Consider the following 121,896-nt stretch of genomic DNA (forward strand, 5'->3'; position numbering starts at 1 on the left):
ATCCAACACAATCGGAAAATTAATAACACAATAGGGTGAGGGTGATCAGTTAGTAGCGGAACGTACCTTGTACTGCTGTTTAGATGAATCTCTCGAATCATGCAGATCGTCACTAAAGCTGCCACCCTCGTCGTCGTCCTCGTTCTCCGGCAGAATAAAGCGTCGCTTCGATCCACTGCACGCCGGGAACAATAAGTAAAAACCGCGTATGACGCGCGATCAATTTCGCACAGTTAAAATTAAAATGCCCGCCTGTGACTGCCCCCAATTTCGTACCTGTTTTCCAGCATTTCCGAAAACGTTTTCGACTTTTTACGGCCACGGCACACCTCCTCCTGCTCGATCTTCTTCGCCTCGGTGATCTTGTCGATAATGTGCTCCACCCGTTTCCTGCGCGACGACTTCCAATTGTCCAGATTGCACTGCCATTCCTCCGCATCCTCGACCTCCCGGTGCGCCTTCACCTCCACCTGCGCCTTGCGCTCGGTCGACGGTTTGGCCTTGCTCGGATCGTACAGCTTGGCCGGTTTGATCTGCACGAACTGAAGCGGATCGTAGGCCGGTTTGGGCGGTGCAGCGCGCGTCACCCGGCTCTTCTTGATGAATTCATCCGTTTCGATGTGAATATTGTTGCTGTTTGTGGTGGAGGCTGTGGTGATGGTGCCGGTGCCGGTGCCGTTGCTGTTGTTCGATGATGCTGCCGCCATCTGCGAATAGATTGCGCCACACGCCGGACGTAATCCGGATGGACAAAATTAGATACGGGCTTTTCTGTTTTGCTTCTCCTTCTGCCTCTACTACTGCTGCCTTGTTCTCTCGTTTATTTCCGGTCGAATTTTTAAACACCGTGTTCCGTGTTCTGATGTTGTTTCAGACTGCTGTTAACGCTGCACCGTCCATATGTTCGCTAAAACCCCGACCATCTAAATGTTTGAAGTTGGATAAGCGGGTGACTTAAGCCCACATGCCCGCGCGCACGCTACGCAGCCAAGGTCTTGCGTAACGCGGACTGAAAGACTCGCTAAATGCGTTTGTCCGTATAAAGGTGACGAGATTGAGGCGCTTTTTTTCCTACTGGTTCGCTTGCTTTTTCCACTATCCCTTCAATGGGTAGCGAGCGGCGTAACTTTCGCCTACGTTTGCACGTCGACCGAGCAAGAGCACTCCCAGTAGGGCACGGACAAGTGAAAAACAATTTGCTTGTTCGCCGTGGTGCCGTTCGCTATCGAGCTGATTGGCCCATCAAACGTTGTTCTGTGCTGTTGTAGTTGCCGATACAACTATCAAGATCGTCACACTGCTCTTGCCAGGAACTGATACGGAGTCCGAAAGGGTGGGAGGCTCTATTTTCCACCCCAAAACACAAAGCACCGAGCGGTTAGAATCGTCGGAATTGGAACAAATGGGAAATGTGTACATCATTCGCTCATTAGTCAATTGCAATCGCGGCTTTTACAACGCTGTTTACCGACGTCGGGTAATGGGAATGGGAATTTTACGCCCAATCGGTCATACTCCAAACAACACTGGACACAACCGACCGAGTGTCACTTGAGATCAAGCGCCACACACACACACACACATTAAGAAAGCCCCCTTTAACGTTTGTTTAGCTTTTCATTTTATGTTTCGTTACTGTTGCTTCGTCTTGTTCGACTTTTCCTAATGTTGCCACAGCAACTAGCGAGGGAAGCTAAATGAGTCGAGAACGTTGGGAAGGTTGGCTCGTACAATGGAGGGCAGAAGTACCGTTAGTCTAAGCAACAGCAGCAACAGCAGTAGCGCAATCTCTAAACACTCTCTTCTATGCGCTGAAGAACGATACGTAACGGGCGCGCGTATTCGTACATAAACAACACTACATTCCCAACTGTGCACTTCACGGCTCTGGCATGCTTATGCTGCTCACCGGGATTCACCACTGGCTCGGGTCAGTGACGGGAAGCGAAACTGTTCACTACGCGGTGACACGACGGCGATTCGATTGTCGCGCACGCGGTCGTCAGCGGATGCGTGCGCGCGCGCGCTCCCGTGGGATAGGCGCGGATCTATTGTGTAAAGGGGAGACGACCAGCGATCGTTTCTTCTCGAACTGTCTGCCTGTCCATCTGCCCGCTGAGCCGTTCGACCGCGGAGTCTCGGGTTTCCTTCTTTGCTTCGTCGGCCGACGAGAGTGACAACAACGGCGCAACGCCAACCAGCCAGCCAGCCAGCCAGCCAGTCCACTAGCCCTCAGCGGTGTTGGTGTGTGCAGGCGCGCGCGCGAGTGAACAAGGCAGCAGCAGACAGGCCCTGAGAGAAAACCTACTTTGATCCCATTCCAATCTCCGTTGCGTTTCCCGCCCTTCCTCCCTCTCCCTCGTGTTCCCCTTTCCACTCCCTCCAGCAATAGCGGGCGCGCACACACACACAACCTGTCGTCGTCTTAGTAGTCGTCGCCGTCGTCGTCGTGCCTCTAATTCATCATGCAACCTACCCTCCATCTATGTCGTTAGGCGTTTCAACCAGGCGGCAGCAGGTGAGAGATGGAACGACTCGGACGAAAGCGCACAAAACACACCCGAACAAGCGAGACGAAAAAACTCCACACAGCTAGCAAAACCAGGGGGGAAAACTAATCCGACTCTAACGTTCGTTTGTCCATCCCCAACTGCATCTACGCTTCCCATCCGCTCGTCACACACCCTTCTACCGCCACTATCTCTCCCTTACAGTGCTTCTGTGTGTGTGTGTGTGTGCGTGTGTTTGTGTGTCGGTCCACCTGTTTCGGTCACTTTGCAAAAATCATATTTACTTGGTCACGGGCTTACTGTAGATTACCGTAGATTATCTCGGCGCGCGTGTCTTGATGGAAAAACATTGCCCCCCACGCTTTTCCTGCTCCCACTTCCACCATCCAACCCATCCCACCAGCCACCAGCCTACTTCAATCAGCTTGTTCGCAAATTTTTGCCTCGCATGCACATCACGGTACAGCAGCGAGTAAAAAGTGCAATAAAATAATACCGACAACAAACATTTTATTTACATTGCGGTTGTCTCCCTTCCCTTTTCTACCACCCGCCTGCTGCCTCTTTCCCATGCCGACACCAACACCAGAAGATGGTAATGAAACCCACGGAACGGAATAAAATTAATATAAAAAATGCTTTCACTGCCCATACAACAATCCCCTGCTCGACCCCGTTCCCGGCCTCTATCTAGCCCAGCACACACCAAGGGTATGCACGCTTCTATGCCTGCCTCACATATGTTATATGTTCGCAGTGAATGCTACTGTTGCTGTCGTTGTTGTTGTGGTTGTTGGGGAAGCGCATGCATTCGGGGGTGGTCTCGCTGCGTTGCATTACCCTAAAAAGCAAACAAACCGTGCACGCTGCTGGTCGCGGTCGCGGGATCCGTGGTGCTGCGGCTGCGACTGCTGCTGCTGCTCCTGGTGCTGGCACGCACGCAGTTAAATCACGGGCAACGTCACAACTTTTCGTTCCTGCAGTTTCAAACCACTACCATGCACACGCACACAAAAAACACACATCGAATGCGTTTCGAACCGCGGTCCGCACACACGAATTCTGGTAACAATGCAGCTGCGTTTTTACCAACGATTTCGCTAATTATTCACACTGCACAAATGACGACACACACAACACCTCCGCTAAGTTTTTTGTACAACTTTTTTTGTTTACGTTCAAAACTGCTGTCAAGCGAAACAAGTTCGATTTGACACAACAGGTGACGCATCGGTCAAGGTAGATGACAGGTTGCTACCTGCTATGGGGGAATTTCGTGTTTCAGCATGTTTGATGGAATGCATCACGGGAAAGCTCCTTTTCTGCTCAATATTTTCGCTTATTTACAGCACTTATAAGTTCTTTCAAAAGTTATTCAATCCACCGTGTGTTGTGCCGTCGTAAACAAAACAGGGCCAGTGCTTGTCAATCGCACGTATCCAAAGGTGTGCCGTGATGATTTTCCAATCGCGATACTGATGAGCACTACAACAGTCCCACCAGCAGAATCGCTGTTGTGGTGTTCCGCAGCTTGTTGTCATGGTAACCAAAACATTTCAAAATTGAGCCGTTAACATGCATCTCGCTTGCATTTAGGCCAGAGCAAAAACCAAACCAAGCATATTAGCACGCGCGTATCGAATTTCAAATATGTTGTTCTTCCTTTTTATTACTCAGTTTTGTTCATACATAATCAATATAATGACTGGCTGTATATTTGTTATCGTTTGCCAACCTGGCCAAACCTGCCTGGTTCTCGCTCGTACTATCGCTTTCTCTGTTACGCTAAGTTTCCACATCTTCTTATACATGTTAACAAATGTTTAGCATCATTGCATTTTTTTAGTAAGGGTTTTGGCATTTTAAAATGTTAATGTTACGATTTTTTAAACATAGACTTTTATCATCTATTCCTTTAGTTTAATGTACGTTTAGCTACTTCTGTTCTGGTTTTGTTTTTTGTTGCTTTTGGCATTACTTCTTGTGCAAATGACTGAGCTTGGTTAAGTTTTTTTGTTTGTTTGTTTGTTTGGTTTTGTTTCGTCTTCCCACAACCCCCCCCCTCTCCCTCGTCTTTCTTCTCCCCTTCGTCCTCCTTCTCATCCTTCTCCTCATCCTCATCGTTTTGTTAACAACTAACAGTGATAAAATTACTTTCTTTTCCTTTGGCTAGTACTGTTTGCTCGTTTGCTTCTTGTGGGAGACTGTTTAGGCTATCAACTACTGTTACTGCAGGACATGTACGGTGCACTGTCCCCGCGCTGTTCGCGTTTTGTCCTCGTCCCTTCGTGTTCCTCTTCTTGGTTCACAAAAATATATTCTCAACCCGACACAACAACAACGAAAAACCGAAAGTTGGCAGTTCATAAGGTTAACACATTCGAGCACTGACTGTTAAACGGTTGGCCTCTTGGAGGCGTTGGAAAACAAGCAGTTGTTTAGTTAACTCACTAGCACCTGATACAAATGCACTTGTCCTGCGGCTACAAGTGGGGGAGCTTCGGGGAGAGGAGAACTCGGTGTACAACGGTGTACGGGCGTACAAAAACATGCTTACAATAGACGCGCTTGAACATGGAAACCATAAAATGATTGTACACACACACACACTCACTTCGCACGCACGCACGCACGCACGCACGCTGCCGCCGGCACTGGAGTGGTGCGCGAATCCTTTGGCTTTGGCATTCAATACAGGCGGAAGAATCGTCTTTCGGCAGAGTGTTTTAAAAGTGTATACTTATCTAACGAATGTAAACAATTACCTGTATTGAACAACACACACGCACACGGAATTGGAGTTTTCTTCGGTTATCTTTCGTCTGCTAGCTCTGCTCCCTGACTACTACTCTCCCCCCCCTCCCCTCTTCCTCATATCAACGATACTTAACGGTAGTAAAGTGTTTGGCTACACTCATCATTAGGCGCAATTTGGAGACCGGTGGGGTGGATGGATACGGTTCCGACCCTATTCAAATTTCCCTCCGATAATTTGTTTGTTTTTTGTTTGTTTTGTTTTAAACTATCAAGTGAGACACATCGGTTGCGTAAGTGGGCATGTAGCGCGGTGGCGGCTTCCCGGCCGCGCTATTGTTCTTCCGGTTCACGATGTACTCCTTGTCCTTGGGCCATGCCCGTTCCGGCGTGCGGGGAAGCGGCGGCAGTATCGGGTAGCGCGTTTTCTCCGTATTCTGGCTCGACACCGACTTGGAAACGGAGTTCAAACCGACATTGTACTGCCGCTGCATGGCCAAGGAAGCACGTAACGTTTTTCGTTTCTGGAAGTTCAAAAAGGAAATTATTATTACAAGTTTGTCGAAAAGGAACGAAACTCGAATTAGATCCCACTTGTACCTCGATTGTCCCGCGCCACTTGTCGGCCGCATGGCGAGCAATCTCCATCTTCTTCTGCTTCTTTATCTGGTGCTTCTTGTAAATCACCTCGATAATAATTAACCCGATGCCGCCAACGATACCCGCACCGACCAGAATGAACACACCGGCCATATTCTTCAGCCCGAGCGTATTGGGCGTTTTCTCGAACTGTTCACACTGCTGAACGTTCCCGTGGAAGATCCATTCCTTGTCGAGCGACTCCATGAACCCGCTCTCGTGGAAGTCTAATATTGCTAATGTTACTGCATCCGTCCAGGGTGACCCTTTCTGGAGTCCCACGCCGTAACCGCTACGGCCGAACAGCTCGCCCGCCGTAACGAGCTCGCAGTCCTTCGATGCTTCGTACTCGAGCCGCGACGAGTCCCAAATAAATGCCATCAATTTACTGGAGAAAGAACGATCGAACGAAAAAAGAATTGTTGATCATCCGAGCACCAACGTGGTCGGAGTGAATTGATCCGCGGATGCACTCACCCATCCTTCACATCCTGTATTGCCTGTTCGGCGGTATCGTAATTGTTGGCCTCCATCGTACGGTACATGTTGGACAGCTCGACCTGCCGCCGAAAGTACATGTCAACCGAGGAACCCTTCACCGTGGCACAGGTAAGGTTTTCCATCGTGTTGCGCAACCGCGCATCGTTGATGCCCGTCAGCTTGGTTTTCGGTCGCTCCAGCACGAGGAAAGCGGCCAGGTTAGCAGTGTACGAGGCGACAATTATCATTGCGAAACCGGCCCACACCATGCCTGGAAAACAAAGGAGAAGGTTGACGACGTGCGCCATCGCTCGAATGTCTCGCCGCGACTTTCCGAACTTACCAAGCACACGCGCCGAGAAGCTTCTGGGTGTGCCTTCCCCGATGCCACTGTTTAGCAGTACGCCCCAAGCGAACCAGATCGCGGAGCTGAGGTTAAGTGCGTCCTCCTCCGTGCCATCGTTGCTCGACAGCTTGAACCGGCCGAACGGAGAGAATCGATCCAACAGGTACAGAACGAGCGCGACCACGTGCACCGACACCATCACCAGTATCCAGAGCGTGTTGCTAAACGGTTGCAGGAAAGATACGAGCGTGCTGGAACGGGACGGTTTCTTCTCCAGGATCGTAATGCCCTGGTATTTGAACGGTTTGGAAAACTCGATAAACTCGGCCCGCTCGGGATTGATCGTCAGCGGCGCCACGATCAGATCGGCCCGTTCGGCCACCAGCTCGCCGATCAGCCCATTCCACTCCTTCTTCACCGTGGTGCCGATGCCGGTGGTATGGTTTTTCAGCTGGTAATGGCCAAACTGACCGTCGGGCGAGAGGGCCAAATCGTACGTGAAATTAATCCGCTGAGCCAGTGCCTTCAACAGATCGATGCAATATCCTTTGCAGCAGTATTCTTGCTCTGTGGGAGCGCGAGAGAAAGAGAGAGAGAGAGAGAGAGGAACCGAACTTGAGGTTAAAAGCTCTAGGTTCCTTAACTTTCGCTAAGCAAACATACCATTTCCGTTAGTGATATTGAAGTGAGGACACACCACCTCATCATCCGCACAGTCAATCTCGTCGTCGAGCAGCTTGCGTGCGTACACGAACGGTTTCTCCTCGATCGTGAGGACCTTCAGGTGCGTGGGAATCATGATACCTTCCGGCTTTTTACCCGTATTGCCTGGCCACGTTATGCTGCTGTCATTTATCTTGAGGCGCATCTTACGCTTGTCCTGCGAAACACAGTTATTATTGAAGCAATTTATAACCTTATAACCTAGAGTCTGAAGCGTCACAGGAGTCCTGATGGGATTTTTTGAGGATCAAAGAAGCGAGTCGGGAAGCAAAATGGAAGGCATAGGTCTGATCGAGTTAATTAGCGCATGCCTGCAGCAAAGCATATTTTTGAGCATAAAGTCTTCCTAACGCCAGCGGCTCTATGTGGAAGAATTAAGAGCGATAATGCTGGATGAGCCGAAAAAAAAACAATATGGCCACCATGAGAGATTAACAGGATCTGTAACTGTTAAACCGGCCGTAAATCTACCCAATACACCCAATCTCGCAATGTCCCCGAGATTTATGGTCCATGGCTCGGATGGATGATAAGTGTGGTATCAAAAATACGTGACACTACACTATCCTGCTACCGGATCCGTACCACTGCGCTGGGCTTCTCTCTTTCAAGGCGGGGGTTGCCTTGGGGGCTTCAGCCATACTCACCGAATCGTAATGGAAGCTTCCCACTTTTACGAACGAATGGTTCTCGTGCACATTGATAACATCGTACTCGGCGTACATGCGGTCCCCGTTATCGTCGAACGCCACCTGTCCCGTTTCGCCCCGAATGTTTCTCGTCTTCAAGTACCCAAACAATCGCTTGCCTGGCGGTGAGGAAGGAGCACAGAGATTTGGATACAGATTATCGCTCAAAACAACAAGGTCCATATACACTGGCACCTACCCGACTCCCAGATGGCTCCGGAATCGTCACAATCTTTTGGCGCTTCGGTGATGGTCTCATTCACCGTCATTTCCTTAATTGCCGAGGCGAGTATATAAATAGCATCCTGGAAAAAAAGAGAAGCGAATTTTATACCTTTTCCCGAACTCCACCCGAAGCCACCTTCACTCTCGTACTCGTATGTGATCCGTTTCGTTTTCTGCATTGTTGAGCTTCAAGCCGATGATACCGGTTGGCGTGTTGTTGGCACTGAGGGCCTGCTCCGTTACGATCCAGATGTGCCCATACTCGGTCATATTGTGGATGGCAGCGTCGCGGAAAATTACATACGCATCCTCCTGGCTGTTGGTGGGAAAATCGTGAAAATGGCCTTTAAGAGGGGGAACTAATCCTTAATCCCTCTCCTAATGCCTTACCTCGCATAAAGTAAATAGACACGCGATTGAGCAGTTTTCATGTCCATCAGGTAGGAGCTAAAGCTATCCAACTTTGGTTCAAATTCGACGATCGATTCCACCGTCGCCCGCACATCGATATCGTCATAGTTTGTCTGCGATGTCGTCTGGAACCGACCCAGCACGGCACGTCCGTCCGTATCGGAGCTGTGTATGATGATAACCTAGTTTCGAAACACACCGAGAAATGAGCTCAAGCCCCCGTTTTCAGCAACGTCATGCCACCGTGCCATAGCGTACCTTAGTGTAGCCGAAGTGGCTCAAAATTTCCAACCAAACGTCCGCCTGGTGGTAATACGGAGGCACCGTACGTAGGAACGACACGTGAATGTTCTTATCGGAGAAGGCGGCCTCACGCGACGAGATCCCGATGACGGGGATTTGGTAGAACCCGCTGGTGTAGCTGACAGCCGCCGGGGACAGATCTCCGGTCGGTTCGTGTGACACCACTACCGCGTAAACCTGGCGCACCATACACACGCACACACGCACACGCACAGACACAAAATAGAAAAAAAGAAGGATTAATTAGATTGCACTAGAAAATAGTGCGGAATGGTCGGGGCGCACCCTCTCGAATGCCTACCCTTCGGGATATCAGGTGTTTACAAACATTGAGCGCTGTTTTGATGGGATTTTTATCGATCCGAATCGTCTTATCGTAGTAGGTGGTACCGCGTGGAACATACTGTTGGTCAAAGTTCAGATGCTGCAAAAAGAGAAAACGGATGCACACAGTGCCAGTGTCCCGTGATAAACAACACCCCATCATCATCATCATCATCATCATCATCACCACAACGAGAGTACAACAATGGACGGTCGCGCGCGCCACACGTTTCGGCGCACTGCGCGCGTCCCCAAGCGCCCCGCCCCGTCCCATCCGTCCCCATGGCACGGAGCAGGGGGGTGTGTGTGTGTATGTGTGTTTGTGTGTGTGTGTGCGAATTGGTTAGGTAACACTTACCGCAATCACGGTAGCGAAGTGGGATTCACTCTCGTTATTGCTCAGCACACCCCCGATGTTGTAGTAGGAAGGGCTTTCGCTGCCGGTGGGTTTCTGGGCCAGCAGGGCCTGCGGTATCATCAGGCACAGCAGCAAACAGCAGGACGCGGGCAGCATTCGTGTTAACTTCATTTTCAGGCGTGTACGACCGAGGAGGGCCCTTTTCACTACTGCATAGCACTTTCCGTCCACTACACGCACGCACGCACGGACGCACGCACTCGCACTCACACTCACACGCCACCGAGGATGTCCTTTCGCGAGAGGTCGTTCGTGGAGCTGCTGCTGCTGCTGCTGCTGCTGCTGCTGCTGCTGCTGCTGCTGGTCCTGGAACACAGTTTTCCCCCGCTAATTCGCTGGCACACTCGGATTCCCTCCCCCCTCCCTGCCCAAGCGGAAAACACTCGCTACCGTCTCACACTGGCACGGGTCTAGCACGCCTAATTCTTGCGCAATTCCTTCACTCCATGCTGCTGTTGCTGTTGCTGCTTCTGATGCTGCTGGTGGTGCTGGATCGGAGCTGGTGAAAATGCTGAATTTTGCCACATTTTTCCACTTGGGGCACCACTTGGGGCACTGACTGGTGAGCGAGAAAAAAAGGCTATTCCGTAGCTGTCAAAACCGTAGGGTGTAAGGATGCCAGTACATGCCCTCCATGCCAAAAAGTAACAAGCGTGTTAGGGCGTTAGGAGATCCCGAGCAGCGACCCGACTGCGCATGACACGGCGGACATCCTAACAAACAGCTGATTGATGAAGGACGCGAATACCAAACGAGAGACTGTCCGAGCTGAGCGAGAGAGCGACCGAGTCCTTCCCTGTTCCGCGAAGCGTGCACGCACGCACACGGCCACCGCGAGCACGAGGACTCGGGAGGATCACGGCGGGCGGCCACTTATTTACATTCGCGACGATGCTATAAAGCGTTTTATTGCCGGAACTGCTGGATTCACGCTTGGGCAGCTTTTATTTAACTCTGCACAGATTATCCGTTAAAAGGGCCCGGCCACGAATGGCAATAATTCTATAATCGAAATCATCGAGCACCCTTGTGCTGCTTGCTTGCCTTCCGTTAACTAGTTGCCAATTAATTAAGCTTACAAAACGGTGATCATATGGTTACTCTGGAAATTATTAATGCTTTCTTCATCTCAAACGCTTGAATATAGCGAGGACTGCCATAAAATTGGACTCTTAATTGAAGATTTGTTCAAACTGTAACTTTTATCCCTGAGACAAGAAAACTGTGAAGATGAGTGGCTGACGTTGAGTGCGTCGTCGATCGAGGATACTCCCAACTTACCTCAGCAGTGAGAAGCAAAAGAAATGTTTGGTTAAACCTCTTTCAGATCATCTTATCCAATCCAAGTAGCCAAGAGGGTGTAGTAACTGATCGCCCACTGTTTCAACTGACTCCCGACAGCCATTACTAAGGTTCTGCCGATGGGCCATCCGGGAAGAGTTATCAGTAGGTTGGTACAACCTTTTAATTTTATGTTCTTTGCCATCCCAAGTTAGAGCCAAGTTTTTTTTTCTAATACCCTACCTAAATGAGTCTTCCAATCGATCGAAATGAAGACATATCTTCAACAACAGTTCAATTGAGCGTTGTTCAAGTGGAAACCGCAGAACACCGTTTTACAGGTGTAGGTGCACTTCATTCCCCCCCCCCCCCGCCTCCTTACTTGCTGTCTCCAAAATGACTGTGAACGCATCTATCAGTAGATTGTCCAGTCCCTGCCCCAAACACCGAACTGCGTCCCAAGCCATCACGCCCCAGGGCCACAGCACCACCTTCAACAACAACGTCAGTGTGAACGACGATAACGTTATCGCCCATCTCGAGAGTCTTTAGTTTATCAGCTTGGCCGAGACATCGCTCGAGACATTTCTTCACGGGCCGATCAGTTCCGTGCGTTCGCTGTGTGGACAATCGGTTGTGTGCATCAAAACAGTTCGGTAGGTTAGCAAGCCACCTGATCCGGGGTCAGGATGCTTAATACGTTCTCCGTGCTTTCGCCCCACCTTAAGTTTAAGTACAAGTTGGTGACGATCGACAATTTGGGCTTCAAGTTCCATTATCGGGCCACATTCATCATCCTGCTCGTGTGCACCCTGCTAGTGACATCCAGGTGAGCGGTGTGGTCGTCGAGTGCGTTGTGCGCTTAGTACCAAGTGTTCCTTCCTTTTCGCCGCAGACAGTACATCGGAGAGCACATCCGGTGTATTACGGGCGGATCCATACCGGAGCATGTCATCAACACGTTCTGCTTCTTCACCACCACGTTCACCGTCATACGACACTATAACGAATCGTTGCTGCAGGATGGAGTGCTTCCGCATCCGGGTGTCGGCCCGATGTACACGGAAGATCCGGTGAAGCATCATGCCTACTACCAGTGGGTTCCGTTCATCCTCTTCCTGCAGGCACTCACGTTCTACGCTCCCCACATGCTGTGGCGTATGAACGAAGGTATGTGTCGCGTTTCGTCACCCACCACCCGAAAACCGCCACGCGCGATGAGTCACACCACACGCTAATTCGCTTCCCTTATCTCGCTTTTGTAGGTGGTCGGTTGAAGAATCTCGTCGACGGTCTGCACATGGCACACCTCACCGAGCATTACACGGCCAAGGCGAACCTTTCGTTCGGTCCAAAGTGCACGCTTCTGTCGCAGGACACCGTGGACGCCAAGCTGCGCACGGTGAAGCGCGAGTTCTCCAACCACTTTATGGTCCAACGGCACTGGGCATCGCGGCACATCTTCTGCGAGGTGCTGAATCTCCTCAACTGCATCCTGCAGATCGGCTTTACCAACATCTTTCTCGGGCGCAAATTCTGGAACCTCGGGCCGAGCTTTATCGAGGAAGATTTTGCCGGCAAAATGGATGTGCTCGATACGGTCTTCCCGAAGGTGACCAAGTGCCACTTCTACAAGTACGGCCCGACGGGATCGATCCAGAAACATGACGCCCTGTGCATTATGGCACTGAATGTGATTAACGAGAAGATTTTCACCTTCCTGTGGTTCTGGTACGTGGTGCTGTTTTGTGTTTCCGTGCTGTCGATTCTATGGCGCATGCTGACACTCGCCCTGCACAACAGGTAGACGAGCAAACGACGGAAATACTCCTATGCTCCTCAACTAAACGCTCGTACTCGATCTCTTTCTCCCCCTTCAGATCGTACAAGTTCACAGCACTGATCCTATCGTTTGCCAGTCCTGGTCGGTTAAATCCACAGGATGTGGAGATCATCACCAAACGGCTAAGGTTTACCGAGTGGCTGTTCCTGTACTATTTGGCCAAGAACATGGATGCACACCTGTTTCGCAAGGTGTTGCGACAGATAACGGATGAGATTAGGCATCCGAACGAGGACGATCACGACCACAGCGACCAACAGGGCATCGATACAGTCGATGGTGACCATGACATGGACGACAGTGACATGGCGATGGTCAAACTGCGATACGAGAATGATCACAAGAAGGCTTAAACTGCCACGAGGGTGGCTTAGCTGTGACAAAAGTATTATATTGATAATTTTTTCTTATTCGAACCTATTTAATAATAAAACGAATCGTTTGATCGCTTGTGATAAGTACAATATGCGGACACACACTTTGGCAATTTAGGGTATAAAGTTGATGACGATTCCATTTCATTTCAAACTAGCTCTTTCACATCCACAGCATCCCCCAAATGGAATTGTTTTTCGCTCTGCCTAATGATGTTTTTAAAACAAACAAACCGCAAATACCTCCTACGGGCATTGTAATACGGCACCCATTGGCCCGCGTGCACTGGGTATCCGGCACCCATTCCAAACTCCAAAATTGCTTTCCTCATCGCCAAATTGCTGTTGGGCGCTCATTTCAAACTGCTGACCCGCACAATGACGGGGACCCGAGACGAGACAATAATAATTACAGCTCCAGCGAACCAACCCTACCCCACATGGGAAATATTCCCATGCCGATGAAATTGCTTAGAACACGACGGCAAAAACTAAACACTTTCCACGCCTTACGTGAAAAGAGTGACGCAAAGAACGATTTGCAGTTCGCGTTTAGTGCCTTCGACACGATGCTTTCGCACCATTTCAAGAAGTGTAACTAGAGCACTTTTTTGGCTGATCTTTTATTAGCTGGCTGACGAGCTCAAGAATTCCTCATCCTTGGAGGCCTCGTACTCGGCGGCGTATCGGGGCTAGGCCATCAACACATTCGTGGCGCTCGTCCTTCCGATTCCCATTCTATGCGAGTGTTAATCACCAGAAATTAAATCCCTTGGCAGTTTATTATTTAACGCCATGTCACGTTCGGTACCACGTTCTACGATGTCATGGAACTTGGCGACTATGATTTCCCAAGAGAATCTTTTTCACGGTGTTTTTGTTGTTGCACTAACGTTGGGAGGAGTCGCATGGAGCTATCGAGCTGCTTCCTGCTTCTTTGTCTCTGGATGTACTATTTATAGAAGGAACGTTTTTCCCGTTCATGCTAAAGCACATGAACATGAAATTAATCATGTTAGCAGATGGTTAAACGTAACAAGAAAAGGTTTTAGAAATCACGAACGAGAAACGAGAGTTCTCTGTTTATGTTACGCTGTTTTAGGAAAGAGAGAGTTCCAGCAAGCATTAAACCCTTTGGGAATTTAATATCTTCGGAGAGACGCACGGTACCAGCATTGGGTGTGAGTGTAAGTTTTATTCTCTTTTTCTATGTTTGAAATTTTTAAATAACATCTCCAATAACATTCGATGAATGAGATGGAAATAAAATCAACTGGCAATGGTTAGGAGATGCCTCTTATCAGCTACACACACAAGTCGTAACTGTCCACACAGCACAGCTGCTGGCAAGTGTTGGCCCGTCCACAACTGTGTTCATGAGTCAGGGGGTTACGAACGCATCGCCATCGCGCGTTTGGTTGGAGTTGATTTCTCCGCCGTTTCGGGCCGAGAGAAACCGCGCAACATCGATCAACAGCGACTCTTTCTCTGCCATACAAAAGAGTGAACCGAAAGACGCGTATACGCGCGTACGGACGACAATCGAAACGCAAATTATCTCATCGCAGCCACCTGAGTGAAGGGAACAGCACCAGCCTTGCGATGTCGTCATTCTAGCTCGGTTGAAGAGATGAGGAGAATGACGAACATGCACAGTGATGGACATTTGTATAAGTATGGGCTTTGCATTCAAATCCCATCCGGACCGTTCCCCCGTAGTGAGGGCTGACTGTCCAAGTTCGTTGTATCATTAAGTCTAGCAAGTCAGAGCATCTAGACTAGACAGCAGATAAGGACAATTTTTAATTGTCAAAATTTTAATTTTTGTAAAAAGAGCCAGATTTGAATCTATGCAAATCATACTTTCTTAAGAGGATTTAGCTTATCGGCTACAGCCAATTTAAAATTCAATTCGATAATGGAAGGCTAAAATAGTCTGAGTTGGAGGAAAGGAGACTGAGTTTCGAATCCCGTCTGGAACAAATACGTTGGACTGCCATTTTAGCTACGAGTTTCATTCAGTCAAGGAAGCAAGAAATGGTAGGCCGAGACTTCTAGAGGTGGTAGATTCAAAGAAGAAGGAGAAACAGCTGATCAGCATATAGTTCATCGTACTCTTTTCTGCCAACTCCAAAAAGAGAATGATCGTCTGTAGAACCCCTCGCTTCTTCAAATTCGGCTGTCCAAGACTGTGGCCAAATTTTGTATGACTTTGGCTGAGTTTGAAACAGTTCTGTTCTCCGTGTATCAGTACCAGCTACCCAAGACACGAAAGATTGTAGGTAAAATCTCATTAGCACCAGGACAGCAGGCTGCAGCGTCTCGCAACACAGCGCTGCCCTAGTATTCAAAAATTAATTAAACTGGTGCCACTATGCGCATCGTAAAAGGATGGCGAACGCTTACCCGAAAACACCTCTAAGCTCCTATACACGCTTACAAACACTCCCAGCACTGTGTCGCTCAGCAACGGTACTATGGCAACATTCACGGCAGCATGAAAGAAAAAGGGACAACGAAGGGACCAACCCAAAAAGGGGAGGAAACGGCACTAGCGGCGTCGGGCGCACCGCGGCCATTATGCTGCTCTCCAGGCACGGCTCGGCAAAGTGGGCTGAGCGATGGGCCTTTTCTCCAGCAGCTGGCAAACGTTGCTCTCCGTCGGAACGAATCACATCTCCGGAGCGAACGCGGCGCGCAGCGAACAGTCGCGTACCAGCAGCTCGACACCGTACCGTGCCGTGGCTATGTTGTGAGGCCAGTGTGTTTTTTTGTTTTGCTTTTTTTTTGTTCGTTGTTTCGATTAATATTTATTTACTTTTACGCGCTCTCGAATGCGCGCGGCTGGAAAGGCTTGTACAGTGGTGGTGTTTGGAATTGTGTGATCGTTGTGATAAGCAATCGACTGCTGATGTGAGTTGCAGTTGTGAGTTGTTTTAAAAGTTACACTACACAGTGAAAACAACAAAGTGAGTGTGCGAATTGCTGGGATAGGTCGTCCCTGCGCGCTCCAGTAAATGTGACGCGTGTGCCCGCCATTAAACGTCCAACAAGTGTCCTCAGATTGTGCCTCCCGTGCCTTGACCGAAGTTTAGTGTAAAAGTTGAGTTTTGCTATCGTGCGCAATCACGTAGCGAATTGTTGCTGCGGCCCAGTTGAACCGAGAAAAAAGCCAGCGGCCAACGCCAACCAGACCAGACCGCTCATTAGCTCGGGGTCAGATAGCGTTCAAAGGGAAAGCAACAGCGGCAACTGCAGCACCATCGGTAACAAACGGCAAGGTGAGTTCGCGGCAGAGTGAGCTTTTCGGCAGCCTGCGAGATTGGCCCCAATTTGGTGTGTATTTTTCCCTTCTTGCAATCAAAACGAATCCCACTGATTGAACGTGGCGCAGCAGCAGCAGCGCTTGTTGCGTCTTCTGTTTTCGGGTTTTGCGGTAATGCGTTGTGCCTCCCAGGCTGCCGTAGGTGCAGGGAATCCACAGAAATCGAATCCATCCACGACAGCAAACAGATGGTACCGGGGCATGGGAAGCGTGTGAGGCAGAAGAGCAGAACCAGACACATCCGCCACCGCATCATTACAGAGACCCTGAGCGGGTCTGAGCTTCGAGCATGGGCGAGATGAGCCCGAACAATGACGTCGGCATTGTCATTGTCGACGACTGTCGGAGCAGGCAGCAGGGCCTGAGGGATTCGTGGGGCGGCCGGCGGGAGGGCTAGCTAGCGACACGAGCTCAAGCTTCATGGTGGGGACATGGTAGTCACGCAGCACATGACGACCACCCTAGCCAGAGCTGCAGTGCAAACAAGTGTCATTTTTATTAACCTTTGCTGAGGAGGCTGGCCATCCCTCCTCTAGCGGCCTCGGCTCGGTCGACGGATGGATCAAATAATGCGCATCGCTGGAACCTCACTCTGGGCCCTCGCCCCGCGCAGTATTCGGTGACACGCTCCCGTTGGGTAAGAAGAGCACCCGAAGCATAGCATGCGGCACAGCCGGCCTTCCAAACACGGTCAGAAGAGTGTACGTGTGCGGTTGGATGTATGTGTGATGTTTTTTGCGCGTTCTTTCGGTAACGCCACGGACGAAAAATATTGCTTATGATGCAATTATATGGAAGCCGAGGCCGTTGCATCAGATTTCCTTCAGAACAAATCTTCGGACAAATTACAGAATTTCTGGAACTGGATTAATAACCGGTGCCTTCTTGAGATTTTTTTTTTTTGAGGCGGAACAACCTCCCCAACTTATCGGCCGGTGCAATCGAGCCAGCCGGCCAACCAATCCTAATCTGTCGCCGTTAGCAATTTAGACGCACAAGGCTGCAACCTCACGACGCCCAGCCCAACGTGGTGCAGCGAGCGAACGATGCCCGAGTGCCGCTTTCGAACCTCCTCTAAATGGGAGTTGGAATTGGTAGAGGCAGCACACAGACACACACACACACACACACACCGAACAAAAAAACGTTCCAGAAGTTGGTCCAAGCAATCTGATGGCCTCGACCTGCGCGCACCAACCCTTCATTCATCTCCAACCATTTCCGAGCCGAGCCGTTTAGCCCTAATGGAATTGGAATGTTTGATTGGAATGAATTGGAATCCACGATCTTCTCGCTCGCACCAACGCGGTACCCGAGGTCGCACTGTCCGCCGCGGCAACTTCTTCTTTGCCTACGCGGTTACCTTCTTCGTGTGTACTACTTTCCCACCCCACCTAGTCTACCAGTTGTGGCCAAACTGCTGCCAGGTTCTGGCGATCGTTCTTTTCGCTCCCAAGATCACGTACCTTCCGCCGAGGGGAAGATCAGTCGTGTAGGCATGCTACAGGCGACCCGGCTTGCTACATTCTTCTGCTCTGTGGACAGAACCAATTAACACATACTACTGCACCTTTTGGCCCGGGGGACACTTGGTCACGCACGCACGCTCTCGTGCCTTGCAGCAGTGTGCGCACTCACTCACGCCCATACCGAAGAAGGCATCTCGAGGCAAGACTTGCCCAGCACTGATACGTGGCGACGTTTGGACGACGACACCGAGACCCGGAGAGTCTTCCAGCGGATAAGCAGAGTTCTGTACAGCGCGTTCTAGGCGTACAGCCGTAAAGATGTTGATTGAATTTTAATTGGGGCCAACACAAAGCAACCGACGGGCTTGGTAAGCACTACCCGACGCCATTTCTTTGCCTTTAGATTGAATTCGGAAAACGGTTTCGCGCCACATGTACGGCATATCAAATTCTCGAATCCGTTTCCGATGATTCGCCAGAGTTCGTCATCACTTTATGACGTTGCCATACCGTACGGCATCCACTGTTTACACAACTGGTGTCGCTTGCTGTTGGGGAGGCCTGCCAATCGTAGACGAAATAAATGCTCATTTTGGCCTATTCCATTCGAACGGCACCGGGACGCAGCAGATAAGGTGCAGGCCGTTCGTTCCGGAGACAGAGTTCGTCTCTGAGTGTCAGACAAACTTCACCGAACCGAGCCCGTCTCATCACACGACCACACCAGGGCAATTGTCCTATATTTAATTTGTTTACTCTAACGTTATAGCCCTCTGCCCCAGCCCACCACACCACCCGGCCAGATGCGATGACAAAACAATTGTTTGCGTTTCAGACGATTGTAACTCTGCCATTGACGTGTCGATGCGCTTGTTAGTAAACCATGTTACCGAAGATGCTGTGTCGTGCTAAATCTAAGCTTTATCAACAACATAAAACGTGCGCTGGGGACGTGATGGCGCAGCAAATTAAAACCATTTGAACGTGTGAGGGCTAGGATGGAGGTACGCCAGGATCGCTGGGACACGATCGCCAACATATCGCTTCGAAGTCCACATGATGGATGAGTGTTTTACAAACAAAGGCAAGAATTCAAGATTTCTATAATGATTACCAGATGGCAAAGGGGCTCGCCAAGATCAGCATCAAATGCTCGAATGTCTACTCCAGTTGTCTAATGTAAATTGTTTAGTCCTCTCCAATGATACCTAAAACACTCACCATACTGAGGCCAAAAGATTCCGAATTTACTAACTTCAGATTCCAGAAACTGCTATACCAACATCATTCTCTCCGACAGGTTCGTAGCTTGTTGTGTTGAAATCTCCAACATTAAGCACGTGTCGGATATGCTTTTGAATTCTCATCTGATTGCTTATTAAACAACACAAGCAGCTAAAGACAACTTCACCTTATCACGCATACGATCGTATAACATTCAGCATCGAGAGTCTTGCTGCTTTCTGCAAATGCATATGCCACTCCGGGTGGCACGAGATCAAGCTATTAGGTCAATTGATTATAAGCACTGCTGCAGCTGTGTAAACACACCTTCTCGCTCCTGGAAGGTTACCTTACCGGGAAGGTTATCAGCGACGTACAGAACGATGCTCGAATTGACGCCTAGCAGCGCCACTAATCGGTCGAGAAAAACAGTACCTAACCTCTACCATGTTTCTTTCATTGCAGCTGTGGAACGTGTGTTGTGGCTAAGATGCACTAGCCTGGGAAGTGGACCGCCTCATCCGCCTCATCATCACACCCTAGGATCATATCGTACCATATCGGCAGGCAGAAAGTTGTAGAATCCGACCATCACCATGTTTAAGCTACTCGGAGGTTTGAAGCAGTACTTCAAGCTACAGGAAATCCAGACGGACAATATAGTGTTCCGGCTGCACAACACCTTCACCACCGCACTGCTGCTCGCGTGCAGCCTAATCATAACCGCCACACAGTATGTCGGCAATCCGATCAGCTGCATCGTTGGCGGCGTTCCGGCCCACGTCGTCAACACGTTCTGCTGGATCTCGAGTACCTTCACCATGCCGGACGCGTTCCGCCGACAGGTTGGGTTGCGCGAGTGAGGCAGGGTACGCGAAACGGAAATGGAATTCTAAACCTTCCTCCCGCTTTTAGGTTGGACGTGAGGTGGCACATCCCGGCATCTCGAACGACTTCGATGACGAAGATGCGAAGAAATACTACACCTACTATCAGTGGGTCTGCTTTGTGCTGTTCTTCCAGGTAAGTCAAGAGCTCGATGCTTCATCCGGGTAAAACAATCATGTAACATTTTGCTCCGTGTGTTGGTGCCGTGTTCGTAGGCCATCGCTTGCTACACTCCAAAGTTCATCTGGGACGCGGTCGAAGGCGGTCTGATGCGGATGATTGTGATGGGGCTCAATCGGGGCGCGTGCAAGGAGCAGGAAAAATGTGTCAAGAAGCAGATACTGCTCGACTACCTGCTGACTCACCTCAAGCGGCACAAGATCTACGCCATTCGGTACTGGATCTGTGAAGCGCTCTGCTTCGTCAACATCGTGGTGCAGCTGTGGCTGATGAACCGCTTCTTCAACGGCGAGTTCATCTCGTACGGTTGGGACGTGCTGCAGTACTCGGACCAGCCGCAGGAGCAGCGAGCCGACCCGATGGTGTTTGTGTTCCCGCGCGTCACCAAGTGTAACTTCTACAAGTATGGTGCGTCCGGATCGATCCAAAAGCACGACGCGATGTGCATCCTCCCGCTGAACATCGTCAACGAGAAGACGTACATCTTTATCTGGTTCTGGTTTATCATCCTTGCCTCCTTTCTGGCTGGACTAATTTTGTACAGGTACGGGGAGTTCATCGGTACATTCACATCCCTTTTCTGTCACCATTCAAAGGCTTTCTCCTTCCTTCCTTCCAGAGCTGTCATCATTTTTGTGCCTTCGGTGCGATCGAAGCTGCTGAACGCACGGAACCGGATGGTGCCTCGGAACGTTGCGAAAACCATTTCGGCCCATCTGGACCTCGGCGACTGGTGGATCGTGTACATGCTGGCGCGCAATCTCGACCCAATCATATTCAAGGACGTTGCGACCGAGCTGGCGAAACGTATCGAGCTGAACGATTCGGACGAAAACGATCAGAACGAAAAGAAGCGAATGCACTAGCACGCACTGTAACTGTGTAACCTCACAGCTCACATTCCCGCTATTGCACAAAAAACTATGCATAATGTAGGGGGGGTTTACCTGGTCAAAACACAAGCGCCCGTACAAGTAACATGATCAGCTTCATCATATTCATAGCCACGAAACGATTCCTTCTTCTTCCTAGGCACTACAACCTCGAGAGGTCTCGGTCTGGGATGGGATTTGAACTGGCAAAATTGTGCAAATGCAAAGTACGCCTGTTTTTTGTCCTGGAAAACCCCTATAACGCTGCCACCCCGTAGAAGGCCCACCAACGGTCCCTCTTTACGACTTCTATTCCATGGAATCTCTATTAGTGGTTCGAAAATCTGTTCCAAGACAATGAATCCAGGTTTCCTAGCGTGCCACACGTGCGGATCGAGTGATTGTTTTTACACGTAAAACGATCGACATTCCACGCTTGTTTTTAGAGAGAGAGAGAGCGGATTTTGTAACAGTTGTAATTGTTTTAATCAAACTCGGATCTATATTTATACAAGAGTTAGCGGTATAAACTAAATAATAAGTATCAACACTCTTCTGCCAACGCTTTTTAAAAGGGATAGTGTTGAGACCTAGAGCTAGAGCAGTGCACACCGCCGATGAGGCAATACTATCCAACAACGTGATCCCCTCCCGCGGTACGGGCACCCTCTCCTCCTGAGTGCTTCCGGGTACTTCCGATGCTTCTGCACGCAGACCGTAGCGCAGACCGAGCGGGTTAGATTATGTTGTAAGGAAAATCGACAATCAATAAAATGCAGGCTACAAGCACAAACGCTCTCGATGCTACGACGAAACCACCAAAAACGTGGTTACTAATTGCGAAGGGATTTTATGTCCGTGCGAAGAGAAGAAGCGAAGAAAGGCGACCAAAAGCCCAGAAACTATAAACCTGCACCCCAAACGGCGCAGGCCATCTTTCCTCCCTCGTTCCTATCATCCAATTCGGCCGCGTGTTAGTAGTTCCACAGGTGCATGGTGAAACGATTGGTTGGGATGGCGATCCTTCCATTTTTTGCTTTGTCTTGTGGAAGCAAACGCTCATTTATCATCCTTGTGGAACGATACAAAAACCACATCGCCACCAACGCTGATGAGACATTGGCCCTGGAAGAGAAAGATGGGTGCGAGAATAAAGTCTCGACAGTCGTCACGCCACGCCACGCCACGCCACAACTCGAACTGAAAATCGTACTGGAACCGTGTAAACACACACAAGCACACGCAACATTCAGCAAAACACAACGTCCGGAACAGAAAGTATGCTCCAAAAGCAAGGAATAAGCTCATCGTCACTCACCTGATTCTTGTGCACATTATCCAGCAGCGTGAGGTCGTTCAGATAGAACGCAATCATTGCATTGCCGCCAAGGGAGGTGACGTGCGCTCGCACGATGGACAGCACCTCGGAGATGAAGCTGTGCACAAAGCCGCATATGCCGCCAGTCTCCCGGATCGAGGTGCACTCCCGGATGAAGAAAAAGTTCAGATTGCCGAGATACTTTTCGATCTTGCCGCCGGGAATGTAGCTGAGCGTCGTAATGTCCACCCCGTAACCATCCTTCAGCGGAATCTGCCGAATGAAGTTTGTGATTCGAAAGATGATCAATCCAAAGCGCCAACTGAACTCGCAAAAAAACCCTATCCTACCATTTTCGCCGATCGATTGATTTTGCTGTGGTACGACGAAGAGGTCATCGATTTTGTGCCCCGAGTTTTGAAACTTTTTACAATCGACGGTACCGGCGTGGTTGCTGCCGATGCCGACGAGGGTGGCCCCGACGTGTCCATCGAATCCTCATCCAAGGAAAACATCATATCGTCATCTGGAAGGGGTAAAGGGACAGCGAGAGAGAGAGAGAGAGGAAGGTTTGAATTGATTCAATTCAACTGGTTTTCGCTCAATCACTCACCATTGCTGCTTCTGATTGGTGCCGAGTGTTCTCGGGTCGCGTTACCATGCACCGACGGCGAAGGGCCCGGTGTTTGATGGGTTTGTGTGCTGCACTTGCGCTTCAACCTGCTCGTACCGTCCCCGAGCCCCAGCGTCATCCCCGACACGACGATCTGTATTTCGTCCGGTTCGGGAAAATCGAGCTTGTAGCGCAGATCGCACAGCACGCACGGTCGCATCGAGCGGAGCTTGTAGTAGATCAGCTTCAGCAGTCCCTGGAAGCGCTTGTTGAGATTTCTGGTCGTATGCTGCAAACTGTACGGCAGCTTGGCACGCCACACCTGCGTGAACATCTGAAACTGGCGTACGTTGTCCAGCACCTCCGTCGAGATGCCGGGCATCGTTTGTAAGTTGACTACATAGAACCCACTGGAAAAAAAAAATGGACAACGAAAAGGACAATTAGACCGTCGCCGCTCATCGCAATTCCCGGCTACAAACACTCACTCTGGTGCAATTTCCGGCTCTTTCTCGAACGTGAGCAAATCCAAATCGAAAATGTCGTCCAGCTCGAGCACGCAGGCCGACTTCTGCATGCACACCAAGTCCAGCTCCTTTCCGCCTCCTTCGCGCTCCTCCCTCGCGCCCGGCCCGATGCCACCCGCGCTCGACTGCAGCTGTTCGGCGTCGGAATCGTACACGCACTGCAGCTGGTACGCGTGAATGTTTTGCTCGACGATGCTCTGCACCATCTTCTGCAGCTCCTGAAGCTTGCGCTCGTCGGGAAACGTGCTGCTGTCGACGATTTGGGGAAGCAACGGTTTCGGAAGGGCGGTAAGATAAACGGCTGTCCCGGTCGCGATCAGCGCGATCGTCTTTTCTCCAATCGTTATGTTGGACCGCAGGCCAAAGATGGCGTTCATTCCCTTGATTTTGAGCTTGTTCACGAGCAGCTTGTGCAGCTCGTACTCCAGAAACGGCAGTGCGTCCGATATTTCCTTCCCGTTCGCCTCACTTTTCAGGTCCCGTTTAAGGCGGCAGGTGTGCGCTTGTATAAGACTGCCGCGCCCCGACACTGGCACACCGTCCGGGATTTCGATGGTCGTAATCAGCACATCCGGCACAATGCCATTCCTGTAAAGTTAAAAATCAAACAACCGCTAATAAGCGAACAGCACACTCTCCGTTGCAACGCTGCTTACTTGCACATTGAACATTTGACCGCGTTTATGCGAAAGTTCACCGAGCCGAGCGAGTACGGCACGTGGCATATCGTACATTTGCTGCTCATGCCGCTCACTCCATCGTAAATGCCGTCGGCTTCTACCGTGTTCGGGGTCTGCTCTCGCGATCCGCTACACTCTCGATCAAAGTCTTGTCTGTCCAGCGATGATGTCATGTGCTCCTTGCCGCCGACTTCTGCTCCACCATCTCCGGAAGCGTTCAGCGACGCGTCAGCCATCCACATGTCGGTACCGAACTGGAGATTTATTACTGCCGCCGTTCCAGTGGCCGAAAGTACGCAAATGTCGTCACTGTAAAGGGTATGGATTAAAGGATAAGCATTTAGCTACCGGTACTCCCTCCCTTCCCCAACAAAGAAGAATACGCACTCGATGGTGGTTTGCTCCACGTAGCCGAGAATAACGTTACATCCTAACGAGCGAGCATGCGATCGAACCTCCGTCCGTATCTCATTCCACCAACTGTCACGGGTTTCGGGCTCGTTCGGGTTCGGCACACGCTCCAACAGCTTTACCGATCGTGCGGTAACTGTAGCGCCTGTTCGGTTTCACACAGAAAGTGCATCATTATTATCGCTCGACGCAAATCCCATCGCCACCATGCACCTCCTGCTTACCTATGTACCGTATAATGCCGGCAGGATATTTAGTCATGGTGAAAAAAGGATACTCCAACATTTCCAGCATGTCATAGTTCATGATCATGATCGACTTGGTATTGCCATTGTTTGCTCCATAGTTCCGCACGATGCCGATGCTCTTATCGAGCGGGCACGAACTTCCTGTAACGAACGTGAGCACATGTTGCTGTAAGACAAAGCGCCTGGCATTGCGTTTTTGCGACACCATACCTTTAGGTGTGATACTAAGATCGGAATCGGACGATCGTCGACATATTGGCACGCAGGCGGAATCTTTCGTCAGCAAAGCATTCACTATCGGTGTACCCAGCTTCGTCGGGCTGTTGCCCGACGCGTGATTGTTTGCTTCCACGCTAATCCCTATCGCCCTTCGGGGCGCATCGCCAAAGTCCGAACTTCCGGAGAGTTTATGTCTGTAAACAGAATCGAAAATGTAACGAACCTGTATCGCAAGCTGGATTATTACTTACTCTTCCACCAGAATCTCCTCGCCAATGTGCTGTGAAAAGGACTCGTTGATTTTTGTCAACGAAACTGCAGTCCCGATGCCACGTGCCACCACGCCGACATCGCCCTCCAGATCGTAACACTGCATGTATCCTATCACTGCGTTGGCGCCCATTTCGATTGCTTTTATTCCGATTTTTCGTTGAACCTTTAATCAAAACACATGAAAATCATCAATCAAGCAGCTGTCTAAAGCAACAAAAACAACCGAATCCCATGCGTACGTACTTGTGCCGATAATTTCATAAATGCTAGCTGCCGTGCTTCGTTCGACGCACGTGGGGTACGAATTTTATCAATCCACTGATACTCGGGATCATCATTTACAACTAGCTCCTCCACGAACCCATGGTACATAGCAATGCTGTAGCCGTACGGTATGTTGGATGCTAGAAGCAACACCTCCGTCAGTACAAGCGCGTCCACGAGAACGGTCCAGCATACTTACAGTGGAAGAACAACACGCCACAAGAACTTTGCCGAAACTTGTTAAAGTCGGTGAACAGATCTACCTTCACGATCACGTGGATTTCCCCGCGCACGCCGTGAATCGTGTCGTACACCGGTAACCAACCGGACGTGATGGACCCTTTGCCTGTCCGCGATTTGCTCGTAGAGCTGTGGTACAACCCGAAAATGAAAAAAAGGAAAGTCAAGTTAACTCTTTGCTCGCGTAAAGCGTAATCGAAGCAATCTTACTGGAGCAGCGGGCTGAGGTTAATGTACACTTTGCCGATTGCATCGTTAGCCGTGTAGGTATCGTAGTCCATCAGCCGGATCTGAAGCGGTTCATCCTGCAGCTCGGCATCTTCCACCTTTTGGCGCAGAACAACCGGAACAAAAGGGAACAATCGAAGCAATCGTGTTGTGAAATTATTCAACCACGCAATCCCGTATCGATTCACCCACCTCAAACGTGTACCATTCCGAGTTCCAGTGCGGATTTAACGTTTTCCTGCAGACATCGGTTTTGTACGTCACGTTTCCGAGCTTGATTTCCACGAAAGCGTCCGTCGTATCGCTGCTACGGTCCATTACGGGCAGATTTCTGCCCGCAAGCACCTTTACCTTCACTTTTCCAGGCATGCTGCACCGCGTTCTAAGCTACTAAGCACGCTAGACTACATTTGTGCAATGTAAAGTGTGTTGGCCAATCGTGCTTTACTCTATTTATCTTTTTTCGGGACCCTTGTATTGTGACAGTTGTCTTTTGTTGTTTTTTTTCCTCTACTGCACGAGCTGCCACTTTGACAGCTGTGTCGACATTCGCGTAACGGCGGGCCTGTGTCGACATAGCGTTTGCGACGTGCTTTGTCGACACGGGCGAAAGCGTTGGATTTGAATTGCGTTGGCAGCACGTGCGCACCCACGGATATTGCCAACGGATGTTTTAGTAGTTAGCATCGTAGGATAATGGTTCTACAGGAGTTAAGCAATCGAAAGTAGTAAAAACATTAAAAGGTTTTTATTTGTCGTCAGCTCGCTTATAAACTGCTTCTTTTTGTTCTATGCTGCAGGTTAAGGTATTATCGCTTCAAGAGAAGTCAGTTAACCCACCATGATTGAATTCGTTCCGAAAAACCGCATGGATCTTCAAAGAAAGAACCAAAAAAATAGCATGTTTCTACATTGTTTCATAAAATATTTCAAATTTATTTTCCGTTCATGTTACACATAACAGCAATTGATTTTTTTTAAGTTTTCAGTTATGGAATGCTTGCCATGGTTTCCTGCTTGCAGTACACCACAATAAGATTGCATAAAACCACCTTCGTTTCGCAGCGCAGCACTAACGGACTGTGTGTGTGTTGTTTTCTAATACTGCTTATATTACATAGTGACCGCACCAGTGTCTGGGAATGGAGAGTTCAGTTCGAATTGTGCAAACTACGAATACGAAACATAAAACCAATCTTTGCATGACTCCCGAGAAGTCATGCCCCGACTGCACGGATAAGATTTCCATGAATTCTCAATAGGCTTATTCAATGTACACGATACTAAACGATCAAACGGAACGGACTGTTCGCTTGTGCGTGTGTCTGGGTCATGCCATGCCAAGGATCTCCAAGGACGCTCGGGATTGGTTAGCTCGGATGCAAGGGGCAGCCCTAGGACACACTCGCGCGGATGGCGTTTAGCGTCTTCTGCCGAACCTCAAGAACACGTGATCCACATCCGTCCGCTTGCCGTTCTGTCCCGGTACCAGCATGTCGTCATCTAGGTAGAGAAAAGCTAAAATTGGTACAGTTCATTATCGCGTGTGTAGTGCCAGGGTCAGGGTAAGAAAGACACTCTCTACCATTACCAGCTGCCTCCTTCCGTATGTACGCGTTCAGCGCTTCCGCGAACTGGTTCGAGTTCTCTAGTGCGGCGCACACCTTCCGGAACTTGGGCGGCAGCTCTTCGATCAGTCTATTCTCACACAATGGCGGCATGGCGGAGCCTGCGACCAAACTGCACACTATCGCGAGCAACAGCACGATACACGTGACTGCTTTTAGTGCCGCAATCTGTTGGCTGAAAGTGTAAACAAACCGTGTGTGGTGGTGCCGGTGATAGATTAGGAGAGGTGTACTTAGGCTGCCGAAAAAAGTGAGCAGTTCGCCAGATGGGCTACGAATCGGAACAGCACCGAATAGGTAAATAGGCGAATCAATTAGTGTAACGGTCACGGTATACTGATAAGCGCTATTTGCATAGGAAGACACGAAAAGGCCTTTAGCTGGTAGTGTATAACACGTTGTGACGTTGAATTAAGGACTTTTAGGCGCATAGACTGCTTTAACTAATCGTTCCATCCATCGTTTTCCTCGATAGAATACCTGGCCATGTTTGATTTCCACCAATTGCTTCCGATAGCAGTTCCGACACTTCACCGAACACTTGGCCACTTGCACAACTGTAGCGTTTCTGCAAACGGTTCTCCGGCACTTTGGAAATGATCCACCAGCAAATGTCCGCCAACTGGAGCGATCCTGTATGGTGACAAATTGCGAACAAACTCTTCCCGTAGTGGTACAACGTTCAGGAATTTATACGATTCCCAGCCACCGGTTACTGTCCGCTGCGACGGCGCAGAAAGCGCGCTCGTCATCATCGGTGTGTGTTTGCTCCATCTGGTCGCGCTGCTGTCGCACTCCCCGGAATGGACTCCTGCCGCCCTATGTCCCTAAGGTATCGCCGGCATGGTAAGGGCTGACCGCCGCTTCTCCAGACGGAAGGAAAATTAAAAAGAAAAAACCCGAGCCGAGCCGGACGGACACAACGGTCTGCCGGACGCGGTTGATTTCATTTTGAAGTGGAATGTTGGATCGTTTACGAGTGATTGTGATTAATTTTTCAAAATTCATCAACCGCGGATGACTTGCTGTGGGGAAGCATTGCCGCGCTCCAGCTTCCATCCAGCTTTAGCAACCAGCAACAACTACTTGTTGACCTTTTGGAGTATGGCAGTAAATTAGATGTAGCAAAGCGGAAAAAAACCCCAACCAGATAATTATTTAACTGACATAAAGAAGTACTATAAGCAATAAGTAAGGGAGAGAAAATAAAGGAGAATTTCACCGAAAGCTCTGAGCGTGTGAGGTTTCGGCTGGAACTCGAATCCTAGTGAGCCTTACTCATTTGCGCCAAAGGTTCAATGGCTACCGTTCACAGCACCGTGGCAGTCACGTGGTACGGGTGCATATTAAAGTGGAAAACAAACCACAAAAAAGGCACACAGAAAGAAAGCAAACCCAAACGCTGGTACGTTTGAACATTTAAATACGCCACATTTACCAGCGCACTTCCACAACGACTTGTACCAAAGACCGATCGTAAATCGGTTCCACGCGAGAACAGCGCTCAGAAGCTTACCGATCGCCGATCGCCCTGACCGATTGAATAAACGCCGTTCTTGGGCGTTCTCGGGGTGTCGGATATCGATTCCCGGTGCTGACCTTTCGCCACCCCGGATCGCCAGTCAATTGCATGCAGGTTGAAACTGTTTAGTTGCGTTTCGACACTGAGCAGTTCCGCTTGTTCGGTGACCGGATGGGTGCAGCGAGGCGCTAGGTGCAAGTGTCGGTGGTGGGACAAACGCAAGGCAAAGGTTATAGTATACATTATTCCCAGCGCGAAAAAGAACGCGCGGAACCTTGGGAAAGTACCGAGCCGTGCTGGGGACGCGCGGTCAGCTCGCTAGATCGTCCGCGCTGGAGGCCTGCCGCAGCGATCCCAAGCTAGAAGGAATAGCAGCACGGACATCAGTCCGCCGTGTGCCGTGTGATCGAACAGAACAGCGTTTGTGAGTCGGGTTGATCGAGGAAGTGGTTCCCAAGTGCTTACGCCAGACATTACGGCTGTCCAAATCGAATCTATCGCGGCAAAGGGAGGTGCGTTTGGTGAAGCGAACTACGAAGTGCATTTAACGGCGTAACGGCGTCATTAGCGCGTGGTGCTCGGTACATCTCGAACCGGAAGGACAAGCATGGATCAACCCGTTCCGTCGAACAGTAGTTGTGTGCCGCCAGTGCCAGTGTGTTCCAGCCAGTCGGAGATGCTGAGCCCGCTTTACATGGAGGCGTACTGCCAGTCCTTGGAGCAGCCGGCATCGTTCTGGGGAGATTTGGCCGAACAGCTCATTGACTGGGATCAGCCGTGGGAGAAAGTGCTGGACGATAGCAACAGCCCCTTCACGAAGTGGTAAATATGAGAATGTGCTTTAGCTCGCTCAAACGGAGGGTTGTGTCGGTGGTCGACCAAGGAACGGAGCTCCTGGATCCTAAAAAAGTGTTTTTCAAAAATGTCACAACCGATTTGGAAGCTCCAGTGGAAGCTCGCCCTCCTTCCGGTTGACTCCATTCATACTCGCAGTCAACGAAACTCCTCCGCGTCGTATGTATATTTAATAGAAATCATAAATCATACCGCATTACTCACCGAGCTTGGTTCGCAAGCGTCTCGTCCGAACGACCGGAACTCTCCTTTGGGAAGCATCGATAATAAACTTTCCGCAAGACTCGCAATCAATATCCATCAGGCATTTGGAGGTGGCGTTGCCATCATGACGCGTGGACTCATAATGCCGTGTTGACAGGAGCCACCACACATACATCGCACACACATACACACACACAGACACGCCACAATATGGTTCAGAATTGCGGATTTTTTCTTTCACATTTTTGCATACGTGCTGAGATGTGCTGCTTGCGTGTGTTTTATGTACGCACATTGTGTCGGATCACCAACAAAAAAAAAGAAGAAGAAGGAATGCTGTCCCCTTTATAACCCCCCCGACAAGACTGGCGACGCTGGCGGTGCTGAGGTTTATCACTCTATATGAAAATGAGGACAATGGTCCAGCTTTCGAGTCCTCGTCCGGGTGGCAAAAATGGCGGGGAGAATATGTTTATGTTTCGTCTTATCTTCTCGGCGAAAGGCAAGCGCCCGGGTTCGTCTCTAGCCCACGCACGGGCGCACGGGAACGGAGCAAGAGGCATGCAATTAGGAAAGCCTTAACGGTGTCTATTGTAATTTTCGCCTTGTGTAGGTACGTCGGCGGAAAGTTGAACGCATGCTATAACGCGATCGACCGCCATGTGTTGGCCGACAAGGGCAGCAAGGTGGCGCTCATCCACGATAGTCCCACGACCAACACGGTGCGCCACGTAACGTACAACGAGCTGTATGACAAGGTAGGCAGGAACGTTTGCTACCCTTTTTACCCTCTTTACCCGGGGCAGAACTTGTGGCCATTTGCCTAATGTACTTAATGCTTTATTGTTTCGGGTAACTCTATTTACACCTAACCCCTTACTAACGAGCTCGAGCTTATCTCAAGGTGTCCCGTTTGGCCGGTGGACTGCGAAGGCTCGGCGTACAGAAGGGCGATCGGGTCGTCATCTATATGCCGCTCATACCGGAAGCTATCATCGCCATGCTGGCCACGGCTCGGCTTGGCGCGGTCCATTCCGTCGTTTTCGGAGGATTCGCGGCGAGCGAGCTCTGCACACGGATAGAGCATGCCGAGCCGAAGGTGATCATTGCGGCGAACTGTGGCGTGGAACCGCACAAGATTATCTACTATCTGGACATTCTGCACGAGGCGGTTGCGATGTCGCGCTGGAAGCCGCTCAAGAACATCATCTACAGACGGTCGAACATACTGATGTCGGACCTGGATGAGACGTGGGACGTAGCCTGGGAGAATGCGCTGGACACGCCGGTCGACTGTGTGCCGGTGGATGCGAACGATCCACTCTACATTCTGTACACATCCGGCACAACAGGTGGGAGTTGGAGTTGGCTGTTGACGCTTTCTCTCCCTTTCTCTCTCTCTCTTTCTCATCTCCTATTACAACGCTCCTTATCTCTCATGCCCAGACAAACCGAAGGGTATCCAGCGACCGATCGGAGGACATCTGGTAACGCTGATGTACACAATGAACACGATCTACGGCATCCAGCAGGACGACGTCTGGTGGAACGCGTCGGACCTCGGTTGGGTCGTCGGCCACTCGTACATCTGCTACGGGCCGCTGCTGTACGGTGCCACCAGCGTCATGTACGAGGGCAAGCCCGACCGAACACCGGATCCCGGCCAGTACTTCCGCATCATCGACCAGCACAAGGTATCGGCCATCTTTTCCGTTCCTACCGCATTCCGCGTCATCAGGCGCGTGGATCCGGAAGTCACCCACGGGCGTAAGTACAGCCTCAAGTCACTGCGCGCCATCTTTATCGCTGGGGAGCATTGCGATCTGGAAACGATGGTAAGTAAACGATCGTAAAGCGCTTCATCATCACCGACGGGGAAAAGGATTAAGGGGCGCAGACGTCCGGGGGACATCCATTAGTCATCATCGTAGTACTGGGAACGCCTTATCGGGCAAATAACCTTATCTTAAGGGTTGAAAGCGAGCGCAACACATCCTGCCGGTACGGTATCGAACAATTCCATTTCGATTTTATCGCCATGACGGTCCGACTCTGAGACACCACACTGGCAACTACTGGCCACTCGCTACCGCTAGTTAAAGCAGCAGTTTGGTGTGTAGTTTTCTGTCGAGTTCTATATGTGTAACTTTTGCATCCGATCCGCATCCCACGCGCCACCACCCCAGCCTGTGTGTGTGTATGATGATGCAGGCGTATGCGTAACGGGCGTTATTTATAGACGCAACATGCTCGAAACTAGCTGCTAGCGAGCTTACCGTACCAGGCAGCTGGCTGGTACAGGCTGAACCAGCGCTGAATAAACAACACCTACGTTACCGCACGACAACGTTGGCCAATGTTTAGTGCTAACTGTACGGAAATAGAGCACGATAGAGGGAACATGTGCGGCGCTCGCTCTGGACTCCGGCACTTTTGTGTCCAGCGATCGCCCGATCCGAAAGCTCGCCCGACCCATAGCCATAGCGACGTAACAAAGCCCAGTAAGAAAACAGCATGCCCATTATTATGATTAGCGACTTTATTGTTATCACAAGCAATTGTTTATTAGTTTTTTCAACAAAACCGGTTTATAAATTGAGATCTAAAGAAAAAATATGATTACCTTCCTCCGCTGACTCATGCGCCTTATCTTAACCACCCGGAAGCGACAGGATGATGATGGTGGTGGTGGTGGTGGATGAGCATTGTGTGTGTGTGTGTGTGTGTCCTTTTGCTGGGATAAGTTGTGTAAGCTGGGCGGTCTACCCCTTACGAACTAAAAGCTAGGCCCGTCCGAGGGTACAATACGGACGCGCGCCCACCGTAGCGTAGCCCTCCCTGCTGTTGCCCCCGCATTAGTTTAGACTTATATCGAAAGTTAGGATACGTTAGATGTAGCAGCACAGAACCAACCTTCTTCCATGGGTGCCTCCCTCCTTTCGCCTTCTGCTCGGTAGAAATGGATGCGCAACATCTTCAAGGTGCCCGTGCTGAACCAGTGGTGGCAAACGGAGACCGGCTCGGCCATCACGGCGACGTGCGTCGGGTTTGCACAGAACCTGCAGACGCCACCCTTCACGACGGGCCTCCCGTTCTGCGGGTACGATATCTACGTGCTGGACAAGAACGGGCACGAGGCGAAGACGAACGAGCTGGGCCGTATCGTGGTGAAGCTGCCGCTTCCACCGGGCAACATGGCGACCCTGTACCGCAGCGATGAGCTGTTCCGCAAGACGTACTTCCAGCGGTTTCCGGTAATGATCCTCCACTTTTGTCAGTTTGTTGAGACTCACCCTCTCTCACTGTTTGCGTGGATCGTTTGCGTTGCTAGGGCTACTACGACACGATGGATGCCGGGTACAAGGACGAGAATGGGTACATCTACGTGACGGCACGCGATGACGACGTGATCAATGTGGCCGGGCATCGCATCTCCACCTCCAGCCTGGAGGACGCCATACTGCGCCATCCGGATGTGGCGGATGCGGCCGTCTTCGGGGTGCCCGAACCGACCAAGGGCCAGATACCGCTTTGTCTGTACGTGACGAAGGCGAACGTCTCAAAACCGGCCGCCAAGATGTCGGTCGAGCTGATCAACATCATCCGGGAGGTGATCGGACCGATCGCCGCCTTCAAACTAGCCGCCCAAGTACAAAGCCTACCACGCACCAGATCGGGTAAGTGTTCGCCGACCGACCAGCTGTATCAGCCCGTCCGCTGTTTAACCATCGGTCCTGGTTATCGGTTTCTTCCCGCGCAGGCAAAACGTTGCGCAAAGCGATGGCAGATCTGGCCGCAAACAAACACATCACCATACCGGCTACGGTCGAGGATCCGACGGTGTTCGTCGACGTCAAGCGTGCGCTGCGCGAGCTGGGTTACGCCATGGCCGCTCCCGATCCGGAGCTGCGACCAACCGTAAGATGAGCTCCCTGAGGAGATGGAGCTGGGAGTAGCATCAAGCAGCATCAAGCAGCAGCAGCACTGACGTATTTTGCACGTTTCGACTCTCCACTCGATTCGAGTTCATTTTCCGTTTTTTTTTTTCCTCCCATTTTCCCGTTTTCGCCGCTCCTCTGTTGTAGTAGAGTTAACGTTATTACTTGCACCTAATAAAACTAGCAAACATGGTAAAAGGCTTAGGAAGAAACCCCGTGAAACCCCCTCCGCATTGCATTCTCGAGCGCGCGCATAATGTCTGAGAGACGGGCAGAGAAACAACCGAACCGGGCCCACCGGCGAAGTCCACCGGTCGCTCGCTGTATTGCTTTCCCCAGGCGAAGTAAAGAGGGGGACGGGGGGGTATTTAATAATACTTGTGCGGAATCCGTATTCCGCCACGGTTACGTTCATGGTTGCTTCACGGCGACGGCGGGGGTTTTGCTTAGTACTCCAGATGCTTTATTTCGTAATCGAGCCCGTTACAATCTTCGGAGAAGTAGTCTAGTATGCTCGGATCCGGCAGATAGGTGTACATGGGCTTGTCCTGCGCACAGTCCAGCATCATCCGGTGGCAGTTGTTGGCCGTCAGCATGCTATCCGTGTCGGACACGAGCAAGCTCTCGAAATCCATTGCATTGTCCTGGTACGAGTCGATCGTATCGCTGGCGGTGGCGGATGGTGTCGACAGCTGGTCTAGCAGGTTCTGGTGATGGGGCTGCTGTTGCTGGTGCTGTTGTTGGTGATGTTGCTGTTGCTGCTGCTGCTGCTGTTGATGTAAATTAAGATGATGATGGTTCTGTTTGTTGGCATGTTTCGACGAAAATGATGTGCTTCCCAGCGCTCGGAAGCAGCTGCTGGGACTGCTGCTGGTGCTGCTACTACTGCTGCTGGTGCTGGTACTTGCGACGGGCTGATCCTGCACGGAAAACCGGACCGATCCGATCGTGGCCGCTCGGCTGCCACTGCCATCGTAGCTGGTGTTGTTGTTGCTGTCACTATGATGCTGATGCTGAAGCTGCTGACTCGCGTGATGCTGCTGTAGATGATGCTGGTGATGGTGCAGGCTGCCGAACGTTAGCGGCTTCCCGTTGGCAGACTGATCCATCAAATCCAGCTGCAGCATCACACTCGCACCATCACCACAGCCAGTGCCCGCAAGATCATTGTTGTTCAAGTACGCATGCTGTTGGTTCGCATGGTCGTGCAGCATACCGTCGTGCATGTGCTGCGATGGTGCCGGATCTGTAAAACCGTTCGATAGCAGTTTACCCCCGTTGGTAGCGTCCTCTCTGCTAGAGAACAACCCGATCGCTTGATGCGGAGCCGTGTGCTGCCGATGCTCGCCCGTGTCGGCCGGATCTGGCTCGTGGTTCGTTATCATCGGGAACGGCCCATCACTGTCCAGCGAGTGCATGTGAAAGTCAACCAAATCGATATCGCCAAAGTCGTTCAGCATCATCGTGTCCTGCTGCATCGACGCATCTTCCGTGTCGTTAACCGTGTCGAAATTGACCGATTTCAGGCTGAGCGAAAGGTCCTGCATGTCTCCGCCGCCAGGTCGGCCATTCCCATTACCGCCAGCCCTGCCAACGATCGTGCCCATAGCGGACCCGGCCATGGGCGCCATACCACCGCCACGTTCTTCGTTTGCATCCGTGCTCATCGTCAGCCCGGATATGGTTGGCTGCACCTGGCCGAGCACCTTGTCCAGCGTAGGCCGATGCGTTGGGCTACGATCGACGATGATATGCTCGCGCATATCATGCCCATAATCAACCGCGGTGGGATTGGCGGCTGTGAGTCCTTCGAGCAGGAAGCTTCCCTCGAGCGCTGGGACACTTGCTTCTGCTGAGACGTGCTCGAGCTCGGTCGTTTGGTCGGCTGTGGACGGCCCAATCGCATCAACGCTGGGCGGATCGCACGGGTCCGCAGTCGATATGGAGAACGGTGAACCGACCAGCATCGGACCAAGCGAGGTCGGGGGCAGTGGCGGCGGTGGTGGCGGCGGTGGAGCAACGCTGACCACCATCGGCTGTGTTGTGTCAGCAGTACCCGGCCCAACGAAGGGATTATTGCACAGCGAGCGGAATTGTTCCAACTCTTCCTGGCTCTTCTTCAGCTGCAGCTGCAATTCCGCTATGCGTTTCTGCTGCTCGGCCAGCAAGCTATCTTCCAGCTCGGCCGACTCCGTGGCTCCTCCTGCTCCTCCTCCGGTGGGAGACCCCAGCGCAAGAGAGCAGTTAGGATCGATCGACTTGATTAACGGCTTCAACCGTTCGATAAGGTTCGACTTCGTCCCGGACACGGCCAGATTGTACTGTTTGCAGTACTTCTTCAGCTGTGACACCTTCAGCTTATTTAATGTTTCCACCGCAAGATCCACCCCGGTGGCTGGTGTAGAGGGCAGCGTGCCGCTGCCACTACCGTTACCCCCGGCGGTGGAGCCTTTGTTTCGGGAAGATCCACCCGTACTGAGCGGAGAATCGATCGGGGTATGATCGCTGCCGGTGATTTCTTCCCCATCCGTGGTGATTTGCGGTTCGCGGCTGGACGGCGAAGAGACGCCCGTCGGTTTTTTGCACATCTCTTCCAGATATTCCAGCAGGTACTGCTGCTGCATGATCAATTGATAGTTGTTGTCGGATCCACCGGACCCGGTACCGCCACAGCCGCCGTGCCCCGCCAAGGACGACGAGGAGGCCGAAGAGCCCTTGTGAGCATTTGGCGGACCCTTGTACTCGTGAAACTTGATCGGCTTTGCCTTGGTGATGCTCTTCGACTTGCTTTTCTTCTTCACCAGCTTCTCTTTGCCGGACGTGAAGGTGGTGCTGTTGCTGCCGAGAAGCTTCATGTCCGTCGGCAGCGTTGTCATGGTAAGATTGGCACTTGGCGTTGGCAGTATTGGTCGGAGCGCGGTGGTTGGCGTGCTGCTGGTGTTACTGGTGCTGTTACTTGCTGCGATGGTGCTCTTATTACCCTTGTTGCCCTGCTCCATCGGGACGGTGGCAATGGTCGTCACGACTGGCGTCGCTATCGCGGCCAGCACCGTCCCATCATTCACGACGATCGGTATCGTTGGCTTTAGGGTAAAAAATTCCGGTTGAGCTACTGGTGCTGCTGCCGCTGTTGCTAGCACTGTTTGAGGTTGTTGTGTTGGAGCGTGCAACGGTTGTAGCTGTATTTGATGCTGCAGCAGTGTGGCGCCAGGCCCCGGCTGGCTTACCAACGCTACCGCCACACTGTGCAACGATTCACCCTCGGAACTTAGCGAATCTTCACCCTCGCCCACCATGCTGGGGGTGGTGGCCACGGATACGTTCGATTCGTCCAGCGTCGACGCATAGTCCACCAGCCCTTCCTTTACCATGCGCTCGATCGGTTCCTCCACGTGCAGGATGTTCTTGCCGATCAGATCGAGCGGTCCCGGTCGGTGCGATATCTTCGAGTTGAGATGATCCACCAGCAGCGCCTTCTCGAGCATTCGGCGCTTTTCCGCCAAGCTCGGGTCCACGTTGCTGTCGCATTGCTCGAGGATATGACGCTGTTCCAGTTCCACGCGATCGGGCCGCTTTTTGATCTTCGCCTTCAGCATATCTCCGGTCTTGGCCCGTTCCAGCTGCCTGCGCTGTTCGTATATTGCCGGGGATGTTTTCAGTGCTGAAAAAGCGGACGATAGCCAAGCATCCGAGACGCGTGGACGATTAGTAAAGCGCTTCAATATCACGAGTCTGACAGAGGAAACTCACATGGCATTATTCCTTGCTGAACGAGCTGGTCGACGGTACGTCGTACCGATAGCTTCACTTTTAGTGCTGTACAGAAACATTTTAAAACAATGCAATTAAAAATGACTGCAGACGATCCGACGATTTCGAGGACAGACAGTTAGCTTACATTCTTTGTTCTTGTCCATGGCGCTTTGCAGTGGACTGCTATCGATGATCGCTTTCGGGGGAGACACTCGGGAGTAGGATGTGCTTGCCTGTGGTGCTGCACCTTCATCTAATACTACGGTATGTTGCTGTAACCGATTTGTCATGTTCGGGTCCATGTCCACCACCTCGTCTGTGCAGGCCGAAAGTAAAACGAAAACGAATTGCTCTGTAGTTTGACCATCAATTGAAAATATCGAGCCTAAATCCCCGTTCCACGGTGCAGCCCCGTTGCGTGCAGCGACCACCTTTACGCATCGCCTTCGCCGGCTCGCGTAAGAAGAAGATGCGTACCCATTTGGCTGGTACTACTGGGTACTTATCACAGCTGCAGTCCAATTCGATGCGTTGCCGATAGAAGCATCATCTTGCGTGCACAATTCTTTTCAATTCTTCTTCACCGATAATGTCTGTCTAGCATGCTCGGGGGCAATGCGTTTATCGCTTCGCCGTGTGTGTCTTAAGGCGAGCTCAACAACCACACCACCGCCATAGTCGCGTATTTCGCGTGGATGGGTAGCGCAGCCACGGGCAAGATTAGTCATATGTTTTTTTATAAGACATTTTCCCGTACGTTCCGTTGCTAGACCGCACCGACCGTAGTTTCAATCGATGCTAGCCCCGCTAAATGCTTCATCCAGCACAGTTTCACACAAATGGTGTACGATTTTGCTCACAAAAAGAACTGCACAACTCGCTGCACCGTATTTACACCGTGTACGCATAATTTGCCATTAAGATTTTTTCTCCCTTCGTTCTTTCCTTCCCTTCTTTGCGCGGTGGGAGCAACCAACATCTTGGCTGCTCGCGAGCCATCGCCCTTGGTGCGGGGCGGACGGATTTTGGCCCCGCCGTGCAGAAACCACACTTACCCGCAAGAAACAAGCGATCCTTGTCCATTTTTGCGCTGGTTGCGACGCGTTTTCTTAACGGAGAACAAATAAATTATATTTTAATAATACCGTAATTCAATGGATAACAAGTAAACACCAAATTTTTTCATGTCGAATACGGTTAGCTCCCCGAGTTGACAGCTCAGTGCGTGCTAGCAATTTCAAGAACGGTGGCTGTATTTTTCGATTTTTCAACACAAAAACTTATCCGCTGATAACTTGTTCAATGAAAAGATTGCACTTCGACGTTTAGGTTGCCACCAGTTTTTGTTAAAATACTATTTTCTCTATGAAACTACTACACACGATCAATTAATTTTCATACGCTAGCTGCGTACCATCGGTTCGATCGAGAGTCGAGTAGGCAACCGGCGCTTGTAAACACATGGCGTGTTTGCAATTGTGTCAAATGTCGACAGATGTTCAATATTCAGCCGCGTCTACACGGTGCTGCTGTATTTTAGATCATCTACATTTCAACCTTTGTTAAATAATAGCAACAAAACCATCCCAAGTGGTAAGTATTTTACAAACAAATTGTACACAAACTATTTTTGGTGCGTACAAAAAGCCCCACCAGCCCGAAAAATGACCCCGTTTGTTTTTTCTTTGCCTTTTCTATTGCAAACATTTTCCACACCTGAGCGCTTGACACTTGGGGTGCCAGTTTTTGACATTCAAATCTTCCAAAACACTTTCGCAGAAATGCGAGCTAGTGGAAGGGAAATTATCGATATGAACTGAAGCGCATCGGAGTTTTCCATCTTCTTGTGACCAGAACGCGATATCGTTTAATCCATCTTCGTTTTAGTTGTGTTTAATACAGGAAGTGAAGCATAAAAGCAACGCCACGGTACGCGTTTACGGTTCCGAGTTTTGGAAAACCCCGTAGCTTCTTTGCACAACATTCTTCCGGACAAGCGGGATCGTCTGCTTGTGTGGTGTACTGTATTCCAAGAAGCGAAAAAAGTCTGTGTGTTCACCGCAAAATTGTTCTGTAATCCTCGTGCTCGCGGATCGGTTGTGCTTCGTGTACCTTTTCGTCAGTAAATCCCCCTGCCCGTTCGAATGTGAATCATCACAGCGCTCCAGTTGAAGAAACAGTAGCTGCAAGAAACCTGTGCAAAACTTGCATCCGTGGATATGCAATCAACCAACACGGTAGTTAGCATAGAGCTGTAGTCTGGCAAATTGGTGCTGTGAGACTGTTTTCTCATAAAAACGTGCGAAACAACGCATTCCAAGAAGCACGTTTATTTTTGCATTTTGTATCAAAGTAAACAAAGTCCAATGTTTCTCCCCGATCGGTACACGGCACGGGTGGGCTGGCTTCGTCCGGGGACCACCCCAGTCCTAGTGTGCAAAATGATCTAATGCGAATGTGTGTCATTCGCGGAACAAAAATTTCACATAGTAGACCTGGCAAAACAAAGCTGGCGAAATTTTTGTTGTTGCCATAATCGAATGGGGTTTAAAAATAACGCCCATTACTAATACCGGATTCTTTTTTTGGTTCACTTTCGTTTAATCTTCTGTCCCTGCTGTCCGCGACACGGGCGGGGGCGGTACAGGTTGTGATGGAAAATAATCGCACCAAGACGTCGGGCAGCAGCCATCGGCTGAATCCGAATGATTTTTACTTCGGCAAAATGCTGGGCGAAGGAAGCTTCAGCTGCGTTTACCTGGCCAAAGAAGTTAGAACATCGAAGAAATATGCAAGTAAGTTCACTGTCGAACGGTGTTCGCGGTTTGCACGTTACCGTCCCTAATGTTCGTACCTCCCATTTGCAGTAAAAGTGTGCGAAAAAAGATTAATATTGCGCGAAAAGAAGCAGGAGTACGTGAAGCGCGAACGGGAGGTGCTTAATCGACTTACCGGGAAGCCCGGATTCCTCGGCCTGTACTGCACATTTCAGGACCGTACCAAGCTGTACTTCGTCATGACCTACGCCTGCAATGGCACACTGCTGACGCTACTTTCACGGCCTTCGTTCACGCTCGAATGCGCCCGGTTTTACGCTGCCGAGATACTGCTCGCACTGGAAACGATGCACAATCTGGGCATCCTGCACCGAGACATCAAGCCGGAAAACATCCTGCTCGACGGTAAAATGCACGTACTGATGGCCGACTTTGGTTCCTCCAAGCTGGACTACAAGGAGGAGGACGAGGAGCTGGTGACGGGTAGCGAGGAAGAAGCGAACGAGGAAAAGAAGGATGAACCGTTATCGCCACCCAGCACCATTTCGCGGAAGCTTGCCCAGCGGGTCCTGGTCGGTATGGTGGACGCGGACGAGGACGATACGGACGATGCCGACGACGGGCCACCGGCGGTCGGTCCAACCCGGCCCAACAAGCGTCGCAGTTTCGTCGGCACGGCGCAGTACGTTTCGCCCGAAATCCTCACCGGAACACCGTCGTCACCGGCGTCGGATCTGTGGTCGTACGGCTGCACGATCTATCAGATGGTGTGCGGTGTGTCGCCGTTCCGCGGTGCGTCCGAGTATCTTATCTTCAAAATGATTCTCAGCTGTCAGGTATCGTACGCGGATAGTTTCGATCCGGTGGCGAAAGACATCGTGGCACGCCTGCTGCAGCTCGAGCAACGCAAACGGCTGGGTGCTTGCAATAATCCACGGTACTGCACGATACGGCAGCACGCGTTCTTCGACGGGATCGATTTTGAGCATCTGCGCCAGCAACCCGCACCGTTGCCATCGACCACGGAATCAGTATTAAACAGTGACACCAGCTCGCTGAACAGTGTCTACTTCCCCGAGGGCATGCAGCCCGGTCTGGACGATCGGCAAATATCGCGCCTGTTCGATTTTAAGCTGGCCGAGCTGAAAGAAAACGAAGACGTGCCGGATGAGGAAGAGACCGACGGGGGAGGAGCGAGCGATGCTAGCACTGGTCGTGGAGAAAGAGGAGGGAGAGGGGGAGGAGGTGGTGGAGAAAAGGGGGACACGGAGACTCATCGTACCGGATCGTGCCGCACCGCAACTACTAACGTCGCCAGCCTAACACGTTCCGGCTTATCCTCGCTAAAGTTCTTCAAATCGGTCGAAGATGTGATGAAGAATGATCCCGGACCGGTTAGCCAATGGCAGCGGTTCGCCGACGGTGAGGAGATCCTTAAGTACGGCTTCATTTACAAACGCAAGGGATTGTTTGCCCGACGGCGTATGCTACTGCTCACGAAGCGACCGCGCCTCATCTACATCGATGCGGTCAATATGGTGAAAAAGGGCGAAATTCCCTGGACGGCCGATCTGTCGGTCGAGGCGAAGAACTTCAAAACCTTCCACGTGATCACGGTAAGCCGTCCGCGGGCACCGATTCGTTTGTTGGTGCCAATGTCTCTGATTTCGGTTCCCTTTCTTCCGCAGCCAAACCGAGTCTACTACCTAGAAGATCCGGAAGGATTTGCCCTCAAGTGGTGCGATACTATTACCGACGTTCATCGAAAAGCTTTCCTAAATAGCGAGAATAATGATAACAATGCCGTCAATCAAGGCGAATGAGATGCGCGTGTGTGTGTGTGTGTGTGTGTGGGAAAGAGATGCATGTGAGTGTGTGCGATTATTGAGCGTGTGAGTGTGTGTGTGTGTGTGTGCGGAACATCTTGTCGCCGGCTACTGCGATCGTGTAAATCATGCGTATAGGAATATAGGATAGGAGTGAAAACCTTATGAGAATGATGACTGTTAGGCAACAACACAGTTGGGCGAGTAATGCCACAATAATAAGCTAGGAATCAAGTAAAATATAGAACCACTTAAATCTGCTTTTTGCTTTTTGCTTTTCGTTCACCGAACGTCAGTGGTCAGAGAGAAAGAAAGTTAAAAGGGGCAACCGAAGCAGCGCATATGGAGCGGTTATCAGCGCGCTAAAATCTGGTCCCTTTGCGCCTTCTTTCGAGTGCAATGCAGCATCAGCTGATATGATGTTGGGCGCATACACGCGAAGCTGCTTCCTACGATATGCGAAAGGAACTCGCCACGATGTCCGGATATTGTTGGTACAACGTTTTATCGCTCCTGCTCTATGGCTGTACAGTGGCACTCATCTAAAATGGGACATTCTAACATTTAACCGATGCTTGAGAACCTCGAAAGATGTCTGATTTCCTTGAGTTAAGTCTGACAAAATGGGACATTCCGAAGAATAAGTTTCCCCGAATATCAAAGCTTGGTTATACGGAGACTTCGTACCCATGACTCAGATCCCATCGGCAAAGATACGTTCGTCAATGGGCCGTCTGCTGGATCAGGTAAAGTCGGACGGAGTATCCTACGTCCTACGTCGTACCGAGTATCCTGGACGAAAAAGAAATTCTTTTTTATCTGAGAAATACCTAAACATGATGTAGATGTCCAACCTTGGATGAGAGTCACTGTACTTACGCTTCGTTCCTGTACTGCCTGTGATAAGCGGTTTCCGCCACCGAGAGCGTAGCCAAGTTCTGAGCTGGAGCGGTACATGTGTTCATGCTGCTGTTCAGTTACTCTAGTTCCGCGTTCAGTTCAGTGTACTGTGGGCACAGACAGGACACGTCTTCGCTCTTGCAATTACAGGCTTTACAAATCAAACTAATATGCCAACGGCATACATCTTCCGGCCAGGTGGTCTTCTGCTGGTCCTTGTGGTGGTGCTTCTTTCTGTGAGTGTACATCAAACGCGTTTGATGTTCTGTATAAGAAAAGTACTTTAAAAAGCCGTGCGAAAGTGAAATCAATTCTGTTCTATAGTACAAACGCAGAAACAGCGTGTAGTGGTACACTATACGACGGGTTTCAAACTCCTGGAGACTCCTCTGAAAGACAAGGTCTCTTCGTAAACGAGACCTCTCATTAGAGGAAGCGCCTTGGAAGAAACCCTCGAATAGCCATTCCAAAGAACAATCCAGCTGAAGAATGCCAGTAGCAGCTTATCTCGCGCCCGAGCTAGTCCACAATATTTTTAGCTTCATGTCATGTGTTTTATCGTACATCCGTTGCCTTAACAACCCCATCCGAACCTTTTCCTTCACTCAAACAAGCTTCCACTTTATACGGGTTCGTCTGTTATACTTTCTTTAGCTGCTCCAGGCTGCACTGGCACGCGACCGATCGTTTGCCCTGCTCGATTGTCCACCAGAGTGTATGTGCGATAGAAGCTCGCCGGAAGTGGGGAATGGATCCAACAAAACTTCGAAACCATCGGCATCGGACGTGAGTGTGAAGCACTTGGACACTGGTGTACGCAAGTTATTTAAAATCTTTCCCTGACCTTACTTTCAAGTACGAAGCTGACGGAGGTGTCCCATCGTTCCATGCGCTGTGCATGGTGGGACAGGGCGCAGGGTTCGAGAAGATTGAGGATATCCTCTCGCTGGATACGACGGTGTTGAAGATAATTTACACCTCCCAAACGGAACAGTACCAACGTAAGTTAGTCGGCCGTGGGGAATGTTAAGCCAGTAACGTTAAGTGAATCGTATTTCAGTGAATGCGTCCAGTCTGGTCCGCTTTCGCCATCTTCGGGAGCTACACGTCCAGTCGGTGCAGGCCCAACTGTTACGCTTTTCACTCGACGCCGAGCTGCCCGTTGCGCAGCTTCACCTAGAATCGCTGGAACTCGTGCGGACTGCGCCACCTACCGTACTCGATCGAACATTGCCATCTCTGACCGAGCTCGGTCTGCAACCTTTGCCGGGGGCGAATGGAAACGATGCCAACGGTTATCAGATCGTTGGCGACGAGGAGGAAGAGATGGTGGTCAACAGTGGCACCGATACGCTCACCGAAACATTCGAGCTGGAGATCGTACCGTACGAGGTGTACAAGCGTGAATTGGCCAGCACCAGCAATGTTTCGTTTTACGGCTGGACCAACCTAACCGCGCTCGCCATTCACGACTGTCAGCTGGAATCGCTGCATCCCGACTTCCTGTACGGACTCGATCGGTTGGTTCGGCTGTCCCTTCAGCACAACAACCTCAAGATATTGCCCCCGTTCGCGTTCTACGGTGCTCCCAACATGCGTTTGTTGTCCCTCGCCCGGAATCGCTTGCTGGAGGTCAGCTACTACTCTCTGGCCGGGTTGCTCGAGCTGCAGGTGCTGGATCTGTCTGCCAACAACATCTCCAAGGTGTCGGAGCTCACGTTCCCACCGTTTCCGAAGCTGGCCAAGCTCGATCTGCGACAGAACCCTATCGAGTACGTGTTCGACAGTTCGTTCGCTATCGCCAACATGACGCGCTCGCTGTTCATCGGCAGCGATGTTGTCGGTCTGCAGGTCGGAACACCCAAACCCTTCCAAGGGTTGGCCCAGATGGAGCTGCTGGAGATCCGCAATCTGCATCTGCCCGCCCTCAACCAGTACCTGTTCCGAGGACTTCGATCCCTGCGCACTCTGCGGCTGCTGCAGGGCAACATCTCGTTCGTCGAGTACGACAGTTTCGCCGAGATGAAGAACCTGACCGAGCTGTACGCGTCCCGCTGCTCGATCGCCGCCATTTCCATGGACGCATTCTTCGGCGTGAAGCGCCTGCAGGTGATCGATCTGTCGTACAACCTACTGGCCGTGCTCCCTGTTGGGCTGTTCGACGAGCAGCTTCAGCTTCTCGAACTGTACCTGCACGGAAACAAGCTCACCCAGCTGCCCACCGACTTCTTCCGGCGTCTCGCCCCGGCCGTACAAATCGTGCGTCTGATAGAGAATCCGTGGGAATGCAGCTGCTCGATGGTACAGTGGCGTCAAGCGGCTACCAACCGACTGAAGGTTTCCTCCTCATCCGGCAACCCACTGGCCGCGTATGTGTACAGCAACAAGCTAACCCCTCGCTGTAGTGACCCTGCCAGGGGCATACAGAACCGCGGCGTGTACTATGTGATCCGCAAGAATCTCCAGTGCAGCGAGGACACTAACCGAAGCGCACAGAAAGCCATTCTGCGCATCAGTGAAATGAATCGCCGCAAGCAACAGACACTCTTGCAGAAACGATACCACGACCAACGACCCGCCCCAACGATTCGAGTGCCCGTCCCCAACGTTAATCCGGTACCAGCGGTGTACCAGCGGCCACAACATTCCCTGCTCTATCAGCAAAAGCGTCAACGGCTGCAACAGAAGCTCCACAGCAAGCTACGGTACGCGCCGATCGCAGCAAACGCCACGCAACGCATCATTAGCAATGAGATCGAGTACTAGTAATAAGTAACCAGGGCGCGCCCGACAGGGTTTCGCCGGAAGAACAAATAAAGTTCGAACCTTTTAGTAGATCCCTATTAAGCTAGCGTTCGATTCTTACCACGGAGAACCGGAATCTGCTGCACGTTCGCGACAACCTTTTCCAGGTGGAGCAGAAATACTACAGGCCTACTGCCATTGCTACAACACTCTTGACTTGACTTATCAGGCGCTACAACCGCTTTGCGGTCTTGGCCTGCTGTAACAATCCTCGATACCGCTCACGGTTTAGCGCCGTCGTCTGCCAATCCGTTATCCCGACCGTTCTGGCGGACGCATCAACGCCATCACTCCATCTCAATTTGGGCCTACCACGCCTCCTCTGTCCGTGTGGACGGCCTAAGAGGACTTTACGGGCTGGGTCGTCCGGTGTCATTCTCATGACGTAACCAGTCCACCGGAGCCTGGCGAGTCTAATTCGCTGCACGATGGTAAGATCATCGCACAGCTCGTAGAGCTCGTCATTTTAGTGGCTCCTCCATTGTCCTTCCACACATACGGGGCCAAAAATTCTTTTTGAGCATCTTCCTCTCGAACGCGGCTAAGAGGGCTTCGTCAGTTTTGGGCAGAGTCCATGTCTCAGAGGCGTATGTGAGTACTGGGTCGCTAAAACACTCAGCGGTTGAAATATTTCGATTCACCGCAACAGCATCGGAGTTTGAAACTTTTCACAGAAATATTTCCGAGCCAAGCGAGCATTTCAGTGCGGAAACAAACTCCTGCAAACAGGGGTTGACGAGGTTCGGCAGTGGTCGAGATGGACGGGCTACGAAATATCACACACAAAATCCAAAATCCTTCATATCTGCAAACACTGCCCTTGCAGTCAACCGCAATAACTTGCAATAACCTTTAACAGGACACCAATACCCAACACAAGGACAGCCGACATACTCGGCGTTACATTCGACAGTAGGCTTTCTTTTCTTCCACATTCCAACAGGGTCAAGCAGGAAGCAAACAAACGGCTGCACCTGTTCCGGATGCTTGAAACTGGCAAAGCTCGGGCCTTGCGCTCAACGCTGAACCGCATCATCAACGCCTGGCTCCTACCCAAACTACTTTACGGCATCGAGATTGTTTCCCGCGAGTGAGCAACCTTGGAGTCTACCATACAGCCATCCGCTACGCTTTTGTGACCAGCTTTTGTTGTTTTGGTGCTTTTGTCACCAGCCCGATTGTTTCCCTCCTCTGCGAAAGCGGTTTTCTTCCATTTCATTATATCATCACCAACAGACCCGTCGCCACTGCAGCTCGGATGCTTGAGAAAGGAATCGACACAACTGCCCTCATTACCAGAGCTAACTCCGACCTGCAACAACTCGCCAATCACCAGCTTCCTCAGATCATCCAATCCAGCCGCCGGGGAACACGTCCCCGGTACCATAGCACGCCTGTCATAGACTGGCAAATAAACACACACTCTCCGGGGAATCGGAAAAAGCAGCCACATCGCCAATGCTACCTTTACGCACCTGATCCGGACAAAATACCAGCACCATCACCACATCTACACAGACGGCACATCTGTGGGATCCATTTCCAGCCACAAAAACCGCGCCATCAAGCTCCCCTAACCACACATCTATCTTTTCAGCCGAAGCAATAGCCATCCGACTTCCCTCCGACGAAGGACTTCGGACCGACATTCCGAACGTCATCTTCACCGACAGTGCCAGTGTTCTGGCAGCCCTTCAACATGGTTACTCAAAAGACCCACACATTCAGCGTTCAGCCACACACTGCCAACGAAGGTCGGCTCCGTCCACCCCAAACCATACAACTCCCTTTCACGCCGAGACGCCATCCGCTTCACTAACGCAATAGTTGCTCAACACTGGAACACCACCTGGCACGATCCACAGCCACATCCAACGAGTCCTTTCCCGCCTTCGCACACCCGCCCGACACACTCCTACCTTCTCGACAGATCCAGTCCTCGCCTTTGCAGCTTCTGTGGCGTCGACATTACCGTCCGCCACCAACACCAACTGCCAACTAGATACCGATACCTAGCCACCGTACTATCTCCCGACAAGCAACAGCAGAACCGCCTCATCCGCCTCCCATCACTAAGACTCACTGGAGCAGTAAATAAACCACACAAAACAACGGGCCACTAATGCAGCGCTTGTTTGGCTTTGCTTGCTTTAAGTTATCGAACACAGATGCATTGCATTTTGTATTTGTTTGTTTGTTTGTTTGTTTGTTTGTTTCTTTTTTTTCTGCCTCCGCTTCCACATCCGCTTCTTCTTCTTCGCGCTTTCCTGTGTCCTGTGTCCCATCCATGCCGGGCGATTATAAGTATATCTTTACAGTAGCGGTATTTTTGTCGTGTTGCTTTGTTCCATTAAAGTTTGGCAGCAATTTACAGCTGCATCTCTGCGCGTATCTGTTCACCTGGGCTCCTGTCTGTTTGGGTGTTGGTGTGTGTGTGTGTGTTTAGTTGTTTGCGTTTCGTCCTACCGTATAAACATAGCTGCGAACCAGGTTTCTGGCGTCGTCTTGCCTCTCTCCCGCAGAGTCCAGGTGATGCGTCTGATTTTGCCTTAAACGTATTTGACAATGTTGTATTTCCAAATCAATCGTCCAGCCCAACTCGTCACCGAGGTTTTGTGTCTGCCACCGTCCTAACCTTCCCTAACCAGCACGCGCGCGCGCGCCCACTTGACATGTATGTATATATAATATATATATATATTGTTTCCCTCTATTATATCTCTACCCCCCCCAGTTCCCTTCCCTATCCACGGTCTCCCCTCCGGGTTTTGCCTACTAAATCTGTTTTTCCTAATGCTGCTGGTATGTATCTTTGCGTACGAATATGCGACTTTCACCACATACGCATACACACGCACCTTCCCCTTGGCTTGGCGTGCATTATTATGAACCCATTTTGTTTTAGCTGTACTGTTTTGCAGTTATTATTCCCATAAAATACTATTTTTCCTGCCCTCCTGCCTCCGCCCCTTCTCCTTCATTCTCCATTTGCGCAGTGATCCGCCTGTTAGTAGGTAGGTAGGTGTTTATCGGTATGGTATTAATATTAGTATTAATATTTTCATTACTCCGCACAATAATAATGCTATGTTATTACCATTATTATTATATTATTATTACTTTATATTATTATCATTATTAATATTAGCGTTCTTATTATCCGTTTAGACTAGGATGACTAGGATTATGTCAAGATTTGATTGAATCTCGATCCGTGCGCCGTTCGGTCGACAGTTCGAGTAGTTTGTTAAATTCCGTGCCTAAAATTTGTCTAGCCTGGAAAGAGAGTTGTAGATAGGTAGATATGTAATGCCACACCCCGGACAGTTGAATGACCCCGGCCCCGCCATACTTACCTGTGTGTTTTGTGTTGGAATTTGCAAAGCTAGGGCCATGGAATTAGCGTCGAAGCTTTCGTCTAACGCTATCAGTGCGCCGTGTATGCCGGACTCGAGCAGATTGTTCGCATACTCCTGCAAAGGAAGAAAACACCATGTAGGAACGGTTTGTGGCGCGATTTAGGGCACCCGATTTAGAACTCACCTTCAGCCCAACGCTCTGCACCCACCGCATTGTGCGATCGTTTGTCCACACCAGCACATCGCTGAGACTGTTTTCGGACGCCTTGCGGCGTTCCTCGAGCGCGGTGCGGTCGTAGTTGAGTCGCTTCAGGCAGGAAATGCCAAACTGCAGGCTGGTCCGATGGAAGCTGTCCACCATCTTCAGCTGACCGCGCAGGTCCTTCTTGTTGAGGTGATCGAGCATGCGAGCGTCCACCAGACACTCCATGAACGTCGTACGGTACTGAGGTAGACCCAAGCTAGGCAACCAATAGTTTCCTATCCACTCGTGGTTCATGTCGCCTGGTGGATGGTAAAGAAAGGGGAGTTACTTCAAGGCGGCTCTCTTGGTACGGGTTCGCAGCAGTAGCAGTCATCTGCCTACCGAATGCCAGCGTGGTCCGCGTGGTTTGCGGTGCCGAGGGCGACGTAAGGGACACCATTTCCTGTATGGCAAGACGCAGCTTTAGCCGGTGCAGTGGGTTGCTGATACCGATTTCGCGCTGTATTTCCGTATCGCTCAGCGCGCTCATGATGGCACCGGATTTCACGTTGGCACGGCAAGCCGCCACATACCAGGCCGGCATGCCGACCCACAGCTCGAGCCAGGCCACGATGGTTGGTCCGTTCCAAAGGGCAAACGGTGTGCCGGCTTTCATCGCTTCGCCCAGCAGATCGTGTCTGTAGTCGTGTTCCCTGCGGAAAAAAAACACACAAAAACAACACATGACGAAAGGCTCGACGAAAACGAAGCTACTGAAGCGGCCCCGACCGACCGACTTGCTTACTTTTTCTTCTGTCGAGTGTAGTCGATCGGATTCGACTTGCCCGGTGGTTTGTAGCCCGATACGCTGATATTATCGTACGTGGAGTCAATGTCGCTGATAAGCGAAAGCCCACTCATCGACATCATGCTGGTGGAACCGTCCGGCATTGACGAATCCTTCACGCCCTTAACCTAATGGCAGAGTGAGGAAATGAGATTAAGTTAGGCTATCGGTACTCGTCGCTTACCGTGCGCTTACCTTCTCCTTTTTACTAAAGAACCGTCCCAAACTGGACTTGATGCCCTTCTTCTTCTGTGCCGCCGATACGGCATCACCTCCCCGGCTGGCGGTTGGCGTCTGTAGCGAGCTTAGCGAGCTAACCATGCTCAAGTGTTTCAGCGATTCCTGGCTGCCATGGCGTGAGTTGAGCGGCGACATACCGTACGTGTTGCTCGGTACAAAGTGATTCCTGCAACGAGTACACGAACCGAGAAAGCGCACGGGGTCAGTACGATCGGTGATCATGTTCGCCTTGAGGGAAGGATGTGTGAGAAGGTTACTAAAATCGCATTAAACCAACACTACGTGACCAATCGCAAAATATCGTGCCAATGCACCAAACATATTGGATGCCCGTTGGAAGGGTGCTTAGCATAGTCTTGAGAAGGGATTACAGCTAGCGTCCCTCGTAAGTGATGCAGTCTTCTGCACGTGAAGTTGGATGCAAACCAGAAGACAGCCAATTTGGGTTTCTCTTGGGAATTTTGATGCTTGATCCTGTACTTCAGTGGACACGACGACGCTCCAACGATCCTTTCCATTTACCCAAAGTGACTAGCGTTTTATCTACATCGAGCCAGGAACACCACCACAGTTCACTAGCAGTTACAGTTACCTCTTGAACACCGTACGTGGTGTTTTATTTTCCTACTTCCGAGTAAAAGACATTCCCAACAACACTGGAGCTAAAGACTACGAAAGAAATTGTGACTGATTGAAGTCTTGCAGCTCCTATGTAAAACACCACGTAAAGTAAGGTAAAGACTAACTACTGCTAACGTTGCTGGCACAGGCGCTAAGAAATCGGACACAACACTGGGATAGCCTCCAACTCATGAGCGATAGGTGAGAAGATGTACGAAGGTCGTGAACGGATTACTCGTTTGACTCGGCAATGTGCCGGGTCCGACGCTTTACTAACACAGCGGGAATACAACCGGTTTTACGTGGCAAACAGTAAGTGGTAGATGACTTACGTTTTACTTCAAAAATCTCTTACATTTCCCTACACCAATGGAGGTTATGGGACAAACAACATCACGGATCGTCTCTCCTGTAGATATGAAAACAAAAAAATACGCACACCCACTCCCTCCAACCAAGAAGCAAAACAGGACGCAAAGTAAGATCTGCGCGTAAGATACTACAATTGAAACCGATCTATCTATTTCACCTCAAACCAATCGGCACAACCAGAGTTTGCATCTGAAAGCTCGTGGTGTACATTGAATGTAGTAGTTATCCTAGTTAGAGGCACACATACATAAGAAGAACTCAGTCTCCGCCAGTCGCCAGTTTGGAATATAGTGTTACTCCCAGGGACACGTCACTGCCCCGGGGAGACGCTTTAGCGCTACACATACGAATCGGACATGGTGCAATGGTGCAGAATGCCGAACCTCCGATCGGTCAAAGCGAACGGTGAGCTGTTGATGATGATCATCGACTCATTGGCCGTCTCAATTAGAGGCAGGTTGGAGATCAGCCGTGGCGGAAGCTCACGATGCTTCAGATTTAGCCGTAGCAGCGATCGTGGCTGCGCTGGCTCTACGATCGTCCGGCGATGACTTTCGAACGCGACAGACGGAAGCGTGTATCGAAACCTGTTACTACCGCGCGAAAAAGCAACGTGACGCTCAGCCGGAGGAGGAGGCCGATGCGTGTCAAAGACGTTCGCATGCCGCAATTGGTCCTGCAACGATTGGCGCGTCTGGTGGCGCACTGCAACATTATCTCCCGCCTGTCTTCGCAGCAGCGCGATAGATGGATGGGGTAAGTGAAAATGCGTTTTTTGTTGCTGCAGTGGATGCTGATGCGGCTGCTGCTGCACCTGTGGACGCTGCGAATGGGCGGATGAATGTACGCGTGTTGCCCCTGCAGCAACGGGCTGTGAAGGGTATCGGTTGGAAAGATATGGATGATGGTGATAGTAATGCTGGTGGCGAAAGGGGGCAACCGGCCGCTCGCTCCCAGCCACGAGCGTCGCAGTGGTCGGTGGAAGCCGAAACCGTAGCCTCCCCCGGTATGGCGCACGACGCACCACCAACGCTGGTGGAGCATGAGCCCGATGGACAGGGTGGTGGTAGTGTTGATGATGAACGGGCTGATGATGAACCGAGGAAGGATTGGCTAACAACCTAGACACGTTCTGAAAGCGCTGCATACGAGTATGTAGCATGGCACTGGTCAGCGTACTGTTGTAGCGATTCTGTTTCGAACGTTCGTACAAGCGAACGGGTGGTTGGGTACCGTAAAGCTTATGTGATAATGACCTGGACTCGCTCGGAAACTCCGATCCATGCACGGCTCCTTGCGATCGTCTGGCAAAGCGGCAGTGTGGAGAAGAGTAGAAAACACGACGAACCGACGAACGTCGCAGTGAGCATGAAAATGTAACGTTTGGTTAAGAGGAGGAGCCAGTTCCGCACGGACCGCTTTACTTACCGTTTAAGCTCCTCCTGGCTGTGTGCTAGCGCTAGGGCGAAACGCTCCAATCGCATCGTGCGGGCAGTGGCCGGCGATATGGTTCCCCCGGAGCTGGTATCGCCTCCGCCGATACCGCCAGCCGACATGTCGTGGTCGGGATGATTGCCCATATCGTCGTGCTGCATTTCCGACTGAAGATGCGCCAGCTGTACCTATGCAAAGATGCAATCGTTTAGTCATTTTGTTCGAAGAACGCTTCCTTTTCTTGCTAGTGCACACACTAAAGGGAACGTTTGGTCAATTTTATCATCAAAACTAAGTGACGCTTAGTTAGTGAAACGTATCAATAACTTAAATCAAATAAGATCGTCTACGGTTTTGCTTCTTCCTCCGATGGATGGACGGATCTCTACTACAGTTCAGCAGACGTTCATCAACAAGCGCCTACATAATTCCCTCCCATCCGGGAAACAATCAAAGCATTGTAACAACCACAACATCGACGCAAGTAGAAACAAACCAAGAAGAAGCTCAAAAGAAAGCTACAGTGTCGGACAACAAAGTAAGACCGTTCCTACGTTTGTTGCATTCAAATGAATTGGCCCTGACGATAGTTTGAGTGGAAACCCAAGATTTCCCTAAGAGCTTTACAGCTTTTGTATCGTATTGTCGTATAAGAGTAGGGTAGTCTTATTGGTTTGTCCGACACTGCGGTGAAAATCATGAGGTGAAAAGAAAAGCGTTGAATTCGCGCACCCCACACAGTTGCCAATCTTTCAAACGCCAAATCAAAAACGAAACCAACCAAACAAACAAACAAACCGACAAAGAAATACTACAGAGTTCAGATAAGCAAGGCAGCAAGTTTCGAAAAACAAACGGTCACTTCCATCCCGGAACCACTCACTTGGCTAGAGGGTAACGATTCGGACAGCGGAACTTGATTCAAAGTGGTAACGTATTGATGCAAATGCGCTGGCGACATCGACGCTGGCGCCTGGAACGATAAGCAGACGGGTAGTGTAGAGAACATAGCGATCGAATGAATCAAAATGTCTAATAGAAACGGCTGGTTTGTTTCGAGGCATGGAGTACAATATGCCGCCAACGAGAGGCCGAAAGATTTTCTCTACGGAACTAAACCGAAACGCAGGATGAAACCAAACAAAAAAGGGCTAAATTTTGTGTGAACCAAAGATTGTCCAAAAACACGACCATTATGATTGCGAGGCGATACGAGCTCCACCTACCGTGTGATACTTTTGAAGGTAGTCCCGGTTTGGACTGTTTGGTGTGCTGCTACCACTGAGCGGTGGACTCTGGCGATCCATCGACCGTCCGCGGGCTAGAAGATTCATGTGCTCCAAGCTGCCGACGCGAGATTCCAGCTCTTCGGCTCGCGCTTCCGTAGACTGTTTCTCCTCCTGTATTAGCCTGCATCGAGGTTCAACAGGAACCGGGTTAGGTAATTCTGTCGCTGCTCCGCTGGATTGCTTCCAACGGCCACCGCTCACCTGATTTCATTGTTGATTGCGTCCAGCTGCTCCTGCAGCATGATGGCCAGGGTTTGTGCATCGGTGTGTCCGGTCGGGGAGATAATGTCGCCCGTGCCGAACAGATTGTCCGCCTCGTCCGCGCCGCCATCCAGCACGCTGCCGTCAAATACTTGTGCATTGGTCATATGCTGCAGCTTGCTCCAGTCCTGTTCCGCCATCGAGCGGTTAAAGTGCTCCTCCTCGAGCGTCGACTTGTTCCGCCGCAGGCTGTGTGTGCTGAAGGTGGCCGAACCGCTGCGCGAAAAGCCACTGTTGGCCGACGCACTGCCGACCGCGTTTGGTGATAAGCTTCTGGTGAGTGCTTCGGTTTGTTGGATGTTGTACGCAATTTCCTGTTTCGAAAAGCAAAAAAAAAACAAAATGAATGAGCGTTTTGTTTTGAGGGTTGGCTTTGAAAGGTCACACGCACCTGCTGCAAAATTTGACGCTTGAACGTTTCCATCTCGAGCCGGTTTTTGGCGATCTCCTTGAGCATATCGGACTTCTCCTGGCACAGCTCTTCGGCGTACTTGCGCGCCTTGTCGAGCTCCTGCGTGAGCGTGTTTTTCTCCTCCAGCGCCGTCATGCGTTCCTTCAGATGGACCTGCAGCCGATCGTTCGACTCGGCCAACAGTTTGTCCACCGTCGACGATAGCCGCTGATTGTGCTCTTCGTTCATCTTCAGTCTTTGATTCAGACGCATCACCTCCGCATTCTTCTCCTCCACACTATTCTCCAGCCGCGTGATCCTGTCCTCCGCGGACCCGTGCCGCTCTTGTGCCTTCATGCGATGGGGGTAAAGGAAACGAGAGAAGAATTGTATCAATACGTGTACTACCGCAAAAGCGAACGATTCGGAGAGGTATCATGCAAATTCCATGCGAGAATCTGTGTCCTGTTCTACGGGAATTGTATCGTATAAAAGTTGAATGAAGGAGTTAGAAGATTTTGACGCGATCTTTCCCTCGTGTTAGCCTACCTGCTTGCCTACCTGTGTTAGGGCTTCCATACGAGCCTTAAGCTGCTCCTCCATTTCGGGCAACTTCGAGAACTGTGCCAGCTTTTGCTCAGACAGCTCGAGCTTTTCCTGTATCGCCGCTATCTTGCCTTCTTGCAGCTGTCGTGGAAAGAGAGAGAGAGAGAGAGACCGGATTAGACACATCGACGGTGCTGGGTTTAGATCACCGAACATCAGGCTACCTTTAGCTGAGCCTCCTTGTGGCGCAATTCCTGTTCAAGCTTTTCGTTCAGATCGTGCAGCGAGGTTGACTCGCGCTGCGCATTCAGATAGCGCTTCTCGAGCGTTGCGATGCGCTCCTCCTGGTCCTCCTTCTGGGCGACGTTTTCGCGCAGATCGCGCTGCAGCTTCACGCACGCTTCCTGCGATTTGGTATACTCCTTCTGCAGCTTGCACATGTTCTCCTCCATCTCGTTGATCTTGGTGTTCAGATCGGAGACGCGCCGCTGCCACTGGGAAAGTTCCGCCGTCTGCTTCTCGATGATCGTCTGCAGCTCGTGCGTTTTCGCACTGTAATCGATCATTTCACCGGCTTCGCCATTCTTCAATGCGTCCTGCAAAGTGGGCATCCGAATTAGTATTCCGAATTACGACGAACACTCAAATGGCAGCTTGTTTACCTTCTTTTCACTGCTGCTGTCCAACGAGGGGTCCGATTGGTTAGACAGTACGCCGGATTTGTATTGCTGAAGCTGAAACAACACCGAAACCAGCCAGTTTGGTTATCAATGCGTTGCGGACGATAACTCCTGAAACGGCTGCTCTTACCTCCTCTTTGGTTTGGTTGAGTTCCTCTTCCAGCTCATTGTTTTTCTCTAACGATATTCGGAGCCGTTCGCGGACCTGCGGAAAACAGCGAGACGAACGTTAGTTCTGCACATCCAAACATTGTTCATCGTATTGTTGCAAGTTAGGCATCAAATTCTTTTTTTCGTGAAGCAATCTAGTAAGCAAACGGTTATTTTTCCAATCTTTTCCTTTCTATCTCTCTCTCTCTTTGACCGGTACATAGAACAAATCAATACTTTCACTATCTTTTATCACACCAGCGTGAATCAGAAGTCAGAGGTGGCCAAATATATGTTTTGCCGTGTTTAGTTTCGATCCGGTTAGTCACAGAATGGCAAACAAAGTCCTATAGTATTGACATTGTAACATACAGCCAATGGAATGTAGCTGTCCCCATCGATTCCGACGATCGATCTAAATGCAAATCACAAGAATCGTGTAGGAGGGGGCTGATCTTGGCTGAAAACACACACGCACACACACACGCACACGTCTGATGATAACAATCAGCGATGCACATACGCTTTAAAGCACACGCACTCGGCTACGCACTCACGATTAATCATTCTTTCGGCAAATCGTCACTGTGTCCACCATCACCATCACACACACACACGCATCGCTAGTGCTCGACCCGGGGAGATTGTATGGGAAAGGGCACCGGGTAGGTAGGGCACGATGGGCACGAGCAAGTGTGGGCTCGGCCACACCGGGTTTACTACTGTGCCACCCAATTCGCGTTACCTTCTCATCCAACGCCTTGTGGTGCTCGAACAAACTCTTAAGGGCCTTCAACACCTCCACCTCGCTTGATACGCCACTCTGGGATGCCGCCTGCCGCTTCACCACCGTCATGCGTAACGAACGCTCGTGCCGGGACACTAGACACTCGAGATGTTCCAACAGGAGCTGCATGCAACATAGATAAAAGAATAATAATAATGATGATGATGATGATGATGATGGTCCTCTATCGATATCCGGGCCGGCGCCAATCGGACGTCTTGGCATCGTGCTCTTTGACCTCGACCGCTTACCCTGGTATTATTCCGTTCCGCCTTCAGCTCTCCGATTTCTTCATCTCGTTCGAGCAGCGTCTCGCGGGCCTGCGTTAGCTCTTTGGTTAGTGTCGAGAATTCCTGCGTGTGCCGTGTGTCGGGGTGAAGAAAACGTAAGAAAGAAAGAATGTATCATACGATCCAGCAATGTGCAGCACAGTCGTGTGTACGCGTGTGGGACTGAGGTGCGTAGGCAGGACGAACTGCGGTGTGGTGTCGCCATAAAGCCCACCAGCTTCGCTCTCCGCAGTTTAAACAAAAAAAAAACTTGATGCACACCTGTGGTAAGTTGGCCGCAATCTGGCGCTGCAGGCTGTCCCGCTCCTTTTCCACCTCCTGGATTTTCATCTCCATGTCCCCCATCCGCTGCTGGGTTTCGCGCAAGCTGTCCATCAGCTTGTCCCGCTCGTCCAGCATCGACACCATCAGCTGCTCGAAGTTGGCATCCTCGCCGCTGAACTGGGACGACCGCTGGGAGATGGTGTCCTCCGAGATGGTCGGCATCACGTCGCACATCATGTTCCACATTTTGCACTACTTTTTTTTTGTCTTCAGCTCCCAAAACAAAAATTTCTTCTTCGAGGATCTTTGGAGCCTGCTGCTGCTGCTGCTGCTGCTGCTCCGGCTGCTCCGGCTGCACACGCACGCTCTCTCTCACTTTCGCACACTCTCTCGTACGACGCGCACTCCCAACACTTTCGCTCTTTCTTTCTCTCTTTTTCCGAACCGGGCAGCAAAACACGGGATGCGTGTCTGCGTGCTTGCGTGCGTGCGTGCGAGCGTGGGGCGGAAGCGGTGGAGAACCGCACACAGGTCAAGCGGGGAAGACGCTCGGTGCAAACTTGGTACGAGAGGTAGAATGAATGAAATCACGGCACGACGGGAAACGATAGCGCGAAGCCGTCGGAGGGTGGCGGGGGAGGCCAATGGTCGCGCGCGGGGGAGGGAACCGTGAAGCGGCACCAGCAGAGACCAGCAGCAACGTCGACGGCGGATCAATTCTCCCCCTCGTTTTCCGCCACACCGAACAGGGGTAGTATCCCGTCCCGTCGTGCAAAGTCGTCCCCCTGCCGACGACGTCTCCCAGCAGCCCTTGCTGCAGCACACGACCCACGCGCTTAAACTTTACTCCGTAACGAATGCACGCCGCAGCGGACAGCCATTATGTAATTCGGATTGCGGAATGCGTGCACACGGTCGGGGCAAGATATCTGTAATCACAAAATTTCACTGTTCACGGGGAGAGACACACCTTTCTTGCTTTTTGTGTTTTGTAAATTCTTTTCTTTTTTCTCAATCTTTTTTCCTCATTTGTCAGCTGTCATTCTGTGGTCGGGTGGGTTACACCACCGGGTTCAAGTGTCATGTCATTGGACATTCGGTGCAGACGATTGCAATTGGGTTGTTGTAAAATGAAAATTATTTATTTTAATGTAACTACGTGAAAAAAGATACATAGAATTGCGATTTCGTAAAATACCTGAAAACGTCTCAAGGGATCACGTTACTTCTGTTGCTGCCATGACATCAAAGGGTCGGAGCCGACGGAACTTTTTCGCCGCCGCTAATCAGCATCTACGTGGTGAATTGGAGCGAAAATGGAAGAGTAAAGTCGTACTTGTTGAAACATTAATTTCTGAATGCTTTTCCACAAGTAACTACAGATCTTGTCAAATGTTCATACCGACCAGAACCTCAGCTCATTCCCGTAGCTCATATGAAGTCCAAACTCGAATTGTTTTCCGGATCCACCACGCACAAACCCTGCAGCAAAAACGAAATGAACCTCGCGTGAACATCTGGCGCGCCGTCGTCGGCAAACCGCCGAGTCGGAAACCTTTTACTCATACATCGGTCTGCGTTCTCAACAGACGGTCGATTCGCGAGTTTCGGTGCGCGGCGCACATCCCGCGATTGGTGCGTGTTCTCCCTTTGCGACCCGTGGTGAAGCAAGTCCGTGATGTTCCTCTAGTTGCACGGTTATCTACGCGTTCCCTGGTTCGAGCTAAACGGTACAGTGGTGTTGTGGTGCAAGTGTGCAAAAGCCGCCGGTTTGTTTTTAGCTCCTTCACTTCCGGGCTGCAAATGCCATTTTCATTCTGCTGAACTGGATTGAAAAACGGCTCTTGCCCCACAAAGAAAATCAACCCGTTCTTGCGTGTGCGTGCAGTGTTCAGTCGTGTATTCGGGTGGGAATTTCCCTTCTTCATTTTCTTCTCCTTGGCGGAGCGAGCAGATGCAGGGCAAATGTTTTCGTCGGAACTCGTCTCGTATCGTTCAGCGAGATTGAAAAGAAGGACCCTTTGGGATTGAGATGCGTTCGCCTTGAGCTGTCAGCTGATTGTTGGTGCATGTTTAATGTCTTTAAGGCCGTGAGATTATGAAATCAATCGCTCATCACAAATACTTTAAACCATCAAAAAAATGTGTCGATAAAGAACCTCAACCACAAACGAAAGCTGGTGCCAAAAAAGGGCCACCAGCAGTAGTTTCGTTTGCCAATGAAAAGTATTCTTGTGGTTATTGGCCGTCGGGAGTTGATAAGACAAGTGTGGTGGTAATCCGTTACGCATAAAACCTTCAAAACTTTCAACAGAGATGCACCTTAACATACCGGGACGGAACCGGTTCCATCTGTCGTCGGAATCCACCGAACAGATGGACAGAAAAGGGCTGTTAAAAACTGAAGGACATTAAATTTTTATCTTAAAATAGCTTTACAATTAGAGTAGTCCAAGTTTGAGAAGCGCTCAAAAAGATCCATACTGAGCGTGGAAGGGCAAGGACCGGCAAGGGCGATCTAAAAACCGGTATAGAAACTCTCTAGAAGCAAACTAGTTCCACCGAGTTAGCTATTCGTGGTTGTGGCACGAATATAATTTGTTTCTTGAAGTTGTGTAATGCTGCAATCGATAAAGCATACCGCTTTTTGGAATTCGGAAGTAAACCATTCCGGCCACCGTGAGACAGAAACCAACATTGCTTCTAGTCGGGGGGAACCCCCACCACGGAGGATCTCGATTATCCTTTCCGCAATATTACGGGCCATTCGGAGAGCAATCAGCCGGGAGAAGATGTTGTTATTGATTTTGCTGTTTGTGGCCAATATTTGCACACACTGTGCGTTTAGCATTGAGGTCTACTGGGGAGTTTGATGAGCTGTGGCAGTGCTTGCGGTCAACTACTGGAATAGGCAAATGTTTGGTTAGTTATTGCGAATGGTCTCTTGGTGGTGGAGTTTTGGCCAATGCTTCCGATCTTGAGCGCTAGTGCGTCATCGAAAGCCGGATAAACAATGTCCAACATAATTGATTGGCTACTGTAAGCTAGATAGAATAGGTCGAGATCCGTCACGCGATTAGAGTGGACACTGTCCTCTGCAGCCTTTCACCAGCACTGCAGCTTTAGACACGTACCAATTTTGTTTAGGCCGTAGATGAATTGGCCAAACGGATACTTTGAGCGTAGTTTGACATTGACACGCATTTAATCGGTCGGTGTGCCGTAAATTGATTGGGAATGCATTCCGCGAGTGGCACGTTCGATCATACAAGGCGCCATTGTTGGATGGTAAATATTCAATCCGTTTTTTCCTCCTTCGGCGCGTTAGAAGTATGAATCACCGCAATAGTTTGAGCAGACAGATAGGTAGGAAGAGGCTGCATCGTTACGCCTCAAAAGCATCTGCAAATGTTTTGAATACCCGTCACCATGACTGCGACGACTTCCTGCATTACTGCGAACCCGTCATCTGGCTGGTTGCGCCTTCTAAACCGGCCATCGAAGCGGCAAGAAGAGCAAGAGCGTTCGAAAGTGTTTACCTGTCCACTTAGCGTTCCCCATCGCCGCGAAGCTGCCCCACGCATGGGGTTAGGGTCGTCGCCAATCGGCAAAGACCGCATGATTTGTCGTTTCGGGTGGAGAATGTGACCATGAGCGGGTCACTCGGTGACACTCGATAACCATGACCTTGCCCCCGTTCCTCTTTCCACCCCTCGCTCTCTCTCTCCCTCTCTCCTCCCTTTCCAGTTTTGGCGAGTTTTATTTCTGTTGATCCACAGACCGGGGCGTTAGGCGGCTTGTGCCGCAGAGTGAGCATCGTTTTATATCTCATTAACTTCATCGACTTCGTTCAAGGCCTCACGCGACTCGAATGGAACCGTGTAAAAGTTCAAATGCGAGGTTTTCGCTAAACTGCTGCTGCTACTGCTGACGTACGAGCGTTGTGTGGGAATAACCAATCAGGAATTGAGCGTCTTGTGTGTTAAGAAATTTTGGATCCGAACGTTCTAGCAAAACTGGTTTCAACGCGGCACGAATTTAAATAGAACCTCGAAAAAGGTGGCACAAACACACCACAAAAAAGAGCTTCCAGATTAGGATGAGTTTGAGAATGGCTCCGCAACCGCAACATCACTTGACACGATCGATGTTGATAATCGATTTGTTTTGGTTTTCGGATTGTTCCAGCGGCATCTGAGCGGCCGTTCGGCGAGTGCGAGATAATCGGCAACATGATCCGCAGTAATCTAACGAAGCATAAGAATTCATTTTTAGAGAACGCCCCTAGGCTTGTGTGTGTGAGCAAAAAAAAAATTGGATGAAAAAAAGGGAAAATCGGGATTAATCTGATGTACGAGATGACGGGTTTTTTCGCGCTTCCGCCAATTTTTGAAGAGAAAGTCCATTCAGCTCCGCAACCGCCTTATATGATGGTAGTGTTGCATCGGGTTATTGAATGCCTGTCTTTCGATACATCGGCCCCGGTGGCATAATTTTAGGTCATTCATCATGGTGTGTAGCCGGCGCGAGTGCGGCACACTGCGTTCGCATGGACGGAAATGAGAACAAGGCAAACGACCCATCGTCCGTCGTCGCGCGGGAACGAAGTCGCGAATGGGCTGCACCAAAGTTCACCGAATTGATTGAAACTAATTGAAACATTGCATTGAGCTCTTCTTTCCCGTATTCGATGAGACCGTGAATCAAGAAGAGTGCGATCATCTCGGCAGAATTTGTAACCGCGTTCAACGTGCGTCGTCCGGGGACGGGAAATTGTGTAAACAACATTCTACAACTATAGTGCCTTTGTCCATTTCCTCTACATTATTCGCGAGGGATTGTGCCGGTTTGCTCACACACTCACACACACGGTACAAGCTCTGTTTAGTCACCATAGTAACGCACACTATGCAGCGACTATTAAATTCATTCTCTTTGCGTAAACCGGCTCATTCGTGCACGAGACAGCCAATTCGACGGCTCCGATGACAAATGCAGCTGGACAATGGGATGTTTTTATAATTTTTAATAGGCAATCGTAACAGGGTGTGTGTGTGTGAAAGTGCGTGGGAAAGGACTTTAAAGTTAGTAACCACTTTAGTAAGAAACCTCTGTCTGCCTGGTGCTTCGGATAATGGAAAGATGGCACCGGTAAGCGGTAAGGTGCAGTGTTTAGCCGCCTGAATGACGGGCAATTTACAAGTCGCGGCAAAGAAATAATTAACGCCTTGGGAAAATGGTGGGAAACATACCGGACATTAGATATGACTTTGGTCCAACTGACGCGCTGCCCCGACCCTGACGTAACTGCGAAGGGTTGCAATTAAACTTTAAACTCTCTCTCTCTGGGTCTCTGGGTTCATTAATGAAGGCGTGTACTTTTATCAGATGTTACAGCAGCATTTTACTTATTCAGAACTTCAAAAGCCAATTAAATAAGCAAAAAGTGAGGGGTGTTATATTCATGTTGCTTTTTTCCTCCACAGTGCTGCAATCGAGCAGAATGAATAAACAAAAGTGACCGATTGTTTAGTTCCTGCCCTAAACTACGATGATCGTTAGGTGACGCGATTGGACTGTTGGAGTGTTGTTTTTTTTTTCAACGCTGAGTGATATATCAATTTAAGACCACCCGGTATCCGTCCACCACAAGCGAGCGAAAAAGTGTGTGTATCAATTTCAGTTAATCTGTCCAACTGCCATCTGTGCGCCCAAAGTGTCATCAGTGTTGATCGCGTGTCTCACGTCAGCCGGACCAATTGTGATAAGTGTGCTAGAATAAATCACCGCCACCAGGACTGTCGGTTTGAGTAAATGCTTTCCGTCCTTTTTACGGTTAGAGAAAACTAGTTACTTAAACGCCAGAGACAAATCACCAAAAATGAATGGAAACGGACATTACCACGGTCATCGGGCGGATAGTGAGGAAAATCTGCATAAGCCGCCGCACGAGAATGGCGCCAACTCACATCCTGCAGGAGCCGGTGCGGAAGCCAACGAACCCAACTTTGATCGGCTGAACTTCATGGGACGCTTATCGTATCACGTGTCGATTGCGATAGGGAAGTTTTTCTACCGGTAAGTAACGCTTTGTCGCTCTAAAACAACACCCACACACCCACGACCTTCCGCATTTATGTCGGTCGGTCGGTAGGTCAGATGATCTAAGCTGCAACGAAAATATCCTACGACGTGCCAACGGCCTGAACTTGGCAGTGAATTTTGATCAGTTTGCTAATTTGTACAAGGTTAAATAACACATCACAAAGATTACCGAACGTAAGACACACCGCATTTCCATTTCCTGCTAGCGTGTCCAGTGCCAAAAGGCCAGTGAACAGCAAAGTCCTTCTCCAGAAAGTGTTAAACGGACAGGTATGGAAATGATGATCTCTTGCCAGAAACAGGCAGGCGAAGAAAGGCAACGACTAGACACTGGTCTAACTGGTTTCGTTCAACAGAACCAGAGAAAATGCCATCTTCGAACGGCAGTTTTTGGATGGCATCAGTTGGGGGAATAAATTTGTTTTGGACTCATAAAAATCTCTCACAGCAGTTTCCTGCCTAACGTTTGGGTGCAGTTATTGGAACCGGTTTTGTGGTTGGATTAAAAACGATTTCCTGATCATGGCATCCGGCTAGCATAACCTCCACTGTACTTTTGTGCCTATTTTGAAGGCTCCAAAAGGAGAATGCATTCACTCCAAAAATGACATTCGAAAAGGTTGATCAAACTCGGAGGCGCTACCCGCCATAGTCCGAGAGACTAGATGGAGCTGGTGTGTATCTCTGGCGATATGAGGTTTTGTTTTATCAGGAAGCCACAATGTGGCGATCCATCTGGGAAATAATTGCAAAAAACTGCGATCACCGCTGCGATATCAGAGCTATGATTGGCCATTGGTTTTGTGTCCTCTTTTTTGCCGGTGCGTAACAGTCAAACATCTGTGATTGTTTGTCGCTTCCGAAGCCATTGCCGACATTCCATCAGACGGTTGATAAAGCCAAGCCACAGCTGATAGGGCGGGGTTTGTCAGGGCTGGACGCACCTACCTGATCCAGCGTGATAACGCAAATGACAACGGCTGTATCGGAAACAGTCCCGCGTGCGAGCAGAAGCTAATCGGGATTTACAATCAAGGTAATCGGAAATGTGGAAATCGATGCACTGTTTCGTATATAGCTGGATCAAGCGAGATTAGATTTGTTGGTGAAAACATTGTTCCTTTAGGAAGTTGAAGAGCTTCCCAAACGTCCGGCGTTTATGATTGATGTAATGTGCTGAGCCATGGTCGAATTGGGCAAAAGAAAAAGAGGAACAACAATGACCACATGGCAACCCGCATAGTGGGGAATCCTCCAACTAAAAGCTATTTAATGGCACTTGTGTGATAAGAACATGGCGGAACCGATTAATCGCTTATTTTGCAGCAGCTAATGAGGCTGGACATTGACAAAGGAAGCTTCGAAATTCGTTCACGTGATCAGTCGCACAAGTATTAGGAACTAAGAAGCATGATTATTTTATGAAACAATACACCATCTGGCAGATTGTACCTTCAAAACATAACAGTCTTTAACCTTCAGCTGTTTCCGATCTAAGTATAGGATCAATGATGCACGTTTGAAGTCTCCAATAATCGGCTACACACCGAGAGACCGAAAGTGTGAACTTCAAACACGGAGTCTTCGAGTCGGAAAGTAAAAGTGTCGGTGGCCGATATCACACATCCTGTTTGCATAACTGCCTACTGCCGTGTGAATTATGGCCTCCACAAAACGATCATCACCTTGACCGACGAGCCGACGATCGTCGTGGGTGCAGTGTCAGATGTTCACGGTGAAATAAGAACCGTGAGGCTTTAACGAGCTTATGTTGGAATGTTTGTACGGTGCAGCCGGAGGGTAGAGTTGACAAATGCATCCATTTTATTGCTGTGAGCGGTAGCAAAGCACTAAATAAGAATATTAAATCAACACCATAAAAAGATGACGGTGTTACGGCGAGTCGTAAATTGGTCTATTTTTTTTGTCTGTTGCGTAGAACTCATAATTCGCGTAAGATTAAGACGCCTCATGGAGCTGGATAGTTCTTGGTAGATTTTTTTTCTCTCGTCCCCTTTAAGACATTATCATGGGAAATAAACCAGTTAAGGGATTGTTTGACTTGTGAGTGCAAAAAAAAAACATACGCAAAACCTTATCGCGCTCGACTGTACGGCGTCGGTGGCTTTCAGCAAGCGATGTAGCGCGGTAAGTAAGCGCACCCTGAACATGAATTGCTTTTCGAGAGCCATTACTACATCCGGAAAGGAACAACAATCGGAGCCAGAAGATGACGATACGCTACCGATGATATAATGGCCAACGGGAACGATAACCAGTGCATGAGAACGTTACGATTCGCAATGAATTGGCCCATTCCATTCTTCAGTACGCAACCATGTACGCTAGCTCCAATTGCGCTGCTTATCAGTATGCTTTTTATTGTAAAAATCGCTCCATGATTTATTTATTTGTAGCGCGTGCACTTTGCGTATGTACCGATGATCCGAATATAGGATCTTGTATCACCTATGACCTAGAAAATGGTGTAGCAAAACCGTTGAAACTGCTTCAAACATTGAGCTATCAGTTTGCTGGCGCGTGGCATAAGTAAATATTTGGGTTCGTCAAATTTCACGCTTGTGTTCCATGGGGGCAGACAACAGCCCATTGGTACGATTTAATATTTATACTGCCCTGTCTGCTCAAACTCAAACTGTGTACTATTGTTTTTATATTTTGATTGATTTTTTTTTGCTCAATTTTTAATAGCCAGGATTTGAATATTACCTTCAGATATTTTACACAAAGAAACTCAAATTTTACAGCTCCAACTATCCATCCAGCTTCTCAATCGTTTTCTGATGGTAATCTATTTAAATCAAACTCATTTAAAAGCGCCACCTTGTGGACAATAGCGACACTAGAACATATTGAGCTACCTTTTCTAATTAGGTCTTCCAATTTTAACGATTCTGCATTACCAAAGTTAATCTCCACAGGGAACTTCCACTTGGTATCTTCTCGTTACGTTAGTTTCACATCATTTGCCATGATTTGTCTGATGAAAATGCCTGTAGCTCATTATTCTGGAAGAACGTTCCTCCGTTCGCTCCCATTAACGTGTTTGATCGCGTTGGATGATCACATCTAATCGCATCCAACCCGACCCGGTATAATGAGGCTGTTCCAGTTAAATGCATCGACATGCTTCGCCGGGTTCGAACTTCTTTCGCCCCGTACAATCGCCCCAGTCGCTTGTTGGCTGCTACTATTTATTAAACCTCGATTTACTACCGTATTTCATTTACAAGTCGTTGCCCACGGCCCAATCCTTCGAATGCAGGTGATACAAGTCGCTTCTTTTTCCTCCTCTTTCAGGCTCGGTTACTGGATAGCGAACAATGCTTGGAAAACGATCGGGTTAAGCTTTCTGCTGGTGGCTGTATGCAGCGTGGGCTTCGTCCGGTTTCACAAAGAGAAGAGCCCGATGAAACTTTGGATACCGCTGGGGTCAAAGTTTCAGCACGATACGAACTGGTTGATTGAACACTTTCAGGAGGGTAATCGGATCGAGACGGTGATGATCACCGCCCCGGATGTACTGGTGCCGGAGGTTTTGCAGACGGTAGGACGAGCACGCTGCTGAGCTTTTGTGGGATTGGTCTAATGCGATTCTTTCTTCCGTCGACAGATTGCGAAAATAACAGAGGAAGTAGAACGCTTCACGTTTCACAACAGCAAAGGACATCGGTTAGGGTGGACCGACGTTTGCCACAAGTAATGCCCCGGAAGAGCGGCGCGAAGCAGTAAACCATCAAACTAAACGCATCATTTCTCTTGTTCGTAGAGTTCCTTTCATAGCGGAATACACGGCGGACCAAACGCGGCGCAAGCGTCATGCACAAGAGCTAGAAGAGCAATCGGTGACGACACGGCGGCCAAAGAAGAGCAAACCCTTCTTCACACCGGTCATCGACGTGCCTTCCTTTCTGTTCTGTCCAATGCTGGAGCGGCTTGAGCTGGGGTGCTACGGAAGCAGCTTGCTGGAGCTATGGAAGTACAATGTGACCGTCATGGAAGGACTCTCGAAGGAAGATATCGTTGATAAGCTAAACCGCACCACGGTTAGCCCCATGACTGGACACACGGTACAGTTTGCGGAGCTGCTGGGTGATGTGAAGCGGGACTGGAGCGGACGGATAGTATCCGCCGGCTCACTGGTGACGCATTGGTTCGTGCACGTCAACTTCTCGGAGGTCGATTCGGATGTTAGTGGGAATGCTGCTGGCACGGAGGATTGGGTCACCGAGAATGCCCTGCTGTGGGAGGAGCATTTCCTCAACATTGTGGCCAAGGCAAAGCGCGAATTGTCCAACAATGAGACCGACATTTACTATGCGGCCGGAAGAAGGTAGGCTCGGATGTTTTTTTTTTTTTGCTCGAATGCGCCGCATGTCACTAATCCGCGTTTTCGTTTTGTGCAGTTATGGAGACATTAGCGAGGAATCGATGTTTAAAGACATGGACAAGCTAGTGTATGGCGGTATCGTTATGTTCGTCTACATGCAGTTGGTGTTGTCGAAGTTCAGTTGGACCGAGTTTAGGGTAGGTAAAATTACAAAAAGCGCACAAATTCCCACATACTTCTGACTCAGCTTCCTCTCCCTCCTGGACTGGCAGGTTATTCTTGGCTCCGTAGGGCTGATGAGCGTTGGGATGGGCTTCATTTGCGGATGCGGCATTGTGGCTGCGATTGGTGTGTCGTACGGCCCGGTTCACACCTCGTTACCGTTCCTGCTGATGGGTCTCGGTGTAGACGACATGTTCGTAATGATGGCTTGCTATCGCAAGGTGCGCAAAGCCAATCCCGATCTACAGCTGGCCGAACGCATGGGGCTAATGCTGCAGCATGCCGGCGCATCCATCACCGTCACCTCGCTGACGGACATCGTTGCGTTCATCGTGGGCTCCATCACGGTCATTCCCTCGCTGCAATCGTTTTGCATCTACGCGGCGGCCGGTGTATTTATGATGTTCGTGTTTGTTATCACCTTCTTCGTGGCCATATTTACGCTGGATGAAATACGCATCGCTAGCCGGCGCAACTCGTTCCTGCTGTGGGTAGTGCACGATGAAAAGTCGACCTCGCTCTGGTGTGAGTACAATCTGATGCATCGCTTTATCAACGTGCTCTACTCCAAGTTCCTGCTGACGACCGTGGGCAAAACGCTGGTCATAATTGCGGTGGTGCTGATGACGAGCGTTAATGTGCACAATCTGCTGAAGCTGCGCCAGAAATTTGACCCCAATTGGTTCATTCCGGAGGACACGTACTACAACCAGTTTGTGGTGAAGACGCACGAGCACTATCCCAACGCAGGGTACGAGGCGATGCTGCTGTTCGGCAACCTCAACTACACGGCCGAACTGCCCAATCTGATAAGCATTACGCATCAGCTCGAAAATCGGACCGACATACTGCACAGCTTCAGCTCGTGGGTGACCTCGTTTCAGGACTTTGTGCATATGCACTACGATAAGGACATTGCGGTAGATCCGCTGACCGATAAAGACTTTCGCAAGTACTTGACAAAGTTCCTCTTTAGCTACGAAGGAGGCCGCTTCCAGATGAATATAAAGTTTGCGACCAAGCTCAAGTGTGGCCAGCCCGCACCCAACATTACCGTCACGACGATGGACTTTAAGTTTAGACCGTTCAAGGAGCGAGAGGATTACCTGCCCGCTAAGTACGCCGTGGAGGAAGTGCTGGCGAGGAGTAACATAAGCACGGGCGACCACTATCGCACGCTGTGGGCGAAGATATTCGGGAACTGGGTGACGGACGAGATTATCGATACGGAAATTTATCGCAACATATCGCTCGCGCTGATCGGCGTGATGTTCTGCTCGGTGGTGCTGATAGTGAACCTTCAGATCTGTTTCTGGATATTCATTTGCGTGCTGCTGACGTTGGTCAACGTGGGAGGACTGATGCAGGTGTGGGGACTTACGCTGGATTTGGTGTCGTGCATAGCGCTCCAGCTTGCTGTGGGGCTTTGCGTAGATTATGCCGCCCATATAGGTCACACCTTCCTGACCATCAACAAAGGCGACCGGAATCGTCGAAGTCTCGAAACAGTGCTACACATCGGGGCAGCCGTTTTCTATGGCGGAGGTTCAACCATTCTCTCACTGTCGATACTGTCCGGTTCGCAGGCGTACACTTATAGGACATTCTTCAAAATATTCCTACTCGTCATTGCGTACGGACTGTTCCACGGTACGATACTGCTGCCGGTGATACTGAGCCTGATCGGACCGGCACCGTACAGCGGATCGCTCAACAGTCTCAACACGATCAACAACAATCCCAGCCCGGCAAAGAAAACTGGTCGCGAAGGAACGGAGATGATTTCGTTCATTGGCAGTGAAAAGTATATACCAAATGGTGCGGAACTGTAGGCAAATCAGCGGCAAGCAGAGATAGCTTTGTCGCCGGTCCATCTCGTGCTCTTATTGTCGTTAGAGCTTTTAGCAGGTTCTTTTAAACCCGTTCTATCTCACGAACAAAGAATGCCTAGCGACTCCAATTGTGATCGATCATGTTCTCTTCCATTTGCATGATTTTAAGAAGTATTTTTACTCCAGTGTACATATAGACGATAGTGCGTTAGAAGCATTAAGAACGAAAGGTGTGGGGTTGACAATTAGTTGTAAGTGTAGAAATGATTAAAACAAGATTGTTGAAAATAAAACAAAAATCATCCAAGCACGTGGCACGAACAGCAGCGCTGATAGTTCGTCCCATGGTTAGATTTGGACAAAAGCTACATTAGCATCGCTGTATGCATCGTGTATTGTAACAGTGAACATCCTGAAACTTTTTCTTACACCATTGAACACGGCGTTTTTTCACGGAAGACGGAAAAGTCTTTGAAATCATCCACACCGCAGCAGTGTTTACACTGCTCGTTCCAGCATTGGTGTTGTCGAAAAGACTGTTAATTAATATTTGATTTTATGATAACCGCAAGCAATAACTCAAAGGCAGGTGAACTAGCAGTCGATCTATGAATGTCACAAATAATAAGTGCATTCATAGAATTCCAACTAGAATATCACATTCCAACTAGAATTTGGCGGATTTGTTTCAGCAAAACCCACCAACCGCAATAAATTCCACCTATCAAGCTGACAGCCGTAATGGCGTCCTTCGACAGGCGATGACAGTACCACACTACCACACGCTTCGAGCATGCGTACATGCTACGACCGCGGCCTCACCGATGCGACTGTCAAGTTGCTGTCAGAGGCACCATACATTTCAGGGAGAGTCGCCGCCATTATTTATCGTAAATCGCGGCATATTCTGCACGGAATTGGTGCTAAAGCGGTTGTCGTGCCGAAAAGGAACCGGAGTGCACCGCAAGATCGTTATCACATCAGTGCCAGACGTGCGAGTGTGGAAATAATAGTGGCATTTCCCGAGTGCGAGCGTGCTGTGGAAAACGCGACTCGAAAAAGTGAACGACGCCGGGAGTGCGAAAGCGAAGCCGCCACGGGTAGCTGAGAAAGGAAGAAGAAGCAGCAGCAGCAGCGGTGGTTTCTGCAAGCGTGCTTGTGTGCGTGTATGGTCTCGGTGCGTGCGTCCGTGATTGCGCGTGTGTTAGTGAGTGTTGGTCGTTTTCGCGAGAAGAACTTTACCAACGGTGGAAAACGCATTGACCGAAACATCCAAGCAGCAGCAGCCCGGAAACAAACATGGATCTTGGCGGTACGGCGAAGGCGGCGACGGTGGCCTCTCCGGAGTCCACGGTTGTTGTAGTCGAAAAAGCGTGTCCTGTTACGGATGTGGCCGAAAAGCCCGCAGCATCTGGCAAAAACGGTATGTTTTCACCATCTTTTCGCACTCTCTGCGCTCTGGGGTTACAAGTTGTCAAGCGTTTGCTGCTGCTGCTGCTACTACGGATGATGATTTGCAATCGTCAGTGCGAATGACGCTAACGCAAGAAGGCCGTGTAGTATGCGCGTGTTTCTCAGAACAAAACCATTGTAAACAATTGTCCACTGTTTGTGTTTTTCACTCGACGCGATGTTTGTGTTTCGGTCGCTGTTTGGCAGCTTTAGTACATTTGGTGCTTTATTCTTCTTTTAAGGTTCGGTCCCAGACTCCAGTGCTGATTCGACGAAGGATTCCGCTAGTGCAGTAGCTAGCTCGCCCGGGAAGCCTAAAGAAGCTTCCAAGGAAACGGTTTCGTCGCCCTCGCCCAAGAAAGCATCCGACGATGTTGTTGCTAAAGCTGACGGGGCAAACAGCATAGCGGAAGTTACGAAAAGTCCCTCAAAACAACCTGCCGTAACAACCAGCACACCGAGCGAAAAGCCACAGCCAGATAGCGAGCCGGGTCGGCCCGATACAACACCACCGAACGATAAACTGGGCCAGCAGCAGCACCAGGATCAGATTGATGAAGATGATGAGTTGTTGAAGCGGATGGAAGCGATAGAAAAGGGTGAGGATTTGGATGCGCTGCCGGAAGATGTAAACCATCAGAACGGTACGCTGGAAAAGACACCAGAAAAAAAGGAATCTGCCGGAAAGGCAATGGAAGTCGGCGCTGTAGATGCTGCTAAAGCTATGGCGACGAAATCATCGGAAGCATCAGTGGAAAAGGTGTCCGAATCGGATGTGGTAAGTCCAGCCTCCAAACGAAAACATCCGTGTTCCGTAGAGGAGGTCGAGCCTCAAGTGAAAAAGGTGCACATCGCTGACGTGACGGATGGTCCCGCCGAGTCGAAAGGGACCACAAGCTCGGAAAAACAACATTCCCTCGCTAAGCAACCGACAAGTGGCGAACCATCGGAGGAACCACCTGGACCATCCGAAAGCAACGCGCAGCAGAAGGACGAGAAGCCACCGTCGTCGGTTGAGAAGATGGAAGTGGACGGATCGCCAGAACCGGAAGCTTCATCTCCGAAGGATGTAGAACTGCTGGCCGATACGGAACCGAACACGGAACCGGATGCTATGGATGAGAAATCCGAGGAAATAAGTTCGTCGGTCGTGGAAGAACCGATGCGCCAGGACGGAGAAGCGACCGAAAGTTCCAACAAGGCAGACCACTCGAATGTGTCCAGCTCGGACGACAAACGGGAGGGCACGACGACGATGGCGAGCGAAAATCCCAAACCTCCGGACAGTGAAGTCTCCGCGTCAGTGCTTCCGACGCCCTCCGGAGACGAAGCCATGGATGTGGATGAGGACGAAAATGATGTTGCCGAGAGCAGCAGTACCGGACCCGCACCGGCGGTTGTTTCCGTTCCTGTACCGGTAGTGGAGCCTCCGTGTGTCAAGAAGGTTGCGTATCTGTGCGGTGAAGAGGAACCGAAAGAGGCGGACGAAAAGGATGCCGTTGCTTCGACTGTAAAGCCTACCGCGTCCTCTGCCGCCACATCTTCAACACCACCAGCGAAAGAGGTGGGCGAGCGGATGGATGTGGACTCGGCGCCAAAAGCATCTTCGAGCAGTGTTGCAGCCGCTAAACCGGTGGCCGTCGAACCAGAGGATGTGGTGGACAGTAGCAACATCGTTACGACTGCCCCGAAGATAGTGGTGGAGTCGGTGGAGAAGCCCTCGGAATCGGTCAAGGCACCCGCGGAAGAGGACAGTATCGTCGAAAGCTCGCAACCATCATCCAGCAGCGACACGAAGAAAAAACAGCCAAACGAACCGCTGCGCGAAGCCGTGCACCGGAATGCTCTACTGGCCAAGGCAACTAGCACACCGAACGCAACTGCGACCGAGTTGACGCCTTCGTCCTCCAATCCCTCAACACCCAAGTCGCTAAATCCGGTAACGACATCCGCCGTCAGCTCGTCCAACGTTTACAGCTCCACCCCGATCCATCCGAGCTTTGGAAAGGCGGTAAGCTCGGGAAATGTAAGTAAAATCACGAACCCACCATCGTCGATAGAATCCAGCAGAATAGAGGCGGACGAAACAGCGGCAACGACACTGACCACCACCACCACCAGTTCGTTGAATGAGACGGACGCGGAAGAAAAGAGCGCTGCTGCTGGCCACACGACAACGCCGGCGGCGAAAAGTTTGCCTTCGACAACGGATACGGCCTCCTCGCAAACGATGACCGCTTCGGCCGCCACATCCGACTCGTCCGTCAAAAGTGCTTCGCCGAAGAAGGAGTTGCGGCACGAAGAGTCTAGCAGTTCGTCGAAGGGGGGTAGTCTGCACAAATCGGGCGACATTTCAGAAGTGGATTCATGCACAGGTAGGTCGAAATCGGTGGCGGAAGAGTTGCATGTTGTCCTTTCAATCTGTCACGGTCGTCTGGGCGCCCGCGTCAGGTTAGGTGACGACGGGTTGAATGCTTTCGCACAAGCGGGCTTTAACCTAGAAGACAGGCAACTCGATCCCCCCGGCGCATGCTGTTCTGCCATTACAAACAAAGCATTACTAAGTACCCCCGTTTCTACTTGCAGCCTCCGGAATGAACACTGCGGAAGAGATCAATTTGTACGTGAGCAACGCTCGGAAGCTAAATGGCATTTCCTCCACCTCGGAAGGGTCCGATCTGGATGCTAAAGACGATGTGGCCAAACCGCTCGTATCCGTCAAGCGAGAGGATGATGGCAAGCCCAGCGTCAGCTCGATACAGCTAGACCTTTCCCGTGCCATATCGCCTACGACCTCTGCCGAACAGCAGTACGAAGTGAGCGTGTGGTACGAAGGCAAGGAACTGCAGTTTATGTCGGTGGAACGAATTCACGGTGGCGGCGCGAAGGCTGCCGCTGACACGGCCACGCACGATGCGTTCAACAACGATTCCTCCTCAAAGCAATCATCCACGGCCACCACGAACGGTAGCGTCAGTAGTATAGGACCGTTCGCACTTCCCGGAACGCAGGCAGCCGCGAGCGCTACCCAATCATCCGACAGCAGCTCCTCGTCGTCGTCGTCGGGTGTCACCGTCACCGGGGTAAGGTCGACACTCTCGGTCACGGTGCCTCAGATGAAGCAAACGGTAATGGGACCGAAAGCGCTGTGCGATTTGGTGATTGAGGAGTTTAAAAAGCTGAGACGAACGTTTGCGCCGGACGATACCACCGCGGACGACGACGATGGTAGCGGCACACAGTTGTTGAAGACGCCCAAAACACCGAACGCTGGGCGGGGTCGCAAGGAAAGCGCGAAGAAGAGTGGTCCGCGGGGCCAGAAGCGTTCCAAGGCAGCCGACAGCGAGGAGGAGGATGACGATGGAGGGAACGAGTCGCGCACGCCACGCTCCTCGACCGGATCCGCCTCGAAGCAAGCGACCAAACGCTCGAAACTGGTACCGACCAATGATTCCCCGGTGGCCAGCTCGAGCACCACGCCAAAGTCGAAAGCTGCGCTGGCCGCGGAACCGAAGCAATTTGACATTTGCTGTCTGGCACGGTGGACCGACCGCAAGTATTATGCCGGCCGGGTGACCAACTACCGGGGGGATAATAAGTATGTGGTGGTGTTCGAGGACGGGTGCTCCAAAACGCTGTCGCGTGACATCATCGTGTTCGGGGAGGATGGCGTGCTGCCGATCCAGCACCACTCGATTCACGCCCTCACCGGTGGCGACACGTACGAACCCGCCATCGTGGAGGAGATCAAGCGAACCGAGGCCAACGAGGTGGTGTACGGTGTGCGGACGGCGTCCAGCACGCTCGAGGTAACGGCCACCGACATCTATCTCACCGACGAGCAGGCCAAGTGGATCCACAACGCGTGCAAGGACAAGCCGAACCCGATTCAAAAGCTGCTGCAATCGGCAGCGGGCGCCACGGGGACCGGCGGCACTGGTGCGGCAGGAGATGCTGCCGGTGGCAGTGTGGGCAGTGGGCCGGAAGCAAACCCGTCCCTAGCGGCGTCGGATTCGGTGACGGATGCCAGCGACAAAGGCGCTCGTTCCACGCGCAGCAAACGTGGTGGCGCGGGAGCACTGGACAAATCGATCGGAACACCGGAAGCTGGCTATTCGGGCGGAGTCGGTAAAAAAGGACGCCGTGGACGAAGGTAAGCGAGAAGGGTGTTGTAATGCCGCCGCCGCTGCTGTTGCTGCTGCTGCTGCCGCTGTTTCTGCATGACGTGTCTTGTGTGTTGACAAACAACACGTAAACCGTACAATTTCAATCTCGTATCTGTTGTAGTAGAACGGCCAACAATGTTTGTGTTTGTGTGTCGGGCCCCCAGCATACACCAGCATAATTCGGTTAATACGTATTCTCTCTCTCTCTATCTCTCTTTCTCTCTTTCTTTCTTTTTTTTCGCTATGTTTTGTATATTTATAGGCTTTCATAAACATTCTGGCGAAAGAATGCGCCCTCCTCTTCAAAAACAAATAGCACCAGCCCCCCAGACCCCCCCCCCGCCCCCCTGTACACCTTGCGCCCACTTCTGTCCTTAACTACTACTACCACTACTACATATACATGCTATCTACTCCACTCTCTCTCTACCACTTAAATACTCAGAGTTGATCCGTCGGGTCTCCACCACCAACGAGACAACGGCGGCGACGACGACGGCGACGAAGACGGGCGGAGGGTCAGAGAATCTTTCGATTTTAAAAGCAATGACGAATTGAGCACACGAATCTAAGCCAAGCGCATCCTTTCCGTTATTAAAGCACACACACGCACACACACACTCACAGAACGAGTGTAGATTTGAATCCTGGATGAAGGACGCGTAATTTAGACAAGAATGCAACTCTGTTTGGTCCGTTTTAGTATAGAGCGCGCGTGTGTGCTATACTGTGAGGGTTACTGTTGTAGCCCTTGCTTTTTCTTAATAGATCTTCCAGAGACCCCAATCTCTCTCTCTCTCTCTCCCCCAACACCCTCATTAGCCCTCAATAATGACCGAGACCCGCCAGTTCGGGGGGATGAGCTCACACACTCACTCTGCTGGTTCGTATACAGACACAGGCACACACAGAACTCAAATTGTTTGGCATTCCTGTGAACTCTCTGAAGCATATTAGCAAAAAGAAAACACACGCTGTCCGTCTATGTTCGGAGCGTACATGAAGGTACATTGAAGGTAATACGGCTGCGTACACAAAACACCTCGGTGTGTACGAGGCTCTTAGTGTTAGGTTTTAACAAATGTCAGCAACAGCAAAAAAAAAGGCGGATTGATTATAAAATAAGGCAGGTATAGAGGGAAGCGAAGCGGAGATAGAAAGGAGTGCGCGTGGAAATTCAAACACACAAGTTCAATGGTTAAATTCTAGACGGTGTAAGTTATTAGAGTAGCAAATGGATGGAAATAGAGGAAACACTAGCGGTGCGCCATCAAAGCCATCTCTCGCGAGCGCATGGTTATAATAATCGCACAAAATTCAGCATAATATCTCTACGTAACACGCTGGGTAGTAATTTTGATTTTACGTTCCCTTTTCCTTCGCGATGGCTTACGATGACCCAGATTTTAGGATGAGTGTAGCCAGCTTAGGAGCGGTACGATTTTATCCCTTCTTTCGTTTATCTCCTTTTTTAATCGGTAGCAGATAGCGAGTCGTTACTTCTGGTGGTGATGTGCCGATGGTGATAAGGAGGCCACCGCTAATCGAACTCCAAGTACTAATAACGAAGCTGTATTATGTGTTTCTTCCATCAATGTAATGACTTTTAATCTGGACACTACTGTCACGGCTAGGAGTAGCGCGCGGTTTAAGGTATCTAGTAGATAATTGCAAGCAACCAACCACAAGGGGGGGAAGGACTCCCGCCGACCTATCCTATCGGCGCCGGTGGCGAGAGAGACGAATTTTACGCATAAAAGTAGTAGGTAACGCAGCATTATGAGTTTGAGATGTAAAATAGCATATACATATATATATATATACGTAAGGTAAAGGGCGCCCGTGTGAGGTGGTGTTTGAGGACAAAGAGTACGCTCTAGCTGATTTGATACAGGTACAGAGACGCACCGGACAACCCCATACACAACACACCCGCCCTCTCTGTAATGCCACGCTAGAATCCTCAGTGGGCAGTGTTTCTTGCAGCGAGCGGCGCGCCGTAGCAAATGTAAATGAGGTGCACGCAAACTGTTCGCTCGGTCGCTGGCTCTATATCAAACATTCTGTAAAAAATAACAAACTCATCTTGAAAAACCCTCTCGGACACCGCGCTCGACGCGCTTCCCTCTCGGTGGGCAATACAACTATGAAAGTATCAGCATTAGTTCGTATGGTTTAGAGAATCGTAGAAGAGCGCAATAAGCGCACACACACACACCCACACATATATAGTACATTTTAGCGAGCGAAATAACAATACGAAAGCCAACGCACCCGTAAATCGATGCACCACTGCGTAAAGCGAGCGAAGGAATCGTTTAATCGGTTTGGGGGTCGTCGCCGCAAAACAGGCAGCATGTGCGTGAGCAACACCACCATCAAGCCGGGGATGAGGAAGCAGGCTCCATCGTGTGCGACCGCGCAGCAACCGACGACAATCCGCAAAATGCCCGTGTGCCCCCTCCTCCCCGTGGTGAACATGTATCAAACTGGCTCTTCGAATAAAAAAATGGTCAAATAAACAACCCACAAAACGATCCGGAAGCACGCGGGCTTGTTTTGAAGTGTTTTTGTGGCCGCAAGCTCAGGAAGTTGCCAATCGAAACGAAAGGAAAGAGTGACGCTACCTAGCCCTTGTTAGTTTGTAATGCCCGACACCACCACCAATCCAATGGCCGCGCAATTTCTGTACCACGTTTTCCGCTGTCCGCTGTGTGAGGAATGCCAAACATTTTGACTCTGTTAACGCCTCGACGATACGATAGTAAGGGATCGGAATGAGTAACGGAATAGTTGCCACAGACAGATAGACAACGATTTTGATTGTGTCCTCTGCTGCAACTCGCAGCTAGGTGTCAGGATGGGTCAGGTTGACAAAGCTTGACAAAATGTTTGGCATTTTCCCATTTTCCGCACACGCCTCGGCCTGGTCGAATCAGGGTTTTCTGTCCTCTGTCCGAAAAGTAGCTCCGTTCTCCGTGCCGTGCCGTGCCGTGCCATTGGATGTGGTGTGTCGTCCTACATGCTCTAATCAAAGACGTTTATGTTGCTGTGCTTTTTTGTTGTTGCAGAAAACAGCTCCCTCCACCGCCCGAGTCAAACATATCAGAGTGTAGCGACGTGTCGGACACGTATGAGGAGGACACACCGGCACCGAAGAGCCCAGAAACGGGCCTGGATGCGGTGGATGGTGTGCAGCCGGAATTGCAGCGCAACGAGCAGGAATCGGAGCTGACCAGTAAGTTCCGCGGTTTCGTCGGATGGGAAGAACGAATTTGAACCATTTTTTTGTTCGTATCACAAGGAATGAACATTGTGTCCCAGTACTTTGGCGACGGTGTGAAGGAATCGCTCGACCAGCTGCTCGGACCGGTACCGGTGAATGCAAAAACGCTCTTCCGGAATAAACACTTCCTGCTTACCTGCACCGTCCCGTCGAAGGTATTTTTGTTTGTCGGCCATCGTGAGACCATTGTGCTTCTCAACACCATTTCCTTTCTTACCCACTTTCTGCAGGGTATGGCGGCGACCGCGCAACAGTTCTCCAGCACGCCCTTTATCAAGCAGCACATCCGGCGGCAGATTGAGGCCGGCGGTGGTAAAGTGTACCAGTTCTTCGAGGATGTGCCGAAGAACAAGTACAAACAGTGCAAGCTGATCGCACCCCGTCCCTCGACCACCGCAATGTATGTGCAGTGTTTAGCCAGCGACATTGTGGTAAGACAGAGCGCGGGGGGATTCACAGATGAAGAAGGGGGGCCTAGCATTAAGACACGGACATTCGTTCCCCGTTCCGTTCGTTACAGGCCGTCTCGCACGAATGGATCATACAGTGTTGCCAGGTGCTGATGATAGTGGATTACAAACCGTACGTCCTGCCCGCCGGGTGGTCCTTCCTCGAGAGCCGGTTCATCGAGTGGAGCAGCGGACGGGCAAGGGACAAGCGGACCTCCGTCACGCCGTTCGCGGCGGTGTGCATTAACGTCGCTAGCTTGTGCAAAGATTTCAACGACTTTTGGAGCCGTGTGTGCAAGCTTGCCGGTGGGACGGTGCGTCTAATCAAGACTGAGTCCGATATTACCGATAATCTGACGGGGTATCTTCTAACCGACCAAGCATTTCCCGAGGAAATCAAAATCAAAGCGGCCCGCACCGGGCTTCTCGTCGTGTCCACGGTTTGGGTGGTGCAGTGCCTAATACTGGGCCGTGTTTGCCATCCGAAAAGTAACGAAAAGCTCACCCAAATCTATCAGGAAGAGGATTACTAGCTGTGGGGCTGTGGTAGATGAGTAGTAGTAGTAGTAGTAGTAGTTGTAGTGTAGCAGCATTGATCTGGTTTGTTGCGTCTTAGTGCAGTAATGTTACGTTACGTTTTCACCGTGGAAAGCCGAGCGAAAGAGCAGACCGAGGCAATGTGTGTTTGTTTTGTTTACAAGTCCGAGAGCCTGTCCGCGCGGCGCCATTTGATGGTTTGTAAAGGAGTGAAGTAGTCAGTCAAGTCAGCGAAAGAAATAAGGCGGAAATATATGGGCAAGAGCGTGTTGCAGTTTTTAAACACTCCCTTTCTAACGGTCGTTTCAAACTGTTGTACTCGTCGGCGGAGGTTGCGCGAACCGTGCGGCGTTTGACAGAAATCAAACACGTTGGAAGTGCTGATGCCGAGAGCTGTCAAATCCGTCTGGAACGCGAGCACAATAGAAATCCGGTCTCTCCGCTTTTCTGTTGGTGGAATTTTGGGGTGTGAAAAACAATAAGAATTTCCTTTGTGCTAGCGCATCCTGGCAAGTGCATCGTGTGTGTGTTTACGATCGCAAGCGCCCATCCCGGAGGCGAAATAATACGGTAACGGTGGCCATTGGTTTGGTTGATTGTTGGTAGTTGGAAGCTCGCTACGTTCCCGCAGAGTGTAGAGTGAGTAGGTCGCGGTCACGAAAGTCGGTCAATTGCGACCCATTTGCCGCATCCCGAATACCAGCATTAGAGTGACGCATAGGTGTGCGGGACACACTTACTCATCGGATTTCGTCGGAAAGGGTCTAGCGCGGTGGCAACAGTCAGATTGCATCATTTGTCGAGAGCGGCTTTTGGAAGGAAAAGTGTTGCAAAAATAGTGCATTTCGGTGGTTTCTGGGCGGTAATTGTATATTATTCCCTTGTCCCCGGGATATGTGCAGTGCAGTGTGAGCAAATTCGAGCTCGTTTTCAATCGTGCATAATAATCAGCAGCAGTGCGCAGCAAACAGAAGGCGGAACAACTCCGCACATTCCAAAATTCCACAGCTCAAGTGTAGAAACCCAGGGACCAAACACACGCCGGAAGCCAATGAAACAACGGCAAACAGAATGAGCCTGGCAGAAGATAACAATTACTTGGTAAGTAAGAACACGACAACGCCGTAGGGAAATTCCATCTTTTGTACAGAGCGTCCGGTTCGGCAGAGCGGACGCAATATGGGTAGAATTGTTGATAAGCATCGCCAGCATATGGAACGAGACATGATTAGTGCGTGTAGATCCCTCAGATGCATCGGATGAATGCATTTGCTTCCACTGACGTGGCTAACTCGCAGATGCCCTAGCAAAAGGCTTTATTGTGGTGCTGGATGGGTTGCATCAGACAGAGTGGCTTTGGGGTGTTAATAGCATCTGAGCCCGTATCCGTTGCGGGTTATGCTGGTGCGAATGGTGGTCGGAACTCTCAGTCGTAATTCCCGCATCGGTTCTAATTACTATTGATTACATTGAAATGAAAAGAGGGTGTTTTTATACATGTAAACAAGATGAAGTATTAAGGAGGAACTGAATTTCGGAAACTTTATACACTTAACCATCAGTTTTACTCAAGTTTATTTTAAATTTACTTGAATTGTTGAAGCATTTTCATGGAAAAAAACACAAGCCGTTGACAGCAGCTGTCAAGCCTTTTGACAGTTGAAAACACAATTCTCCATTGTTTATCTCGCAAACAGTGTGTGCAGCAGTGCATCTGCTGATTCATCGACGACCGCAAACAGCGTACGATAAAAGATAGTTTAAAGTTTGCATTCTCTATTATCGTGTCACTAACGCATCAAACAGTGTGTCGGTCTTGTATCACGTTTTTGTTAGGAACATTCGTCTCGCGCAACGAGCAACTATACTTGTCTGCTGGTGCGTGCGTGTTGATGGTGTTGGTGTCGGTCACATGAGCCAGTGATATATTGTGTGCTATAGCTTTACTGCTGAACTACGTTAAAACACGCACGAAAACGAAGAAATGAGTGATACGATGGACAAACTACCGATCACGGATCCATCAATCCGGATCGTGCCGTCTAAGGAGCTGCGGCAATTTATTGGCAGTAAACTGTCAATGTCCCCATCGGTACCGGCGACGGTGCGCGAGATTTACAGCACATTCAATGCTGGCAAAAGGGGAAAAGCTTCCAAAAACAAGCTGAACGCGGCGGCTGATGGTGGCGAACAAAAGCACGGCTCTATCGATTTTACCCCAGCTGAGCGCGATCTAATCAATCACATGGCAAAGACAATCGCTAAGGATCAACAATGCGATGTCAGTTCCGTTGAGGAGTTTATGGACACGAAGCACCAGGAAACGAGCACAGACGAAGCAGATGCAACACTGTTGAACCTGGGCGACATAAAGTGGCTCTACGGAACGCTCAACCACTTGCGTCAAACCGACCAATCCGTACCATACCTGCACGCGCTGTTGCGCGGCTGTGAGCTTAAGCTGCCCCAGAATCCAATACAGGAGCGAAACCCGGAGCTGGAGGCGCGATGCCAGCGGTTGCGCAAGGAGCAGGAGGACCGGGAGTATCACCGGATGACTAAAAACGTCGACAGCATTCGCAAGCACATGCCCGAGGAGACGCTGAGCTATCAAAGTAATTATCACTCAGCCACCCAACCCGGCGCGCAATGATTGCAATCACTTATTTGCCCTTTTACTACTTTACCTTGTCTTTTAGTGAAGCAAATCAATCGGCATTTGATTGCGGTGGCTCAGTTTCTGTTCTCCGTCGCGGCCGGCTTCGCGTTTGGATTCGTGGGCATCGAGCTGCTGGTTGGGCAGCTAGACTTTGGGTTCCGCCTGCTGCTTGGCATAATCATAGCGCTGATAATCGCCCTGGCGGAGATTTACTTCCTGGCGAAAAAGCTAAACGAAGAGTACGAGCTGCCACCGGCACCGGCATTCGTCGGCAAGGATAAACCATCCACCACCGGTACCATGCAGAGGACGCTTTCGGTGGGAACCGAAACGAAGCGAGCAAACAAAGGCAATCGCGGCAAGGAGCACGATGAATGAAATGATGTACCACCATTCAGGCAATGCATTGATAGTGGCAGTAGTACGTTGATGGTGTTTATTAAAAAATGCATCTAATTAGCAAAGCTCAGCTTGTTGCACTGCTGCTGCACTGATCAATGTTGCGGTTGGATAATTCGCGTCAGCGGATCGAGTTCGCATCATCCGAAACCCTTCGTCGTTCGCCAACGAACCCATGCAGGATGCAGGCCTTAGAAGTCCTTGTCACTCGCCGTTCGAAAATGAAAATGTTAGATCGTGGAGCCAATAGAGCTCCATAGACACGATTCTAAAACAAAAAACACCTTCTTATTTCGCTTGTTCGTATGGATTCTCAATCCAATTTAAAGAACTTGCAGTTCAATCGGGTGTAAGCTAAGAAATTGGAGAGATAAGGTGCGAATCGTGTCCGGCTGTCGAAACTCGCACTTTGCGTTAAACCGAACCGATATTAAACAAGAAGTAGAAGAGTAGAGTCCTTATCGGTCCTCGGTGAAAATTTAAATGGGCGATATGTCCCTAGGTCTGCTGCATGATCGCTAGTATTGGTTGGTAGATGAAGTATTGAAGTCGATGATGAATAGGTGGTGCCTCCCGGAATTGTGCGGATGGTCAGCCGCAAAGCGAGCCGTAAGAGATCATTCATGGTCCCAGACCCAATTATTTGTTTGCTGGACCAATAATCGTCTTTAGATCTGAGTTGAGTGTCATCCCCCTTTGAACATTCACCAGTTTTGCAAATTCGTGACGCAACGTATGTATGGTTGTGTGTCTGTTGCGTTCTAAGTTGTTGTTGATTTAAACGCTTTCAAATCCAGATCGCAGATAACGGTTCGATGACTCTTCTTACCTTATTTTTCGCGCCGGTTGGGTGATTCCGTTCCGACTGCGTCATCTTTTGCAGCGATTTGCTGCGCAGTAAGATGGAAAGCATTTTACCAAAAGTTTGAAATGCGCATTACATTGGAACGACATCCCGAAATGGTGAGGTGAGGATAATTTTAGCATCATAACCGCGTGCAGGCTCTCTCGGTCGAGCGCGTGGCTTATCTGTTATCTGTTGTTAGACACACGATGCGCCAAGTGTTTTTGAACTTACATTAGGGCAAGAGGAGAGGGATCTCATCGATGCACCAATGCACCTTTTTCAAAACACGATCCAAGTTCAAGGATTTCTAGATGGCTTCATCCTCATGCCCCATTCACTTATTAACTGCAGGGCTTGCATCTTCGAAGACTCCTCTCTTGAAGTGCGATAAGGTGCAATAGAAGAGGGGGCTAGATGAGTCGAATCGGGCTCACATTCTAAATAGCAGAGCAGGACGGTGTGTTGATAAGGCGCGCGTTTGCTAGTAGAAGAAGCGATGGGCAGTGTTATCATCATTGCTAGCTTATGTAATGTAATTTGGAGTTCTTTCCGAACAGCGCTTATAGAAATTGAAGGAACTTTCGGTTCCGTGTTTGGTCTGTATCGCAAGCAAGTTCCCGAAACCGGTTCGTGATGTAAGGAATTTCATCAACATCAACCCTGGTTTCTTACTGCCCTAAAGCATTACGGAGCCAATTAACGAAGGTCCTTAATCCTGCGGGAGTTTATGACGGGACGGGGTTGTTGAAGCGCAGCAACAAACCGGTTCTCCTGTTGAATATCGCATCATCCCATTTAATTGATCTACCCGTTCCCTTTAGCTGTCCTTCCAATCACAGTTTTATTGATCCCTTTCAAACATATTGAAGACCCGAAAAATCCGAATCTTCAAAAATTTCCCAAACATGAATGGGGAAAAGAAAGATAAAAGCTTTCCCCCCGCGGTGAAAGAAATATTGAAATTGATTTTCCACCGAGCTTTGCCACCGAATGTTGTGAAAAGCAACTGCAAGCGGAAACGAAACGGTCGGTCGTTCGGTCGGTTGGTTGGTTGGCTGAGCAATGAAAAACAGCTAGCCGAAGAGGAGCAGATGCGATAAAAATGAAGAGTGGAAGAAAGCACTATTTGCAGAGAAAAACAGAGCGTTGAAGTGAAAAAGAAAAGCGTTTGGCAAAAGTCGAGCCAGGAGATCGGTATTGGAAAGGAACGCGCCCGTGTGGTTTGCCAAGTCGCAACAACAGCTCAAGTTTCTTCTTCCCTTTTCCTGCCTTATTCACGTTCCATTCTTTACCCTTTCTTTTAGAACATCTCTTTTTTTCTCCTCTCTGTTTTGTTGTGTTTACTCGCCGATCCGACCGATGTTCTACCCTCTTTTATTTACACCACTTTTCTTCTATCAATCCCCGTATGTTGTTCGTGCGTTTTCGTTTTGTTTCATTTTCTTTCACATTTCTTCTTCCTTTCCTTCATTTCACTTGTTGCCCTGCTTTGTTTCCTGCTTCTTTTGGCTTACACAGGTGAGTGACCACCACATTACCACAACTTCGCTTCGCCTGCTGCCTTTTGGGATATGGTACGGCGATGTTGGTATGTTGGTTGGGTTGGACCGGGAAAACGGGGGAAATAACGATCATTTCTCGTGATTTGAATTTTTCTCCCTGCTCCCCCTGTTGCGTTTGTCGATTCTTGCCTCTCGTTTGCTCCTCCTTGCTCTGGTGGGTAGGCTTTATCCAATTTTGGTGCTTTTTATTTCCACCGTCGATCCTAGCATAAAAGGCCCGTGGTGGAAGAGATGGAACGTGGGGTTTGGGGGGGGGGGGGAAGCCCCGTTTCGTGTAGATGTGGAGTTGAAGAACCTGGCTAGAATGTTTCAAACGCTCCTCCTAACCAGAATCGCCAGAAAGCGTCCCAAGACACGCGAGTTCAGTTCGTTTTGAGTCAAAGTCTGAGACGGTCGTTGCGTCACACGGCGTCGATCGCGATCATCTTCTCGATCATACACATCTGCTTCACTCGTGTGGGTTTCGTACAGTAAAATGTGATCCACAAAGCCTTCGAAATTCTATCGAGGTCTGTCGGCGCCCTATCGAACCTTCGCGATGGCTCATTACGTGAGTATTCAGTCAAGCAAAAGCAAAAGGGACAGGGGGGACAGTTGCCGAAACAAATGTTGATTCATTTTGAATGGTTTTGTTGTTATTTCTGGTACATATCGTTGCGATATGCTGCTGCTGCTGCTGCTGCTATGCATCCGTTATCAAAGCGGAGATTGTTCGCTGGAAGTGTGGCAGGTATCGCTCTATTGCGACGTATCTTATCGAAGTGCCGGCATGACCGACCGGTTCGTACCTGTTCCAAGATAGGGAGGGCCCGATGAGCAATAAAAGGTGGCCAATTGTGCACAAAGTGTTAACTTCAGCAAGTATGTTGTAAGTGATGAAATGTGCATCCCAATCGTCGTTGGACTTCAACTCTCCTCAGACAAATCCCTCATCGTTCTATGAACAGGAAATTGGGAATGTGCCCTTAAACGCTTCTAAATGAAAACATACCCTTGAGCCGCCGAGTATTGGGGAAGAGAGGGCTGGAGTCCTAGGGCACGACGTAATGAACTATTAGCTTCCATGTGGGCGATAAAATGTCTTATCCCGATGTTTACTCGGCAGCCATGCGTCGCCTCAACAGCGTAGTTTATGGCACACAGTCAAGGAGTTGTTAGATTAGCGGAGCGGTTTCCGATTATGATTCGAACTGCGAAGCTGTGCATGCCATCACGATTCTCGACTAATTTCTGAGTAAATTTATTTCGAGAAGCAACCTTGTTTATGCTACGAGTGAATCATTTTTTGGAATCTCCCGCGGTTAAATAACGCTTGATTGTGGAGGATTAAACGCGCTTTTTAGAATCTACGTTCTGAACCTGGCAAGATATGCTCGTTTGGGTCAGCTAGGCAACTGAGGGAGGTTTTTTTTCCAGTTCCTTTTTTTCGCCTGCTGATAATAATTATCTCGCTGCTCACCAGAATTGCCCAAGCTCAATACGCTATCGCCAAGCGCCGTTCCGTGCCCGTAGGTGGTGGTGGTGGCGGAGTTCTAAAATGAAGATTAGTCCTCCCTGAAGGTTATAGTACCTGTAGTAACCTGAATATGAGGACATCAGAAACAAAAGAGCCCGTCCAACAACTATTCTTACCCACAACTGGACGAATTTGAAGTCCCTCTGCTCTAGGACATTCATTCACTGTCTAGTCCTATTAGCCTTCGGCAGCCGGCTAGTTGCAACCCACCGCTTTGAGTGCCAGTTAATTACATTACGATGGATTTTTAATGCCATGCGCCCGTCACCGGTCCTCCTGCTGATAGTACGGGCTCGATTGGAAGGGACGCAACACTCACAAACACACACGCACACACAAGAAGCCCTCTGGTCCAAGGCCCACGGCCGTAGATATACGTAGGTAAGCTGACCGCGGGCGTGTGTGGTTTTCGCACAGTGACGGTGATCGCAAGAAGACGAAGATCCCAAGAGCAGGAGAAAATCGCACTTTCAAACCAAACTCACCAAGAAACCCGGTGAGAGAAGAAAGCCAGCCGTCGTCGTCGTCGTCGTCGTCAGAGAGGGATCATCATCAAGAGGCGCCCGGCCCAACAACTAGGGGGTAGTATTTTGTATGCCGTTCACAAGAGCTAAGGGTAGAAACGTGTTGTTGGGTCAGGTGTGTGTGCGCGCGCGCCTAATGTCTCATGAAGCAGTGCGCCACGACTATCGCACCGCTCTCTCTCTCGTATAATGGGCGGTGGAGGAGATTTTGGTTCGCGCACGGTCCCCGAAGACCTCGTAGTAGCGGTTGAGACTTCGCGAGGTGCTGAGGCGAAACAGAGTTCCCTGTGCGCGAATCCCGGAGCTAGAGCTCACTCGATCTCGGCGATCCTTGAAGAGCGACCGTGTCTCGTTCGTTAAGTAAATCTTCCCTAACTAGGGGAGTGTAACAAACAACAGTGGGCAAAGTGTTTTTCCAACGCTTAATTCTATCCGGTGCTGGCGTAGTAAACTGCCACGTAAAGGGATTTCGATCGATCGTGCACTTGCTCGGTACCACCTACCGCTACTAGCGAAGCGAAAACGGCGTATGTGGCAATCGTGATAGTTTTATCCCTACGCCCTAACACCTCACCCGGAAAGTGTGCGAATATACGCGACGAAGCTTAATGGTTGGTGTTTTCCACCGGCAAAAGTGCAACGTGTGTGTGCCTCGCGATGATCGTCGTTACGCTTATGCAAAAGTGGCTGCAATTTGAACGATCGTGGCACTCTTCCAGCGGTCTCGGTGTGCCATGAAGAGAGAGAGAGAGTGTGTGTGAAGTGTGATCGTGGAGATTGGGACTACGGTCTGTCGGCGAGACCGAAAACCCCAGATGAAAATTTCATTAAACCGCCGGGACAGCCATTCTAGCCAGCAGTGTGTGCCGAGAGTAGTGAACATTACAGAAACCCATTCACACAAAGACAGACATGCAAAAGACCTCTCTGGTGGGACACGCATAGCTGCACGCACTTTAGTGGCAGCAGATTAGAGAGCAGCACAGTTTGATAGTGTAGCTGCTCCGATCACTTTACTTCCCGTGGCCACTGAAGTAGGGGCTCTCGGGCTGCTAAGTAGGGAAGGGACAGCTTCACAAGCAACACAGACCTCGATTATTGGCGTTGGAGGAGGAAGTGTTAAAAGCAGGGCAGTGCAGTCCCCCCATCTCGGTTGTGTGTGCGAGAGCGGCCTGACATAAAAATCCAAAAACCATTCGGCCGGAAACCAGCGACCGAGTGAGTGAGAGTGGTCGAAGGCCCCACCGGGTGCCGGTAACGAGTTGCACGAGCCACGAAACATTCGGGACGGCCATTGGCCTCGGTAGTGTGATACGCAGGGGGGGTGGAGGAGATAGTGAAGCTCCATAGTAACTGTGGGGCGCATCATCATCATAGTGAGCAAGTGCCACGAGCGCAAACGGTAACGCACGTAACGCTTCGCCAGACGTAACGCCGTCCTAACGAAGCAGGCGGCGGAGTGTGTTGTGTGCCGTCGATCAATCGATTCATAAATTAATTGCTAATCAAGTGTGCTGTGGATCGGCGCATCGAGATACCCGCTCGAGGAAAACCCGTGAAAAACAACCAAAGAAAACTCGCGGCAGACGACGTCACCATCACCAATGATGGAGGGTGATATAAACAATTTTCTCTTCGGCGTACGTATATATATAATCTTTAAGCGATCCTCACACCTCTTACCATTGCTTACTTGCAGCGCATTTTCGTTTCTGTTCGCTTTCTATGCATCGTAGCCGTGGTTGGGAAGAAGGAAGCAATAGCGCAAGAGAGAAAGGAAAATGGTTGTTACTCCATGGAAAATGGATTATTTCAACCGAAAATGGATTATTGGGATCGCAATGAAGAGTGTGTGTCTGCAAAGATGGAGAGATTCGCTATTCGAAGTTGTGATTGAAGAAGAACTCGATCAAGCGAAGAACTCGAGGCTCACAACAGCTGTCATGTATTTTGAGGTTAGAAAAGGCAAGGTTTCCCTGAGCAAAACCATGTAAAAATGTCACCAAAACACCATACTGTTCGAGCTACAAGTTTGAAGGTTAATATTGCGAACGGCGCTCGACAGCCGGAACCTCTCCGTTAGGCTACGGACGTCGTCTTATCAGGAGCTCGTAAGGCACCGCATACGTGCACCGCCGATGATAAGAGGGAACTTTGGCTATGCATTCAATAGACGTTTAGAGCCCAGTGTAGAAGGCACCACACTTGAGTGCCTTCCATACGTTTCCATTACGGCAAAGTCATGTTTGGGTCTCCGTTTTTTGTTTTTTGCTTTATCGACTCTTCCCAACGTACCTTAGCAAGCGAAGGGGTAACATTTTGCTGACATGACAAGTGGGTTGTTTTTGTTTAACGTTTAACGCAGCCTTGTGGCAAGAACCTTCCGGAGGCTTCCACAGCAGTTCTCACTTTATGTTCCCTTTTTCCTTTCATCATTTCCTCTTGGCAGAAAAGCCAAGGCGTGTGCTTCGAAAATCGTCTCCCTTACCGGGTGTTGTGATGAGAGTCGAAACGGCTGTGCAAAGATTGTGTTTGGCGTCCCTCAGGCAGCTCCGGCCAGCTCTAGCGGTGGTGTACATTAGTACCACGTCAACAAGGGCCTGCTTCTTCTCCGCCGGTAGCGAAGTGTTGGTGTTGGTGAGAGCCGAACAGTACAATCTCTTGCGCAAAACCACAGCGGCGGAGGTGGGTGAAGTGTATTTTCTCATCTCGGCGAGCGCGAGACCGGTCTTTTACCCCCGGGGTTGAGGTTCCGAATTGACAGATATGGCGAGAGACGGCCAGAATCCAAAAGCGAAAAAACACGTGCTCGCTCCCCCGTCGTAGTTGGTCGTTGCGCCGGTCCGAAACAGTCAACGTAAGCAAATGGAGCAAACTTGTTTCTGTGCCTTGCCGCTGCTGGAGAGAGGGAGAGCTTTTGCTGACGTATCGGATTGGAGGACGACTTTGGGCGTTGGAGTAGCTTTGACGCCGATTTTTTGATAGCAACAGGAACGCTCCAAAGGACATTTGCATACGTAATCAGCATCAGCGGTCGAAGGATTTTGTCGCCGGTCCAGAGAGCTGTGGGCCGGGTTTTCCCATTCCTAGCCGAACTTGGCTAGATGACGCAACCCGGTATGGGCCAGAGATGCCGGTCCACACTCTCGAAAGCGTCTCCCTTATGCTATGCGATGCTCTCGTTGATCAATCATGTTCTCCTGGAATGAGCCATGAGGGCTCTGGAGACCAGCGATTTGTCCCTGACGTATGACATTATTGTCTGCCCGCGTCACACCGCGTTGACCTCAATTGGTAATGGGTAATGCGTGTGTCTGTCTCGGTTCCAGTGCAAATAGTCGTCACCGCCGGCTTCATGTATCGATCGCCCGGTGTCACGGTTTGCTTTCTCCACAGAGCCTCCACACTTCGTCCGTATTTCGTTTTGGATCGGTCCAAAACTGAATGCTGATGTACTGGGGGGGGGGGGGTTTGATGGCGAACGAGTGAACGAACGGTACAATCGCGCTCAAAAGAAGCCATTCTTTCGGCTCTTCTTAGCACACGCATTCGGAGGCGCGGAGTATGTAACGGTTTTTGGAATTCTTGAGCGTTCGTTTTCTGGCCTCCTCGCCATTTCCTATTGCTTCCCAATCCCAAGTGACTAGTGATGAGGCGAGCTTGAGAAGTTATAGCTCGATTGAATTCAGTTGGTAAAGCTCTCCTTCGGTCTACGATCATACAAAGCAAAACCCACCCAACATAAAACACCGGTGTCACGTGCTCTCGGCTCGGTGATTTCGGCTTCGGCCACCCCTAAACCGGTTCCTGCTTCGTAGCTGCATTTCATTGTCATTACTGGCACCCGCAACCCCTGTGCAAAGTTCAAACAGTCATAAAACGGCGTGTCCTTTCGCTCATGAAGTCTCGCGGCTCCCTCCGTGGATTGTTGAGCGGATTTTGCGTAACCACATTCGCTCCATTTTTAATCGTTTGAAGTTCGGGTTTCTGTTGCATTGCTTTTCGCGAAACATTCTTCTTCTTCAGAGTACCCGCTCGCTTTCCATCTTGGTATGGGTCGTTTTATTATGTCCCAGGTGAAAGTTGTTGCACGAGTGCATTTCGCTGAAGCGTGAGTAGATTCAAGATTTGTGCAGGAAAAGCAATTTTTGGGTGCTAGTCCAAAATCACAACGATTTTGGCGACTCAATCAAATCTTCAGCGGGGTTCAAGCTTGCCTCGCCTCTATTTGTTTGTATGAAGTAATGCTACCTCTGACGTCATTGGAGGCATTAAAGTTAAGCTCAAACCTTGTGCAGCAGGTGTGCGGTAATGTCTAATTTAATATAAGTTTTGTAAGGAACGTTGAAGGGCTTCGGCACGGTTTTGACGTAACCGTGGACTAGTTCTAGCGGCAGGGCTTCACCGTGTACAAGTGCCGACCAATACTTACGCTTCGTTTCCTTCTCTCCTACCCACACAGCAGGATGATTGGCCGGAGGAGGATTTCATGAGCTTGCTGAAGATGGACGACGCGATGCTGTTCAGCGGGCCATCCACCAACACTGCCTGCGGTTCGGACGAGCTGGACGACATTATGCGCACCCTCAACTACAGCTACTCCAACGAGACGTATCTGGGCGAACAGCAGGTCACCTCCCCGCTCTCGTCCCACTCGTCCTCCGATCAGGAGTTCCACGGATTCCCGAACACAACCGACGGTAGCAGCAGTGGCTCGCTGGACGGCTACTTCGACGAAGGGTACGGCGTACGCATGCAGGACTCTCCGCCCATGAAGCAGGAGCTCATTAACGTGGACTTTGACATGGTAAATGTGCTGGAGCCGGGCAGTCCCACCGAGCAAGGCTTACTCTCGTCGGCCGCTTCCGACAGTGGCCTGTCGAGCGACCATCTTGATCTGTAAGTATCCCACAGAAAGAAAAAAAATGCGTCTCGTCTACTTCTATCACCCGGGCTCCTTGCTTGCTTGCCCGGGCACCAGTTTTTGGTTTGATAAAGCCAGGCGCAAAGTGAAAGGTTGTTCCACCACACATTGCCACACATAACCGTCGACAATTGAAAGTCACTCCGACAAAATGGCGAAAGGAACCTAAATCGGTGGCAGACTAGCAGACGACGGGTTTGCAATTCCGTTCCATCTGTTGGAATGTGGTGCAGCATTTGACATCAAAGGAACGTCTCTTATCGTCGATCGTGGATGTGCGTTAGACAATATGTACAGTGTCCTCTTAGACCTCTATCCGGCTACGTGGTACAAATTTAGGTCTCTGCTTAACAGAAAATTGCACTGTTGCACATGATCCATTCGAATTCGAAATTCATTAGCATGTTTTTAGACATTACTGGACTCGGCCTTTTCCCTGCATGGCCGGCATAACCCAGAAGATCGTTGTGTAAGGTCCCAAAGAAAGTAAAAAAACCTTATGAGATTCTGTGCGTAGAAGAATTGCCCTTGTTATGTTCGATACCGTCTGTCTAAGTCATCCTCAACGCTTCTAGTCGATCGTACACTATTTTCTGGCCCGAACACTTGGTTCGTGGTCTATTTGTCGCTGGCTTAGGCCCGGCCAATCTACCTCCCTGACTTCCCTGGCCGACAATTGTGTGCTGCAGTTGCTGCGAAGTGAATGTGTGTGAGTTGCGGCTGGCTGGTTGCATATATTTAAAATAATATCTCTGATCACGATCTCTGAGAGTCTTGGGAGCAGGGAACAGATTCTACAGCTGGCAGGCAGATCTCTCTGTCAAGGTAATTAATGTTGCTGGTAGCATACGTTCTAGCATACAACCACGCAGCGAGTACGCGCAAGTATGCGCCGAGCGTTTGCATTTTATGAGACAAGCATGCACAACACACCAGCAACCGGTGGGCTATATTCAGGTCAAGCAGAGGAGAGTCTAAAACACACACGGCTTCAAGGTGTGCTCTCCTATACTCCGGGTGGAAATGTGTCAAAATTAGAAATCATTCTGATAAATATAGGCCGCGGCGGCGGTGATGGTGGCGGCGTGCGTCCTTCAACATTCTACCGCTGGTGAGCGAGCATAGCACCTTGCGTAGGAGATTGATAAGAGCGCACTGCTTGATAACGCTTTCGCAAGTGAAGTAAACCTCTTCATGAAAATTGCTCCTCTTACCTTCCATCTTGCAGAGACCCGAACACGGAATATGAAGCACTTAGCCCCGGAATGTCTTCACCCGGTCCGTCCATCAGTGAGCGGGGTGGTCAGAATTCGCCTCCACGCTACCTGAAGCCGGTCCAGCGTGACGTGCCGATGGAAGTTTCTCCAATGGTTCAACAGCTTGGCTCGCAATCGCTTCTGTCCTCGCAGTCGGCGAACGTTACAAGTCAACGAACGACCCAAACCACCCTCCCAACGGCGGAAAAGATGGTCGCCAAAGCGATCGTAACCAGCATCAATGCGCCGCCGCAAACGATGAAGACGGCTGCGGTCAGCAAAATATCAACAGCTACCGTTTACCAACAACAGACCGGTGGAGGAGTAAAAGCGTTGATCGCTGCCGGGAACGCGCCCAAGCGGATTATCGCGACGAGCAGCAATGGAACGCCGACTTCCGTCCCACAGCAGATCGTCACCAACGGCAAAGAGCTGAAGATTATTCGTATGGCAACGATGAAGAACGGGCAGACGGTTGCCGTCGCTAGCGGACTCACGACCACCACCGGCAACAGCACGACCACCCCGACCAGCAACAAGAAAGTTACCCTGCAGCTGAAGAACTCCGCCGCCACCAGCGTAAAGTCCACGGCAACGGTCATCCCCAAGAATGTGGTGCTCACCTCGAGCGCATCGGCGGTCGGGAGCAACCATGCCGGCGGTACCGGCGCGGTTCGCAAGCTTATCCGCATGCAGCAGCAAACGCAACAGAACGGCCGGCAGATACTGGTGCCGGTAACGATCCAGGACCTGCGCTCGATCAAGATCGTCAGCTCGACCAACATGAAGAGCAAATCGGCCAACATTAAGCTGGCGGCCGCCAACATGCTGCAACAGTCCAAGCAAGGGCTAATACAGAAGAATGTGGTGCTGAGCAAGGACCAGCTGCTCGTGGACGATGGCCCCATGTCGGACGCCGGGCCGAGCTCGTCCGACTCGGAAAGCTACGTGTTTGAGGACATTATGCAGCAGAGCAGTTCGGTGATTGCGGAGGTCGAGCGTCAGCAGCAGCAGCAGCAGCAGCAGCAGCAGAAGAGCCACCATCATCATAACCTGCACCACCACCACCACCACCACCACATCATCAGCGATTCGGACGTCGAGCCGGACGGGGACGATGATGGGGATGACGATGATGCCGACCTGGACGAGATTGGCAAGGGGCGCAACCAGAACGGAACGTACCAGAAGCTGCTGCTGACGGCGGAGGAGAAGCGGCTGCTGGCGAAGGAGGGCATCTCGCTGCCGACTAGCTACCCGCTGACGAAGCACGAGGAGCGCGAGCTGAAGCGCATCCGGAGGAAAATCCGCAACAAGATCTCGGCCCAGGACTCGCGCAAGCGCAAGAAGGAGTACGTGGACGGGTTGGAGGAAAGGTAAGAGGGTGAGAGACAGGGACGACGGACGTGTTCAAGGTCTTGATTTGTGCGTCTTGTTTGTCTTTCCAGAGTGAAACAGTGCACGGAGGAGAACCAAAATTTGGTGAAACGAATCAAGATTCTGCAGAGCCAAAATCACGACCTCGTTAGCCAGATGAAGCGCATCCAGTCGCTGCTGACCAAGGGCACCAGCAAGACGACGCAGCCGGCCACCTGCCTGATGGTGCTGCTGATCAGCATGGCGCTGGTGGCCGTCCCGAACCTGAAGCTCGGCAACACCGCCACCCAGCAAAACATCCAGGACTCGATCGAGATGTCGGAGCTGATGCAGGACCCGGCCAACGAGAAGCTGCAGCACGTGCAGCAGAGCCGCCGTGCGTTACTGTTCGACACCAAGCACGAAAGCACGCCGGCCGCCATCGCCGGCGAGGAGGAGCTGCTTAACTTTGACGAGCTGATGTCCTCGTTCAACGCGAACGCGCTGATCGCGAACGAGCACGATTACTTCGGCGAGGCCGACGGACGCTCCGGCAACGAGCCACCGTCAGCGAAACGGGCCAAGCTGATGGCCGCCGCCCCGACCACGCTGATCGATTACGACGTGGATGACGAGGTGTGGAACGGTGGCAGCAAGATTCGCATCAAGCAGGAGGCGGGCTCAATGTCACCGGACAGCAGCAGTGCCAGTGAGCTGTTCGAGCAGAAGCTCCCCAAGACCGCCTCCGGTGCGCCGTCGCCGCAGGTGATCGTGGATCGCGAGCTGTTCGAGCTGGTCGATGGCAAGCAGGACGATACCGGCGACGCGCTGTACGACATGCATCTGCTCGACTCGTTCTCGGTGGTTGGCGGTAAGGGTGCGGGGATCGGGATGAACGACGGTATCGATCTGCTCGGTGTGCGTGCGGATCGTCCCTCCGTCGTGAGTGCCGATTCGACCGCCGACAACGCGAACGGTGCGCGGAAGCTGAACGCTTCCCAGCAGATCCAGCAGCAGCAGCAGCAGCAGCAGCAGCAGCAAAACAACAAGCGTAAACTGCTGCTGTAGGCCGGCCATTCGTTGCCGTATTCACAGATAATATAGAAGCTGGCTGTTTAACGCGCCCCATCGCGGTGGGAAGCGAGAAAGATAGAATTGTACATAGAAACGCGCCTCGAGGACGGAGAGCTTAAGCTGACGAAGAACGTTTTCCTTTATCCATTATTGGTGTTTTCCTTTTTTTTCCGCAAACAGGTAATGCATTTTGTCTATTTAATATATAACTACTACTGCAGGACCACACACACGCACACACACACACACGTTTAGGAAGAGGATGCTGTGTTGTGTTGGTCACCGTCAAGTATTTTACTAGTATCACACACACACACACACGGACACATTGGCATAAGTAAGGCAGTATAAGTAAGAAAGTTCTGCACTAATGATGCACACACACTAAGCTAAGAAGTGGAAAAGCGCGGGTTTTTCCTCCCTCCTTGTTGATGTTTTTCCTTCTCATGTTCTCCTTCTGGTCCCTATTTGTTCTCTCTCTCTCTAGCGAACAAAACGAAATGTGCAATCTTTGTTTTTTTTCTTGTCTCTTAGTTTGATGGTGGTGTTAGTGTGAGGAGAGTGATTGTTATGCGTATAAATATGCTTATTTGGTAGTATGCTCTATTCCCGTGTAACTATAGTAACGCGCGAGAGAAGAAGCGTTACGTTAGCGTTACGGTTGATTTACTGTTGCTTGCGTCCCGAAGGAACCGGTTTTCTCCCGATTCGTTTCCGTTTGTTTTTTCCTTCCTTACTTTTCTGCCAAGCATTGTTAAACATTTAGACGGATAAGTAGTATAATGATTAAAGGATAGTATAATATCGATTAGGCTAGCACCACCACCGACCCACCCTGCAGGTCGGCTGCGGGACACGCTGCTATTTCAATTGGATTCCTCTTCGCTCTTCTTGCTGCAGCAGATAGTTAGACAACAACAAAACGAAGCGTTACAGATGCCTAAAATCAGAACCAGACCTGTTAGTGAGAGGTGCAAACAGCGAACTTTTAGTTTAAAAGGGACAAATAATGCTTTCGATCGTGGCCGTGAAGAAGCGTCATGCATACTGGATACACAAACCGACTTAGAGTAGCTAAATAATACATAACTTGTTGTACATAACCAAAGGGAGGAGTTTTGTTTGTTGAATTATGTATTCTCATCATCCGAAAAGAGCTGCACTACACTATGGCATCCGAGTAATCAGCTTCTAGCCAATTTTTGTTGTAGGTTGATTACTGGCTGGACCGGACTAAATGAATATGGAAACAGTTATGCACATAAATATAAATATATTTCTAAAATTCTTGTCTGCCACTCGCTGGCTTCACAAGATAACGTTATCTCTTATGTACAGGTATATCGGACCGTTAGTAGCTAGCATTGGCTAGTTTGGCCGCATATCTCGTGTTACATACGGCAGGATATACGATCAAGAATATGATCGGGGAATGTGTGTGACAACAGAATCGATATTGGCACTAAGGGACTGAGCTCTTGTCTTGACTCTTGTATGAGGCCGTCAAACCCACAAAAGCAAGTGAAAGCCCAATAAATTTGCTATCCTCCGTAATATCGGATAAAGACCCAACAGACCGCTGATACATAATCTCTCTCTGCCTCTCACCAAGCCTGTAGAAAAAAGCTTGTAGAATGCTATGAGACTCCATCCTTCAAAGTTCGCATTAATATCTCTGTAGAGAGTATCCGTCCGGATATCGGCTTCCCTAAGAGCCACAAGGGGCAATATCCCGGGCTTCTTTCATCGTCGGTATCATCAGCAATTTAACAGCTTACTACACTCTCGATCAGATCGTGTCCGGCAATGATGCGATCGGAGGAGAGCACAATTTTCGCCCCTATCGTCCGCTCCAGCAAGTGACACGCAGCAATCTCCGCGTACGTAATCCCACCAACGATGAAGATAAACATGGTCTTCTCCTTGAACGGGAACAGCTGATTCAGTGCAGCCTTGTGACTGCTGGCCGACAATTCCTTGATCGTTTTTGGTGCCGCTCCGCCGTGGGCTTGATGCGTTCCTTGCTCCAATACTCGGCCCGAAACCTTCAACCGTTCGAGATGGCCCAGTCGGGTGTTGAGTTGGTCGAAGCTGGCCGCACCGAATATCATGTGCGTTAGTTGCGTGACAAGTGGAATGTAATTGCCGTTAAAGACGTAACTTGGACAGGATTTCGCCACACCACCCGCCGACACACCACCAGCTAGACCACCGTCCCGATCGGTGCTCCCAGCCCCGGTCGCAGTCGGAACGGAATCGTTCGAGTCCGTCGGTAGCTGTTTCAGTTTGTTCGCCTCGATCTGGAACGGTGTCTTCAGGGTGGGAATGGAGATTTGCGAGAGAATCTTCGTCTTGCTGAGGTTCGTCGTGTCGGGAAAGAGGCGCGCCTGGAACAGGCTGTGAAACACGCTAAGATGCCGGTATCCGAATGCGGTCAGGTAGCCGGTCATCAGCCTGGTCATATCTTCGCCCGTCAGTCCGATCGTAACGTGGTACAGACAGATCAGCCGGAGCGTGTTGTACTTGTGCGCATCGCTGCTCAGCAGCTCCAGAATGTAGTTCATGATCTGCTTCCGGTTCGTGTTGGTCAGCATGCTTTCCTCGATCATTTGATGCTTCTCGAAGTTGGCGCCAATCTCCTCGACGATCGTTTCGCACAGCCGAAGGTGCTTGAACAGTTCCTTCTTGGCGGCGGCCACCTTCGGCAGCTTGTTCGTGACGTAGTCCTTCATCTCGTGGAGCTTCATTTCGCGCGAGTATGCTTTCCCCTCGAGGCCGAGCGTTTTGGCCTGCGAACTGAGCAGACTGATCACCTCGGAGAAGTGACGGTACCGGTGCTCGAGATAGATCATGTCCTGGGCGCCACTCATGCGCAAGCTGGTTGCCTCCTGGTGCGTGGAGGCTTGCGGCTGCTCCTGGGACGTTTGCTGCAAGAAAGCCAACTTTCCGGACTTGATCTTGTTGCTGTCCCCGTCCACTACCAGCGAGCCGGAGTTGAGTGTCTGTATTTCGAGCAGCAGCCCACAGTAAACGACCGGCGTCAGCAGGCAGGCCGGATAATCTCGATCCCGGTCCAGTATTAGCATGGCCGCATACTCCGGCTCCTTTTCGACCGGAGGTTCCGGTTTACTGTTCTCTTTGCCGGCCGCCACCCCAGTCCGTGGCTTGTTTGCCTCCATGCGCTGCACCATTTGCAGTATTTTCTCCGCATTCTCGCCCAAACTAAACACCAGATGGGGCTTGCCCATGACGAGATTGAAAATGCGCACGCTCTGTGCGATCGCCCCGAGCGGTGTGGTGTCCTTCCGAACGAACACGTCCGCAAACACGTTCGGCAGCTCGAGGCTAAGCAGCGATTCGTCCAGCAGCAGAAAATCCCAGTGGAAGTTGTACAACTCCACTATCCCGTGCAGACCTTCCTCCTCGAGCAAGTGCTCGAAGCTGGCCAGCACCGACGGGAGCACCAGCACATGGTACTGCTTGCTGCGTATATCCGGCTCCAGCAGGCCGCTCGTTTGGCTCTGGTAGCCACTGATCTGGTCCAGCACGCTCTTGAACGTAAGCAGATTGGACGTGATGAAGTACACGAACTGTTTCCGCTTTGGTGGTGGATTTTTCGGGTCGAACTTGAATATCTTGTCGATGCCTTTTTTCCTGCAACAAAACGAAGGCATTCTTTACGACCTGTTTCTGTTCTGATCCCCCCACCCCGATCGGGTTGGTTCGGAATTCCCACCTCAACCACGATGCACCGCAAACATGTTCCAGCGGTTTAATGAGTGCCGGTTCGATGATAAGATCCTTTTCCGAAGGGATGGAGTAGAACACGTGCTGAAGCTTTTCCTGTGCTATCTGCCGGAATCCTAGCAATTTTCCACCGCTCGCGGAGGAATCCATTTTCCCGGTTGCTACGATCGCAGCGGAGACGCAAAATCGTAAACAGACGGTGTCCCGACGCACAGGGTGGTTCATCTGTCAAATGCAAACAGGGTAACGCACACAACGAAGCCTTCTTAGCAACCCTGCACACGGGCTGTCAACTGCCTCGGAAAGTGTTTGTTTACGCTTTGTGCTGCTGAGCGGAGTAAAATAGTTTGTGCAAAAGATTCGTTCCGGTTTCTAGTTATAATTGCAGCACAAGCTACCCAACATGTCCGGTAAGGAAGCGAAAGGATTAGGGCAACAGCTCGAAGCCATAATGCTTGGTTTGTGTCGTTTTGTTTTGCAGAGAGCAACGATAGCGTCCGTTGTCGCAAAGCGTCCAACCCGTACACAAGGCAGGATTTGAAGAATGCCATCAATCTGATAGTGGACCGCGGCGTTTCCATCCGGCGGGCGGCCCACGTGTGCAACGTACCACGCACCACGCTGTCCACCTATCTGCGGTCGCTCAAGCACGGCAAAATCAGCAAGCTGCTGCCCCAGGAGGAGCAAGCCCTGTACCAGTGGATGACGGACTGTTGCAAGCGCGGTTTCTCGATTAAAAAGCGCAACGTGGAAACGGCGGCAGAAGCGCTGGTCCAGAAGAATGAACCGCCCCGCACGCACCCGTTCCAGGACACCGAGTTCGGACGGCGATGCTACCAGAGGTTTGTGAAAAGATGGCTGTCCGTTGATCGGGCCAAGGAGCGCAAACATATCGGCATCGTAACGGATTGGTTTCTGCACATCGAAAGCTATCTGAACGAATCGAACCTGTTCGACATACTGTCCCAACCGGCCCGTGTCTTCCTGTGCGATGAGCTGCGGTTCCGCGAGCGGGTCGAAATGAAGGAAAGTGTACGGACGTTGCTGAAGAAAATGACCATGCTGTACACCTTCTCGGCGGCCGGACATCATCTGTCCCCGCTGCTCGTTTACCCGTACCGGCGTGACGTTCCGCCGCATATCGTGCAGGCAGCACCGAAAAACTGTGCCATCGTGGCACACGAGTACGGACAGGTGACGCCGAAAACGTTTGCCGCCTATCTGGACAAGGTGGTGGACAAGTTCGTGACGACCAACAACATCCCCAAGCCGGTGATTATGTTTGTGGACGAGTCGCAGGTAGATCTGACGCTGCATCTGCACAACACCTGCAAGCGGCTGGGTGTCGTGCTGATCGGTCTTTCGTCGTCCCAGGTGGTGAAGCCTACCGGTAACGCATTCAACGACATCTGCAGCGGATGGGAACGCGAGCTGCCGAAGTGGGAAAAGGACAATGGGCGCGAATTCACGCTCGCCGAATGTGCCGGGCTGATGCAGCAAATCAACCAACGGTACATCAAGAGCACGGTGCTGGTGAAGGACTTTGCAGATAGTAATTTGTGTCCCTGGACCCGGCCGGTACGCGAGACGACGGCGGTGGCGGGCGATGAAGCGACCGCGGCGGCGTATGACGAAATGATGGAACCGGAGGATGAGGATGACGACCTGGAGATAGAGCATTTCCTAGAGAACGTTGACGGTTGGTCGGATGGAGAGGAAGGGGAGGAGGACGTGGATTTCGACGAGGACGAGGATGAGTGCATGGACGAGCTCAACGATGCGGATGGCGTTGACGGTGAGCAGCTTGCGGAGGAGATGGAAAAAGAAGCAGCAGCAGCAGGCAAAAGGGAAGCAGACGATAAGAACGTCCGAGCCGATGCAACTCAGTCGGTTGAAACGAAGCCGGACGGGAAGACGGAACCCAAAGCAACCGAAGCTAACTGTTCTCGTAAGCCCGTTCCCGAGCAGGTGAATGGGAAGGACGGCAACCAGGCGCAGCAAACGCCCCAAAACAGCGCCAACTCTGAGACGGAAGATAACGAGGACGGGCCACCGGACGATATCGATATCAGTATTAATTTCATCGATTTCAAGCGTGCCATCGGAAGCGAGCTGACGGAGAGGTTTGAGCGTAAGCTAGAGATTGAGAATCGTCTCCCGCTGGCGAACCATGCCGAGAATGTCCTGTTCGACATTTATCGCCAATTTCGGTGCGACATTGTCACCGACAGTGACGACGATTACGACGTTGTAGAGGTAGGCGATGATTGAGGATGATGACCCGGTAAGCTGGAGCTGGAGCAGTAGATGATAGGTCGTTACACCAAAGCACGCACCGCAAGTATATGTATTGAAAAGCTAGTCAGGTAATTAGAGTCCTAACGAAACATTCCTTGATGCTGGTGCATGGGAAGGCACGACAAGTTTTTTTCTATTCCTCATAAGCTACTCTCCCAAAGCAACAGATAATAAACTTACGCTGTTTATAGCTTAACTGTTTGTCTGTTTTGAGTGTGTTCGGTGAAACGAGAATCATGGAATTGAATTGTTTTTCTACCCACGATGACCGAAAGCAAACTTTCTTCGCCCAGTGTGCCGATTGTTATGACGGAAAGTGTACTTACCGCGACCAGTGTGCAGCTCCGTTTGACAGCGATTTGTTGTTTGTATACATCTCTCCACCGGAGGAGGAATTCTGCGAATACGAGGAAAATAGAAATTAACGCTTCAACCGGGAGGAAACCATGAATCCAGTAGATTAAATCGACAATACACCGTGATGCTGAAATCGATCGACAAATGTCCAGGCCTGTACTGTGGCCGTACGGTGCTGGCCAACAGTTCGCTCAGTGAGTGCGGGGCTTGTTTGCGAGGATTTCGCGTAAACCCGCAGTACGTCTGCACGCCGTGCGACAAGGACCTGACCTCGCACGATTGGCTGTATCTTGGCTTTATGACCATCCTGCCGTTGCTTATTCACTGGTTTTGCATCGATTTGAATGCTCACCTGCGGAAGTAAGGCGAAGCCGAAACTGCCCAGCCCAGCCCAGCCCAACCCAGCCTCTCGTCTATCAAGTCTCGTCTGCTTGTCGTTTTAGGTTCACCAAGGGCGAGCTGATACTGCACGCCAGCGCGTGTGTGGAAGTGTTCCTGTCCGCGTTCCTAACCATTCTCTTTACCGATCCGATCTGGGAGCTGCGGATCAATTCATGCGGCGTGCAGAAGCTTTCCGACTGGTACACGCTCTTCCACAACCCAACGCCCAACTATGAGACGACGCTGTACTGCACCCAGGAAGCGGTCTATCCCCTGCAAACGATGATATTCGTATTCTACCTGTTCTGCGTAACCTTCATGATGATCATTCGGCCTGGGTTGAACGTAAAGTTCTTGCCGTACCGCGGCAAGCTGGCCGTTTACTATGCGCTCTACATTTTCCCCATCTTGGCACTGCTGCACGCTGTCGCCGGGGGGCTAATTTGTGAGTTCTCGTCGCAAGGTCCGGGGTTCGGGGCTCATTTGCGTGCTAATTCCTACTATTCACTGCTTTCAGATTACTCTTTCCCATATTTGAGCATTCTGATTTCGCTCGTGTCCAACGCGCTGCACTTCTCGTTCAAGCTGGATCAAACGATGAAATGGCTGCTGGAATCATCGATCACACAAATGCGAAATGCTACCATCATACGTAAGTGTTGCACGTTCGTCCCTTCCCATCTCCTATTCATTCCGCTCACTAATGACTTTTCCGATGTTTGCGCACAGTTGGTCATTGGATTCTGTTGGCGTACGGAATCATATCGATACCATACGAAATCTCGTACTTTTCTCTGCTGCTAGTACCAGCCCCGGCACTGTTCTACATTTTCACTGCCAAGTACACGGATCCAGACAATTTCAAGTAGTGGCCGCATACCGGTTTCGGCGGCGAAAGTCAAGGTTCGCTTCAAATAAATTTGTGATAGGAAAATTAGGAAATATATTCTACAGTTGTAATCTTTCGAAAGGTGTTGTTTGTTGAAGCAATCGCTGAATACCATTGGGTGCCAATATCACCGCAACACAGGTGAAGGTGGATAGGATTGCCTTGCTCACCGTCAGCCCAATGCAAAGGAAGGCTGGTGGAAACTGTAGCGCCACACAAGTATGTAGGATTCATTTGATCATTTGATTCAGCCAACGAGTTCGCTGTGATCCTCCTCTACGCCTAGTGCCGAACGGTCCTCTACAACCTCGAAACCGTCGCCGTCAACCGAGTCAACTCTGCTTCCGAGTCGTGCACCATCACGGACCGCAGATTGGGAGCAAATCCGTCGATAGTGGTGGAGCTATATAGTCATCATGCTGTTCTATAATGAGCACCGGAAGCAGCAGTTGGCGTTACTTTGTAGTTTGTACTTTGTTAAAACTGAACGTCGTTTATTTTCTGCGCAATTACTGCACGCCACTGACTTGACGCTTAATGGGTCGATTAAAATGTTTCCTACAATGAAACATATGACACTAGCATATTATTAGGTTTGATGATGCTGCTGGTTTGTCTAACGGTAGAGAATGTGTAGTAGCAGATGATGCGACTGTTTGCCGTGGTGTACGACGACGTGGTGTCATTAGTTCTTTACGTGCTAGATACCTGTGCTTACCCACTGTATTATTGTAGCGAATTACACCCCGAAATTCGAAATTCACTTCCCTCACGGACACTGATTGCTTTTGCTTTTGCTCAACACGGGCTAGAAGAGAGGTATGTTAAAACGTCCTTAAGCTTCTCGGAATCCATATCCCTAACAAACTTCGCCGAATAAAACTAGAAGCTCTTCGAATGACGCGCGGTGTTTTTACTTGTTTGGATTATTGCTGTGGTGCGTTGCTCACGTTTTTACGAATCTACAGAGAACTTCCATGAGCGAATACGGATGCATGTGTAATACATGTGCTTGTCGACAGTCCGTGAGAAAGACAGCGTGAAAGTCCAATCAACGACAACCCAACAACAACAAAACCAAAACCGGCGGAACCATCGTACCGCGAATATTTATGACTTGAGCAAGTAGGTAGTGCCCTGAACCAAGGGGGGGGGATAACATTCCGGAACCGAATAGCGACATCTGTTTGGAAAATAGTCGACGCAGTTTTTGGAGTGAAAGAAAGAGAGAGAGAGAGATCTGGATGTGAACTGTGCTGCGCCCGGTGCGTCAATTTGCTGTCCAAACGATTTAAATGCCAACCTAAACATCTAACCTGTTTTGCGATGGAGATTGTTCTGGTTACAATTGCTCGCTAAACGCCTTGGAGGAACGTCGTCAAAGAGGGCCTAAACTAATAACCGATTATTACAAAGAAAGGACTCGACATCATTCCCCCACAATACATCTGTCCCCTACCGTGTGGCGGGAGACTCGCGGAGTCCTAATCGCGAACGCCCCCGGTTTTTGTAACATTCAAGGAAAATTATTGTACAAAGAAAAATCCTTCCAATAGAAATGGTGCAGAAAATTGCCACTTTACACACACACACACAAGACCGACAAACAGCTCGTTGTCGACATGGATGATGCGGATGCGAATGGGGAGAAATAAAATGGAAAGCTATACGTCCCTTTAATCTAAAAGAAATTCACGTCCACCGTTCGTCCTTCGAAGCGAGTCCCATCCATAAGTTCTGTAGGGGGGGAAGAAGCACAACAGCCTCCGTTAGTGTCCGATTGCCGCGAGTTTGAACGTAAGCCTACTAGGATTACTACTTACTTATGGCAACATCGGCATCACGCTCCTTGGCGAAACGAACGACACCGGTGTCCTGTCCTCTGATTTCGGCAAACTTTACCTCCCCGACGTCGCGGAACTTATCGCGCAGCGTTTGCCAAGTCCAGGAAGGAGGCATCTGGAGAAAAGGAGAGGGGGGATAATGAGTAGTTCCTTCAGTGGTCCAGAGGTGTCAGACGGCAGGCAAGTAAAGGCGTACGTACGTTGCGAATGATGATCGTGTCGGACATCTTGCGATTGCCATTGTTGAGGCCACCGTAGTTGCGGCCATAGTCGTCGTTCGGCGCTGTGCTGTAGTTGCGCACGTTCGACGATCCCATGTCGTAGTCGTTGCCCCGATTGGAGCCACCGTTACCGAAGCCGGACGAGTAGCTCTGGTTGAAGCTAGAACCGAGCCCAACATCATTACCGGAACCGCCGAGACCACTGAGCGCACTGGACAAGCTGTTACCGAGCCCACCGCCCAGACCACCGCCAGCACCGCCCAAACCACCGCCAACGCCACCCGCTGCAGCAGCCGCTGCCGCACCCAAGCTTCCCAGACCGCTAAGATTCGTCAGACCGGCCGCCGCGTTTGACAGCAGCGAGCTCTGCAAACCACCGGTTAGATTCGACAGCCCAACCACGTTGCTGAGCTGTGCCGCCAGATTTGAGTTCAACCCGGACAGATTGCTGGTGGCGGCCGAGTTGAGCAAATTGCTTGCGGTCAGCGGAGGCTGGACCGGGGTCGGCGCCGCATTCGACAGCGTGGCACTCTGCAGGGCCGTGTTCTGCTGCTGCAGCGAGGGCAGATTGCGGGCCACATCCTTGAGCGGCTCACCGTTCGGACCCAATCCGATACCGATGCCTTTGAGCCCCTCGGGCAGCCGGCTCATCTCGCTCTTCTCCGTCAGACGGTCCAGCCGGACGGTCATGCGACGGTCGAAAAGCATCTGCCGGTCAAACATCGAGATGGCCTGGACCGCCTCGACCGGATGGTCGTACTCAATGACGGCGAACCCCCGACTGTTCCCATCCTTGTCGACGGACAGATCGAGACTCTGGATTTTGCCGGCCAACTTGAACACCTGCTTCAGCTTCTTCGCATCGACCTTGTAGTCGAGCTGTTTGACGCACAGCACAAGCCAGAACCATTCGACACGCGCAAAACACACACACACACACACACACGCAAACCCACGGAACACATACACAGTCGGACCACCGGTGCGCGGGCGAAACATCATTAGTGACGACGACGATGAATGGTTGCCAAAAAGAGAAAAGAAAAGAAAGAAAGAAAAACGATCGGAGGAGAGACCCCCGTTGTAAGAAGTGTTTGCTGCAACTAGCTGCCCTGCAGATATACGGTAGATAAGCGTTAGGGAGATCGTTCCTTTACAGCCGATCGACGATGTATCTCTACGTTGGTAAAAAAGGTGTAGAATGGAACAAAACAAAAACACAACGCACACCTCTCCACTACTACTTCTGCTGCGGATGATACTGTCGGGTTAAGGTGTCGAACGCATCTCAAAGAACAGACACACGCGGTCCAATGACGGAATTGGCCACTTTTTTACCAACGAAACAAACAAACAGATATTAAATGGAGAGAGAGAGAAAGAGAACCAGCATCCCAGTCGAAATTGGAATCGAGGAGGAACGCAGCGACTGCGGATAACTGCCCCCAGCGAAAACAAAACTGCCGACGCACGTTTTTCAGTTGGACGGAACAAAACGGTAACAGTACACCCAACGTCAAAAAGCAAGGAAAAACAAAACCCCCATTGAACGAGTTAAGCAGATTATCAAACAGTTTCGTATGTAAATACTAGATTTGATATGAAGAATCGTTCATAGGACGGACCTGGGTCCTAGCGATCCATCTTACCTTGGGGATCGCTGGGGGCTTCTGTAGCATTGGCCATCGGATCAAAAAATCCTTCCAATTGGTGAAGCAGATACTGGACAAGCTCAGTATTGTTATACAGAATCCATACAAATACCAGTCGCAACCGTTCAAGAGAATTTCAACTTCCCTCGGCAGCGACCAAGAGAAAACTCTATCGCAGGACCTTCTCCTATCGCTTCGTAGTTAAGACGGGTCTGCATGGGCCCACAAAAAGCCAAACACACGTAAACATATTTACGACAACCGTGGTGGAGGTACTAATAAAAAGGTTTCTCGCACGTAGATTTCGATGTTGTGAATGTTGGACCGATTGCAGTCTATTTTGTTAATGCATGCGCGTTGTAAGTCTGCCAGAAAAGTGTGAACCATTGTGACGCGCCAATCCAAACCAGATTCGGATTCGTATGCATCCAGAATAATCAACAGCTGTAGAGATACACGGCGAGTGGAAGGAAACAATCCGAACGAAACAATACAGTAAAACGTAAGAAGCAAACAAGTAAGAAAGAAAGGAGGATGGAGATTGGCATTGTGCAGAAGGAGCATAAACTACTACAATACTCACATTGGCGACGAAGATCTTCGTATGCAACGGCCCTTGAATGCCTAAACCCTCCAAGAACTTTACGCTCAGACCGTACGTATTGTAATCCTGCGAAAAATCACTACCACCAACACCGACACTGACGCCACCGAGATTGCCACCGCCGAGGACACCGCCACCCACATTTCCGCCGCCACCGACAATACCACCGCCACCGCCGCCGCCGCCGCCGCCACCACCACCACCGCCACCGCTACCACCGTGCGATGGTCCAGACCTGTAGGAAACAGAAACATACAGAGATAAAGAGAAAAACAAAACCACACGCAACACACCAACACGCAAGATAAAGAGAGAGGGAGAGAGAGAGAGAGGCAAAAAGAGAGATGAGAACAAATAACAAAACGAACGGACGGACGGACGAGACGTGAATGAATGGAGGAGGATAATGTATCTTGTGCAGGGGATCGTCCACATTCCGGTCGACCCACAACTATCAAGAAGGGACGGGACATACATGCTACAACCCTTGGCAAGGAGGATAATGCGTAGGAACTATGGCAGTGTGTAGCAACAAGCACCAATTAGTTCATGATTCATGAAATCACATACGACAAATGGATATGGAAATTTAGACAGCGCACTGATAGGAGCGACTAAGAGTTACGAAATCGAAGTACGATTCCTTATCAGAATTGACGGAATTAATTCTGTAAATTCTACACTGATTATCCATGTAGGAAAGGGCGTTTTGTTGATGGGTACAGTCAACTGGTGGAAGTGTAGGGCAAATTTAAGTATTGTAAGGGCGCCTTCCTTCTGTGTTTGATGGCATATGGATGAACGTGAACGTATTTGTGTGTGCGGTAGTGCGGTACAGTCAGGTGGAAACCGTATCAACAATCGCAGCCATGGGGGAATGGAAAACAGTGGTCGCGTGCCCCGTACGCATTCCAGCAGGATAGGAAATGTGTGGAAAATGTGGACATACACAATAAACAAAGAAAGGGGGGGAATGAGAAAACGGATCCTAAATAATGCAAACACTAACATTCGATCATCGTCACGGTCCCGACGGCGGTTGTCGTTGTCGTTGCCGCGGAATGATTTCGGCACAACCCGCCCATACTTGTCCCGCTCGTTGCCGTAGTCCTCCTTGATGACCAAATTTCTGCCGTTGATGTCGTAGCGGTTCATCTTTTCCAGGGCCATCTGGACGTGTTCCGGCTTTTCGAACTCTACGATACCGCATCCCCGCGGCTTATTGTTCTCATCGTGAAACAGCTCAACGAACGACACATCACCGACCTCTTTGCGGAACAGATCCTTCAGATCCTGCCACCGATACTCGTACGGCACGTTCGAGACGTAGATTCGCCGGCAATCGCTACGCTCCCGATCGCGGCTCCGGTCACGGTCGTTGCTGAAGCGTGAGCCGGCACCGCTGCGTCGATCGCCACGTCGTGAACGGTCGCGATTGTTTTGATCGCTGTCGTTATCCATCACTACCCGTGCTCACCAACGGAAAAGCGGCAGCGAACGGCAGACGAAACGCGAGGACACGGACGACGGGTGGAACTTGACTCAACGCCGTATGAATGAGGGATCAAACGCACGCGCCAGGGAGGAACACCGACTCGGTTACAACACTCTCGCTAAAACGGTAACAGAAAAACTTCCATTAGACAAGCAGTATGCAAATCTTCCGCGTCGACATCAGCAAGTATGCAAAATGCAAACTACGTAGGACGTGGTTGCTACAAATCCTTCCCTCCGGAAGAGGACGGATCTACGTCGGCGCCGCACGGACGAATACATTAAACATGGCGAGAAAAAAAAACGCCGCATCCTCTACGGTGTCACGAAACAGCACCATCATACGACGCCATAGGGGTAGAATAATCCATAACGCACGAGCCCATACCTTCCGATCCGATGGCGAAGGAAAACAATGCTGCTCAAGCTAAACACAACGCGGACAACAATGCTAAACGGTTCTAGTTGCTTTTCCGGACCACCACAGCCCTTTTTCTGCACCACTTCTAGCCGATATCTCTTCACTAGGAAACAAATAGGAAAAAGCGCTAACGACCCCGTCGCTGTGAAAAAATGGACGCTTGGCAGTTTGACGTTGCTGTCAGACGAAAGGCGGGATGCAAGAAAATTTTTGTACGCGATTATCCAGCAAGGTAATAGCGGATGAAAAAGCCTATTTCGCATCGTTTGAGTTTCAATTAAAATTGCTAAAATTGCCTATAATAATTTACCATTTCAATTCCTGGGGCGAAAAGACGTGTTTGATCAATATTTATAAAGGAGTCAATTTATTAAAATCGCACATAATTCCAACATTGTCAAATTATTCATCCACACAATCAAAACACACAAACACTATTCTGCATTTGCTGACAGTTGTTGTTTAGGTGTGGGGGCATTTGATGTTGTGATCCTTTCTGTTGTCGATTACCTCGATTGCAGAAATAGTGGAATTATTTTGTCTTTTTAGCTGCCATCATCCGTAATAACTCAGCATTCATAAGATGCTACGCAACATGTTCCGGTTGGCGTACAACAAACAGAAAACGCTCTGTCGGTACTACGCGAGAAAGGCCCGTAATCCTGGAATTGATAGGCGAGCCGCCCTACTGCCGGATGACGCAAAACCCGTGGAGTACGAAAGCCTGGAAGACGGTGAGGCGAATTTTCATCAGCTGCACAAAAGCCACAAACAGTTCGAGGCAGAACAGGCACAGTACCGCGACCGGTTGCAGACGTGGATCGTTGGAAACAAATACTTCAAATCGAAGCAGCTTAACTTCCTCACCTGGTCCGAGAAGGAGCAGATAAGGTACCTGCACAGCTTCGATCCGGAGGAATGGAACATCGACAAGCTGACGGAAAGTTTCCCCGCGGACAGATACACGATCGCGAAGATAGTCAAGACCAAGTGGCAACCGAAGGACGGCAAACGGATGGAGCGGCACGATGCGGCAGTGAAGGAAAATTGGCAAATGTTTCGCAGCGGACGTATCAAGAATATTGATCCGGGATTTGCGCAGCATTTGAGCAAGTTTATGCAGCGGAACGTGGATAAGACGAATGAGCTGCGGCCCACAATTGAACGCAAACCGCTGTACGAAATCAGACCACTGCCAGAGGGCGAGTTTAGTGCAATCGTGACGAGCTGTAAAAAATATAAACCGATCGAGAAGGACAATGAATCGCAACGGACGCTTCTGTCGGATGACAGCGATCGATCGGAAGAATCTGATCATCATCCGGAAATGTCGCAGCAGGTTCCCAAACAGGACACGTTCCTGATGGGAAATGTGCACAACACACGGCATGTCACGTGGGCCGAAATCAAAAGACGGGGAGATTCGACAGCGGTCGCAGACAGTCGCAAGTCGGTTGAGCATAATCTGGAGCTAGATTTGGGGACAGGCATAACGGACAGGTTGGAAAACATCCACAAGAAGTATGATGCGGCACAGCCGGTGGTGGCGGACTCTTTGTACGATGCGCGTGATGAACAGCGGGAGGATATAAAAGAGTTCATAAAGATTCCCAAAAAGCTGTACAAAAAGGGCGCCACGTACCAGGTGGACGATTGTTTCTACGACGACGATGGAGAGTTCCTGTATCGAGTGCCTGGCATGTCTAACGTTAAAAAGCAGCAGTAGTAGTAATTGGTAGAAAGCTTTTGTGAAAATAGACATGTACACCGGAAATGTGCGGTATTCTTTACAATATAATTTGTTGATGACACTACGGCTTTGAACAATTAGGACATTTAAGGTCTGGCAGATCGATTATCATAGGTCAGTTTCGCGCTGATTGACTAGTAAGTATTATTGGTGATTTCTCTGGAGGGAGCTCTGCGACTGATAGATGTTGGAAAACTGGAACATGTAAGAATCATCCAATTCTATCCAGGATAATTAGGATACTGTCCACCATACCATTGGGGTGTTCCTGTAGCCGAGACGATTGCGGAGCTAATTTTCACACGACAGGGTCGGGGTTCAAAACCCATCCCGACCGCCTCCCCGTACGCAGAACTGACTATCCAGAAGCACAGTAAAAGGTAGAAGAGGTTCCACCACACATTCAACCGATTGAAATTGAAGACTCAACCCCAGGTTATAAGAGGTCTTGTTTTTTTATTAAACCAGATTAAACTGGACTAGTACCGGCTGTTGGTATGTCCGGTACTTCTTGACCCATTTCAGTGAATCACCGTCACTGTGTATAGTGCGATTAGCAAAAGTTAGCCAAAATAAAATGACGAAATCCCCTTAATGCATTGATAAGCTTGCTGGTCCCAACAGATAATCAAATATCGACAACCGTGACCACGGTACTGTCTTTACAGGACCATCCGACTGGAGATAGGTCTGACACGGACCCTCAGACAACTGATTGGTTTTATTTCCTTAAAGAAATGTAGTTCACCCTCACCGGCAGGTCAAATACAATTAAACCATAATTTCAGGAGTGAACAACATGTGCTGCAACATTACAGCACTCTCTCCCAGTGTGACAGATTGATAGAAGTAGTGCGAGTACTGACTGACTGTAAGCAACGCGTTCAAATTTGGGCCCAATTACTGCGGTCCAGTGTGCTGGGGGGCCATGGCACGCGACTGGACGCTATTTGATTAATTAATGTTTTATTTCCTAACCCTGGACCTTATCATGTCTTGGGCAAGCGGGACAACATACGCCCTGTCACGCGTCTAGGCGGGCGCGATAAGGACCAGGAAAATCTGTCCGTCTGAGACTCTTCGGGTTTCGGCTACTCGAAAACGTATTAGGAGTAGGTTGTGGTTTTGTTGCATTTCCAGCAGGCAAACAAAACTAGCAAGGAGGGTTCGGCCGGGCCGCGAGATGGTTGAAAAACAAACAGTTGATTAATTTTTTGTCATCATGTTTAGACTTCTGCTTTTAGCGGTTTCGATTGGCGTCAGCATAGTTTTTTGCGTATCGCCCCTTAGTTCCATATCTGCACTGATTTGAAGGATTTTTTTTTGTGGTTATTTTCAATTGAACTAATTTTATGTTTTGTACAATTTTATTTGCTTCCCGCTCTCCCGAAGAGGTCGGCCGGAGTGTTTCGCTACGGCAAAGGGGCACATTTACTTAACGATTTATTTTACGGAATATGATTAGGAAACAAGAGACGACTGGTTGTATTTGAAACCATTCTAAGGGTGTTTGTTGAGCTTGGTAGGTGGTTAATCTAGCCAACCCACTGGAACTGGGAAACATCGCAAGTGTAGCAGTTACATTCGGCCACTATCATTTCTAATTCGAATGTTCGATGCACACAGGATGCATTATCTAGCTAATGTGCCGTGCTTATGGAGCCTCCCCTGAGAAAGCGCTGCATTCTCTGAACTCTGAACCTTCTATCGAATCGGACGACGAATCATTCCAATAATCTAGAGAATACAAAAAATGCCCCAACGTTCTCTCGTGGTACCCATCGCGTAGGCAAAAGAGATGCGCGAGAAAGCAGAAACTGAATATTTCGGTGGCGGTGACTGATAAGCCGGTGTCGGTGTCGGTTGGCAGGATGTGGAGTAGTACTCCTGTGGTGTGGGCACCAGCAGTCTGCGTCTAACATCCAAACAGGCAAGAGGCTTACGGCCAGACATGCAACAGCAGACCAGTGCCGCTGGAGCTGGTTCGTTTTGACGCTTCAAATTGCAACTTGAGTGAGAAAGTGCGCGAGCAGCAGATCCAGAAGAAGAGACGGAACCATCCGCAACTCTATCTCTATTTTTAGTGGATATTTGCAAACAAAAATGGACGATCGTGTGACGCTTTGTGGCGCGGAAGGGTGTTCGATTGGTTGCAGTTCAATGAACTAATAAAGGCGTGACACATACCGCCCAAACGCACGTGTGCCGAGCCCGCTGTGTGCCACGAGGCGAAAGAAAATGCACTTAGTATCTTAGTACAATCGTGATTTGTTGACGGGACTGTGGTTTGTTGAGATCGAATTTGTGTGCTGCCGATAGCCTGCGACGCCTTGCAAGCACAGTATCAGGTATTGTGTGACTGATCCTCGTGTGTGTATGCGTGTGTGAGAGAGAGTGTGCACTTGGTCGTGTTTTCCGACCAAGAACATCCAGCGAAAGCCGACTTTACTTCAACTGGCAACCCGTAATGGTTGCCAAGCGCGATTCTTCATCTAAATAAGTGATCGTTTTGTGATAAGCAGCCATCGTTTTTCGATTCGTCAGTTTTGCAAACGTATGTTTTGCTGCAGCGTTCGAAATATTGGCCGAATCAGTCGTGTGGTTTGTGGTCCGTCGTGCCTTAGAAAGAGGGCGTTAGAGATCAGGGGTCGCCAAAGTAGAAGGTTTGTGAGTAAGTTCGGGCACAGTGCGTTAGGGTCTGGATGTTTCGATTCTCAACATCACAACAACTTATGTGATGTGCTTCGAGGATCGGAGAGACGTTATGAAGAAAATAGGATCAAGTTTTTGGCAGTGGACCTCGTGTTGTGATCCTTGCTAGATCAACGACTTCTTGTTACAACATCGTGTCCTGCGCATCTCTTGGCCTTTAATTTGTGACTTCCTGCACCTTATATATCCTTCGCTCTATAGTCACTCGTACATACATGATAACCGACGTCGTTGTAGAAACGAGTCCGACGATCGTTTAATCAACTGCTCAAATTTTGGGCATTGTTGGTAGATCGCGAACCGTGCTTCGATTTAGGCATCCGGGAGCTTGTTTTTCATAACGTAAGGACTGTATGGGGGTGGTCCGGTGGCCAATGCGATACCGGCGCCGGTCTTCACACGGCAGGACCACGGATCAAAACTCATCCAGACCACCTCCCCGTACGCAGGGCTGTGACTACTTTGCTTCTCTCTTGATCTCTCGAGGTTGTAGTGCCAAGGAAGAAGAAGAAGAAGAAGCGTTATACAAATCGATCTTTGATCCTATATGTAGGCGATCGTGCAAGGACTGACGCGTGGTTGATGGATAGATTTGTTGGTCTGTATGATTATAGTGATTTTGAGTCATTTGATTTTATTCGTATCTTACGTGACTAGGGCGGCCCGGTTCAATTTCCATCCGGACTGTTTATCCCCGTAGTGAGGACTGATTATCCAACTACGTTGTGTTTCTAGTAAGCTAGAAATGCCAGGCATGACCTAACAGGTCGTCAGGTCAAAAAGGGAGAGAGGGAAAGACATGACTAGAAAGCCATCGAATGGCAGACATCACCTACTGTAGATCGTTGGAACATAGCGTTTCCGGAAAAGGAATAATTAGTCTACAATCAATCCATTTTTTCCCCCACAACCCTGAACCATCTTGTCTTGTTAAAGCGTGCCTGTTGTCTCTGCGTTACATCATCAACCCCGACCACAGCAATACCGCAGCCGAAAAATAAAAAAAAAATCGCCACCAATGACTATCCTTGTCCTGCTCAATATTTAATTCGTGCCGGTTAATGAGATTTTTGTTTTTGTTTTTGAAATCGCACGTTGATTAAAGTTTTTCATGCGTGAAATGAGTTTTTTCTTTCGTTGGGTCGGGTGGGAACACTTCCGACCTTTCCCTATGCACGATCATGTCGTTGTCCTCATAAAAATACGCCTGATAATACCATGTTTCGTTTCAGATCATTTTGGTGTGCGAGAAGCTAGAGCATCGGCAAGTGTAATGTCTACGTGGGAAACGATCGCCAATGAGAGCTGGGCCGTTGTTGATAACCTTGACGGCATGCCACCGGTTGCCGGCCGGAGCAGCACGGATGTTACGCTAATGTGGCAAAACTTGACCATAACGCCCGTGCGAAGTACGCCATCGTCTGGCGGCGGTGGACAACTTCCGGTGCTGAACGACATCAGCGGTACGCTGCAGCCGGGAACGCTCGTGGCCTTGATGGGACCTAGCGGAGCGGGCAAGACGACGCTGATGTCCGCCCTGGCATATCGGATGAGTGGTGAGTGCCGGAGCCGAAGAGCACCAAACCGTGCGTGAGATAACGCTCGATGATCGCTTCTTGTTTCAGATAAAATGACCATTACCGGAGACATTCGCGTCAACGGATGCCCGATCGGACCGTTCATGTACAACATCAGTGGCTACATCTACCAGGACGAGCTGCTGCCGGACTCGATCACCGTGCAGGAGCATCTGCAGCTGATGGCCCATCTGAAGCTCGGCAAGCGCGTATCGGCCGACCGGAAGCGCACCATGATCGCGGACATACTCTCCAAGACCGGACTGGAACGGTGCGCCAACACCAAGATAGCGAACGCATCGGGCATAGGCAAAACGTTATCGGGAGGCGAGAAGAAGCGCCTCGCATTTGCGGTGGAGCTGCTGTCCAAACCAAAGTTCCTGTTCTGCGACGAACCAACGACCGGGCTGGATTCGTACAGTGCACGGCAGCTGGTGGAGATGATGAAATCGTTGACGCGTGCCGGCACAACCGTACTGTGCAGCATCCATCAGCCGGCCGAAAAGCTGCTGTACGAGTTCGACAGTCTCATCCTGCTGACCGGTGGACAGACCGGGTTTATCGGATCGCCGCACGAAGCGGTACAGTTCTTCCGGTTGCAGGGTTTGGAGTGTGAGCATGGCTACAATACGGCCGACTTTCTCATCAAGGTGCTTTCGAGCACGACCACCGCCAAAACTACCAAGGGCAATCAGTTCACGACGGGAGCGATCTGTCCGAAGACCATATGCAACAACTACATCGCGAGCGAGGCTGCCAGACGCCAGGAGGCGTTGATCAGTGCGGAACTGTACAGCACGGCCGTGGACGGAAGGGATGAAGCGTTCCGGAAGCAGCTCACCAAGGCTCGTGATCGCTGCTGGTTCTACACACTGTACTGGCTCATGTACCGTCACGTGCTTCAGGCTCACCGGAATCCAAACTTGCAGTATTTCAAAATTGCTCAACGAATAGTAAGTGTTTCGATCGACCGATGAATCGTTCCGCAGTTGATCACTGGGAAGCACTGATCACGCTTGACCGAGCGAACGCGCACTAAGAATGATTAATCGTTCGCTTTTCACTCAAGCGCCAGATAAGGCCGTGTCAGAGGTCCCACCTTCTGTTTGCGATCGGGAAATGTTCTCGTAATTGTTTTGACAGCATGCTGCTGGGTGCTGGGCCATGTGGGCTACTGGAACGGGAGTGGCCATAGACCAAAAGGTAATGTTGTGATTCACCTGCTTACTTCCTTTCTTTCGCGTGGTTCGCAGGCTATCGCCGTACTGGTCGGACTCTGCTTTTCGGACGCAATCGAACTATCGCAACGGGGCGTGCAGGCGATGCAGGGCGTCATCTTTCTGATCGTCTCGGAGAACACGTTCCTGCCGATGTACGCCGCTCTGTCGATGTTTCCCGACAGTTTCCCACTGTTCCAGCGCGAGAAGAAGGCTAACCTTTACAGCACGGCGCAGTTCTACATCTCGAGCATCCTTTCCATGGTAATTCCAGCGGAGGGTTCAAGAGCAAGGATAGAGTGGTAACGCTGCTTCGTTTGATTTTTTTTCCCAGAGCCCATTCGTCCTGCTGGAGACCTGCGCATTCATCCTGATCGTGTACTTCCTCGCAAACCTAAGACCAACGCTGCTCGGCCTGATCGTCACCGTCGCCGTGTCCGTGTTGGTGATGAACGTGTCGATCGCTTGCGGCTGCTTCTTCTCCACGCTGTTCCCGACGGTCGCATCCGCCATGTCGTACTTGGTGCCGTTCGATTACATTCTGATGATCACGTCCGGAATTTTTATCAAAATCTGGTACGTTCGCTTCAACGGGCATGCATTGAACCGGTGAAAATTCGTCCGAAATGGTTTGGCAAATGGCAAATTAGATGTAGCGTTTTCTAGCGATGGCTTTATTCTGGATTTTTGCGGTTTGATTTACGGTCTCTCTTCTCTCTCCCGTGTCTGCTCCACCAGGTCCATGCCCATCTACTTGCGCTGGATGCCGTTCATTTCCTGGATGATGTTCGCCAGTGAAGCAATCTCGATTGCCCAATGGGACGGGGTAAAGAATATTGGTAAGCCACATACACAACCACAACTACACACTCACACATGCGGTGTGGAAGTAATGCGTTTGTTGATTCCTTCTTCCAGAATGTTCCAACATTATTCCGAGCATCTGTCTGCATAACGGCGAGCAAGTGTTGGATCAATATTCGTTCAGCAGCAAACATCTACGGACGGACTTTCTGGTGCTCGTGGGGCAATACTTTATTTATCATGTCCTGGCAATGCTGTGCCTGGCCAGGCGGGTGTCCCGCAATTAAAAGCAATGGATGGTGTGTCTGCCTTCTGGTTGTTGTTATCGAACATACAAGCTTATTGCATTTTTATGTCATCTTCGTATTACGTACCGTTAACTGTGGTTAGAATAAAACAAACCATACACTCAGTACATTACGTTCTCCTTTTCTGTCGTTTTGGATCGTGAAATGGCTTTTAGTTTAATTTAAGAGCATGCTGCGTATCATGGTTGTGGAATCGAATGTCGTTCAGGACAGAAAAAGGTTGATATCAAGGGTTAAAGCGCAGTCAGGTCGAGCTCTCATACTCAACTCTTGATTTCACTCTGTGCGCCTAAATGTAGACAATCACGCATGCGTACGCTGCATAACATTGCATAGCTTGCACAACGAATTTCAAACTGCTCGAACAGAAACCTTCGAGCTGTTCAAAATATTTCGCCAAAAGCGGAACGGGTTTAACAATACCTGTACAAAATATGTACTTTAAAAAAAAGTAAACTTTTATACAACAAATATTTTATGAATGAAGATGACGCGATTCGACACGCCCTTTTAAGAGATAGTAGCAATGAGCAAAAAGAGAGCATGAACCACTGAAGGAAGACATTTTACATCGCAAAACGGGAACACCAATCAGCAATCGGTTGCTGATAGTGTGTTTGTCCGTCTCCGTTGAAAATTTGCCATGGGGTGCCTCAAGACGACAAAAAAGACTCTTCTCTTATCAGCCTTTCCATTGTTGCGCTTGACCAGCGCAACCAGTAGCCAACCAACGAGCGTGGACGCCCGAAAGATTGGTAAATTAATTTGTCAACTAGCAATCAGCTCAACAGGGCCCGGGACTTTGCCGGCCATTCATTCCTGTTCGAACCATCGGTGCAAGAACAAGCTGTTCCGGGACATCGCACGATTGACGGTTGACTTGCGCGGGAACACAAGCGAAGAAACGCAGATTACTCGTATGTTTTCGCCGATGGATTCGACGGTGAACAGTACCGGTTCGAGCAGTGCCAGTGCCGATTACCGCAAGAAACGCATCAAGAACGTCCAGAAGCTGGAGTTGGTGCGGCTAATGAAGGCTAACTTCCTGTTCATTCGTGGCAAACATGCGGTAGCGCGCAGTGAAAAGAGCCGTGCCGATGTTTGGAAGGTAATTACTGGCCGGCTAAATAGTTTGGGTCCCCCGATCCAGTCGGCAGAAGCGTGGCAAAGAGTGAGTGTCGTTCGTAGTGTTCCCGTGCTGGTGGATAATTATCGTGCCGCGACTAACGCAAGCTTTCATCCGTACTGTAGCGCTGGAACGATATGCGTTCGGCGACCAAGAGCAAGATGACCAAGATCCAGAACTATGTCCGCGAGCATGGCGAAGACTGTCCGTACAAGCTAAATCTGGTAGAGCGGCTCATCTGGGACACGTTCAGCGTGAAGCCGGAGGAGTACATGAAGGACCTGAATCTGAAGCTGTGGCGTGAGAAGCAGCAGCCAAGGGTCGACGGTTCGGTCGGACCACAGCCACAATCCGCAGTTGACAGTGTCTCGTCCTGTTCGTCGCAAATGTCGGCGGCCGAGCAGAACTTTGACATGGGATGGAATCAGGTAGGAACAACAACGACATGTCACGATACCGGATTAGGCTGGAACTCCCCAATGCCTTCCTCCATTGCGTCCATGAGCAGGGAGAACAGTTTGCTGGAGGTTCCGAATCAAACGGTGGGAGGATTTTATTCCACCTCTAGCTGTACCCTTCATCCGGAGCAGAACTATGGAGTGCAATCGACGACGGCCATGGGATATCAAGGGTATTCCGGTGTGTCTGCTAACAGCACAACACACTTCAACCAGTGGCCATCCTCCGGTGCTGAGCTGCGTGACGACGCTTCGTTCCAGCAGCAGCCAAAGGTATTCCCGCGACTCCAAGCATAACCTCACTTTTCAGGCAATGCGAAGAAAAGACGAATTTTGTGTGCTTTCCACTTACAGATACAGACGTCTACGACGGATCTCGTGCCCGGCGGTAAGATGCTGCGGGAGTTGAACAAACTGTTCGATCTGGTGCTGAAACAGAACGAAGAAATACTCAGCTTATTAAGACAGCCCAGCAGTGAAAATTAAAGCCATATGGTTATTACAGTCGTGCAAATGTATTAATTACCAGTGACTTCGTTTGGCTCTGCTGGCGGATCGTCACCATTTTCAGTGCAATAAACGTACAACAAACACACACACATGAAGTAACAACTAAAACCGGATTTCAATTCAGCGTTTCGTTTGTTTAGTTTTTATCTGTCAAAAATGACAGTTTGTTCAAATATTGATTTCCGGTGATTGGTTGGGCCCGTTTGCGAGTGGATGACAGACGGCTATCTTCTTTTGGAAAGCAGTGGTATTGGACGTCCAAGCGTTCGTGGGGATTACAAATTTCAGGTAAGTGAAGTGGTTGCTACTCATCGCAATATTCAAGCATTAATTTGGTATGGACATTCCTTGACCCGGTAGAAACAAACATGGTTGACGGCCACAGGCAATCGGAGCGTGTCGAGCTCAATTTCCCGGTGGGGCGAGTTCATCGCTACTTGAAACAATGTCCCGCCGTGTACAAAAAGCGACGCGTTACAGGAACGGCTTCCGTCTACAAGGCGGCTATATTGGAATACTTAACAGCCGAGATCCTAGAACTGGCGGGCAACGTTGCGCGGGAAATGGGGCTGAAGTGCGTAACACCGCTTGGAAAATTGGGAGGCTTGACCGTAGTCAGTATCCAGGACTTGCTAACAGTTAAAAGAGACAACACGAAGTATCCTGTGTGAAGTCTCTGCATCTCTCCGAATATAATGTCCTCCTCCATTCTAGCCCAGTCTATCCTTCGTTGGTCAATAACGATGTCCAACCAGACGCAGAAAAAGGTCAGCACAGTTTATGAAAA

General features: G+C 50.2%; 22 protein-coding genes across 50 annotated transcripts in view; 14 read left to right on the top strand and 8 right to left on the bottom strand.

Moving 5' to 3' along the window:
* LOC118505153 (uncharacterized protein CG43427) overlaps positions 1-3,698 on the bottom strand; it is an 8,600-nt gene extending 4,902 nt beyond the window's left edge. The window contains exons 1-3 of one of the 4 annotated variants that reach the window (XM_036040538.1): positions 3,369-3,698; positions 277-707; positions 67-175 (exon numbers count right to left, since the gene is read on the bottom strand). In XM_036040538.1, coding sequence (XP_035896431.1) covers positions 67-175; positions 277-707 — 540 coding nt within the window. In that variant the 5' untranslated portion in view covers positions 3,369-3,698. The other 3 variants (XM_036040541.1, XM_036040540.1, XM_036040539.1) reach the window with 3 other exon arrangements.
* A 454-nt stretch (positions 3,699-4,152) lies between these two features.
* Positions 4,153-11,323, bottom strand: LOC118505167 (glutamate [NMDA] receptor subunit 1). Its single transcript, XM_036040573.1, has 13 exons — positions 11,104-11,323; positions 9,763-10,381; positions 9,382-9,504; positions 9,036-9,257; positions 8,757-8,959; positions 8,517-8,682; positions 8,341-8,446; positions 8,100-8,260; positions 7,393-7,609; positions 6,727-7,296; positions 6,381-6,654; positions 5,865-6,291; positions 4,153-5,788 (listed from the first exon to the last, which is right to left on the bottom strand). The coding sequence occupies exons 2-13, from the start codon at positions 9,931-9,933 to the stop codon at positions 5,528-5,530; spliced, it is 2,901 nt and encodes a 966-aa protein (XP_035896466.1). The 5' UTR covers positions 9,934-10,381; positions 11,104-11,323; the 3' UTR covers positions 4,153-5,527.
* Positions 11,324-11,686: 363 nt separating this feature from the next.
* LOC118505217 (innexin inx7) lies at positions 11,687-13,410 on the top strand. The gene is made up of 4 exons (XM_036040734.1): positions 11,687-11,932; positions 11,999-12,273; positions 12,369-12,906; positions 12,984-13,410. The coding sequence occupies exons 1-4, from the start codon at positions 11,793-11,795 to the stop codon at positions 13,297-13,299; spliced, it is 1,269 nt and encodes a 422-aa protein (XP_035896627.1). The 5' UTR covers positions 11,687-11,792; the 3' UTR covers positions 13,300-13,410.
* A 2,539-nt stretch (positions 13,411-15,949) lies between these two features.
* LOC118505226 (innexin inx1) lies at positions 15,950-22,071 on the top strand. Its single transcript, XM_036040755.1, has 5 exons — positions 15,950-16,601; positions 19,804-20,183; positions 20,254-20,361; positions 20,442-20,950; positions 21,026-22,071. Exons 2-5 carry the CDS (start codon positions 19,935-19,937, stop codon positions 21,270-21,272), a joined length of 1,113 nt encoding a protein of 370 aa, XP_035896648.1. The 5' UTR covers positions 15,950-16,601; positions 19,804-19,934; the 3' UTR covers positions 21,273-22,071.
* Positions 22,072-22,104: 33 nt separating this feature from the next.
* Positions 22,105-26,821, bottom strand: LOC118505263 (C2 domain-containing protein 5). Its single transcript, XM_036040825.1, has 14 exons — positions 26,492-26,821; positions 26,282-26,397; positions 26,031-26,200; positions 25,811-25,971; positions 25,546-25,730; positions 25,286-25,488; positions 25,052-25,216; positions 24,804-24,972; positions 24,393-24,725; positions 23,698-24,324; positions 23,210-23,619; positions 22,947-23,122; positions 22,597-22,869; positions 22,105-22,403 (listed from the first exon to the last, which is right to left on the bottom strand). Exons 1-14 carry the CDS (start codon positions 26,666-26,668, stop codon positions 22,338-22,340), a joined length of 3,231 nt encoding a protein of 1,076 aa, XP_035896718.1. The 5' UTR covers positions 26,669-26,821; the 3' UTR covers positions 22,105-22,337.
* Positions 26,822-27,203: 382 nt separating this feature from the next.
* LOC118505260 (dromyosuppressin) lies at positions 27,204-28,608 on the bottom strand. 4 transcript variants are annotated; one of them, XM_036040821.1, is made up of 3 exons: positions 28,408-28,608; positions 27,885-28,102; positions 27,204-27,802 (listed from the first exon to the last, which is right to left on the bottom strand). In XM_036040821.1, the coding sequence occupies exons 1-3, from the start codon at positions 28,413-28,415 to the stop codon at positions 27,720-27,722; spliced, it is 309 nt and encodes a 102-aa protein (XP_035896714.1). In that variant the 5' UTR covers positions 28,416-28,608; the 3' UTR covers positions 27,204-27,719. The 4 variants fall into 4 exon arrangements, with proteins under 4 accessions (XP_035896714.1, XP_035896715.1, XP_035896712.1 ...); XM_036040822.1 differs by having other exon boundaries at positions 27,891-28,102; positions 28,408-28,607; XM_036040819.1 differs by having other exon boundaries at positions 27,204-27,817; positions 28,408-28,606.
* Positions 28,609-29,377: 769 nt separating this feature from the next.
* On the top strand, positions 29,378-34,668 carry LOC118505186 (acyl-CoA synthetase short-chain family member 3, mitochondrial). Of its 2 annotated transcripts, XM_036040642.1 has the most exons (7): positions 29,379-30,271; positions 31,122-31,266; positions 31,413-31,860; positions 31,955-32,343; positions 33,466-33,762; positions 33,840-34,185; positions 34,269-34,658. In XM_036040642.1, the coding sequence occupies exons 1-7, from the start codon at positions 30,057-30,059 to the stop codon at positions 34,433-34,435; spliced, it is 2,007 nt and encodes a 668-aa protein (XP_035896535.1). In that variant the 5' UTR covers positions 29,379-30,056; the 3' UTR covers positions 34,436-34,658. The 2 variants fall into 2 exon arrangements, with proteins under 2 accessions (XP_035896534.1, XP_035896535.1); XM_036040641.1 differs by having other exon boundaries at positions 29,378-30,271; positions 33,840-34,668.
* Positions 33,030-39,571, bottom strand: LOC118505157. Of its 2 annotated transcripts, none has more exons than XM_036040551.1 (4): positions 39,255-39,571; positions 38,345-38,515; positions 38,197-38,262; positions 33,030-38,107 (listed from the first exon to the last, which is right to left on the bottom strand). In XM_036040551.1, exons 1-4 carry the CDS (start codon positions 39,280-39,282, stop codon positions 34,893-34,895), a joined length of 3,480 nt encoding a protein of 1,159 aa, XP_035896444.1. In that variant the 5' UTR covers positions 39,283-39,571; the 3' UTR covers positions 33,030-34,892. The 2 variants fall into 2 exon arrangements, with proteins under 2 accessions (XP_035896444.1, XP_035896445.1); XM_036040552.1 differs by lacking the exon at positions 39,255-39,571 and adding an exon at positions 38,677-39,193.
* Positions 39,572-39,951: 380 nt separating this feature from the next.
* LOC118505196 (3-phosphoinositide-dependent protein kinase 1) lies at positions 39,952-43,063 on the top strand. The gene is made up of 4 exons (XM_036040668.1): positions 39,952-40,436; positions 40,847-40,994; positions 41,067-42,592; positions 42,665-43,063. Exons 1-4 carry the CDS (start codon positions 40,419-40,421, stop codon positions 42,797-42,799), a joined length of 1,827 nt encoding a protein of 608 aa, XP_035896561.1. The 5' UTR covers positions 39,952-40,418; the 3' UTR covers positions 42,800-43,063.
* Positions 43,064-43,729: 666 nt separating this feature from the next.
* On the top strand, positions 43,730-46,549 carry LOC118505188 (insulin-like growth factor-binding protein complex acid labile subunit). The gene is made up of 4 exons (XM_036040643.1): positions 43,730-43,938; positions 44,357-44,488; positions 44,559-44,703; positions 44,763-46,549. Exons 1-4 carry the CDS (start codon positions 43,873-43,875, stop codon positions 46,466-46,468), a joined length of 2,049 nt encoding a protein of 682 aa, XP_035896536.1. The 5' UTR covers positions 43,730-43,872; the 3' UTR covers positions 46,469-46,549.
* Positions 46,550-49,696: 3,147 nt separating this feature from the next.
* Positions 49,697-59,251, bottom strand: LOC118505154 (liprin-alpha-1). Of its 5 annotated transcripts, none has more exons than XM_036040544.1 (19): positions 58,220-59,251; positions 57,920-58,021; positions 57,627-57,791; positions 56,862-56,936; positions 56,714-56,785; positions 56,276-56,647; positions 56,067-56,192; positions 55,506-55,856; positions 55,055-55,428; positions 54,791-54,974; positions 54,448-54,537; positions 53,559-53,752; positions 53,387-53,434; positions 51,093-51,303; positions 50,856-51,025; positions 50,453-50,763; positions 50,051-50,370; positions 49,864-49,980; positions 49,697-49,783 (listed from the first exon to the last, which is right to left on the bottom strand). In XM_036040544.1, exons 1-19 carry the CDS (start codon positions 58,466-58,468, stop codon positions 49,697-49,699), a joined length of 3,618 nt encoding a protein of 1,205 aa, XP_035896437.1. In that variant the 5' UTR covers positions 58,469-59,251. The 5 variants fall into 5 exon arrangements, with proteins under 5 accessions (XP_035896437.1, XP_035896435.1, XP_035896440.1 ...); XM_036040542.1 differs by having other exon boundaries at positions 56,055-56,192; XM_036040547.1 differs by lacking the exon at positions 54,448-54,537 and having other exon boundaries at positions 58,220-59,250.
* A 529-nt stretch (positions 59,252-59,780) lies between these two features.
* LOC118505164 (patched domain-containing protein 3-like) lies at positions 59,781-71,100 on the top strand. 4 transcript variants are annotated; one of them, XM_036040563.1, is made up of 7 exons: positions 59,781-59,991; positions 63,709-64,300; positions 67,649-67,895; positions 67,962-68,047; positions 68,118-68,681; positions 68,755-68,875; positions 68,951-71,089. In XM_036040563.1, the coding sequence occupies exons 2-7, from the start codon at positions 64,104-64,106 to the stop codon at positions 70,730-70,732; spliced, it is 2,997 nt and encodes a 998-aa protein (XP_035896456.1). In that variant the 5' UTR covers positions 59,781-59,991; positions 63,709-64,103; the 3' UTR covers positions 70,733-71,089. The 4 variants fall into 4 exon arrangements, with proteins under 4 accessions (XP_035896456.1, XP_035896455.1, XP_035896457.1 ...); XM_036040562.1 differs by having other exon boundaries at positions 59,787-59,952; positions 68,951-71,100; XM_036040564.1 differs by having other exon boundaries at positions 59,797-59,893.
* A 467-nt stretch (positions 71,101-71,567) lies between these two features.
* Positions 71,568-80,907, top strand: LOC118505147 (mucin-5AC-like). Of its 2 annotated transcripts, XM_036040524.1 has the most exons (7): positions 71,568-72,155; positions 72,427-74,559; positions 74,771-76,337; positions 79,422-79,588; positions 79,655-79,791; positions 79,867-80,067; positions 80,157-80,907. In XM_036040524.1, the coding sequence occupies exons 1-7, from the start codon at positions 72,032-72,034 to the stop codon at positions 80,616-80,618; spliced, it is 4,791 nt and encodes a 1,596-aa protein (XP_035896417.1). In that variant the 5' UTR covers positions 71,568-72,031; the 3' UTR covers positions 80,619-80,907. The 2 variants fall into 2 exon arrangements, with proteins under 2 accessions (XP_035896417.1, XP_035896418.1); XM_036040525.1 differs by lacking the exons at positions 79,422-79,588; positions 79,655-79,791; positions 79,867-80,067; positions 80,157-80,907 and adding an exon at positions 76,613-78,897 and having other exon boundaries at positions 71,569-72,155.
* Positions 80,908-81,049: 142 nt separating this feature from the next.
* On the top strand, positions 81,050-97,847 carry LOC118505171. Of its 5 annotated transcripts, none has more exons than XM_036040608.1 (4): positions 81,050-81,723; positions 92,592-93,028; positions 94,282-95,685; positions 95,758-97,847. In XM_036040608.1, the coding sequence occupies exons 1-4, from the start codon at positions 81,694-81,696 to the stop codon at positions 96,731-96,733; spliced, it is 2,847 nt and encodes a 948-aa protein (XP_035896501.1). In that variant the 5' UTR covers positions 81,050-81,693; the 3' UTR covers positions 96,734-97,847. The 5 variants fall into 5 exon arrangements, with proteins under 5 accessions (XP_035896501.1, XP_035896502.1, XP_035896503.1 ...); XM_036040609.1 differs by having other exon boundaries at positions 92,595-93,028; XM_036040610.1 differs by lacking the exon at positions 81,050-81,723 and adding an exon at positions 86,613-86,639.
* LOC118505236 (transmembrane protein 199) lies at positions 82,261-83,776 on the top strand. The gene is made up of 3 exons (XM_036040775.1): positions 82,261-82,365; positions 82,429-83,237; positions 83,322-83,776. The coding sequence occupies exons 2-3, from the start codon at positions 82,607-82,609 to the stop codon at positions 83,657-83,659; spliced, it is 969 nt and encodes a 322-aa protein (XP_035896668.1). The 5' UTR covers positions 82,261-82,365; positions 82,429-82,606; the 3' UTR covers positions 83,660-83,776.
* Positions 97,848-97,992: 145 nt separating the features above from the next.
* LOC118505184 (vacuolar protein sorting-associated protein 33B) lies at positions 97,993-100,729 on the bottom strand. Its single transcript, XM_036040639.1, has 2 exons — positions 100,476-100,729; positions 97,993-100,393 (listed from the first exon to the last, which is right to left on the bottom strand). Exons 1-2 carry the CDS (start codon positions 100,709-100,711, stop codon positions 98,506-98,508), a joined length of 2,124 nt encoding a protein of 707 aa, XP_035896532.1. The 5' UTR covers positions 100,712-100,729; the 3' UTR covers positions 97,993-98,505.
* A 33-nt stretch (positions 100,730-100,762) lies between these two features.
* On the top strand, positions 100,763-102,987 carry LOC118505198. Its single transcript, XM_036040670.1, has 2 exons — positions 100,763-100,896; positions 100,968-102,987. The coding sequence occupies exons 1-2, from the start codon at positions 100,890-100,892 to the stop codon at positions 102,755-102,757; spliced, it is 1,797 nt and encodes a 598-aa protein (XP_035896563.1). The 5' UTR covers positions 100,763-100,889; the 3' UTR covers positions 102,758-102,987.
* A 77-nt stretch (positions 102,988-103,064) lies between these two features.
* LOC118505237 (JNK1/MAPK8-associated membrane protein) lies at positions 103,065-104,492 on the top strand. Its single transcript, XM_036040776.1, has 4 exons — positions 103,065-103,501; positions 103,585-103,967; positions 104,040-104,174; positions 104,252-104,492. Exons 1-4 carry the CDS (start codon positions 103,266-103,268, stop codon positions 104,389-104,391), a joined length of 894 nt encoding a protein of 297 aa, XP_035896669.1. The 5' UTR covers positions 103,065-103,265; the 3' UTR covers positions 104,392-104,492.
* Positions 104,493-104,866: 374 nt separating this feature from the next.
* Positions 104,867-110,820, bottom strand: LOC118505197 (myelin expression factor 2). The gene is made up of 6 exons (XM_036040669.1): positions 110,615-110,820; positions 109,742-110,345; positions 108,712-108,967; positions 106,456-107,355; positions 106,235-106,370; positions 104,867-106,148 (listed from the first exon to the last, which is right to left on the bottom strand). The coding sequence occupies exons 2-6, from the start codon at positions 110,191-110,193 to the stop codon at positions 106,093-106,095; spliced, it is 1,800 nt and encodes a 599-aa protein (XP_035896562.1). The 5' UTR covers positions 110,194-110,345; positions 110,615-110,820; the 3' UTR covers positions 104,867-106,092.
* Positions 110,821-111,089: 269 nt separating this feature from the next.
* Positions 111,090-112,421, top strand: LOC118505224. The gene has a single exon (XM_036040752.1). The coding sequence runs from the start codon at positions 111,231-111,233 to the stop codon at positions 112,371-112,373; it is 1,143 nt and encodes a 380-aa protein (XP_035896645.1). The 5' UTR covers positions 111,090-111,230; the 3' UTR covers positions 112,374-112,421.
* Positions 112,422-114,182: 1,761 nt separating this feature from the next.
* On the top strand, positions 114,183-119,122 carry LOC118505192 (protein scarlet-like). 8 transcript variants are annotated; one of them, XM_036040663.1, is made up of 7 exons: positions 114,183-114,327; positions 116,342-116,665; positions 116,735-117,639; positions 117,940-118,167; positions 118,238-118,479; positions 118,642-118,742; positions 118,822-119,122. In XM_036040663.1, the coding sequence occupies exons 2-7, from the start codon at positions 116,383-116,385 to the stop codon at positions 118,992-118,994; spliced, it is 1,932 nt and encodes a 643-aa protein (XP_035896556.1). In that variant the 5' UTR covers positions 114,183-114,327; positions 116,342-116,382; the 3' UTR covers positions 118,995-119,122. The 8 variants fall into 8 exon arrangements, with proteins under 8 accessions (XP_035896556.1, XP_035896553.1, XP_035896550.1 ...); XM_036040660.1 differs by having other exon boundaries at positions 114,203-115,068; XM_036040657.1 differs by having other exon boundaries at positions 114,203-115,060.
* A 92-nt stretch (positions 119,123-119,214) lies between these two features.
* On the top strand, positions 119,215-121,198 carry LOC118505218. Of its 2 annotated transcripts, none has more exons than XM_036040735.1 (3): positions 119,215-120,186; positions 120,267-120,872; positions 120,954-121,198. In XM_036040735.1, the coding sequence occupies exons 1-3, from the start codon at positions 119,659-119,661 to the stop codon at positions 121,083-121,085; spliced, it is 1,266 nt and encodes a 421-aa protein (XP_035896628.1). In that variant the 5' UTR covers positions 119,215-119,658; the 3' UTR covers positions 121,086-121,198. The 2 variants fall into 2 exon arrangements, with proteins under 2 accessions (XP_035896628.1, XP_035896629.1); XM_036040736.1 differs by lacking the exon at positions 120,954-121,198 and having other exon boundaries at positions 120,267-120,569; positions 120,650-120,839.
* Positions 121,199-121,896: the final 698 nt, after the last annotated feature.

Source organism: Anopheles stephensi, chromosome 2 (genome assembly GCF_013141755.1).
Source record: "Anopheles stephensi strain Indian chromosome 2, UCI_ANSTEP_V1.0, whole genome shotgun sequence".
Lineage (NCBI taxonomy): Eukaryota > Metazoa > Arthropoda > Insecta > Diptera > Culicidae > Anopheles > Anopheles stephensi.

What these genes read in the sequence shown, in the direction of transcription:
- LOC118505224 (XM_036040752.1), top strand. Translation starts at nt 111,231, where the DNA reads ATGCTACGCAACATGTTCCGGTTGGCGTACAACAAACAGAAAACGCTC.
- LOC118505197 (XM_036040669.1), bottom strand. Translation starts at nt 110,193, where the DNA reads ATGGATAACGACAGCGATCAAAACAATCGCGACCGTTCACGACGTGGC. An exon ending in ACACGATCATCATTCGCAAC is followed by an intron (nt 106,371 to 106,455) that starts GTACGTACGCCT and finishes CCTTTTCTCCAG; the next exon opens with ATGCCTCCTTCCTGGACTTG. An exon ending in TGATGCCGATGTTGCCATAA is followed by an intron (nt 106,149 to 106,234) that starts GTAAGTAGTAAT and finishes CCCCCCCTACAG; the next exon opens with AACTTATGGATGGGACTCGC.
- LOC118505147 (XM_036040524.1), top strand. Translation starts at nt 72,032, where the DNA reads ATGGATCTTGGCGGTACGGCGAAGGCGGCGACGGTGGCCTCTCCGGAG. An exon ending in GCAGGAATCGGAGCTGACCA is followed by an intron (nt 79,589 to 79,654) that starts GTAAGTTCCGCG and finishes TCGTATCACAAG; the next exon opens with GAATGAACATTGTGTCCCAG. An exon ending in GTTTAGCCAGCGACATTGTG is followed by an intron (nt 80,068 to 80,156) that starts GTAAGACAGAGC and finishes CGTTCGTTACAG; the next exon opens with GCCGTCTCGCACGAATGGAT.
- LOC118505157 (XM_036040551.1), bottom strand. Translation starts at nt 39,282, where the DNA reads ATGGACAAGGATCGCTTGTTTCTTGCGG. An exon ending in GGATCGCTTGTTTCTTGCGG is followed by an intron (nt 38,516 to 39,254) that starts GTAAGTGTGGTT and finishes CGGCCTGCACAG; the next exon opens with ACGAGGTGGTGGACATGGAC. An exon ending in TCAGCAAGGAATAATGCCAT is followed by an intron (nt 38,108 to 38,196) that starts GTGAGTTTCCTC and finishes CCGCTTTTTCAG; the next exon opens with CACTGAAAACATCCCCGGCA.
- LOC118505226 (XM_036040755.1), top strand. Translation starts at nt 19,935, where the DNA reads ATGTTTAAGCTACTCGGAGGTTTGAAGCAGTACTTCAAGCTACAGGAA. An exon ending in CGGACGCGTTCCGCCGACAG is followed by an intron (nt 20,184 to 20,253) that starts GTTGGGTTGCGC and finishes TCCCGCTTTTAG; the next exon opens with GTTGGACGTGAGGTGGCACA. An exon ending in GCTGGACTAATTTTGTACAG is followed by an intron (nt 20,951 to 21,025) that starts GTACGGGGAGTT and finishes CCTTCCTTCCAG; the next exon opens with AGCTGTCATCATTTTTGTGC.
- LOC118505260 (XM_036040819.1), bottom strand. An exon ending in GAAGGAGGCAGCTGGTAATG is followed by an intron (nt 27,818 to 27,884) that starts GTAGAGAGTGTC and finishes TACCAATTTTAG; the next exon opens with CTTTTCTCTACCTAGATGAC.
- LOC118505192 (XM_036040660.1), top strand. Translation starts at nt 114,954, where the DNA reads ATGTTTTGCTGCAGCGTTCGAAATATTGGCCGAATCAGTCGTGTGGTT. An exon ending in TCAAAATTGCTCAACGAATA is followed by an intron (nt 117,640 to 117,939) that starts GTAAGTGTTTCG and finishes CGTGGTTCGCAG; the next exon opens with GCTATCGCCGTACTGGTCGG. An exon ending in TCTCGAGCATCCTTTCCATG is followed by an intron (nt 118,168 to 118,237) that starts GTAATTCCAGCG and finishes TTTTTTTCCCAG; the next exon opens with AGCCCATTCGTCCTGCTGGA.
- LOC118505186 (XM_036040641.1), top strand. Translation starts at nt 30,057, where the DNA reads ATGGATCAACCCGTTCCGTCGAACAGTAGTTGTGTGCCGCCAGTGCCA. An exon ending in AACAGCCCCTTCACGAAGTG is followed by an intron (nt 30,272 to 31,121) that starts GTAAATATGAGA and finishes CGCCTTGTGTAG; the next exon opens with GTACGTCGGCGGAAAGTTGA. An exon ending in CGTACTTCCAGCGGTTTCCG is followed by an intron (nt 33,763 to 33,839) that starts GTAATGATCCTC and finishes TTGCGTTGCTAG; the next exon opens with GGCTACTACGACACGATGGA.
- LOC118505196 (XM_036040668.1), top strand. An exon ending in AACATCGAAGAAATATGCAA is followed by an intron (nt 40,995 to 41,066) that starts GTAAGTTCACTG and finishes TCCCATTTGCAG; the next exon opens with TAAAAGTGTGCGAAAAAAGA. An exon ending in AAACCTTCCACGTGATCACG is followed by an intron (nt 42,593 to 42,664) that starts GTAAGCCGTCCG and finishes TTTCTTCCGCAG; the next exon opens with CCAAACCGAGTCTACTACCT.
- LOC118505154 (XM_036040542.1), bottom strand. Translation starts at nt 58,468, where the DNA reads ATGTGGAACATGATGTGCGACGTGATGCCGACCATCTCGGAGGACACC. An exon ending in TTGCGGCCAACTTACCACAG is followed by an intron (nt 58,022 to 58,219) that starts GTGTGCATCAAG and finishes CGGCACACGCAG; the next exon opens with GAATTCTCGACACTAACCAA. An exon ending in GCGGACCACGCTGGCATTCG is followed by an intron (nt 50,371 to 50,452) that starts GTAGGCAGATGA and finishes ACCATCCACCAG; the next exon opens with GCGACATGAACCACGAGTGG.
- LOC118505164 (XM_036040563.1), top strand. Translation starts at nt 64,104, where the DNA reads ATGAATGGAAACGGACATTACCACGGTCATCGGGCGGATAGTGAGGAA. An exon ending in TGCCGGAGGTTTTGCAGACG is followed by an intron (nt 67,896 to 67,961) that starts GTAGGACGAGCA and finishes TTCCGTCGACAG; the next exon opens with ATTGCGAAAATAACAGAGGA. An exon ending in TCAGTTGGACCGAGTTTAGG is followed by an intron (nt 68,876 to 68,950) that starts GTAGGTAAAATT and finishes CTGGACTGGCAG; the next exon opens with GTTATTCTTGGCTCCGTAGG.
- LOC118505167 (XM_036040573.1), bottom strand. Translation starts at nt 9,933, where the DNA reads ATGAAGTTAACACGAATGCTGCCCGCGTCCTGCTGTTTGCTGCTGTGC. An exon ending in ACGAAACGGATCACATACGA is followed by an intron (nt 8,447 to 8,516) that starts GTACGAGAGTGA and finishes CTTTTTTTCCAG; the next exon opens with GATGCTATTTATATACTCGC. An exon ending in CGGAGCCATCTGGGAGTCGG is followed by an intron (nt 8,261 to 8,340) that starts GTAGGTGCCAGT and finishes CCTCACCGCCAG; the next exon opens with GCAAGCGATTGTTTGGGTAC.
- LOC118505218 (XM_036040735.1), top strand. Translation starts at nt 119,659, where the DNA reads ATGGGGTGCCTCAAGACGACAAAAAAGACTCTTCTCTTATCAGCCTTT. An exon ending in CGGCAGAAGCGTGGCAAAGA is followed by an intron (nt 120,187 to 120,266) that starts GTGAGTGTCGTT and finishes TCCGTACTGTAG; the next exon opens with CGCTGGAACGATATGCGTTC. An exon ending in CGTTCCAGCAGCAGCCAAAG is followed by an intron (nt 120,873 to 120,953) that starts GTATTCCCGCGA and finishes TTCCACTTACAG; the next exon opens with ATACAGACGTCTACGACGGA.
- LOC118505188 (XM_036040643.1), top strand. Translation starts at nt 43,873, where the DNA reads ATGCCAACGGCATACATCTTCCGGCCAGGTGGTCTTCTGCTGGTCCTT. An exon ending in TTGTGGTGGTGCTTCTTTCT is followed by an intron (nt 43,939 to 44,356) that starts GTGAGTGTACAT and finishes TACTTTCTTTAG; the next exon opens with CTGCTCCAGGCTGCACTGGC. An exon ending in CGAAACCATCGGCATCGGAC is followed by an intron (nt 44,489 to 44,558) that starts GTGAGTGTGAAG and finishes CTTACTTTCAAG; the next exon opens with TACGAAGCTGACGGAGGTGT.
- LOC118505237 (XM_036040776.1), top strand. Translation starts at nt 103,266, where the DNA reads ATGCTGAAATCGATCGACAAATGTCCAGGCCTGTACTGTGGCCGTACG. An exon ending in TTGAATGCTCACCTGCGGAA is followed by an intron (nt 103,502 to 103,584) that starts GTAAGGCGAAGC and finishes TTGTCGTTTTAG; the next exon opens with GTTCACCAAGGGCGAGCTGA. An exon ending in GCGAAATGCTACCATCATAC is followed by an intron (nt 104,175 to 104,251) that starts GTAAGTGTTGCA and finishes GTTTGCGCACAG; the next exon opens with TTGGTCATTGGATTCTGTTG.
- LOC118505263 (XM_036040825.1), bottom strand. Translation starts at nt 26,668, where the DNA reads ATGCCTGGAAAAGTGAAGGTAAAGGTGCTTGCGGGCAGAAATCTGCCC. An exon ending in AACCTCAGCCCGCTGCTCCA is followed by an intron (nt 26,201 to 26,281) that starts GTAAGATTGCTT and finishes GTTGTACCACAG; the next exon opens with CTCTACGAGCAAATCGCGGA. An exon ending in TTATGAAATTATCGGCACAA is followed by an intron (nt 25,731 to 25,810) that starts GTACGTACGCAT and finishes TTTTGATTAAAG; the next exon opens with GTTCAACGAAAAATCGGAAT.
- LOC118505184 (XM_036040639.1), bottom strand. Translation starts at nt 100,711, where the DNA reads ATGAACCACCCTGTGCGTCGGGACACCGTCTGTTTACGATTTTGCGTC. An exon ending in TGCGGTGCATCGTGGTTGAG is followed by an intron (nt 100,394 to 100,475) that starts GTGGGAATTCCG and finishes GTTTTGTTGCAG; the next exon opens with GAAAAAAGGCATCGACAAGA.
- LOC118505171 (XM_036040606.1), top strand. Translation starts at nt 89,734, where the DNA reads ATGATGGAGGGTGATATAAACAATTTTCTCTTCGGC. An exon ending in TAAACAATTTTCTCTTCGGC is followed by an intron (nt 89,770 to 92,591) that starts GTACGTATATAT and finishes CTACCCACACAG; the next exon opens with CAGGATGATTGGCCGGAGGA. An exon ending in TCGAGCGACCATCTTGATCT is followed by an intron (nt 93,029 to 94,281) that starts GTAAGTATCCCA and finishes TCCATCTTGCAG; the next exon opens with AGACCCGAACACGGAATATG.
- LOC118505217 (XM_036040734.1), top strand. Translation starts at nt 11,793, where the DNA reads ATGCTTAATACGTTCTCCGTGCTTTCGCCCCACCTTAAGTTTAAGTAC. An exon ending in GCTGTGGCGTATGAACGAAG is followed by an intron (nt 12,274 to 12,368) that starts GTATGTGTCGCG and finishes TCGCTTTTGTAG; the next exon opens with GTGGTCGGTTGAAGAATCTC. An exon ending in ACACTCGCCCTGCACAACAG is followed by an intron (nt 12,907 to 12,983) that starts GTAGACGAGCAA and finishes CTCCCCCTTCAG; the next exon opens with ATCGTACAAGTTCACAGCAC.
- LOC118505236 (XM_036040775.1), top strand. Translation starts at nt 82,607, where the DNA reads ATGAGTGATACGATGGACAAACTACCGATCACGGATCCATCAATCCGG. An exon ending in GGAGACGCTGAGCTATCAAA is followed by an intron (nt 83,238 to 83,321) that starts GTAATTATCACT and finishes CTTGTCTTTTAG; the next exon opens with TGAAGCAAATCAATCGGCAT.